This window comes from Vigna unguiculata, chromosome 1 (genome assembly GCF_004118075.2).
Source record: "Vigna unguiculata cultivar IT97K-499-35 chromosome 1, ASM411807v1, whole genome shotgun sequence".
NCBI classification, from domain to species: Eukaryota; Viridiplantae; Streptophyta; class Magnoliopsida; order Fabales; family Fabaceae; genus Vigna; species Vigna unguiculata.
The window spans coordinates 4,522,261-4,660,000 of NC_040279.1; the positions used below are offsets into that span (position 1 = coordinate 4,522,261).

Consider the following 137,740-nt stretch of genomic DNA (forward strand, 5'->3'; position numbering starts at 1 on the left):
CTAATTCTTTCTGAAGATTATTAAAATGAATAGGATTAGGAGGCATTAAGGTAGCATGGGGCGGTGGCGTGTGGCATATCTAATTAGGGCACTTTTTTTTTTTTTCTTTACTTTATCACTTTCTATTTTCTATTAGCTTTATTATTATTTCTTTTAATTTTTTTATTATTATTTGTTTGAATCTTTGGATGAGAGGAGCGTATGCAAATGTGGGATCCACGCCCATGTAGGGCCCAATAGCAGCCCAAGTTTGCCGACCACACGGCTTTGTCTTTTCCACAGTGCTTTTTCTTTCTGCCTCCCAAACCTTACTATCCACAAAGAAAAAAAAAATGAAACATATTTTTACTTTAAAATTGTTCAGTACAAAAAGCATATTTAGTAGGTTAATTTACAGTAATACCCCTCTCAAGGAAAAAAAGTTAGAGTAACTTCTTAAACATCGCACATGTTTCAGACAAGTTTTTCTTCTTCTTTTTTATGAGAATTTTTTAACAGAAAAACATGAAAACAAAATCAAAATCAAACTCAAATTTAAATTAATCTGTAAAATTTTCTTTATATAATTTTATTTTTTAATTGTATATAACTAGCTTTGGTTTGCATTAGTGTTGTATCATACCAAGGCAAACCGAGACATACATTTCTAAGCTTTTGACGTCACACTTGTCCTGAACAAGGCTGGGGAACTAATATACTATACCTAGGCGGATCAAGGCAAGTACACGGCCAGGACCACTTAGGTATAGTCCCACATAAAATTTATAAGTCAATAATCTGTCAAGCAGAACATAACGGGCCAGGTCGCGTACTTCAAATGACTGTGCTTAATAAACCGATAACGCCTAACTTAGAATATCGCAAAGAAGGCCCCTAGTACCAACATACGTTAACCCAGGGCTTGACCCAAGCCCATGCCTATCTAGAATCCAAAAATTGGCCTAGTCCATAAGGATGACAGACATATGTTAATAACCCTATAAATACATGTGGACCCCAACAATTAAGGGGTACACTTTCATTAATTGCTTAATCCAATATTTGACTTTTCAAGAGACCTTTCCTGACTTGATCATCGGAGCCCTCTCCGCAGGTAACCCCTAAGGGTCCATACTATATACGCTAGCAGATGGCATGTGCGAACCGAGAAGGAGCAAACTCGAGAGGCCGAGGATTGAGGTAAGACATTATTTGTGTTCCCTAGTATCTCTTATTTGTTTCTGCAGGAATAAGTGTGTATAAGTGATGTTAACCTATGGTGAAGTTAAATCTATTTGACTTGTTTGATTCTTATGTTTAAGAAGTTAAAATAGTGATTAAACGTGTTTAATTAATGTTCATGAGAAAGAGTGAATTGTGATTAAAGGTTCAATCTTAAATATAATTAGGGATGAGTGGGTAGGATACCTGCTGGATAAATATTTGTCCTCGCACCCGTATCTATATTATTGCGGATATTAGTTATGCGGATACTTGCATATTTTATTAATATCCATTGATACCCACGGGTATTTATAAAGGAAAAATTTAATATTTTAACAATATATTTTAATCGTATATTCAAATAAAAATACAATGCATAACATTCAGAAATTTCAAACAAAGTGCAAATAACTTATTTAAACAGTGTTGAATGATAGTATAGAAGAAATAAAGATTTTTTTAAAATCAATTGATAAAAAAGAACCCATTGAAAATTGATGTGTTAATATTTTAATCATATTTTTTTAATTTAAATTAAAATATAGCGAGTATGAGTATCCACGGGTATAGATACTATGATACATGTATCGGTTCCGTTAACATGCATGTATAAAAATATTCATACCCATTACTCGTGGAATATCCAATTACAATATTCATTTCTTACCCGTTAAAGGTTTTATCCCGGATATCCACCGAATTTGTTTTACATCCTAAACATAATAGAGAAGTCAATTTTAAATAAAATAATTTAAATAACTTTTTTTTAAATTAAACATTAATTATATAAATTAACGGGTAGAAGGTCATTAATATGTGTTTATGGAAATTAATTTAAACTTACAGAAAAACTTATTTTTTACTTTTCTTTTCTAAAATTTCTTATTTTCTAAATAAATTAAATATTAATAAGAAATATAACTTTATTTTTTAACTAATTTGTAATTTGTAATTACTTTACATATATAGAAATGAATAAAAATAAATAAAATTTAATAATTATTTTATTAACACTTTTTCTTTATTGTATTTCTTAATTTTTCCAAGATAAACTTAACGACACATAACAAGATACGAAAGAATAATACTAATTCAAAAGGTTAAAAGTGTGATTAAAACTTTGAATAATACATATTCAAAGTCTTTGAAATTTTGGATCCTCGACATTTTGTGAAACTTATTCCGTCCTTAACCGTTATCGGGTTACCAAATTAGGAGCGTTTGAAACAATTTATTTATGTATGAAATCAACTTTTGATATTCATGCAAACTTTTTCTTTAAATAAATTCCAAAATGAAACTTTATAGAATAAGTAATTTTTCTAAACCTTTTTCTTTCGGTGATTAAGAAAAGGATCTTAGCTATTAAGATCTTATTTGGTCAAAATATGTTGAATAAAAACACTTCAAGTTGTTTATTTAAAAGTGTAATTAATTTCATGTTAATGTGTAAAAATGACCGTAGAATCCTTACCAATTTGAAATTGATCTGTAATCTGTATTAATTTTTAAAATTATTTTGAAAAGGTTGAAGAAGCTATTTTTTCTTTCGTTAAAAAATACAAAAAGAATGAATTTTTAACACAATATAAAAGGATCGTACTCGTCTCGAGAGAAAAAGAAAAGAGAGATAGAGAAAGTATCTTAAAATATATTGTATTTTATTTATTACTTAAAAATAATGTAAAAGAAATACCTTGGTACATCATACGTATAAATATAGATGTGGATATTCAAAAGTGTTTGAAAACTCTGTTCTACAACAACTTAGCATATATTGTCGGTGACTTAAAAGGTATTTTGCAACGTCTATGATAAATACTAATAATAATTCAAGTTTGAAAATAATTAACATACAAGGTTGATGTCACTTTTTTATATGAATTTAAATCATTTTAAGGACTATCATTATTAATTTTTTTCATGAAAAAAAAAAATAATAACAATAATAGTAACAAATAATTTTAATAGTAATTAATTAAAATTACAGTCATCTCAAAATAAAAGTTTACATATTGTATTTCTTTTTACCCTTTTGCTTTACATATAGTGTTTTAGTTTTACGTTGATGACATTAGAAATATAGATAAATATGTTTTTGGTCTTCACTAAAATTTGAAATTAGTTCTTTTTTTAAATTTTTGACCAATTTTGTCCTTCATATTTAAAAATACATAAATTTAGTCATTTTAACCAAATTTTGTTAAGTTTATCTGACATTTCAAACGCATTTTATGATAATATTTAAATTGTTTATACTGTTTAACACATTTTTACTTTAATGTTAACTCAAATATTATCATAAAATGAGTTTAAAATGTCAAATAAACTTAACAAAATTTGGTAAGAAGAACTAAATACATGCATTTTTAAATATGAAGGACAAAATTAGTATAAAGTTTCGAAGATAAACCAATTCCAAAATACACTAAAACTTGAGGGACAAAAACATATTTAATCCTTAAAAATACTAAAAAAAAAGAAAAAAAGAAAGTGACACACTATTCATTAAAATTTGAAGAAAAACTTGGTTGTTAAGGAAAACAAACGTTGAAACACACACATGCAATTTATGAACTATGAAGCTTTTGACAACACATAGTTGATTTTATTAAGCTAACAGATCTACTAACTGCCACCTACTTTTCTCTCAGCTGCACCAACCAGAAACTGCTGCATGAAGGAATATCCTTTACAGAGAATTTTCCTTCCATCAATTCTTTTTGATGAATCAAGTACCATTTGCAATTCTGTTTGTGAAGCAGCATCACAGGTATGTTATGTTAAACCATTGATGGAAAAACATAACCCATGATCCTTGTTTCCTGAATCAAACCAATTTCCTCAATGAAGCCAAATTCACATTACTCAAAAGTGTCTTAAACTAAAGCAACTGCATTAATGAAAGCACCTTGTCCTCATCTCTATACCTAAACTAGGCCACAGGGTTCCCTTATCCAAAACCAAGAAGGGTGATTTGGTCATTTCATGTGAAAGATGATGAGTTAAGAAATCAAATCAGCATCAACAATTTTAGGCTCAGGTATATTGAAAATAGCCAATGAAAAGTTCCCATATTTTAAAATACTAGTTATTCATGTAAGAAAATGCTAAGCATAAAAGGGCCCCAAAAACCACCTCTTAGTGCTGGTCAACATCAAATACTTATCAAAACCATATTCAAATAACATCACCTGCCAAACCACAGTTGAGAATAAACAAAAAGAGAAAAACCACATCAAACTCAAGCATGCCAAACCAAACCAAGGGGAGAGAATATCTCTCTGGTTGTTTGGGTTTCAAGCTTTCATTCTTTCCTCTTCTTTTCTTTCCTCTGTGAACTTCTTCCTCACTAGGAAAACAAAAACCTCATCCTTTATTCTTCCCACTTATTCAACCTCTGCTTTATCCTTAGAATAATATGGTTCAAAGAAAGGTTCCTGGCAAGCTTGGAATCCAAGCTGAACATGTTAAATCAGACAAGAGGTTGGCAAATATGAAGCTATATTCATCTCAGCACCAAGATGCCAAAACTAGAGGGGCTGATATGAAGAAGAAAATGAGAAAATCAAGGTCAATAAACCTTTCTGATCTTGAGGCTCTTCAATCATCATCATCATCATCAACACCTTCAAGGAGAAGCTTGTCTCAACCAGGAAAGCCACCTCCTCTTCAAACTCCAACCACTGCAGCATCAGCATCAGCATCAGCATCACCTCAGAAGCAGCAACCTTTGTTCAGAACAACAGATGTTTCACCCAATTACATGAAACCAACAAGCAGTTCACATGCAAAAAAGGAACTTTTCCCGGTAAGCCACAGGAACGCTCAATCTGGTTCTGATTTTAAGAATCTTCCACGAAAATTTTCCACTGATTCCAAAGCTGCCTGTGCTAAAAAACCTGCCAAAGCCTTGGCAAGATCGTCTAGTTTGAGTTTGGTGAGAACATTGACAAAAACCACTAGTTTCAAGGCTTCTAGAGCCTGTTCTAGAAAATCCTCCAGGGCTGTTATGTGTGCAGATATGACTGCACCACAGAGAGCCACTTGTTCTTCAACTTTGAAGGACTCAAAGTTCCCTTCGTACCTCATGCTTAGCCCTGGGGCAACCGAGTCAGAGGGAACTTCAGCCATGAAGGTTTGCCCTTACACATATTGTTCCCTTAATGGTCATCATCATGTTGATTTGCCGCCATTGAAGAGCTTCGTGTCAGCAAGGAGGCGCCTTCTGAAGACGCAGAAGCGCGCCAAGCTTGAAGCTCTCAGCCCCCGGAGACTGAAGGTTCCCCTTAAGACAGATAAGAAGGAATCTGATGTTAAGCAGAATGTTTTTGATGAAAAACCTGCTTGTGATGAAATCGGCATTGATATCTTCATTGAAATCTATGCCAATGAAAAGGATGCAAAACCAACCGGAGCAGAAGAAATGGGGAGAAGAGATTTTCTCAAAGAGATTGAGGATCAAGCAGATAACAAGTCTCCGATTGAAGATAATGGCGTAGCAGCAAGAACCATTGGTATTCCTTCTCCCTCTGTACGTGAACTTGATCTTGAGGAGGATTTGCAAAAGCCCTTTGATGACGTTGCAATCGGAGTTGATACCAACGGCAAATTTCTCCAAGAACAATGTTCACAAGATGCAATTGAAGATCACCAACCTACTGTCTGGTGTCATGAAGAAATGAGCATGGGAAGCTACTGCAGCGATGGGGAACAAGACATGGGGGATGTTGACATGGATGATTCTGATTCCAGAACCTATGAAATGGAGTGGAAGGAGGAGAGATTTTGCGGATTCGATCACGAAGAGGATTCTGATTCTTCAGTTTACACAGAAGAGGACAACGACTCAAAAGTTGAGTCCTCATCAGAGAGTTCTCATGATGTGTCAGTCACATGGTTAGATGACATCCTTGGTAGCTACTATGAGGACTTTCTGATTGATGAAACACACAAAGAGGCCAATTCAGAAGAAAGCACCCATTTTGAAGAATCTATTGGCATTAGTTCCGTCCTTGAAGACACGAATGGAAGCATTGAAGCCAAAGAAATTGACCAATCTTCATTTCCAGAGGAAATATTTGAGTATATGATGATTGCAGGAGATAATGGTGGAGAAGATGAGAAACATGTGGATGATGAGGCCAGTTGCAACTCAAAGACACTTGATGAACAGACATTTGACAGCACTCAGAATCAGAAGATGAGTGACACTAGCACAATTGACGAGACAGGGGAAGAGGGATGCTTAAGCAGCCTAGGGAACAATGATGAGAGCAGTAAAATGGAGAGGGAAATTGAGTTGGTGGATGTGTCTGAGGAAAGTAACATGGCGGATCAAGATCAGGATTTGTTGGAAAAAGACCAAGGTAAAGGTAGAAGGTTCCAAAGAACAAGTTGCATAGGTGGTGAAGAGGAAGACGCAAGCAAGAATTGGAAAGGTTCAATTGGGAGAAAGAGGGGTGTTGAAGATGATGATGAGATGAGAAAGTTCAACCCCAAAGAGCCAAATTTCCTGCCTTTGGTTCCTGAACCAGAAAAAGAAAAGGTTGACCTGAGACATCAAATGATGGATGAGAGAAAGAATTCAGAGGAATGGATGCTTGATTGTGCACTCAGACAAGCTGTGACAAAACTTGCACCAGCAAGGAAGAAGAAGGTGGCACTGCTAGTTGAAGCCTTTGAAACGGTGATGCCAGCACCCAAATGTGAAAACCGTGTGAGAAACGATTCAGCATTTGGTCATGCAGGAAGAATTCAAGCTTGTAGCTGATGGATGTTGCTGAGGTAAAAATTGAACACATAACCTTTTTTTCATTCTTTCTAAGCTTCTCATTATCAATAATTACTTCAGTCTTTCAGTATTTTCAAAAGATCATTGACATGGGAACTTATGCACATTCAGATTCTTTATATCACTAGGAGCACACACCCGTTTTCATATCTTAAAGAGTTTAAATTAAAGCAGAATTTTCCGTATATATGATTAATGAATTTGAGTTTCTTTATGCATGAAGTTGTTTTTGTTTTCAAGTGTGAATACAAGATCAGTCCCTGAACACAATGTTTCTGTCTCCTTTTTCTGTTTTGGTTAGTCTTCTGTAACGAAAGGTGAACCAAGAGAAAGTGTTATCTTCTTGCACGGGAAGCATAACCAAACATCTGAAGAGAAATGTGCCATTGCACCAAGTAAATTTGGCTGGCATATCCAACTTTCTGAAACGTGGATAAACTCAGCTTCAAACATCAAGGACTTGCAACAGTAAAATGAAGAGTGAAGCTCCAGAAGGGGAACTTGTGGTTGCTGTTTAGCTTTATGGATTTGCTTTACCAGAATGTTCAGTGAACTTTAATCATGTGTTGTTTACTTTGTTACATATGTTTGTATTTGATGCACTAATATATTGTGTTGATGAAGATTATCCATGCCTCTGGATTCTGATAACTTATTTGCTAGTTTGTACAATGCAGGACAACTAATTATCATGTGATTTTCTGTTTTCACTTTCATCATATATGGATACAAAATATTGTGTCATGAAAGAAAACATATTATTCATACTAAACCAAAAAAAAACTTCAGATTCAAAAGCAAATAAGATCTCCATGAAATGATGATGATACACAATTAGCAGATATCAGATGTATTAGCCAATTGTTGGAGTCCTTGTGACTTTGTTAGATTCATCCACATACAATCGAACTCTCTTAGGATTATAATCTGCAGTGACAAAAGAGTCATGAGGCACCACTTGAATTTGAGCATCACTCATCTCTTGTTTGATCTTTGTTTCTGCTTCTTCAGCAGTGACACCAACCAGTTCAGGCCAACTTGTCTTTGTAGGGTTGTTAGTTTCCAAAGCCTGTTTGTAATTCCCTGCACACCAAACATACTTTGATACTATTCACACACATTCATGAAAGTTTTATCCAAATGTGACTTGAACATATTTGAAAAGAGGAAGAATAGTACTCACTTGGCAAGGGCACATTGGGTTGTTCCTGAGAAGGGTTAGTCCCTTGTTCTTGCTTTTCCTCAGCCATGAACACCAAACAATGTGTAGTGCTAAAAAAAGGATGTTTTGATGATGAAAGTTTTGTTGAGGTTGAAGGGTTTAAGTAAGAGCCATGGAAACTCTTAATCGGTGGAGTTTGGTTTGTAGCTTGCCACCTCTTTTGGACTTTCGCATGTTCAGATGATTAAGCTGATTTTTCCAATGCCATATGCCTCAATTTTGTAGTGTCACGTAAGCCACCTAACACTATTTTAACGCATGATAATGCTACATGCCAATGTTTAATAGAATAAGACTAAACAATTATATACTTCACTCCTTTTTTTTATTTTTTTATTTTATTTTAAGTCTTGCTTCATTTTATAAATCAAAATTTGACCTCTTTCTATGTATATGAATACTTATATTCTAGTTTTACATCAATTCATCTTGAATAATTTAATATTTTATAGAACTTCTTACCATATTAAGTATTTATTTATTCTAAGATAGAAACCGTTAATTTCGGTGATATTTTGTTTTCAAACTCTAATTTTAAAGTTGTCAAACTCTAATTTTAAGGGTCAACTTTATTTTGAATTGCTTTTTATTTTAAGATTAATTTAATATTAAATATTAAAGTTGAATGACTCATTCCTATTTTTTATATATTTATGAATTAATCCTTTTTTAATTTTTTCTAATGTCTAAGTTCGCAATATCTCCCGTTTGCGTAATCTAGTTGATCATTTTGCAATTTTTTGAATATGATTTTTTATGTTTTATTCTTTTATCTTTGTGGCAACTAGGTTTAGGAGGGATAAAGCATTACGGAAAAGACAAAACGTTGTGGTCGGCAAACATGGGCAGCTACTGGGCCCTCCCATGGTCGTTTGTATTTAAGTATAATAATAATAGGCTTAATTATCATTTTGGTTTTTTTATTTTGGTCTTTTATTATTTTTTGGTTCAATTTGATCTTCTAATTCTTTAAAAGATTCAATTTGGTTCCTGTCGTTAAGTCAACTTTAACACCGTCTCCGTATATGTCACGTGTCATTTTGTAAAGTTTTCATTTTTTTTTTAATTTTTTTAAAATTTTTTAATTTTAAAAAAAAAAAAATTAAACTGTCACGTGTCACCTTATGGTTGTGACACGTGTTAATTTGTGATTTTTTTATTTAAAAAATGTACTGCCACGTGGTAGGTCACGATTGTGCCACGTGTCAAGCTAACATTGGTTGTTTTCAGTTTAGTCCCTCTATTTACAATTTTGATTCAATTTAATCCCCCAATTTTTTAAAATAATTCAATTTTGTCCCCTCTAATTTGATAACAAATTAGTAATTAAGCTTAATTACAACTTATATATACATATTAAAATAACTTTTATTATATTTATAGATTAAATTACTCCATCTAACTATTCAAATTATTTTTTTTTTTTACATGTATAGAAAATTTCAAGTGTAAAAAATTACAAGTGAAAAATGTAAGAAATGAAATAACATGAGTATTTAGGGAATGATTTGATGTATAAATGGTAAAAAATTATTTTAACATAAATATATAAATTGTAATTAAGCTTAATTATTAATTTGGTCTCAAATTGGAGAGGGCAAAATTGAATCATTTTAAAAAATTGGGGGACTAAATTGAATCAAAATTGTAAATAGAGGGACTAAATTGAAAACAACCAATGTTAGCTTGATACGTGACACAATCGTGACCTGCCACGTGGCAGTATATTTTTTAAATAAAAAAATTTCAAATTGACACGTGTCACAACCATAAGGTGACACGTGGCATGTACGGAGACGGTGTTAACGTAGACTTAACAGCAGAGACCAAAGTGAACCTTTTAAAGAATTAGAGGACCAAATTGAACCAAAAAATAATAAAGGGACCAAAATGAACCAATTCAACAAATTAGGGGACCAAAATGGTAATTAAGCCATAATAATATTATTATTATTTCATTTTTAAAATCTTTATAGAAATTAATATGTTGTTCGTTTAATTTAATTGAAGAATAATGTATTCTTTCTTTTCTTCACTAAATATTTTCATACTATAAAATTTATTTTTTAATAAGATTTTATAACATCAATGTAAAATTAAGATTCTATGTCGCCAAATGACATTAGTTATGTATCATAAAATATCATATATGTTTTGGACTAATATAGTACATACATATTACTTTTAATAGTAACCAATGTAATAAGTAGCCAACATATTATATTACTTATCTATGTGGTTTATACATATTATTTCTTTGAATTTATCTTTGATGTTGCATGACTTCTGAATATTAATTTTTTTTCACTCTTCTGCTTTCACATAGAACAATATCACTTTTTTCTTTCCTTGTCTTCTCACTTTTCATATTTTTACTAGTTTTGGACCCGTGCTTTACGCACGGGTCGTTTTTATTTTATTTTTATTTTACTATAATATTAATTTAATAATTAGTATATTGATATGAATTGTTTGTTTATATAATAATATTTAAACGAAAGAGATGATAATATAAAAATAAAGTTAAATAATTTATAAATTATTTTTTACATGTGTTAAAATATTGAACTGTGAATATTAAGAAAATATGAAATAAAGAGATTGTTATTGTTATGAAATAAAACGAACAACAGAGAGAATAATATATAATAGAGAAGAGAAGAAACAATAGAGAATAGAGAATAAGGAGCAACTCATCTATGTATTATTATTGATAGGAAGAGTCTTATTCATAGATACAACATGTAATCCATAAAGGAAACAAATCAACTTAGTTAATACAAATATTTACATCAAAACTAATGAATCATATGAATATCAATCATACGAGTTCAGAAAATATTCCCATGTGGTTGCATGGAAAATGGAAAAGTAATAACATACATACCAGTCTTGAATTGTAACACACCTCAACCTTCATTGTTAGGGTCCAAATTTTGAGATAAAGAATATGCATGCTGACATACTGCAGACAAATAAGAATGGTTTAGTGTTGCAGAGTACATATAGGATTTTTTTTAATAAAATTAAGGACAAAACTAAGAGGCCAATGAAAAGGTTTCATTCTAAACTCACGTGGATAGGAAACAAAAATTTTAAGGAAATAATTCATTCATTCTAAATATACCCATCTATTATTTCCCTCCTTTGGTATGAATCCCCCTTGATACTCATGTTATTAAAGAAAAGAATTATATTAAACCAAACATGTGGGTTCAAAATTTCTTTCTTTTCCACTTCTTTCTTGTTTTGTAATCCAAGCCATCTACTATTTTTCTCTTCTTCCCAACTTCCTCATCCAAACATAATGTCATATAAAGCATTAGCTTTCCTCCAAAGAAAAATACATATTATAAACTAATTTTAAGTACAATTTTACTTTATTTAGTAATTAAGAAATAATGTCAACTTGTTGTTTATTATTCTCTTTGTTCTTATTTTCTTGACATAACATTTAGTATGCAGAGTTGCAGACAATACCTTCAATACCAAATAATCCATTTATGCATCAGTTAAATGTTGGAAAGGAGTTATTAAATTAATAAAAATACAAGGGAAATAAAGTAAGATGAGACAAAAATACATATTCTTGAGACACTGGGATCATCATCTTGAATTTCGTCAGCAACTCTCGAAATTTCATCGATATCCCTATTTTTAGCCAGGGCAAATGGTACATTTCGAGCCACCAACCGGTCGTCCAAAGTTCCTCGACTTGAGACATTTTCTATGAATAGGAAATGAAAACATACATGTTAACATTAATAATTTACAACACAAATGTAAAAAAACAATTATTGCAGGAAAAATGTAAGTACAAATCAAAACAATAAGCAGTTTAAACATAATATATTATTTTTCTATAAGTACTGGGTATTGAATTCCTCACATCACACAGGAAAGTAACTTTTCTTGAGCTGCCTTACTTGTAAAGGGTAAGACATCTGGCCAAAATCACGTATGCATGCATATATAAAAAATGCGTACACACAAGGCACGATAGCGCTTGTGTTTACGTTTATTATTATTATTATTATTATTATTATTATTATTATTATTATTATTATTATTGTTATTATTGTTGTTGACACTACGTGATATTATTATAGTGGTATTATTATTATTATAGTTAAACACATATTTTACTTTTATTTACTATGAAATTATATCTTAATTACTTGCACCTTTTAGTTTTTTTGTTATTAATTTTATCTCTACATATGTATGATTATTTGAATTGAAAAAAATAGTTACTAAAATTAGTAAAATGATAAAACTGACAAATAATAATTAAGAGGATAAAATGTCAAATGAGCAATTCTTGACCATTAATTCTTTCATATTGTTTGGGTAAAGATATTTATCATCATGCCTGTATCTAAGATACTTGCTGATTGCTATGAATCTTAGTAGCATCATGGGCTTTATTTCAATCATTCATGACGGGTTTGTATAAATTTTCTTTCATTTCCTGTTTAACACCCAAAATCTTCTCTCATTGCTTGAAAGGAGATGGTGATGGAGGAACCATTTTAGTTCTTGGCGAGATAAAGGAATAAAGTATTGTTTATAGTCCACTTGTTCCATTAGAGTGTGTTCTCTTCTCTTATTTTCTCACTTTCTTTTTGGTTAGTTGATAACTTACCCCAATATGCCAATTTTTGGTGGTTGAGATTTTGTCATTTTTTAACATAAACCGTTAATTTTTGGTGATGTTATTTGATTTTATTACATTTATCCTAATCTTGATTTAGGACAGTGCCACAATCAAAATCGTGACAGGATGACAAATCAAAAAATTAAAAAAAAGAGGTTTGAACTCGCCACCATATTGTTATAGGAAATGAAAAACTATAAAAAAGAGAACAAGGTCTACAAAAACAAATTTTAGGTACGGAAGTTGGTTATGCATAGGGAAGATGTTAGCATCTACAACGCCTGTCCCAATGTACCTTTAATTAAAATACAAATGGATGTTGTTTTCTTTAAATGTTTATTTTCCAAAATAATAAAACGAGAAAATAATTACTCTTTTGGTCCTTTTATTTGTCATGAAATTTCATTATGGTCCTCAAGTTTTTTGTTGTCTCAATTTGGTCCTTATTTTCTTAAAAATGACTCAATTTGGTCCTCACCGTTAACTTTGACCAAACGATGTTAAAGTCAACGCCACGTGTCAATGTCTGGTTTTTTTGATTTTTTAAATTTTTTTAAATTTTTTTATTTTGACACGTGTCACTTCACAGTTGTGCCACGTGTCAAAGTGACTCAATTTGGTCCCTATATTTGTTTTTAGTTTCAATTTAGTCTTAATTTTTGTAAAAATGAAGCAATATTGTCCTTCCTTAAATTGACAATAAATTTATTTTTTTATAAATTTTATGGTGATATTCTTACTAAAATTAATGTTTTTATTAAATATTTCTATAAATATTTTAAATTAACTTTAAATTCTACACAAAACATTAGACTTTGATTTTGTTTTGAACTTGAAATTTAGTTCCTAAACTTATGTATGACAAGTTATTTGATTTTAACTTTTACTAAGTTTGTATAATATGATACACTTGATGCCTTTATATATGATGACAAAATTGTTAACTTTTGAAATTAAGTTTGGGGTTTAACTTTGTTTAATAATAAAACTAAAAAAAAAATCTTATTTAAAAATATTTCTACAAATATTTAATAAAAACTTCAATTTTATTAAGAATATCATCATAAGTTGTATACAATGATTAAATTGAGTCTCACTCTAAGGAGGACAATATTACTTAATTTTTACAAAAATTGGGACTAAATTGAAACTAAAAACAAATATAGGGACCAAATTGAGTCACTTTGACACGTGGCACAACTGTGAAGTGACAAGTGTCAAAAATAAAAAAATTTAAAATTTTAAAAAAATATTAAAAAAATTCAAAAAAACTAGAAATTGACACGTGACGTTGACTTAACATCCATTTATTCCACAAGGGGCCGCGATGGCTTTTTATGGAATTGGGGATCTCTTTATTAGTTTTTATTTGTGGTGGATTATTTTGTGGGATATTGGCGGTGGTTTTGATATCTTCGATAAAAAAAATAAAGAAGAAGTATGTTTTCTTCGTTGGGGATTTCCTGGAAAAAATCGTCGTATTATTCTCAAAATACCTATGAACGAGATTAAATCTATCAGAATAATAACAAGAGTTCAAGAACGAAGTATTTTGACTCGTACTCTTACTTATGAGAGTATCGTTTATATGGAAACAATAGAACAGGGGTTTATTCCTTTGACTCGTATTGAAGATAATTTGGTCAAAGTTAATGATGAAGACCAAATTGATTCATTTTTAAGAAAATGATGATCAAATTGAGACAATGATAAACTTGATGACCAAAATGAAATTTTATGACAAATAAAGGGACTAAAAGAGTAATTTAACAAAAAAAAATTAAAACAATCTTTTTCTTTTCTTTATCTATTTATTATTATTATTTTATTGTTATTATTATTATTATTATTATTATTATTATTATTAATTTTATTAAGCCGAACGAAATTAGGTGTTGATAGTTAATATTCTTATTATATAATATACTAGTGATCGTGGAAGATCGTAACACATTTGAGTTCATGACATATTGTCTTGACGAGATCTATGGATCCTATCATATCTCTCCTATCAAATTCCTTTTAGTTTCGCATCCATTTTCACTTACACAAGCACAAATTTGTCATATGCCACACTTCTAGGGAGAGTGTTTAATCAACCTAGTGGTGGTAAACCATTTTAATTTTTTTTAAAAGGCAAATATCTATCAATGAATATAATTGAAAATATAAGTTTATTTAAAAATATCATTTTTAAACTAACATGAAAAGTAGGAAAGAAAATATATACAAATGGGTAGAAAATAATACGCGAGAAAATGGTTCAGGTAAATCTTTAATTTGAATAAAAATAATTAGATATTTGTTATATTTTTCAAATCTTTTCATTTCATAAATTGTAAATAGCCTACGAAGATAAGGATGCAAAGTTAATAAAAAAAAAATCTCAGAAATTGTCACTTGCTACTTATTAGTTAACAGAGAGCATAAGTTAATTTAAATTTATTTATAAATAAATTAAAATACAAATTTAACATATCTCAGACCCCAAATCCTAACTCTAAACCTCATCGTAACCCTAACCGTAATTGTAACCATAACCGTAATCGTAATCCTAACCTTAACAGTAACTCAAACCTTAAACCCTAAACCCTAACCCTAACTCTAACCCTAACCAGAAACTTAAACCTAACCCTAACCCTAACCATAAACCTAACCTTGACACTAACCCTAAAAACCCTACCATAGCCCCAACCCTAACCCTAAAAACCCTAACCCAAACCCTAACCCAAACCCTACCCCAAACCCTAAAAACCCTAACCCTAAACCTAAAAACACTAACCCTAGCCCTGATTGTAACCCTAACAGTAACCCTAACCCTAACCCTAACCATACCCTTAAACCCCTAACCATAACCCTAACCCTAATCCTAACCCTCACCCTAAAACATGTATACATAACCCTAACCCTAAAAACCAAACCATAAAAGCCCTAACCGTAACCCTAACCATAACAACCCTAACACTAACCCTAACCCTAACCCTAAACCTAACACTAACCCTAACCTTAACCCTAACCCTAACCCTAACCATAATCCTAACCCCAAAAACCCTAACCTTAACCTTAACCCTAAACCCTAACCTTAACCATAACACTAACCATAACCCTACCCTAAAACGCTAACCATAAAAACCCTAACCCTAACACTAACCCTAAAAAAGCCCAACCCTAAAAACCGTATACCTAACCATAAAACCCTAAAACCCTAACTATAACCCTAACCCTAACACTAACCATAACCCTAACCCTAAAAACCCTAAAAACCATAGCCATAACCTTAACCTTAACCTTAAAAACCCTAACCCTAACCCTAATCGTAACCCAACCCTAACCCTAAAACCCTGACCCTAACCATAATCCTAAATTTAAAAACCCTAACCCTAGCCCTAAAAGTAACCCTAACCCTAAACACCCTAACTGTAACCCTAACCCTAACCCTAACCCTAACCTTAAACCTAACCATAACCCTAAACTTAACCCTAACCCTAACACTAACCTTAACCATAATCCTAACCATAATCATAACCCTAAAACCCCTAACCCTACCCTAAAAACCCTAACCTTAACCCTAACCCTAAAACCCCTAACCATAGCCCTAACCTTAACCTTAACCCTAAACTCTAACCATAACCCTAACCCTAAAACCATAACCTTAAAACCCTAACCCTACCACTAAACCTAAAAACCCCCAACTCTAAAAATCGTATACCTAACCCTAAAACCATAACCCTAAAACCATAACCCTAACCCTAACCATAACCTTACCCCTAAAAACCCTAACCCTAAAAACCCTAAAAACCATAACCCTAACCCTAACCTTAACATTAACCTTAAAAACCCTGACCCTAACCTTAATCGTAACCCTAACCCTAACCCTCAAACCCTAACCCTAACCATAATCCTAAATTAAAAAACCCTAACCCTAGCCCTAACCGTAACCGTAACCCTAGCTGTACCCTAACCCTAACCCTAACAACCCTAACCCTAACCCTAAAAATTGTAACCCTAACCCTAACCCTAACTCTAACCCTAAAAACCTTAACCCTAACCTTGACCCTAACCATAAAAACCCTAACCCTAATCCTAAACCTAAAAACCCTAACCCTAGCCTTAACCGTAACCTCAACTGTAACCCTAACCCCAACCCTAACCCTAAAAACCATAACCCTAACCCTAACCCTAACTAAACCTAAAAACCTTAACCCTAACCCTAACACTAACCCTAACCCTAAAACCCTAAACCTAAAAACCCTAACCCTAGCCTTAACCATAACCTTAACAGTAACCCTAACTGTAACCCTAACCCTAACCCTAACCCTAACAACCCTAACACTAACCATAACAACCCTAACATTAACCCAAACCCTAACCATAAACCTAACCCTAACCCTGACCCTAACCATAACCCTAACCTTAACCCTAACACTAACCATAATCCTAACCCTAAAAACCATAACCGTACCCTAAAACCCTAACCATGACACTAATCCTAAAAACCGTATACCTAACCCTAAACCTTAAAACCCTAAACCTAAAAACACTAACCATATACATAACCCTAACCCTAACCCTAACCCTAACCATAAAACCCTAACCCGAAAAACCCTAACAGTAACCCTAACCCTACCCTAACCCTACCCTAAAAACCCTAACCCTAACCCTAACCATAACCCTAAGAACCCTAACCCTAAAAACCCTAACCATAAAAACCTTAACCCTAAAAACCTTAACCCTAACCCTAAAAACCCTAACACTAACCATAACTCTAAAAACCCTAACCCTAACCCTAACCATAACCATAACCATAACCATAACCCAAATAAATTCTTAAAATAACATTTTCAATGAATATAGAAATATCATGTGATTGACTAAAACAATTGAATATTGATTTTTATTTTATGAAAAATATAATTTTGTATAAATGATGAATTTTAAATTTAAATCAAATATAATTTTAATTCAAATCTAACAAAATATGCATTATAATTACATGTTTGTTTATTTTATATTTAATTAGTTTCTAATAAATGTGCATTAAACGTAAAACAACTATTTAAATCTAATTACTTAGAAAAAAACATTTTCATGCTCTAGTTTATGTTCTTTACTTTAAATTAGATTTAAATAATTGTCTAATATAAAAATATGGCTAACTAACACTTGTATTCTTTACTTCGTGCCTTTCAAAATTATTCTTTAAGATGCGTAATAAAATATACTGTCCAAGATTAAAAAAATGTGGGGCTCATGGACTTTTTATCACTTCTCCTTTCAAATTTCCTAGTAAACAAACAATGGAAATATTTAAACATTCATTCAAATTATCTCCATCCAAATCACCCTAAACAAATAAAGGCTAAAATTGTCAGACACAAAGTTCAAAGGGTGATTGCACAAGACTTCAGATAAAAAGATAATAGGTACAATTCCTATGCATAACATAAAAAAAAAAAAACTCTCAAGCTTTTATAAAAAGTTTAGGAAGACAAGATTTTTTCCACTAATTCACTAGTGCAAAATTTTCTTTTTACCTCGCCTTATATGCCTCGGTTGGCCAGGAACCGAAGCATATAATGACACGGTGGCATTTTTGCAATTCTAGCCAAGTTTTATGCCTTGGTTCAGCTAACACCCGAAGCCAAAGACAGCTATAGGCCTCGGTTTGCGCAAAACCGGTGCCAAAGAGTGCTATAGGCCTCGGTCCAACAAGACCCGAAGCCAAAAAGGGTCTGCATTTTTAAAAAAGTGAAGTAGTCGTTAGGTGTTTGGCCTCAGTCCAACAAGACCCGGTGCCAAAAAGGGGTATATGGCTTTGGTTGTTAAAGGAACCGAAGCCATAGGGTTTATTTAGGGTTTCAATTTCGCGAACCCTTCTACTTCCCCGCGAATCTACAACTCCTTCCTCTCTCTCTTCCCGCAAACAACTTTCACCCCTGTTACTCCCTCTGTTGCTCATTTTCATTTCTCTCTTCAAACCCTCCCACGCTGGAGGAATCGCCGTCTACTAGGATTAAAACGACAACATCAACATAACATTCTTGTCCACGTTCGGCGGCGGCCAGACCCCGCAACTGAACCTCGTCGGCCACTGCAACCCCTCTATCAATAACTGCAACGTGTTCAGCAATCAGATCAAGGGGTGCCAGAGCAGAGGCATAAAAGTACTCCCTCAGCTCCGCCGACGAAGCAACACAAGTTGCTAACTACATCTGGAACAACTTTCTCAGCAGGCAGTCGAGCTCTCGTCCTCTCGGCGACGCCGTCTTAGACGGCGTCGATTGCGAAACCTGCGACCACCTCTACCAGATCTGCGATTGCGAAACCTGCAAATCAAAAAACCAAATCTGCAAACATTGTCGCGACCCCTGCAGATTCACAAACCACCATTGACAATCGCTGTTGCGGACGAGAACGCCTCCATTGCGCGACTGAGCCACCGTTGACACAATGGCTTCGGTTCACAGTAGAAACGAGGTAGAAGAGTAGCTCTATGGTTTCGGTTCACACCCGAGGCCAAAAGCCATCCCTTTTGGCCTCACCCTAATATATCTCGGTTCTGGAACCAGGGTAAAATATAAAAAATAACCGGGGCCAAAAGCCCTTACTGCATTGGTGACAGTAACATCTAATTCAAAATATGCATTAAAATAAATAAAGATTACTCACCTTTAATGGCCACCCTTTTAGAGTTAAATTGTTGCTACCTTGACACGAAAAATCTCCTATTAATTCAATTTGGGTGTGAAAGTAATGATATCCCAAAAATACTAGTTTTAACATTAAATCCTAAAATATTCTCACAACAAACTGGTGAATAAATTGTAATGAAACAATTAGATAAAAAATATACCCCAATAAAATGCATGCAGATCAGATCCCAAATTAATAAAATAACAAATTACATTAAGGACGTGATGAAATAATACCAGGCATATACCACAGTATTTAAATTAAATTTTAGTACTCAGAATTGGAATAAAATACTATTTCAAAAGATAAATGAAATAAGAAAGATATAGGAAAAAACACAAAACAAGGCATATAACAATCAGAATAATCAAATCAACATTGAGTTAAATACACCACACTAATATAATCAAATTTTACAAGAAAGAGAATAGGAGGAACTAAATTGGAATATTACAACTAAAGAATCTAATGTAAATCGTAATTTGTGTGATTTAATATTCTTCTTCTCCAATATTTATCTTCTTCAAACTCCCATATATCAATTTATGTATAAATTTTAGTTTTAAATTATTTGACATAAACAAAGCTCCTAACATAAGAAAGACAAGCACAACCGAGATTTGATGCAAACAAATCATGCAAATATCAAAGATAGAAAACATAAAAAAAAACGAGGTTTACTCCAAACAAATCATGCAAATATCAAAGATAGAAAACAAAAAAAAAAATCGAGGTTTACTCCAAACAAATCATGCAAATATCAAAGATAGAAAACATAAAAAAAATGATATTAAAAACCTAAACTCCAGCTCATGCATAAACTAAAATAACATATTAACAACAGTTATAAGAAACTTACAATGAGCTCTTATTCTACAAAGGAAATGCATCATTAAAAGCAATGAGCAAATGAATACACAAAAATCACTTACATGATATTAGTAGTAATAACATATTTGTTATCTTTTCCTTTTTCGGATTTCACATTGGTTTAATAAATCATGAATGATCATAACCAAAATACGCAATACTTCCCAGCTTCCTGTGGCTAAGAGATTCATTTCAGGAATACAAGCAATCATTGATGGGTGCATGCACCCACTGACGCACACACCTCACACACTCTACACAAGCCCCTCGCACACACTCTCCTAAAACACTCATTTGTACTGCAGTGCACTAACCCTCACACATTCCTCTCTCACAGACTCACATAGCGGCCCTGCAACATTTCTATTCTCACAAACTCATCACACATATGCACTAAACTTCACACACTCACCACGCACTGCAGCAAAACCCACTCACGTCTACACTCAGCAAAACCCACTTGTTAGGAACAAGGCAAGGAAAGAATAAAGGAGAGAAAAATAGACACAGAGAATTTAACGTGGTTCGGCTACAATGTGTATGCCTACGTCCACGACTACACTAGGAAGTGTATTGAATTTTTGGTGTGTCTTAAAGCCTTACATAGAGTCTCTTATATAGTAAAATAGAGAACCACATCTCATTATTCTAAGCAATGTGGGACTAAATCAAGCACCATAATTCTAACAATTCTCCCACTTGGGGTTTGATTTACATTACCACCTAGTGTAGTGCCTTCATCATCAATTTTCTCGAAGGCCAGTTGAGGCAATGCAAAGCCTCAACTTAGTTGTTGTGACAGTCTTGGTTAACATATCAGCTGGATTCTCTGCACCTGGAATCTTCAACAAAATCAAATCTCCATCATTTATCAAGTTTCTGATAAAATGATACTTCAATTCAATGTGTTTGCATCTGGAGTGAAGAATTGGATTTTTAGCAAGACAAATGGCACTTTGACTGTCACTGAACAATGAAGGTTCATCTTGCCCTTTTCCTAATTCTTTTAGAAGATTCTTCAACCATATCATCTCTTTTGCTGTTTCTGAGATAGCTATATATTCAGCTTCAGTGGTTGAAAGGGAGACTCTTCCTTGAAGTTTGGACTTCCAACTGATAGCTGTGCCACCCAACGTAAAAATATAACCTGTTGTGCTCTTTCTACCATCCAAATCACCTCCCAAATCTGCATCAGAAAACCCCTGTAAAGTGAGATTACTTCTTTTAAAGGACAAATGCATTTTTGAAGTGCCCTTCAAATATCTCAATATCCACTTCACGCCTTCCCAATGCTCCTTTCCGGGATTGGATAGAAACCTGCTCACAACTCCCACTGCATGTGCTATATCAGGTCTGGTGCAAACCATAGCATACATCAAGCTCCCTACTGCAGATGCATATGGCACTTTAGACATGTGATTTTCTTCTTCCTCTGTCTGAGAAGATTGCCTTTTTGAGAACTTTAAGTGAGTTCCCAAAGGTGTATTCCTGGTTTTAGCATTTCCAACATTGAACTTGCTAAGCAATTTTTCAATATATTTTTCCTGAGATAAATTTAGAATACCTTTAGATCTGTCCCTGGAAATTCTCATACCAAGAATTTGCTTGGCTGGACCAAGATCCTTCATTTCAAAATTTTCTGACAATTGTTTCTTCAACCTGTCAATTTCTGTCATATTAGCACCAGCAATCAACATGTCATCAACATACAAGGCAAGAATGATATAACTATCAACATATTTCTTCACATAACAACAATGATCTTCTTCACATCTGTGAAATCCTGAGTTTCTCATAAACTCATTAAACTTCTTATACCATTGTCGCGGTGCTTGTTTCAACCCATACAAACTTTTATGAAGCTTGCATACAAGATTCTCTTTGCCTTGTACTTCAAAACCTTTTGGTTGTGCCATAAAGATTTCTTCCTCAAGATCTCCATGTAGGAATGCAGTTTTCACATCTAACTGCTCCAGATGAAGATTTTCTGCAGCTACTATACTCAAGATAACTCTGATGGTAGTCATCTTGACAACAGGAGAGAAAATTTCTGTGAAGTCAATTCCTTGTCTCTGTTGGAACCCTTTCACTACGAGTCTGGCCTTATATCGTTTGCTGCCATCTGGTTCTTCTTTTAACCGATAGACCCACCTGTTTTGCAAAACCTTCTTTCCTTCTGGAAGCTTGGTTAAAGACCATGTCTTATTCTTCTGAAGAGACTTTATCTCATCTTCCATTGCTAGCTCCCACTTAATAGATTCACCTCCCTGCATAGCCTCAGCAAAATGCTCTGGCTCACCAGCATCAGTCAACAACAAGTAATGCAATGAAGGGGAGTACCTTTGTGGTGCTACAATGGTTCTGCTAGACCTTCTAGTCGGTAATTCAGGAGTTACTGACTCTACTATCTGTTCAGGTTCTGACCCAAACTCTGACTCGGGCTCTGACTCAGGCTCTACTTCTGTATTCTGCCTTCTGTTGGCTATATCACTTTCTGAAACTTCTTCTAATGATACCTGCTCTGGCCTTTTATTTGCATTTGCAAATTCTGCAGTCCTATCCTTATAGAACATGTTTTCATTAAAAGTAACATTTCTACTTCTGATAATTTTCTTGTTTTGGTCATCCCAAAACCTGTAGCCATACATGTCAGATCCATAGCCAATGAAATAGCATCGCTTTGCCTTAGGGTCCAATTTATCTCTACTATTAGAGTTCAACAAAATATATGAAGCACAACCAAAAACTTTCAGATGTGAAAGGTTTACCTCATTTCCAGACCATACTTCTTCAGGTAACTGATAGCCTAAAGGAACTGATGGTCCTCTGTTTATGAGATAGGCTGCTGTGCTTATTGCATCTGCCCAAAATACCTTGGGTAATCCTGACTGAATTCTCATACATCTTGCTCTCTCATTCAAGGTTCTATTCATTCTTTCTGCCACACCGTTTTGTTCTGGTGTTCCTGGAACCGTCTTGATCATTCTGATCCCATTCTCTGAACAAAACTCCTTGAATTGATTACTGTCATATTCTCCACCATTATCAGACTTCAAACATTTAATCTTTAAACCTGTTTGAGTCTCAACCTCCTGTTTCCACCTTTTAAACACAGAAAACACATCAGATTTATTTTTAAGAAAATAAACCCATACCTTTCTTGTAGAGTCATCAATGAAGGTTACGTAATACTGTGAACCTCCAAGAGATTTCACTGGAGCTGGCCCCCAAACATCTGTATGCACTAGTGCTAGTCTTTCAACTTTAGACGACTTACTTGTTTTGGAGAAGCTAACCTTTTTCTGCTTTCCAAAGATACAATGTTCGCAAGGTCCAACGTCAACATGCTTCAAGTTAGGTATTTTACCTTTTGAGACCATGAGCTTCATTCCTTTCTCACTCATATGCCCAAGTCTCTGATGCCACAAAGAGGAACTGTTGCCAACTTCTGCAACTGATATCATATCCTCATCTGCAATCATGTAAAGAGATCCTCGCTTCTTTCCACGAGCAACAACAAGATTACCTTTCATTACTTTCCAGTGTCCATCTCCAAAGGTGGTGTAATGCCCCTCATCATCCAACTGCCCTATAGATATTAAGTTTCTCTTTAAGGCTGGAATATGTCTGACATTCTTCAAAGTCCACACACTTCCATTAGAGGTTCTGATATTGATATCACCTCTTCCTATAATATCAAGAGATTTCCCATCTGCAAGGTAGACCTTCCCAAACTTTCCTGGAACATAGTTAGATAATAGTTCTAAAGAAGGTGTAGTATGAAATGACGCACCTGAGTCCATAATCCATGAATCAATAGAACTATCTAGACTACATAATAGTGCATCTTCAATTTCATCAGTTGCTGCATTTGCTGATTGATCACTATCTTGCCTCTTGTTGTTGTTGTTCTTCCTTGGAGCCCTACATTGATTTGTAAAGTGACCCCTTTTCTGACAATTCCAACAAGTGATATCATTCCGGTATTTTGGTTTTGATTTCTCTCTAGACTTTGATCTGCCTCGGCCTTGATTACGACCTTTCTGGCTACTTCTTCCTCTAGTTTCAGTACTCAATGCTGAACCGGAACTAGAACTGGATGATTCCCCTGAACTTTTCCTGCGAACATCTTCGCTTAAGATCAGGTCACGGATGTTATCAAGCTTCAACTTACTATTACTTGCAGAATTACTAACTGCAGTAACAGTTGCACTCCAACTTTCCGGAAGAGATGATAATAAAATTAATGCTTTCACCTCATCATCAAATGTTATCTGCACTGATGTCAACTGCGCAATAATTGTATTGAATTCACTAATATGATTAGTAATCGAGTTACCTTCACCCATTTTTAGGTTGACTAGCCTGCGAATCAAATACACTTTATTGGCTGCAGATGGCTTCTCATACATATTTGACAATGCCTTCATCAAATCTACGGTTGTGTTCTCGTTCATGATGTTGAACGCAACATTCTTGGCTAATGTCAACCGGATCACACCGAGTGTCTGCCGATCTAACAAATCCCATTCCGCCTGCTCCATGTCATTTGGCTTCTGCCCTGTTAAGGGTAGATACAACTTCTTCTGATACAGGTAGTCCTCTATCTGCATCTTCCAGAACCCGAAGTCACTGCCATCAAACTTCTCAATCCTCACCTTCCCTTCTTCCAATGCCATTGCTCTTGCTGCTTTGACGAAAGCTCCTGCTGCGGCTTTTGACCAAAGCTCCTGCTGCGGCTTTTGACCAAAGCTCCTGCTGCCTTTGACCAAAGCTCCTGCTGCCTTTGACCAAAGCTTCTGCTGCCTTTGACCAAAGCTCCTGCTGCCTTTGATCAAAGCTCCTGCTGCCTTTGACCAAAGCTTCTGCTGCCTTTGACCAAAGCTCATGCTGCCTTTGATCAAAGCTCCTGCTGCCAAAGCTCCCACTGCTTCTCTAAACTGAGATCCCCAAGAAGAAAAAAAATAGAAACCAAATCTTTTCTGATGTGGAAGATCAGACAATGCTGCAACCACAGAGCATACTAAGAAAAATGGCTCTTGATACCAATTGTTAGGAACAAGGCAAGGAAAGAATAAAGGAGAGAAAAATAGACACAGAGAATTTAACGTGGTTCGGCTACAATGTGTATGCCTACGTCCACGACTACACTAGGAAGTGTATTGAATTTTTGGTGTGTCTTAAAGCCTTACATAGAGTCTCTTATATAGTAAAATAGAGAACCACATCTCATTATTCTAAGCAATGTGGGACTAAATCAAGCACCATAATTCTAACACCACTCACGTCCACACTCAGCAAATAACTACTAACTCAAAGCCATAGAAGGAGAAAACCCTTTCAGCTCTGGTCCCTGCTCTCCAGAAAAGTCAATATGGCTTCAACATTGCCTACCATACAAGATCCCTTTTTTGTCTCATGTTGATGAAGTGAGCTTCAGCTCATATGATTTCAGTTCAAACTTAAATTAGCTCAGCTACAGCAAGACTAAACAAGCAAACTACATTTCTATATCACAAAATACTACATGTATATAATATAAAATAATTAAATGAAATATAAAAAGAATCATATAATTTGAATTTTAAAAATGAAAATTAAATAAAAAACACAAAACTTGAGAAAAAATGGATAACTATTAATTTGATGTAAATTGAAGGTACACATTTATGGTTAGTATTTATTGCTTCTTATATAACAAATACAATAACGTTATTATTTATTATTTTTTTTATAAAAAATATATATTAATACTATGAAGATTGATAATAATTATTTTTCTATTTATTTTTCATCTGTTATTTTATTTTAATCATTTTTGTATTTTCATCTTTTACTACATTAATTATATGCATGTTATTTAAAATATCAACGGATAAAATTGAATTAATTTATATTTTTAGTGAAATCGAATAATCATTTATTTATATAAAACATGGTAAAATTATCATATAGTATAAAAGATCGAATAAATAATGATAACCTCGTGCGACGCTAAAATATTGGTTCCTTAAAAAACTTTGTTAGATTATTTCATACTTTATTATTACATATCACACCTATGTCTTCATATTTTTTAAGCATTTGTTTAATGGCACAAATTATTAATATTTATAAATTGATTAAGTTAATATATACAGTAAATTTATATTTGTTAACAAAGTGAAATATCTATTTACATGTGTATCAAATCAATGGACAATCATTAATTCATAACACTCCCCTTGAGTGTCCATTGATAAAAGAATGTGTCTCGTTAAAACCTTAATAGGAAAAACCCTTTGGGATAAAAAACCTAGTGAAGGAAAAAACGTACAACATTTTGTATTCTTTAATACAATATTGTTCATCACATATTGTATTTCTCCCCCTCATGTAAACTTACATCATTAAGGTGACGAAGTCCGAACTTGTGAATCATTTGCTCAAAAGTTATTCTTGGCAAAAACTTCATAAATAGACTTTCCATATTTTCACATGAATGAATTTTTGGATATCTATATCATCCTTTCAATTGAACAATACACTATTGTCTTCATATATGGTTGTTGATTCCATCTTTGTCGGGGATAGTCACAACTTTCTTGCACATGTTGAATTATATACCTTAGCCAAACATATTCACAACTTTCCTCGTAATTTTGTATGATTAGACGATAGTGCTACTATCGTTTGTTTCATATACCTTCATGAAACCACTGTGCTACCACATGTGAACTAACATCTTGTTTGTGATCAACCATTGTGACATTGTGAGAATATGTAAAATAACATGCATATACATAACCCATTAGGTCTGATTCTGAATCATTTGGATGGAATAAACTCATATTCATAGTACCCTTAAGGTAATGAAATATATGTTTCACTTCAAACCATTTTTTTCTTGTAGTTGAAGAACTATATCTTGCTTAACAAATTTACAGCAAATGCAATATCATATCGAGTATAATTAGCAAGATACATTAGTGTTTCTATGACACTGAGATATGGTGCTTCTGGACCAAGAAGATCTTCATTATTTTCTTCAGGTCTAAGAAGAGTGTTTATCAACATCTAACGACCTCACAACTATTAAAGTGCATAATGAATGTGACTTGTCCATTTAGAACATTTTATGCACCTTAATTATATAAGCTTTTTGATGTATAAAAACATCTTTGTTTAAATACTCAATTTGTAATCTCAAATTTTTTTTTTGCCTTTTCAAGATCCTTCATATCAAATCCTTTGTTTAAGCAATCAATTGTCTTTGTAAGCTCATTAGGAATTCTTGAATTATCTACGTTTTGAAGCTCCAATCTTTATTTACAATTCACATTTGAAGATATAATTTGGAACTTTTCATTCTATATAACTCAAACTTTTCATTGGTTTGCAACCTATGTTTAGCGTATAGGGCTTCTTTATATATAACTCAAACTTTTCATTGATTTCATACAAAAAGGCTATAACTTTAACATCACATAACAAAATCCTACACACTTCACACATACTACATACCACTACATACTATGTTGATTACAATACATCTAAGTTTTGCAACAAATCATGAAATTTTCAACAACATTGACACGATAATTATGTTATTCAAACCAAAAAAAAAAAAATCATCCATATTAACAACTTCACCCATTTTTCAGAAACCTTAAAAGATTTCTCTAGATTATATATCTTCCTCCTTTGTCTCACACTAGTAACATCCCTTTGATCCCTATTATCTTCAGTGCACCATTTGAAATAGTTGCACACATTAAAATCTTCACTTCCACTCTATTCTTCACAACAACCATAACAATATCAACATATGTTAGCAACAATAATTTTTATTTTCAAAAACATAAACTAAACAAACAAACAAACAGACAAAAATCTATGGACCTAACCTTTAGTTAGGGCAACCCTTAAATTGTTTCCCACCATTCTTAAAAGTTCTACCCATTCTCAATACTACAACCTCTCCAAATTGGCAAATTGGTGCTACGCCCAACCCCTAGATCCACCACCATGAGAGGAGATGTTATGATTTTGCATCCATGAATAAGATAAACAAGACTGACCCCAATACATAGTTGACTTCAACAAGACGCAAGATGAAGAGCCTAGACCATTCATTTAAAAAGTATAAGATTATATTTTCAAAATAATATATTTATAAAAATAATTTTTTTTCATATTTTCATTCATAATTAATTAATAAACCTACAAATAACATGATAAAGAAATGAGATGGCATGTATGACCATATACATATATTTCAAATAATTAATTTTTTTCCTTTAAAATATTCTCATATTTTTAAATAGTGAAAAATACTAAATATATACATATATGTAAACAACCATTTTTAAAGTTTATTATATTTAAAAATAACATATATAGTTATACATAAATTTAAATAATCACTACAATCACAATAAGAGGTGTTGCCAGTTAGAACTCATGTCGTCTTCTTCTTCATTTGTGTGTGGATTTCTCTTCTTATCCCAATGTTGCCTCTTCTATGTAGTTTTTCTCTTTGGTCAACATCACAACTTGTCACTGCACTGTGAGGTGTCACTAGCGTCATCAATGACTTCTTGTTCTTAGATTTCTTCTTTTTCCTTCGTGACAAGGCTAGACTCTCTATTCGTTGTTGTCGCTTAAAAATTATTATCTTTTTATAAATTTTATTAGATTTTAAATAATATGAAAAAAATAACTATTATTTATAATTATTGATATTTAATTTGGATTTGTGAATATTATTAAAAATAATATAAAACATAGTCATGAGTTATAATAATTATTATTAGGTATTTTAAAATTATATTCACATGAAATTTATATGTTAAAAATATTAAAGATTTATTTCAAAATGTGATTTTAAAATCCCAATTTAAATTATTATATAGGGAATTAAAAAATCAAAGTTAAATTTCAATTTTTTTCTTGCATTTCTCGTGCAATGAGTACCTGTTCCTTAACATTTAAGCTGTCATCTTTCATTCCACTTAGCTACCAATCCCATGTCGTATGAAGATAATGTGGATTAGAAACTTCTTTCACATTTGCTGGTAAGTATCTTTTTCTTATTAATAACCCTTTTTTTTTCGGGTACAAAGAGGAGCGTTATTATAACCTAACAAATGGTTAGTCATGTATAGAAACACCTTTAGGATAACCTAAAGTTACTAAGGAGGATTTGTGCATATTTGGGATAATTGTTGGAAGTCCCACATCAATTAGAGATAAGGTCAATTCACAATATATAAGTGAGTGTAAACCTTATCTTACAAGCCAATTTTGTAAGGTTGAGTTAGGCTTAAAGTTCACTTCTTAACATGGTACCAGAGCCATGGGTTAAAGCCTATTCTAGTGAAATTTGATGTTTGTTGGATCTATTGTTCCACCTAATATCGGGTGTCTAGTCCCACGCACAATATCTATATGTCTCGACGTGAGAGTGTGTGTTGGAAGTCCTACAACGACAGGAGATAAGCTCAATTCACAAGTGGGTACAAATCTCACCTTGCAAGTCAGTATGTGTTGGAAGTCCTACATCGACTAGAGATAAGGTCAATTCACAATATATAAGTGGGTGCAAATCTTATCTTACAAATCCATTTTGTAAGATTGAATTAGACTTAAAGTCCACTTCTTAACAATAATTACAATCAGGGTTTATTTTTCCTTGAAAATGTGGAGTAACTCAAAGGTTGGGACATAAATGGGAAAGATGGTGGGTGACACGTAAATGACTGAATGGAAAGGGAAGGCAACACATAGTTCTCTTTGAAGAATGAGGATTTCTACAACAATAAGAAGTAATGAAGACAAACTTCTACACTTCCCATGCTAGGAACTAAGCAAGGTAAAAATTCCTAGATTGTTAAAAAATATTTAAGATAAGTTGATTCTTTAATTGAATGTAATCACAATATCCAAATTTTTCTACGTGAATCAAAATTATACCTTTTCTCCTGGTGCTTGCAAACATTGAGAGAGAAGGGAGTGATAATTGATTACAAAGTAAGGGTTCTATGGTGTAGTGGTTAGCACTTTGGACTTTGAATCCAACAACCTGGGTTCGACTCCCGGTAGGACCTTTTCTCTTTTATTTTAAAAAAACTGTTATCGGACCACCCATTAATGTCTAGTCTCACACACAAGATGTATACTTCTTAACATGGTGGGTGACACGCAAATGATCATACGCAAAGGCAAGGCAACACAAAGTCTTGTTCGAAGAATGAGAATTTCTACAACAACAAGTAATGAAGACAAACTTTTACACTTCTCATGTTGGAAACTAAGGTAAAAATTCCTAGATTGTTTAAATCTATTTAAGATAGGTTTATCCTTTAATCGAATGTAATCATAACATCCAAATTTTGCTACATGAATAGAAATTTTACCTTTTCTCTTTGTGTATGCAAACGTTGAGAGAGAAAGGACGAGATTTGATTACAAAATAAAGGTTCTATGGTGTAGTGGTTAGCACTCTGGACTTTGAATCCAGCGACCTGGGTTCGACTCCCGGTAGGACCTCTTCTTTTATTTGTCTAAATTTGAACCTTATTTTGGTAAATTTGTTGCAAGCAGATCTTTTTTTATAGGTGACACATGTGTCATTGCTGAATTTGAAAAACCTCAATTTAGTCTCTTATTTGTTATTTTGTTTCAATTTGTTCCCAATTTTTTTAAACTAGAGCAATTTCATCCCTATCCATTTACATACCAAATTTAACTTTTATATAAATGTTACAATGATATTTTTAACAATATTAATTTTATTTAAATTTATACTTTACATTGAGCTTTATTTAAATTTTGTTTCAAATATTCATATATCAATAATTTATAGACAAATGTTAGAGTTGGTTTAAAAATAACAACTCTATAAATTGAAATGTAAAATTTTAAAATAATTTTATAACAATTTAAAATGTTATAAACTGTTAAATATATTTATTTTAAATTATTAAAAATTGTTTTAAAATTTTACATTTCAATTTATAAATTTGTTATTTTTAAACTAACACTATAATTTGTCTATAAATTCTTGATACATAAACAAAATTAAAATAAAGATCAATTCAAAATATAAATTTAAATAAACTTAATTTTGTTAAAAATATCAATTATAATAAAAATATCATTATAACATTTTTATAAAATTTAAATTTGGTCTGAATTTGGAAGGTATTAAATTGCTCCAATTTAAAAAAAAAGGGACTCAATTTAGACACCATGACAAATATATGGACTAAATTGAAATTTTTTACATCAACAATGGCACGTGGCAAAATCTAAATTTGACACGTGACAATTTTTTTACAAAAACAAAAAAAAACACAAGCTGACACATGACACATTAGTTAGCACAGTTAGTATATTATTAATGGAACGGATTTGATTGCAACAAATTTACTAAAATAAGGACTAAATTAAGACAAATAAAAAAAAAGACTCTTTTGAGATTTCTCTACAAAAATAAGACCAATAAAATGATTTAACCTAAAAATAACTTTTTTATGAAAAAAAAAAACACTCTTTAATTAACTCACCCATTTATTTAAAAGGAAATACACAATTTATTGTAGAGCGACTTGTTTTCTTAAAACATGTGTATTTTTATTATATGTTTCTAAATATAGTGTTTTACAATTTCTTTTTGTCTAATAGACATGAAATAAATAATAATTAAGATTTAATTATATATTTAATGGAAAAGATTTGATATTTAATCCTATAATTAAAAAAAAAACTATTTATAAAAATTATATCTTTTTAATAAGATTTAATCAAGTACGAAGTCTTTATGTTAAGAAGTATAAGATTAAATTTTCAAAATTGTACCTGATCGGAACTGTTCTAATATGGAACTAAGCGATCTTAAGAACCTTGTGTTGATTCTCCTTCCGCTCCTCTCCGGACTCTCCTTGGGATTACTTGTTGCGTGAACTCCGAGGGTGGGGTACCTACAAGCACTCCAACGCTCAAGTCAAATAGTGATTCAATATGAGGTGTATGTAGAAAAATGAGAAAAGCATACCTCTATGTAGCTGCTAGACCCTAATTTTTATTATTCATTTTGTAATCCTGTCATTATTATTCGCAACCCGTTTATACTCGAGGATTAACTCTTTCCTTTCTGACTGGGATTGCGCGTTCTTTCCTTTCTGATTGAGATTACGCGCGCCTTATAAATGATCAGTTCTTTTCTTTTTGGCTGAGATTGTGAGTGCCTTGTAAAGGATTGGTTCTTTCCTTTCTTACTGGGATTGTGTGCTCCTTGTCTGCACCTGTACAATATCCTACCTACCAAGCTTGGTCAATATTGGGTCGGGATGTACCCGGCCAAGTAGTGGGCCGGGATATACCCGGCCAAGTAGTGGGCCGAGATATACCCAGCCTCTGCACCATGCCAACCCATTTCTTCCTGCGCCTGCTGGGTTTCCTTTCTTCTCCTTGAGGCCGAGATGTGACCGACCTTTTCCATAGCCAGATGGGTTGGGATGTAGCCGACCTGTCACCTATACACCACCCTCTAGTCTCGTAGTGAATGAAGTGAAACAAGAGACTGTAGTGCAAAAAATTGAGTGGGAAGGAAAGAAGGAGTGTGGATGGCTGAGATGTCCTCACCACTCATACCTTGCGATATGTGTCAAGATGCATTGGAAAAAGGCATTGACCCAACTCGCCGTTTGAAGCTAGTGCCATAATGATGGGACATAGTAATAGGTGGGCAAGTAAATGTAGCGGTCTGAGCACCATTAGATAAAGTTGAATCCGGTGGTGGGGATGGCGCCTATGCATGCAAAGGAGGTCCACTATAAATAGAGGTGAGGTCTCCATATTAGGGCAAGGTTTCCACTTTAGAAGTAAGCCAACCCCCAACCAAGTATATCATGCACCGTAGCGCTCCCTAGGTATGTCATCCTTCTCTGCTTATTATCTTTCCAATAGGCATAGTGATTCAGATGAAAAGTCCATTGTATCCAACTCTCTTGATAGTGATAGCTCCCAAGGGAATGATGACCACTCCCATGGTTTCGAGGAGTTCTCGGCCTTGCATCATCCATAGTATGTATGGGTAGATCCTAGAGTGAAACTCCCATTATCTAGGTTTGGTAAGTCCTCTGCCATAGTCGCCTTTCGTAAGATGATATAATAGCTAGTACAGTAGATGAACGTATTGTGAGCACAGAACGAGCTAAGAATGGGGACAATGTTTGTCACGGTCGGGAAGGTCATTCGCATGATTTCTTCTATATGTACTCAACCTTAATATCAGATTTGCATGTGTGCCTACCTTTTAATTATTTTACCATGAGAGTCTTGAGAGTGTTGAATTTGGCGACTAGTGTTCCACTTGAAACTCTCTCCGCAAGTGTTCTTGCAATACTATTGCACACGTCCAGGAGAGTTGGTCAGTTGGCTATCCCTAGTGGGCCAAAGCCATCAATACCTATTGGCGTCCTATACTTAGTCTTTTAAAAGGTTTAAAATTAGATTTTTTAAGGTAGTCATCTTGTCCGCTAGGGATAAATATTTTTACTTTGACAATGGTGAATCTAAATTTCCTTTCTACTAGACTAAAAATCCCACCCATACCGAATTTGGCCGAGAACATCCCTCACCCAGGAAGACCTGTATGTGCTGTCCTATTTAGACCAAGTGCCCAAGAAACTCTCCTCCAAGAAAATTATTGGAGTGTTTAGGTCTTCTCATTCGCACGATGACCTTTTCGGTATGTATGTTTGACTAACTATATGTAGATAGCCAGTTGTTATTCTTGTCTAACACTTATTTTTTATTTGCAGATATCATGGCTGCTGCTGGCTCCTCTGGTAAGGAAGTGTTTCTAGAACTGAGGAGAAATATGCTAGAGGAGTAGAAGAGAAAAGGAGGTGAAAGTTCTCGGCATCTTACCACAAAGATGCCATTTTAGAGGAGCGATCTGATGCCTCCTCCTGCTGAAAAGAGGAAGAGCAAATGCAAGGATCGCCATGCAAAGTCGAGCACTCCCTGACCTTCTTATCCGAAGAAATCTCAAAGCACTTCGATGATTGACGGCACGACGGACTCTTTGGCAGCGTTGTTCGACTCCCAACTCAAAATTAATGAGGGCATAGAGGTTTCACTATCGTCGGAGGATGCTGAGATTATTTTAGCCATGTGCCCATATACCGTGCTTTATGCACTGAACGAATTTCAAGCTAGAGCAATGGTGACGGGTCGTCATTTGGAGACGATGCTGAGTTAAACTCCAAACACAAGCAAGTTAACTGCCGAGACAGAGAACCTGCAGAGGGAGTTAGTTGGGGCCAAAAATAGGAGGCAAGAGGTTTCCTTACATTTGGTTATGTTGATTGTATGTATCACGTTTTGCTTCTTGCTTAGAATTTCGCATTTTGCAATTGTCATATTTTGCTTCTCTGTATAAATACAGTACCAACTAGATTAGATTGTAGGATGAAGCTAGCTAGAGCGGTGGGGATGATGTTGGCCAACTTGGCCGAGATGTTGCCGGTCACTTTGGGTTGAGTTGTTGCCGACCTTGTGTTCCCTTGGGCCACCAAGTTTGCCCTCGCGAGTGGTTGTGCGTCGTCTCTATGGTGTTTATTTTACGTTGGTATGGGGGATCATCTTTTGAGCGGTGAAGCATCCTTTTCCACTGATACAAATACGGGGGATCATCTTGTTTGATGAAGCTTTTTTTCCCATAGAGAGAAATATTTAAAAATAATCTTATTGGTATATGCTTGATTTAAACACGCGCGTGCTTTAATAATGAAAATTGTAACCATAAAAAGGAAGCAAGAAATATGCCTTATTTATTGCCATGGTGCCTCGTTAAAACCTTCTTGAACAAAACCCTCCTTAGGGAAAAAAGATCAAGGTAGGAAAAAGTAGACCATTTATTCCTCAACTAATCTACAAAAAAAGTCTGAAATTTAACATAATCATTCATTAAACTAACTGTAATAGAACTTGAGATGTGAAGCATTCTAAGTTGCTGGGACATGAACTCCTGATAGGTGCTTCAGCCTGTACACGCCCTTACCTAGAACTTCTTTGACGCGGAATGGTCCCTTCCAATTGGTCGAGAATTTTCCTTCATGTTTTCGGGCAGCACTTGCCATCCGCCACATCAAATCTCTTTGGTGAAAGGACTTAGGTCTGACTTTGGTGTGGTAGCAGCGTTGGGCTCTCAGCTTAGACGCCCCCTCACGAACTCACACATGATCTTGGAGTTCCTGGATCAGATTTAGGTTTGTCAACATACTTTCTTCATTAAGGTGGATATCGAACATACATCTTTGCAAGGTGGGTTCTCCAATCTCGACAGGGATCATTGCATCTACTCCATATGCCATAGTAATTCATCAGCCCACATGCGCTTAGCATCTCCCAACCTCTTCTTAAGCTCCTGTAGTAGGACTTTGTTTGTCACTTCAACCTACCCATTCATTTGTGGATACTCGATCGAGCTGGTGATATGCTGGATATGGAGTCTCTTATAGAACTCGACTAGTCCCTTGTCGATAAACTGTATGCCGTTATCCGCTATGATAATGCTCGAGACACCGAACCTGCACACTATACTCTTCTAGACGAATTTTTGCACCTACTAGGTCATGATTGTGGCTAGAGGTTCTACCTCAATCCACTTGGTAAAGTAGTATATGGTGAATGACCAAGGAAATGTAATGCCATGTAATTCTTCGGATTTGAGATGTATCATGTTACCATGCTGCTGGCATTGGACACACTTCCTGACGTACTTGTCGCAGTCCTCCTTCACGGTTGGCCAGTAGTATCTCACTCGTAATACCCGTGCCACCATGGCTCAAGACCCTGTATGCATGGTTGTCAAAATCGCGACCCAAAACGTAAGATCGTACGAGTCTACGACCTTTTGCAACCTCTCTGATCCCGCTCCCCTTAAAACACGCGATCTTCAAGGATCGTGTTGGATCGTCGTTGTAAATTGCAACTTGGTTGGGAGTGGCGATTTTGGAGATGTGATCCCTTCTAATTGCGACGGGGCTAATCCCTTCCAAACAGTGAGGAAAAAATGAGCAGACCTTGTAGCGACAGTGACAACTGTAGTAACAACGCCCTCTATTAGCAGCGTCGAGTCTCACAGCAACGCCAACGACGACTTTTGCATCTCGCAGCAGCAACAACTTCACATCTCGTAACAGCAGCACCAACTTTACATCTCGCAACGGCAACAACACCAGCTTCGCATTGCAATGGCAACATCAATTTTTAACCTAATTTCCAAAAACCCTAAATTTCTAACCTAATTTTTTAAACTTTCAAAAAGCCCAGTGTTTCTCAGAAGTAAAACCTGCACAGTAAAACCATAGTTGCATGTAAAAGTAACTTTTTTAAAAAAGTTACTATCTCCCTCTCTGTTACATTAGAAATAGTGACATGATTTAAAAATAAAACTATCTCCCTCTCTATCACACATCTAACGTTAAAAAAAAATAAAACAACGGGATAATAACTCCATTATTTCCCTCCTCTTATTAAATTAAAAAATCTACTCTTCAAAAAATTTAGAAAATATTTTATTAAAATTAAAAAATTTGCTCCTTAAAAATTAAGAAAATATTTTATCAGATTAAAAAAATCTGCTCTTTAAAGATTAAAAAAATATTTTATTAGGATTAAAAAATCTGCTCCTTAAAAATTAAGAAAATATTTTATTAAGATTAAAAAATTTGCTCCTTAAAGATTAAGAAGAAAAAAGGCTTAAATACCTTTTTGGTCCTCATTTTCGTAGTGTTTGTTGCGGATGGTCCTCATTTTCACAGAATGTTTAAAATGGTCCTCATTTTTACCGAATGTTTAGAATGGTCCTCATTTTCGCAATTCGTGTTTTATTTGGTCCTTTTCTGTAACACCATTTAAATCATTAATGGAACATTGTACAGGTGGCACGGTTTGTATTAGGGTGTGTTACGTGTACTGTACAGGTGACTAATTAACGTTAATTTTTCAATTTAGGGAAAATTTTGCAATTAGGGAAATTTTGCAGCAATGAATTTCATCAATGTCAATGCTGAGGACTTCATACCAATCTGTTTCAGGAGATCCACCTATGAAGAAATATATCAATCCATCATCTTTCCAGTCAATGGTGAAGTCTTATGGGAAAGAACTCCCTACCCTGACGTCCATCTACCACATAAGAGAATCTTACCAGGAAGACCCAAGAAAAAAAGAAGGCTGGAAGAGTGGGAGTTGAGAAAGGATAACACACAAATCAGCAAAGGAGGTCATAGAAAAAAATGTAGCATATGCCGTCAGATTGGACATAACAGGAAAAATTGCCCAGATAAGCCTGTGGATGAGCAGACTGCAACACCTGCTGAGACTGCACCAGATGTCCAAACTGCTGAGAATGCACCAACTGCTGAAACTCAAACAACTCAACTACCAAGGAATGAAGTGGAGAGTCAAGCAACACCACTACCAACACCAGAAGAACCATCTTAGTTGTTTATGATGAAATTACAGATTAGGAGGAGGTCATGATAGCAGCTACAAACGTCTTAGTTATTTTTTAGAATTTCTGATGTAGAATTCATTATTGATGTACTGCATTTTGACTTTCCTTAAACTTCGTTCAGTTTCACTTTTGCCAAACATTGATGTAGTGCATTTTGATGAGGATGAATTAATGTTATGAATTTAACTTCTTCCAGACTTATATCAATTTAATTTTTCCCAAACTTAAATCAATTTCACTTACTTCAATGCTCAGATTAAGATGTCATTTTGAACATGTTGGGACTAATATCAACATAATCAAACTAATTCATTTTTTCATTTAACAATAGTACAAAACAAATTGGACTTTAAAAGATTACACACAATAACAGTACGAATAATACAATAACAACTCAAGTGAACCCTATTACTAATTGCAGCCTCTTCTCAGCAACCTTCAATGACTTCTCCAAATCATTAATCTGCCTCTTTTGTGTCATGATGATGACATCCTTTTCATCAACACCACCATTTGAAAAAGTTACAACCCACATTATTGGAACCACCACTTTGTAAATCAATAAATCAAAAATTAAAACCAATTTATTATTAACACAAAAATAAAATTAGATTGTACCCAAAATTTTTCTACTAATATTCTTTGGAGTTCTTGTCATCCTCAAAGCAGTTATCTCTCTGCAACTACAAATCGGGGTTAATTCGTTTCTCGTTGAACCACCAATAGTGCACGAAGTGATACAACACGGTTGCCTCCAACGATTACAATCAGAGGTAAAGGAAGAAGATTGGGACTGTAACATACCTATATAAAGGGATTGTAGGAAGAAGAAGATTGCAGCAATACCAATTGGGAATGGAGGAACAAGATTGCCAAAACTCACCAACTGCCCAAACATTCCCTACCAAAACCCTAGCTCACTTATTTAGCCCCAAATATCTAATTAAGCCACCTGTACAGTACACGTAATACACCATAATACAAATCGTGCCACATGTACAATGCTCCGTTAATGATTTAAAAGGCGTTACAGAAGAGGACCAAATAAAACACGAATTGCGAAAATGAGGACCATTCTAAACATTTGGTAAAAATGAGGACCATTTTAAACATTCTGTGAAAATGATGACCATTTGCAACAAACACTACGAAAATGAGGATCAAAAAGGTATTTAAGCCAAAAAAAAAAACTAAACAAATTACCTTAAAAAACCTACTAATTCTCTCCTTGCTGCCACTTTTTACAATTAAAAATCACTAATTTCCAAAATTAAAAATTGGGACAGTGATTGTTTACCTTAAAAAACTATTAATTATCTCCTTGCTACCACTTTTTACAATTAAAAATCACTAATTCCCTTCTTTTGCTAAGATTGAAAAAATTACTCACTCTTCTTTATAAAATAGAACTACCATGACACACATGACACAGACTATTGTACTATGCAGTAAAATTACCATTCCCTTTATTCTCTCTATTTTTTTCACTATATGTACCCAAACTACCATTCTACTTTTGCATTAGTAAAATGAATTCAAAATCTTCTATACCCATGGCTTCAAAAAATGCCCCGGGAAATAGGAGTGATATAGCATGGAAGCATTGTAATTCTGTTGGTGGGGATACTAGAAAGTTGCAATGCAAATACTGTCAGAAGGTAGTAATAGAGGGAGTTTATCGAATGAAGCATCACTTGATTGGTACTCAAAAGGATGTTGGTGCTTGTAAGGATGTTACTGATGAAGTGAAGAAAGAGATGTGGGAAATTGTTGTTGGTTTGCAACAAAATTTAAACAAGAAATCAAGGTTGAATATGGAGGAGGGAACAATAGAAGCTAGTGAGAAAATAAAAAATAGTGAAGCTTCAAGTCCTACAAATATTTTTAAGAAAAGCGTAGTTGATACACAAACTGCTATCAACAACATGTTTAAGAAAGGTATGAGAGAGGAAGCTTGTCAAGCAATTTCTAGATTCTTCTATAACAATGCTATACCTTTCAATGTGGCAAAAAGTTAAGAATTCATTGTTATGCTTGATTTGGTTTCAATACATGGTCTTGGATTTAAGCCTCCATCTTATCATGAGATTAGAGTTAAATATTTGAAGGAGGAAGTTCAAAATACATCCCTTGCTTTGCAAGCACATAGGGATGAATGAAAAAAAATGGGATGTACTATTATGACCGATGGCTGGATTGATAAGAAAAGAAGGAAAATATAAACTTCTTGGTGAACAGCCCAAAGAGAACTGTGTTTTTGAAGTCTATAGATGCCTCTTCAATATCTAAAATAGCTGAGAAAGTTTTGGAGATGATGGATAGCATTGTTGAACAGGTGGGAGAAGAAAATGTCATTCAAGTTGTCACCGATAATGCTGAAACTATAAAGTTGCTGGCCACTTGTTGATGACAAAGAGAAAAAGGCTATTTTGGACACCGTGTGCTGCACATTGTGTCGACTTAATGTTAGAAGATTATGAAAAGAAGATCCCCATTCATGAGGAGACAATTCCAACAGGTAAAAAAATTTCTACCTTTATTTATTCAAGATCTTCTCTAATTTGTCTATTACAACATTTCACAAAAGGAAGGGATTTGGTGAGGCTGGGTGTTACCCATTTCGCTACATCGTATCTGACATTAGGATGCCTATATGAGAATAAATGAGCTTTGATTAGAATGTTTACTAGTAATGAGTGGAAGTCTAGCAAGTTTGCTAAAACCAATGATGGTAAAATAGTTGAAGATATTGTTTTAGATAAGAAGTTTTGGAAGAATATAATAACTTGTTTGAAGGGTACATTGCCTTTAATTGAATTGCTTCGATTGGTTGATTCGAATCAAAAGCCAGCCATGGGATTCATTTATGAAGCAATGGATCAAGCAAAGGAGAAGATTCAAAAGGCTTTCAATGCTGTCAAAAAAAGGTTTTAGTCATCTAACTATTTATATTTTTTAATGGAAAACAAAAAACTAACTCAATGTAATGTATTTTGGTTAATTATTTGCCTTTGTGGAACATCATTGATGAAAGGTGGGACAAGCAGCTCCATAGGCCTTTGCATGCTGCAGATTATTTTCTTAACCCTCAAATGCATTATCGTCCTGGATTTAAAGCAGATTTGGAAGTGAAACGAGGTTTGATGGAATGTATAACTAGGATGGTCGAGGATGAGGATGAACAAACTCTCATTGATGTTCAAATTGATGATTTTAGAAAATGAGCAAAATGTTTTGGTTATCCTTTAACTATTAGGTCAATTAATTTAAAGACTCCAGCAGATTGGTAGGAGTCTTATGGTGATGAATATCCTGAACTCCAAAAATTTGCGATTCATGTATTAAGCTTGACATGTAGCTCCTCCGGATGTGAGCGTAATTAGAGTTCCTTTGAGATGGTAAGTTAATGTTAGAGTATATCACTATAATAAATTACTAGTAGTGCTCGCTTATTATATTTGTCTTTGCATTTATTTAGGTCCATACAAAGAGAAGAAATAGGCTAAAGCAAAGCACAATGAATGATGTTGTTTTTGTTATGGCCAATTCAAAATTAGCCAAGAAGAAATAAACAAGAAAACCAACTCGAATTAACATTGATGATTGTTCATCCGATGAAGAGTGGATTATGGAAGATGAGCATGAGCAAAATGAAGCATTGGATTTGAATGAGAACTTGATTCCAGTTGAAGTTTAGGAAGATGAAACTTTACATAGTCAAGACTTAGATATGGCTGATTTGAATGACGAAGGAGATAGGAATGGTGGAGCTGAAGATAGTGAACTTAACTTAGAAGACTATTTGATTTAGAAGAATCATTATTTTGTTATTCCTATATACGTAGGATATTGATTTGCACATAGTGATGTGCTCTTTTATTTCATATATTATAAAATTTACTGATGAATTTTGAGTGACAATAAAATTTGTAGGATCTTACGATCCATGTTACGATTTTTTGATTTACGATTTATATTTTCCTTTCTGATCTTGAGTAGGATCTCGATTTTGACTACCATGCCCGTATGTAAGCCACAAATTCCCGTGTGCAATTCCTCCATAATATATTGAGCCTGACGACTTGTTATGCACTTTAATAAAGGGTTGGAGAAACCCCATCTGTACAATTCTTTGCCAATCAACACGAATCGAGAACCACTCCTCATCCTCTAACACAACTACCTCTATAGTGTTGCTATCCATTAGGGTCACAGTGGGTTGGTCAAGTGTGGCATGGTCCAAGTGTCTTACTACTAGTTGGGAATCAGTTTTACACGTGACTGTATCCGTCAATCTTTGTGATGAATGTCGTCTTCTCCTTGTTAGGGGGATACATTGGGATCTAGTTGTTCTGATCCAACCCAAGTCCGTCCGGCAGCCATCGTTAGGAATAACCATCGCATTCTCGAGGTATTGTCTACTTTGGAGCAGCATGTGGCCCCGTAACGGTTTTGTCCTTAAAAGGCGCCTCAAAGGGTGGAGGGTGATATGAGTATTTAAACTGCGTTTGACCTCGACTCCTAAGCGATATGAGACTTTATTGGGTCTACCGGAACAAAAATAATATATTTATAAAAATAATCATTTTTTTACATATTTTCATTCACAATTGATTAATAAACTTACAAATAATATAATAAAAGAATAGTGTAAATTTTATTTTAAAAGATAATTGAAATAGGTTTGTTATATTGAAATGGTCTTTAAATAATTAAATACTCAATGTGAGATGACATTTATTGACATGTATTACCATATACATATATTTCAAATAATTTCTTTTTTCCTTTAAAATATTCTAATATTTTTAAATAGTGGAAAATAATATATATATATATATATATATATATATATTTAAACAACCATTTTTAAAGTTTATTATATTTAAAAATATCATATGTGGCTAGACATATATTTGAACAATCACTTTTAAGTTTACTATGTCAAAGAAAAATTAAAAGAATGCCTCTTTTACTTGTATCATATTTAAATATACATAAATATTTTCATTAGACACGAAATATGAGAAGACATGTATGGTCATGCATATATCTTAGTGATTTTTTGTTATATAAAAGTGGCGTAAATCATACAATCACATTAAAGAAACTTGATGCAAGATAAGATAACCTTCTTACCTAAATAGATGGTGTGCATGACCATACTTATAATGGTTGATGTTAACAATGGTATGGATGTCACAATAATCCATATCCATATGGTGTCACTATGACTATGATGGTTGTCGATGTTGCATATGCTTTTTCACTACCATCACGGAATTTTGGAATAAAAAACACATTCTAAATCAATTTTTGAATTCCTTGACGTATAGAAAGTCTCATTTTTGTAATAAATTATTTGTTTTTGATCCAACCCAATACTTGTAATGCAATAAGTAATAAGTAATTTCCAACCACAATTTGAGCAACAAAACACGCTTATAATAACTATGTGAGTAATGAAACTTCTAAAATGATTATAATATCACAACAAACAATTTATTTTAAAATTATTAAATCACCAATGCTTAAAAATATTTGCTCAAATTAATGTTATTAACCTATATCATAAATGAAACAAATAGAATGGTGAGATACCTACTTGTATGTAGCAAAGGGACAAGGACGCGAACGTAGCAATATATTCATTCTCAAATAATAACACAATAAACACATATTTATAAGATACAAATAACTAAGTAAAGAAAATTTTAGAATATTATTTTAGAGAATGAATAATAAGAATAAAAAAAATCCATTTGATATCATATTCGGAATCTTATTTAAGAGAAATAATAAGAAGAATAAGAATTTCAACTGAAAAAAAAAATAGAAGGTAAGGAAAATAAAGTCAACGAATCTACCTAAAGAATTAATTTGTCTGATGCCAATAATAATTAATAGTTAATATTGATATAAAACAATAATTGTTTGCACTCATGTTCTTTCCCATGTCCTTCCAAAATTCATACATTGCATTGAAAACCCAAATTCCAAATATGTTTTCATACCATCTTTATTCTTTGTTCTTTGTTTCTATCCACAATACATAAAAAAGAATTTGTAGAATTAAGAATGAGAAATAACATAGTTGTTGTTGTTGGAGTGAGGTGTTGCTCATGTGCTGCATGTGAAATTCACACTTTTTTTTTCTTTTTTTAAATCCACCACTTGTGAAATTAGAAAAAAAAAAAAAAAACTTATTTAATTTAATTTTACAAAGTTGGCTTTTATATAAAAATTACATCTTATATTTATATACGACATCAATATTTTTTTTTTCTTATATCAAACTTTTCTGAGACTACAAATTTAAAATAGTTTAGTACTGGTATATGTTATTTATTTATATTGGAAAACAATAATTAATCCTTTCAACTAGACAGCGCATTGACTCTTGAAGAAGTTTATTTAATTAAACAATATCGAACCGATTCAGACGTTGAATCACTAATTTAAGTCACTATTAAATATGGAACGATAACGAATTAAGATATAATTAATTAGTATTGGTTTCACTGTATTTATGTTAAAATTTGAAATTATTAATTTATTAATTAAAATAATATAAATTTATATAATAGACTTTCTAAAAATTTATTTTTTTATTCTACTTCTATAATTGTTTTGTAAAAGGTCTTTGAAAAGTTATAAATGAAGTCTAAAATTTATATTTTAATTATATTTTATTTATAATTTTAGATGTTTAACATTTTATTATTTGATAGTTGATATCTTGAGTTGTTTACTTTATTTTCTTTTATTTGTTGTTTTTTTGTTAATTTATGTTTTTTTTACGTTTATTTATATTTTAATTTTTAACAACATTAACATAAAAGAGAAACGGTTAAAAAGAAAGAGACGTAGTACAATTAGGGATGACAACAAGACTAGAAGATGACGAGTTTCGCTATTCTATACCCATTCCTATAGAAAAAATTCATAAACATCTACATACTCAAATCGTGGGGCCGATAACGAGGTTCTACATGCGAACCATCGGTCCCTTAAGCCCTCTACATGCTCATTCCCCTTAGACCTTGACTCATGGGGGCTTATGTTCCTAGTGTACCCAATAGTCCCACATAACTTAAAAGTTGAAGTCTAAGGCGGTTTAAATACCTTTTTCTCCTTACACCTTCTTATACACCTTTTAAGGATATAACCGTGACGGAGCATAGATTCCAAAACGGACAATACCTCGAATGAGGAGTGATTGATCTTAATGATTCCCTAGGATCGAAACAATATATTATATGATGAGATACTTAAAGTAAAATGGTTATATGTTGTTGGACCTTTAAGTTTCAGTGAAAATATGAATTAATCTCTCTCTGAAATTTTGAACCAATTTAGTCTTTTAAACATTAGTTGTTCTTTAATATTTAATTATACTACAATAATATAAATTAAGCATATATAAAATCAATAATTTAACTAATAAAATTGTGAATTTTCTAAAATCATAGAACTAAATAAAAGAAAGTATAAAAAAAGACCAAAATAACATTACGAATTAAAATGTTGTTTTAACTAGTAGTTTTTTGTTCTACCTAAATTATACAAATAATTGAGACTCCTTTATGCAACTCACTTTCCCAGATGTGTCTCTTAGTAAAAGAAAATGATAAAAAGTAATTCTTTTGACCATCCCACACATGAACATGGCCAAAATGATTTTAATTAATTTTATATTAACTACATTAAAATAGTCAAAGCTTTAAAAAAGACATGCACACAATCTATTAAATAAATATTAAATACTTCACATTTTTAAATAAAAATCTGCGTTAATTCCCCCCCAAATTCTATATAAAGAGACACGGAGAGAGAAGCAGCAAAGTCCCCCACCATGGTTGAGACACAATTTTCAAAGATTGTGTGGTAAACCTATTGATCTTGAAAATCACACACAACCAAAGAATGAATGTTGCAATGAGGTTATACAATTGTTGGGTTTTTGGGTTGGTGTGTGTGAGTTTGAGTTTGGTGAGTTGTTGTGGAGAAGAAGATGGATTGGGTTGCAACATGTATGAAGGAGAGTGGGTTTGGGATGATTCTTATCCTCTTTATGACTCTGCAAAATGTCCTCACCTTCGTTCTGAGTTTGATTGCTCCAAATATGGTCGTCCTGATCATTTTTACCTCAAATACAGATGGCAACCCTCCAAATGCAACTTACCAAGGTACACAATCATCTTTCAGATCTTCTTGCTTCTACGTATAAATCTCATCTTATAAGTTGATCTTCTTGCTTCTACATATAAACTTCATCTTATAAGTTGATTTTATAAGATTAAATCTGTGTAAGAGTACAATCATTCGTCTAACTTTTTCGTATAAACTTAGTTGAGTTTTCATCTTGAAGTCTTCTTGATTTTGTTTTATGTGGAAAATCAATTTTATTAACCAATTTTGTAAAGATAAATTTAAATATAATTTATTTTTTATGTAATTAATATAAAATAATCGGTGATTAAACACTAATTACACTAATTTTTATGTGAGTTTGAATTGGATATAGAATAGAATGAATGAATATGTTGAAGTGCATTTTGATTTTGATGATTTATTGATTAACAAAAAGACAGTCACGGGTGGAAGCATGGTGTAATGATGTTTGAAACTCACATGGACGAGAATGAAAGCACAGCTCATATACATTTCATGCCAGGATAGGGACATAGATACATCGAAACACAATATATTTAGTATCTTATTAATGTTTTTTCTTTTTCACTCTTTCAATCTAAAAAGCATTGGTTTTAAGAGTATTTTTTTAAGAAAATTTTGTTATTCCTAATACTAGTATTGGATGATTTTACATATGACTAGTATTTTTAGGAGAATTTAAGTGTCAATTTTTGTTAGGATCCTATTCTGAATTATGTTTTTCCCATTTACAATGTTCAAAACTCAAAACTTTCAAATTTAAGAGATTTACGTTATATCTTTCTAGGCGTTTATTAGTATTAAATACATTTAAATCCACTGACGAAAGTTAAAATAATAATTTATTATTAATAAATTATTTGATATACACGCATTTATTATTATTAAATAATTTCATAATAATTTATAAAAGCTAATAATACCAAACATATACTTTATATATATATATATATATATATATATATTCCATGTTTGAAAAATATACCTCTTTAGAATTAATTTTCTCTAACATAAAAGGTAAATGTGCGTTATAAGGTCATAAATTTTGTAGGACTTTTATTTTAAAATATATTTTCAAATACATAAAATTTTATATTTTATATTTTAAATAAGAATTTAAATTACAAAAATAAAATAAATATTTTTATTTTTTAAAATACTAAATATTTAAATAAAATATTAATTAAGTATTGGTAGACTTTTCCATTGAATTAAAAGGGAAGTCTTATAAAAGTAATGTGTTTACACGTAAACAATATAAATGAAAATTTAATATAATCACTCTTGGGAATGTGATAGAGAACATGTTTTGTTTCTTGGGGTTTAGTAAATGAGACATGTGATAAAGTTGCAACATGCTTGGTCAATGAAGAAATAGAGTGTAGATAGCCTTCTGCAGTATCATCTGTTAACCCGTGAGCTTAAAGTATTTGATTCGGGTTCACAAAATCTTCACAATCAAGAACCTCTGAACCTTCACACAAATTTCAAATTTAAATCACTATTAGTCAAATTAGGCATGAACATATGTCTTTTTAGGTTTAAGTTAAATCCAAAGTTAATTTTTAAAGATATATAGTTTCAGAATAATTTAAAGTCTATTATAATAAAATTTGTTGTTTATTAAATTTATTATTTTGTCTACTATCGAATTACATTAAATTACTTATTAGTGTGTAACGCTATTTTTGATATTTATATCTAATATAGTATCAGATTCATTGTTTAAAAAAAAAAAGTCTATCCTAGCGATATTTTTTTGACATTTTGTACCACCCGCTATCAAACTATCCATTAATTTCTAGTCTCACGCACGAGATGTATTTATCTCGGCGTGAGGGGTATGTTGAAAGAGATAAAATAATTTCAAAATATATAAGTGAGATGCAAACCTCACCTTACAAATTGTGGAGTTGAATTAAGCTTAAAGTCCACTTCTAACGTGACCGTAAGGATTATATTTGAGATAAGAATTAAAACGAATTTTCAAGATAGAAATAATTACAATTCTCATCTTATAAATTAATTTTATAGAACTGAGATTGTATTCTCAATTGTGAGAATTCACGTAAGAAGTTCATGCATCTCACTACACCTGTTATTTGTACTTAATATTTATGCATTAGTGATCAGAAATTTAATCCACCCCGCCAAACCTAAACTTTGAGCCAAATTTTGAAACACTATCATATATGTCTAAGTAGTTTTCATTTTTCAAATTTGAAAAGTGATAAGAAATTGTGAATATCAAATTAAACATGTAGATAGATAGAGAGATGAATATGATGAAAATACCCTTTTGCAGATTTGATGGGAAAGAGTTTTTGACAAAACTGAGGGGGAAGCAGATCATGTTTGTAGGAGATTCAGTGAGTATGAACCAATGGCAATCACTAATTTGCTTGCTTCATTCTTCTGTGCCTCAAATTCAAATATTGGATCAGCTTGATGAGACTGTGTATAACTACACATTCCCGGTTAGTGACATATATCTTCATAAACAAACACTTTTTCATAACTGTGGTAACTTTTTTCCACCATTTCTACCAAATATTTGAAGCAATCACATCTACAATGCTGTTGCAGGAATACAAAGTTTCATTGTTTGTTTTTCATTCCACTCACTTGGTTGACATTGAAGTGGAAAAAATTGGTCGAGTTCTGAAGCTTGATTCCATCAAGAATGGTGGAAGCATATGGAAAAACATGGACATTCTGGTTTTCAACACTTGGCTTTGGTGGTATCGCAGAGGACCCAAGCAACCGTAAGATCTCTTCAAAGTCGTTTAATCTTTGCTAACACAGATTCTGCGTACACATTTCATAAAAAGAACAGCTTAAAATAACTTATATACAAGTTAAAAATCAACTTTTTGAAGAACATAAATATTTTATTTTGTGCAGCAGAAGCAGAAGCTGTGATTCTAACAATAGTTAAGCATTAACTTCACCTTTTGTTTGTTCTGCAGATGGGATTATATTCAGATAGGTGACAAGATAGTGAAAGACATGGATCGCATGGAAGCTTTCAAAATTGGTTTGACAACATGGGGTAAATGGGTGGATGCAGAGGTTGATACAGACAAAACCAAAGTTCTTTTCCAAGGAATTTCTCCTCAACATTACAAGTAAGTTTTGAACATTTTCTTATCAATAAATTCATGTAAGCAACAAAGGAAAAATGTCGTTGGATACTATTTCTAGAGCTGTTAAAATGGATTGGAATCCACCAGCCAACCTGGCTCACCACGAATTCGGATTGGATTGAAATCTTTTTACAAATTTCAATACGCGTTGATTTTTGACCCGGCTCATCTAGAACCCGGCTCATCCAGGTTGAACCCGTGGTGAGCCGGGTTAGTGCAAATAAAAGGGTCACACAAGTGTTTTTTATCAAGTTGGGTTTTACATTCGGGTCATGTTAGGTTGTTTTTTTAGCCAACACATAAATAATTTGTATTTTTTTTTATTTTGGTTTGTATTTTAATTGTATTAAAGTTTATTTAGATTTTAACTAGAATTATAATTTAGTTTTGACTGAAAAAAAATTATACTTCTTAAATTAACTGAACCCGTGAACCAACCTGTTTAACCCACTAACCCGTGATGGGTTGGACCGGGTTCAAATTTTTTTTGGCTCACTAAAAAAGTGAGCCGGATTAGGTTGGCTCACTAAATTATCAACCCGTGGTGGATTGAGTCGGGTCGGATCGAATTATCCGTTTTGACAACTCTAACTATTTCACAACTTATATAAGGGTAAAATAGTTTTAACAAAATTAACTTTTACATTTTTAAAATAAAAGATATCAAAATATCAGTGTCTAACAACAAAAGTGTCACTCCAAATAGATCAAAAAAATCAGTTAAATGCATTTAAATCTTAAGTTTAATTAGTAATTTGGTGTTTGAATTTGTATATAAATCAGTGGCGTGGAGTGGAATGAGCCAGGAGTGAGAAACTGTGCAAAGGAGACAAGGCCAATAAATGGATCAACTTACTCAGCTGGATTGCCAAAAGCATCGTATGTAGTGGAAGATGTGTTGAAGAACATAACCAAACCTGTTCATCTGTTGAACATTACAACTCTGTCACAGTTGAGAAAAGATGCACATCCTAGTTCTTACAATGCCTTCAAAGGCATGGACTGTACTCATTGGTGTGTAGCAGGCTTGACAGATACATGGAATCAATTATTGTCTGCACAACTCACATTGGAAATAGAGGGTTGAGTTTTGTGTTTACTCACATCAATTTTTGGGACAAAATCTAAAACTCTAGTCAATAATAAAACTAAATTTTTAAATTTCGTTTTTACATGCTTAAACTTCATCTTTTTTTAAAGTTATAAGGTAACTTAGTCGTAAAGTTGAAAAGAAAAGTGAAAAAAAATTGTAGATTTAACTTCTCCCCTAATACTTGGGAGTTATAATATTGATTTGATGAGTTTGGAAAGGAGGGTACGAAAGAGGTTATGAGTTACAAAATATTAATAGATTTTTTTTTCCATGTAGTACATTTTTTCTAAAATATTCCCTGGATAGCATACTGTGCACAATATTTACATGCATAGCACAATTTTATTTTCCGTTGAGAATTCGTGTAAAATATAGTTTCTAGTACCAGTGACTCTGCAAAAACAAAATTTTCTTATTTGACAATAAATTTCATGATGAATAACATTCAGAAATATATTGGTAGTTACAGTTGTAATCTCATTAATGTTTTAATGATATATGTTTGTTGGAGTTTTATTTCATTAATTTAATATTTAAAATTAATTTAATTAATTGAATACGTGACAAAGATAATAAGCAAAGAAAGTTTATAGTAATTTATATTAGTAAGAATGTTAGGATTAATTGATGAATTAATTCTATTAATGACTCATTTGAAATATTATGATGGACCCAACTGTGATTTAATAAAAAAAATATAAAGACTTATTGGTTATTATTATGAGAAGTAATAATAAAATAAAATAAAGATAAAGATAAAATAAAACCAACTTGATGGACGTTGGTATAAAAGGATTTTGGGGTTCTGTCTCTGGCCATAAGGTTATTTTCACGGTAACCCATCAAGAACGTGTGAGAAGAGAAAGAAAGGCAAAGAGATAGATTGGGAAACGGTGGTTGAAGAGCACACATGATTACAAATTTGAAGAACATGTGGTATTAGAGCAAGATTGTAGGATTTATGATTCTCCTATTATGTGATCCCTTATGATGTTTTCCCCTAATGTTATAAACCCACCCTAATTAAAGATTTAAGGGTTTAATTGTTTTCTGCTGCGTTCATGTAAATTATAATCGTTTCTCTTTTTGATGGGATAAAGCAGCGTGTTAAAACGTTGTCACTGTTTTTGGATCAAGCTTCTCCATTACATGCGTATGTCAAAGGAGATTTATCTTTTCCATGATTTGAATAGTGCATGCGTGGAATCACATGATATGGTTTTTACGTGAATGCATCAGTTGTTTTTTCTTTTGGAATCAAATATAATAAATGGAATAATGTGTGAACGTGAATGGGTAATGTGTGAATGTGAATGGAATGAACTGCCAATGTGTGCATCGTGCATCATGCATCAGTTAAGTTGCAATAATATTTATTTTAATTATTTTATTTATATAAATAATATTAATTATTTTATTTATATAAATAATTAATAATTAATTTTAATTTGCAATAATATTTATGTTTGTTATTGTTAAATTAAAATTAATGAAGATGCTATATAAAGTTTATAGCAATTAAATGTGTATTTATTTATTTGAAATTAAGTATGATAAATTTTGTTAGTCACCAAAGTGGCCAAAATTTTAAAGTTTATATGATTTCAAATTATTAATGTTTTTTTATTTTAATTACCCATAATATGGATGCTAAATTATGAATAATTAAATTTATGGGTTAATTAAAATTCATTAATTATAAGACATTTAAGGATCGCCCAAAGGTTGATTAATTGTTCTCATAATTAATGAACATGATTGTAGATAATTTTGTATGTGTCACTAGTTTTATTTATATACCCAAAGGTAGTAGGTGATTCTAGTTGATGCATATTTTAATTATCAATAATGTTATAATGTGATTAGCATCATTATGTTTATGTTTGTGTATTAGTGGATCTCCCAAAGGAGAACATTAGTATGCATAGAAGGATTGTTTATATCTGAATCTGTTTTTTTTTACGTTTAGTTTTATGACTCAAAGCATTGATGTTACACTCGCATGCTTCATCTGTTCCAGTCTTTAATGGGTTGAATTTCCCTGACTGGAGTGAGCAAGTCCAATTTCACTTAGGTGTGTTGGATCTTGATCTAGCTCTTCTAGTTGAAAAGTCGGCTGCTATCACGGATGCTAGTAGCAATGAAGAGAAAGCCCATTACAAAGCTTGGGCAAGATCAAACAGACTTAGCTTAATGTTTATGAGAATGAGCATAGCAAGCAATATAAAGTCAGTTCTTCCCAAAACTGATGACGCAAAAGAATTTATGAAATTTGTGGAAGAGCGCTCCCAAACTGCTGATAAGTCTCTCGCTGGGACACTGATCAGTACATTGACCACTATGAAGTTTGACGGTTCGCGTACTATGCATGAGCATGTGATCGAGATGAAGGTTTTCTCGTGCAGTTCATTCTGAACTCATTACCGTCTGAGTATGGTCCGTTCTAGATGAACATAACACCATGAAAGACAAGTGGAATGTGCATGAGTTGCACAGTATGCTAGTTCAGGAGGAGACCCGACTGAAGAACTTAGGAAGCCACTCTATTCAGTATGTGAAGAATCAAAGAGCTGTTGGAAAGAAAATTGCTAAGAAACATGGAAATGGTAAAGGACCACTGAAGATTGACGAGTCCTCAACCAAAATCCAGAAGAAAAATGACAAATGTCATTTCTGCGAGAAGTCTGGACATTTCCAGAAGAACTGCATAAAGCGTAAGGCTTGGTTCGAAAAGAAAGGTGAGCATAATGCTTAAGTATGTTTTGAATCAAACTTAACTGAAGTTCCCCATAATACGTGGTGGATTCATTCTGGATGTACGACTCATTTTTCTAATGTGATGCAGGGATTTCTTACAACCCGAGCCATAAACTTATGACTTTGCATCACAATGTTGGCACTAAACGTAGTTTAATGGATGAACGATCTGCTTACTTGTGGCATAAACGTTTGGGACATATTTCCAAAGAAAGAATGCAAAGATTAGTAAAGAATGAAATCCTTCCGGATTTAGATTTTACTGATCTGAATGTGTGTGTGGATTGTATTAAAGGCAAACAAACTAAACACACAAAGAAAGGAGCCACGAGAAGTACTCAGCTTCTTGAAATCATACACACCGATATATGTGGTCTGTTTGATATAAATTCTTTCAATAAAGAAAAATACTTCATCACCTTTATTGATGATTTTTCGCGTTATGGACATGTCTATCTACTGCATGAGAAATCTCAGTCAGTAAATGCCTTGGAAGTTTATATAAATGAAGTAGAAAGGTAATTAGACAGAAAGGTGAAAATCATAAGGTCTGATAGAGGTGGTGAGTATTATGGAAGATATGATGAAAGTGGACAACACCCTGGTCCGTTCGCTAAGTTCCTTGAGAAACGTGGTATTTGTGCTCAATACACAATGTCAGGCACACCACAAGAAAATGGTGTATCAGAAAGGCGTAATCGAACCTTAATGGATATGGTTAGGAGTATGTTAAGTAATTCATGTTTATCTGTATCATTGTGGATGCATGCTTTAAAAATTGTCATGTATTTGTTGAACAGAGTTCCTAGTAAAGCTGTTCAAAAGACTCCTTTTGAGTTATGGACGAATAGGAAACCCAGTTTGAGACACTTGCATGTTTGAGGTTGTTAGGCAGAAGTAAGAATATACAATCCGCAAGAAAAGAAACTGGATGAAAGAACAATCAGTGGATTTTTCATTGGTTATCCAGAAAAATCAAAAGGGTATATGTTTTACTGTCCTACCCATAGTACAAGAATCGTTGAAACTAGAAATGCTCGGTTCATTGAAAATGATGAAACCAGTGGGAGTGAAGCTTCACGAAATGTGGAGATTAAAGAAGTTAGAGTACAAGTTCCTATAACTAGTACTTCTTTATCAAGAGTAGTTGTTCCACATGTTGTAGAAACTCACAACAATCAAGAAGAACAACAAATTAATGATCCCGAGGTTAATAATGAACCGATAGTAGAACAACCACAAGAAATAGTATTAAGAAGATCTCACAGAGATAGAAAGTCTACTATTTCGAATGACTATGTGGTTTATCTACAAGAGTCAGAAAATGACTTAAGCATTGATAATGATCCAATTTCTTTTTCAGAAGCCATTAATGGTGATAATTCTAATAAGTGGTTAGATGCCATGAAAGATGAGCTTAAATCAATGGCACATAATGACGTATGGGACCTTGTGGAATTGCCAGAAGGATGCAAGAGAGTTGGGTGTAAATGGGTCTTTAAGACTAAGCGTGACTCTCAAGGTAATATTGAACGTTACAAGACCCGTCTTGTTGCCAAAGGTTTTACTCAGAAGGATGGCATTGACTATAAGGAAACATTTTCGCCTATTTCTAAGAAAGATTCTTTTAGAATTATCATGGCATTAGTAGCTCATTATGATCTTGAGTTGCATCAAATGAATGTTAAAACTGATTTTCTGAATGGGGATTTAGAAGAGGATGTCTATATGGACCAACCTGTGGGGTTCGCTGAAGAAGGAAATGAGCACATGGTGTGTAAACTTAAGAGATCGATATATGGACTTAAACAAGCTTCTCGGCAATGGTATCTTAAGTTCAATGATACTATTATGTCCTTTGGATTTAAGGAAAACACCATTGATCGGTGTATATATCTGAAGGTCAGTGGGAGTAAGTTTATATTTCTGATTCTGTATGTTGATGATATCTTGCTTGCGACTAGTGATCTTGGTCTATTAATTGAGACTAAGGTTTCTCTCTAATAACTTTGAAATGAAAGATATGGGTGAGGCATACTATGTGATAGGAATAGAAACATTCCGTGACAGATCACAAGGACTGTTAGGTTTGTCTCAGAATGCATATATTAATAAAGTTTTAAAGAGATTCAGAATGGATAAATGTTCAGCATCTCCTGTTCCAATACAGAAAGGAGACAAGTTTAGTCTCATGCAATGTCCAAAGAATGATTTGGAACGGAAACAGATGGAAAATATCCCTTATGCATCTGTTGTTGGGAGTTTGATGTATGCTCAAACCTGTACGAGGCCAGATATTAGCTTTGCAGTTGGTATGCTTGGTAGATACCAAAGTAATCCAGGTCTGGAGCATTGGAAAGCTGCAAAGAAAGTTTTAAGATACTTACAAGGAACAAAGAATCACATGCTTACTTATAGAAAATCTGATCACCTTGAGGTGATAGGTTATACAGATTCAGATTTTGCCAGCTGTGTGGATACAAGAAAGTCTACATTTGGTTATGTGTATCTTTTAGCCGGAGGAGCGATTTCATGGAAAAGTGCGAAGCAGTCTGTCATTGCTGCATCCACCATGGAAGCTGAATTTGTGGCATGCTTTGAGGCCACAGTTCAGGCTAATTGGTTGCGGAACTTTATTTCAGGACTTGGAGTAGTCGACAGTATTTCCAAGCCGCTGAAAATTTATTGTGATAATTCTGCAGCAGTCTTCTTTTCTAAAAACGACAAGTATTCTAAAGGTGCTAAACATATGGAGTTGAAATACTTTGCCGTTAAAGAAGAAGTTCAGAAACGTAAAGTGTCAATAGAACATATTAGCACAGATCTTATGATTGCTGACCCTTTAACAAAAGGGTTACCGCCCAAATTGTATGCTGGTCGTGTAAAGAATATGGGCATTATGTCTACTAGTGAATGTTAAATGTTGAATGTTAATGTTTTTTAATGTTTATGTGACACTCTGAGCTCCCTAATGTATAAATTTCTGAAATCTGTGTTTTCTTCTTTATGTTTATGCATGCAAATTATGATGAAGAAAACAAATTATGTTATGTTATTGCTTTGTAAAATGACATTATGTTTGAACCCATTATGGATGATATAGTACTACATAGAAGGGATCATGTCGATCAAATGATGTGTGACCGCCATGACTCTTATTATTTCTGTATCTTTAATTATGAATAATGATGGAATCAATTTATGCAAGGTCTTTTATTGCGCATTATGTTTATGTATTAAATCACATAATGTTATATGAGTCAAGTGGGAGAATGTTAGAATTAAATGACGAATTAATTCTATTAGTGACTCATTTGAAATATTATGATGGACCCAACTGTGATTTAATAAAAAAATATAAAGACTTATTGGTTATTATTATGGGAAGTGATAATAAAATAAAATAAAGATAAAGATAAAATAAAACCAACTTGATGGACGTTGGTATAAAAGGATTTTGGGGTTCTGTCTCTAGCCATAAGGTTCTTTTCACGGTAACCCATCAAGAACGTGTGAGAAGAGAAAGAAAGGCAAAGAGATAGATTGGGAAACGGTGGTTGAAGAGCACACAAGATTACAAATTTGAAGAACGCATATTCACAGTATCTCTCATGGATCAAGGTTAGTGCTCTATTATGTTTTATGGAGTGAGAATCATAACTCTTAAAGATCCTGAATTAATTTTACAAAAGCATCCTTCCATTGGAAACTGGTCACGTCACCAACATTCAAAATAGGCTTCCTCCGATTCCAAATAAAACTCACAGAATCATAAAAACATGTACCAACTAAAATCAATTCCATCCAAAAACACCAAATTCGAACAATTATGAAACAAAATGGTAAGCAGCGAATCTGATAAAGACCAGACTATAAAGATAAAGGGATTAAAACAGGGGATAGAGAGCAAGGCTAGGAGAGGATCAGGCTTACCTGAGAACGGAGGCGGATTGTTCTCATGGACGCCGGAAACGGTAGAGACAGGCCCGAGCTCCGACGCTTTATAGCGACGCCGAGAGGAGAAGCGAACAGGCTAAGGCAAGGGCGGCGCGCGGTGGCTTTCGTCGGGAAGTAGCCACTCCGACAAGGGTTAGGCGGTGCGGAGAAGACAAACCTTGATGGTGGAGTGTATAAAGAGTGAAAATGGAGTGGATCCTGGATCTGTGTTCTGGTATGTTATAAGAAGAGAAAATTGAAAAGGAGTTAGAGTGTAATGATGAGAAGTTATGTATGGTCTTTGATATGAGTGATGGTGCCCATGTGTTGTGCCCGTGACAAATTTCACAATTGCGGGAAGAAGAAAGAAAAAGTAAAAGAAAGATTGTTCCCCCAAAATTAGCTTATATCTCTTTCTTTCTGATTTTTTTTCCCATGTACCACACTTTTTCCAAAATATTCCCTGGATAGCATACTCTGCACAATATTTACATGCATAGCACAATTTTATTTTCCGTTGAGAATTCGGTTTCCGGGCAACTGAATTCTAAATTCAATTTTGCAATTTTTTTTTTCTTATACCAGTCTGAATTCGGTCCCCAGGGACCCGAATTCTGTACTGGTTTTTTTTTTCTTTAAATGATGAAAACATAAAGTTTTTTTAAAATAAATATAATTAATTTTTATTTTGTTATTAATAAAATAGAAATAATTAAATAAATTATTTAATATATAATGTTTAATGTGGTGTGGTATTATTTATTTTTAATGTTTATTAAATATTTTAAATTAAAAAATTTGTTTGAAGTACGAATTATTTTTTATTTATATATTTATATTTTGATTTGTTTATAAGAATTTTATTGATAAAATATTTATTTTTACACAAAAATAAATAATGTAAAATTTATTGTTAGAATTTATAGTAGGTATTAAGTTTAAGGAAAATGATATATTAACATCCATTTATTGAGAACTTCACTCACAACTTGACGTTTTATTGTCACTTTCTTTTTTGTTTTTCAATTTTCACGTTGGTTTTCTTTGGAAGCAAGCAAAAAGAGAAAAAACAAAAGGTGGAAATGCAAATTGGAAGGGAAAAAACAGAAAGTGTGAAAGGATGTGTGAAACCACTATGCAATATTTTTGGTTACCCATGGCTACATAAGTGCTAACCTATGGTATACATTTTGAACATGTGTGAAAGGATGTACAAAACTGATTTCAATCTTCACTCTTTTCATTATCAGTGGGGAGTATATGTTGGTGAGTCAAGGAATAAATTTTTTGTAATTTAATTAACAACATATGAATTCATTCCCTATGTGCCAACCCGTGACTTAATAAATGGTAACCCAGGTGCAATGTTTTGCACATGAATTTTTTCTTTCTTCAATAACTTCAATAGTGGCACTTTCATGCCTTGAGTTCATATGATAAAGTTAAATCTTCATACTCATATTCCTTCAAGTGAGTCTAGTTTGCCCCTATTTGTTGTTTGGAAAAGAAAAATAAAGGTGTATATATTTCTTCTTCACTACCAGTGTGCAGTATTTTTGGTTACCCATTGCTACATAAGTGCTAACCTGTGGTATACATTTTGAACATGTGTGAAAGGATGTACAAAACTTATTTCAATCTTCACTCTCGTCATTACCAGTGGGGAGTATATGTTGGTGAGTTAAGGAATAAAATTTTTGTAATTTAATTAACAACATATGAATTCATTCCCTATGTGTCAACCCGTGACTTAGTAAATGGTAACCCAAGTGCAATGTTTTGCACATGAACTTCAATAGTGGCACTTTCATGCCTTGAGAAGTGTGACAACTTTGTTCATATTTAGTTTTCTTTTATATGTTTTAACATTGTACTTTAAGATGGTTGAACTTGTTCACTTTATCTAAAGAAGTTATTGTTCACTATTTAGCAATGAAGCATTTGGAATGATTAAGTTCTTGCATTACTGATATGCGAATTTGTGTTAAACATGGCAAACTCTTACAAACACATAAAGACGACCTAATACATATGTAATACAATATTAAAGTACATATTTGTCCTTTTAATCACCGTAGTGGTGTCTAGTTCCACACCGAGGTCGACGCCTGTTACTGGTGGGGTTCCTCCTATGCACTTCAGGTCTAGGTTCTTCAACCAGTGAAGATTGTCGTTCATGTTCCTCATCAGGTTCATGATCATCATTTGCAGCAGATGATGATGCTTGTGTGTAAGGATTGTGGACGTAGTAAACTGAGTCTTGTTGTGGCTGATGCAGACCTTCAAAGAAATTTGGACTTTGGGAATATGTATGCAACCACGGTTGTGCAGAAGGTGGAGTTTCATCATAAGTTGCAAACATACTTGGTATGCCTAGTTCTGAGTTTGGTGAAACTGAATTCCTTGTTCCCTCCATACCTTGTGGTGGGGGAGGAGTGTTTAAGTCATGCGTAGTTTGTGGTGGTGGAGGGACATTTGTCGATGTTGATTGACGATGCATTCTAGGATCATTTAACATTTGTGGAACTGACAAATATAAAATGAGTTTGAAGTATACCATGACATGTACTCCATTGTGTGTTGAAGTGGCCTAAGGGAACAATGGTGTCTTGCATATGATCAAGGAAGAAGGTGGGGTCACGTAACAACAAATTTGGCTGAAGCAATAAATTCTGTCTTGAAGAAGACAAGAAATTTGCCAATTTCATCCATAGTATTGGCCACGTACACCAGGTGCAACACATACTTTACCAAAAGAGGTAGACAAATAACTGCAATGCTTAGTGCTGGTCATGTGTATTCTGAATATGCGACGAACTTCCTACAAGATGCAGACTCCAAGTCCAACACGCACCACGTCCTTGAATTTGATAGAAATACCACAAGATTTAGAGTGGAGGAGATGGTCAATCCCAGAGAGGTTCGTCCGGTAGGAAAATTTGTAGTCAGGTTAGATGAAAGGTGGTGCGATTGTGGAAAGTTTCAAAAACTACATCTACCATGTTCACATGTTATTGCAGCTTGCAAGTATGCACATCACGACTTCAGCATGTACATAAGTCCACATTACAGGTTGAATGTCATCGTCAAAGTATATGACAATTTATTTGGCGAGTTAAGACATGAAGAATATTGGCCACCATACCAAGGGCCACAGGTTTGGCCTCATCCTGCCACAAAAAGGACTGAGAAGGGTCGTCCTAAATCAAGTAGAATTAGGACTGAGATGGACATTAGGGAAGGAAGACAATCAACAAAGTGTTCTTATTGTAGAACTGAAGGACACACAAGAAATCATTGTCCTAATAGTTTATGTTGTACTTTGATTTGTTTTCAATAAATATAAACTTCATTCAATTCAATGGCACATCTTTTCTTATTATCTTTTATTCTTACTTATTTTACATAAACCAAAAACATGTAAAAAATTAATTTCATATACAATAATAAAATCGTTTTAAATTATTTTAATTATTTCCTTCATTTCTAAATTAATTTAGACAAATTTACAATGTTTTTAAAATATAAAATTTTTAACAATTATCCAAAATTAAAAGAACCTTATAATTCCAATTTTTGTTAACACATATTAAAAAAAATTCATACTTCACAAATTATGAAACAAAATTTAAAATTAAATTGAATTTTATATTTTGAAATTACACATAAATTCACTTACTATACAATACAAATTCATTTCTTTAATTTACAAATTCATAAACACAATAAATTATTCTTTATTTTACTATTTTTTTCAAATAACACCTCAAATAACTAATAAAACATTACTAATTCGATTTTTTTAATTTTTTTTACTCTTATCTATTTAAAAAAAAATAATTATATCAATTTTAAAATCAACAAATTCAAAAACAAATAAAATTATTTTTTTTCTAATAACTAATAACACATTTATAATTCTATTATTTAAAATAATTTATTTAATTATTTCTATTTTATTGATAACAAAAATAAAAATTAATTATATTTTTATTATAAAAAAACTTTATGTTTCCATCATTTAAAAAAAAAAAAACCAGTACAGAATTCGGGTCCCTAGTGACCGAATTCAGACTAGTATAAGAAAAAAAAATTGCAAAATTGAATTTAGAATTCGGTTGTCCGGAAACCGAATTCTCAACGTAAAATAAAACTGTGCTATGAATGTAAATATTGTGCACAGTATGCTATCCGGGAAATATTTTGGAAAAAGTGTGCTGCATGGGAAAAAAAATCAATATTAATACCGATAAATAATATTTGCTAATAAATAAAAAAATCTTCTCAAGGTTTATTCCTACTTTATGTAAGCACTATTGTCAAATTTTCAGATTTTTGTAATAATAAAAAGTATAACCCCTACAAGAAATATGAACACTGAATTTATTTGTTATGAGGAATTAGACTTCAAAATACGACAAAACAAAATTTTTGAGAAACATAATACAATTATTTTGAATTTTATTTTATAAATTGTACAATATAAGTTGACAACTAATTAAAAATCTCTCAAAGAACCTCCATGTTCTTTAAGAAAATTTTGAGACACATTACTCATGTTAATATATTTCAAATTTTAATAACTACAGTCATTATAAAAAAAATTAGGAGTTAGACTTTATGTATTTTTGGTTCGAAAACAAGGACTAAGGTTCTTGTGTCTCGATGAGATTTTAAGTTTTAAATTCCTAAACTTATTGTTTTTGGAGATAGATGAAAGCATAAATCACACAAACATGGTGAACTTGTGGCATTTGGTATGTTTAGTGAACACTAACACTAATAATCTAAGATAGTAGAATTTGTAAAAAGCTATAAATATATTTAAATGATTTGATTAAGTTTTTTTGTTTCCATAATTTAAAACTTTTTATATTCCTTCCTTGTAAATTTTATGTTTAGAATTATTTTTGTAAGCTCTAAATTATTTTTGACCCATTTATATATATATATTTTTTGTTAATTTTTGACCCATTTCTTTTATATATATAGTTTTTTTTGAAAAATTAAAGTTGATAATTCAACACATAAAAATTAAGAGAAATTATGTTACTTTTCTCATAAAAAAGTCATCGAATCCGTCCTCCAAATACAGAGCCATTGCACAAATAAAAGGACTAGAAAAAAACCAGATATATTGCAAGAAAATGAAATAAAAATACCCGAACTAAAAAAAAGTAGTGACGCGTAAGTTGAATTCAAAAATTGACACAAAATAAAAAATAAAAAATAAATAATTATAATAATCACACATTTTCTAAAGCTTCTTAATTTATTTTTTTCTTTAACACATTCAAACATTACATAGTATTTCTTACTCTGTCACTCACTACTCATCATGTACATTGTAACGCCCCATTTAATTTAATGCGTAAAATTAAAGGAAACGTCACACAGAGATAACAATGTAGCGTAGTCCTGGGATTCTAAACACAACCCCTACAAAAACCGGACACACCACGATGCCAAAGGAAAACTGAAAACCAACCTAACAAAGAGTGTAAAGTAGAAACACATGAAACGATACATGGACCTTGGCCCTAAAGAAAATATGAAGAGAACTCCAGCCCAGATGGCTAAGCAGCGGAATCACCATTCCCTTGTTGGCCACGAGAACCTTGCCCATCTGCTCACATCAATCGAATTGATGATCATCGCAAGGAAGAAGAACCACATACAAGACAATCATACAACAAACAGGATAAGCTAGAGCCAATAACATATTCATCATACAGTCAATTACATTTTCACCATCCAATATTCATACCACAACCAAACATGTTACGACCTTCCAAACGATACACTACGACTCGACTCGACTCATCCGGATACGTATAACTTGGTCGGATTCAGCGGATGCTTGCACTTGTGGTGATACCTCTGCTCACCCCCGAGCTAAGTGTTACAAGTGTTGCAATGAATCAAATTTCCCTCACCACAAGGTTAGCCCTTAATGAGTTTCAGGCCTCCTGCTACTCTCACCACAGGGGTTAGTCCGCTCTAAGTGAGACTAACTGACCCCTTAGAGTGTCAGGATGCAATCCTTACCTTGAATCCTTACTTAGTTATACAGATGGGTCACCACCATGGACACCCACTAACAGGGGCCATGGAATTACGTCCCGACCACTGAAGCACAACCCCGAAGATCTCACCTGAAACCCCAAGGAATTACACGCTGACACGGACCAATCAATCATAAATTAACAGTATTAGAACGTTAAATCATGTTTGAAATTTCATACCAACCCCTGAGGCCAATTCCTCATACTTATCACATTTTTGAATCTAGGCTACTGATCATCACCATCCCATGAGTCTAGGGCCTCATCTCATATCAATACCATGTTACTTTAATTCCAATCCACTCATTCATTTCACATGCCAAGTTTCCACAATATCCGTCATTCACCATTTATGAATCATATCATACATACTTAGCAAGCCATTGTGCATATATACATACATACGAACATGTATCTCATCACAACAATCATATTCAAACAAATTCCAATCATCCAAGATGCAATCAAACAACCAAACAGTGCCCTTTCTCGCCCAACCCCTCGCTCAGGCTGAAGGGTCTCGCTCAGGCGGGACCCCTTCGCCTAGGCGAGGGCTCGAAGGAGGAACCAGGAGCCAACGCGGGATCTCGCTTAGGTGAGTCCCTTCTTGCCTGGGCGAGATGTTCGCTCGCTCAAAAGTTGAGCAGGTCGCTTGGGCGACCTTTCGCGCAAAAGGGTTTGGGCGAGTCCCTGTTTGTCTCGCCTAGGCGAGACTGGCTCGCTTGGGCGAGTTTATCAAGTCTCGTCACTGTTCTCTTGTAACAGCCACTCACACCAACTCAACCCAACAAAACCATGCGCCCACAGTTAACCAAAATCTCACACCAAACAATATAAACTCACAACGACAGTCAACAACATGGAAAGGAGCGGAATATAAGTTTAAGCCATAACTTCCCTACCTGGAATGGGTTCGTACAGGATGTTCGACGCACAACCAAGGAGCACAACAGCTCTAGAACGCACTAAAGAGCTGAAAACAAAAGGTACACGGGACAGGGGCAGATTAATACTAAACCCTAACGACAAAATACAAGGAAAAAGCAAAAGGGAACTCAGATGATCAAGAGGGGGTACTTACGTGGAGTAGGAACTGATTCAGAGCTAGCTCGAGAGGCTGGGGAGGAACCCTAGCAGAGCGTCCTGTGAGTGCAATGGGGAAACGACGGCTGGTTTTTCTGAAAATGAATGAAAATGTGGAATTAGGATAACACGAAGGATTCTTACATCATGGACCAACCTTTAGGTCCACTGCTGCAGGACAGCCCTTAAAAATTAAGGTGACAGAAATAATTGGACCTTACATACATTATTCTTACACTGTCAATAAATAATACGCACTAAATATGCTATCTGCATTCCTCTTACACACTCCTATCTTTTTTTTATTGGATAATTGTTTTTTGTTTTATTCTCTATTTGTTTAGTGGCATTTATTGAGTAATGTTATACACGTTAAGTCACATAAACTTTTAGTCTCTAATAAATTTTTTATATTTTAGCTTCGGCCTTCAATAAAGTTTTTTCTTATTTTAGCCCTTAATAAATTTTTATAAATGCTATCTGCACACCTATTTTATTGTTCGCTGGAATCTTTAAGCGATAAGTTGTTTTCCAAATAACCATATCACGAATAGGATAGTACATCCGTTTTTTTTTTTACTTTTAAAAATACTAATCAATATGGTAAAACAATAACATTTCACTTTAACAATGAAATTCAAAAAGAAAATGAAGACGAACAGGTATAGATTTTTTTTTAGGATCATTCTTCTTAAGTTTATCGTCAAATAGGAAATGTTCAAAGAAAAAAAATCAAACCTTAAAGCGAAGAAAACAAATATAGTTTAAATCATTAATTAATTCTTGTCTTTAAAACAACTTAATTAGTATTTTAGTCTGAAGTAAATTCAATTTTATTTTTAATTCTTTTTTGTTATCAATTCAATTATCATTTTATTTAAAAATATTAACTGTGATCTATTTCATTGTATTAACATAATTTAAAAAATAACCTTTAGGGTGTGTTCTTTTGAGGGAGTGGATATAGGAAAGGGTGTGAAGATGAATTTGTATAAATTTGGGTAAATAAAATTTTGTGTTTTTTGAGTGGAGTTAGAGAGTAGAGTGAGTAGATTTGAAAATAAATTTTATGAAAGTTAGTGAGAGATTTGATTGATGTGATATATAAAATTAATTGTAAAAATATATTGAATTAGAAAGTTACCAAAATACCCTTGATGAAAAAAGAGAATAATTTTGTAATTTGATGTTATAAAAATAATTATAGTTAATTAATACGAATTAAAAAAATATTAAAATTGTATGAAATTTTAAAATAAAAGAAAATTAAATTTTTATGAATGTAAAAAAATTTATCCAATTAAATTTTAAAAAAATTATACAAAGTTATATAAATAGTTAAAAAAAAGTTAAAAAAAAAGTTAAAAAAAAGTTAAAAAAAGTAAAAAAAAACACACACACGACACTTGTCATGTCCCCTTCAATGTTAAGGCACCAGTGCATATCGCCACCATACCACAGTTACCACCTTCGTGCAACCACAACCCACCCCTTCATCCTCTTCCTCACCCACCACACTCAACCAACTCATCTTCTTCCCCCTCCATGGACTAAACATGGACATTTTCATCATCTGTCTAACTCCACTGTAGTATCATCGCTGTTTTGAGGGAATGGATGTCCATTCCCAAATACACTCTCCCATATCCACGAGAATCATTAAAAACGAACACACTCATACATGAAAATTCGTTCTCTCAAATACCGTTAAACAGTGCCATCCCCACAAACCCATAAACGAACACTGCGATAGTGCAAACTCTCTTCTCTCTCCAGCCCACTATTCTCTTACCAAATAATCCACCACCTACGCTAACGACACTTATCATCACCCACCCTCCTTTGCCCCTCCCATGGCTGACATTGTGCAACTACCATTTGTCACATCAAAGTATGTGTCAACATCACCATGGAGATTGAGGCAAAGATAGACGATAGAAAGGCAGTGTTGTCAAAGTGGGTGGTGAAAGTTGTGTCGCCCAAGAGTTAGAGAAGATTTAGAATGACACGAAATTACATTACAAATAGTCAAATAGTGTTAACACTAATTTAACAGAAACCACGTTGAATTATGTTACATAAAATAGAAACGACGTTAAAAAGAAAAATAAAATTAAAAAATCACATGAAATCAATCTCACAAATATTAAAACCAAAACATTCATTAAACCAAAATGAGTATATCTATTGTATTCACCCAATGACATCCGTCAGTGAATATACAACTCATAATTTAATAAAGATTCCAAGCCATCATAATTGGCTCTTCATTGTCTCGAACCAAATTAAAAGGTTGAATGGATTGAGCGGTTGCACAATTAGATTAGAAAAGCTTTATGAGTTTTAAACTACAAAATACATAAAAAATAAAAATAAAAATCTCCTAAGAAATAGACGAGAAAGAAATATACCATGAATTAAAGGAAGGAAGATTCAGTTCTTCCATACTGATGCCCACCCACCCACCACCCAGGTTTTCCCAAACCAATTTAATATTGTGTCAAATTTGAAATAATTATAGTGAAAGCTGGAATTAACCAGGACTAATTATGAAGGTTCCTTATCAAAACTTCTTTTATCGAAAATCCTTACGAAACTTAGGTCTTTTTTAAGTGCCACCAACAACCCACTATGAATCAAAAGAAAAGGGAACAAAATATTATCTTTAGGCATGATTATGTACCATGTATGAACTGAGCTTCATCATTAGTAGCAGCAAGAAGCAACAAGCCTTGATTCTAGCCAAAAAAAAGAAAAACATATTTACGTAAATTGTAGACCAAACGAAGACTTCATTCATCTGCAACATGCAGATTATACCTTCTCGCCAGACGATGGGCAGTTTTATCAGCCATAATACCATCTATCATCTTGAACTTTTTGTAATGCACTTTAAGCGTTTCTTCTTGCTGCTTTGCAAGCTTCTCTTCTTCGTCTAGTTGCAGCTGAACGAGCACAAACACACCCAAAACCCACTTCAGAATAAGATCATGTTACTATCTGATAGGTTCAGTGGTAAAGTCTATACAGGGAGAAATAAATAAAGGAGGTAGTTATAACCTCCTGCAGTTGTAACTTGTATAACAGACTAGTATATATAGTCTGCGTTTAGGTTGTTGTATCATAGTTTTTTTGATTTTGGAGGAAAAGGGGAATTGGGAGAGTTGGGTCCTCTCAAAAGATTTCACTTGTTGTACTTGGTTGTTGTTCCTAATACATTGGCAGAAACAGAGTTGTTCATAATAAAGTCAAGCAAGAAACTGTCTTGAATGTTTCTGTAACTGTTAGGAGTTCTATCAATATCGCTCAACGTAGAGATCATCAAACGTTTTTGTGGTTATTAGCGGGCAATAGTTTCGGGCACTATTTTGATAGAAGAGAGAGAAGTTTTAGCAAGATGGCCCTCCGTACTAATAAAAGAGTCTTCTATAGGGAGTGAACTAGTGTTGTGTTTTCAGATAGTTCGCAAGCGGTCATAGGTTCAAACCTGAATGCTATCATTTTAAATAAATAAAACGTGTGTTCTTTAACCAGAACGATAAAACAAGGATATGCTTTCATGACAGACACGACAGTTCTTCTAAAAATTGAACTTGTCTACAAATCGTGTGAGTAGACGGGTATCCACCTTTGATTTAAAGCACATGAAAATATTATGATATGGGCAACATCTGCCCTAGGCTTCTACCAAATGTTGGAAGGTTAGACCTTTGCAGCCCTACCCTAAAAGTGCACAGCAATTTTACCTCGCAACAATCCCTTAATTTATTAAAATTCAAGTATATACAAACATACTTCAAAGACACTAACTTTCAAGATTCTCCCACAATCACATTTTAAACACGTGAATTTTTCATTTCAGTAATAGTTCCAAATTGAGAACAATGACATGTAGTTATAAAGAACTAATATGCATTACATTAGAAAGAGTGGTGATATCTTCTTTCTTTGAAAATAAATCTAATAAATTGTTCAAATCAAAAACTGAAAGAAAATAGAAACTAAAGCTAAGATGGAAGACATAACATGGAGGACCAATCCTACACACTTAGCAACAAATCAACCAATATTTGAAAAAGTTTTATCTGATTACAGCTCATTAGAAAAAAGAATAAAAAATCAGTCTCTGGTATGTTTAGCGCAAACAACAAAAATCTTATTCTACAAGTTTATGGTATGTTTAATAACGACAGATTATCTTTCCATCCTAAGTTTCTCCAACGTCTAACTTTGTACTGGACATTTTCTGTTATTTCAATTTCAGTATAAATTAATTTACATCTTCACAACCTATAAAGGTTGTGTTAACAGTGCATAAGAATTAAGAATCACTTGTTACAGCACCATTTCCATCAGATGTTCCCACAAAGTTACTAGTAATTATCATACACTCACTATAGAAATGCTTAACACTACTGCTAACTACTCTTCTGTTAAGGAAAGTGTTGACAGATTGACAGAAGCATGCATTTAACAGGACACCATAAACTTGCATGAACATTGCAAATAAAAAAAATCATTTGAAAATAGATATTCCTCACATCAACTCCTGGAGACATACTCACCAAATTCATGAATTGGAATAATAATAGTAGTAAGAGCTACAAAAAAATTATTACCAGGAATGAACTTACTTTGCGTACGAATTCTATTTCTGCAGCATGTTTGCGTGTAAGATTCTTTAGTTCCTTCGCCACCTCAAACTCAGGTTCACTTGGCTTCAACCAACGTACCTTAATCTTTCTGTTAGGCTTTATTGGCCGATCATCAAACATTTCCATCACAGCAGGCTGAGCCCTTACTGGCCGTGGCATCCCAGACATCATAAAAGAATATTGTCCTACCATTGATACAATTTCCTTGACCTTTTTGGCAGAATCTAATTCTACTAATGCACATTGCGGCAGATTGCTAGGTCCAATGTAGTTGGGAATAAATTTGACATTTTTTACAGTGGCAAACTGGTCAAGAGCAGTTCTTATCACAGATTCAGTAACCTGTGGCGACAGGTTGTCAAAGTACACTGTCCTACTAACTTTCTGTTCAAATGCAGAATACTCTTCTGCTGACGATTCCATGCAACAAGTGAATAAAACCTAAGAACACAAATTTCAAACTTAGGGTAACTAAATGGGTATAAAATAGAAAACACACGAAGATAATGGTTTCTTTTTCATCCCATCACCAATGTAAGTTACTTCAAAGCAGAAGGGCTCAGTTTTCCAACAGAAATTAAATTAATTGACCATTTTGATAGGGCACAAAAACAATATTTTCTCTAAAGTGTAAAACATAATAAATTTTGTCATATCCAAAGACAGCACCAGATAAATATAACTCTCTTCAGAAATAGGAGCTAATATGGAATTAAAAAAGTCATAAAAAACACAGAAAAATGGCATTTGTTTGAAAAAATCTGTGTTGCAATTGAGGAAGAATAACGAATAAGGAGTAAGAATGGTACACGAAATTGAACAGGTATTAGGGTTTTAGTTGCAGATAGAAGAAACGAAACGAAGAGAAACAAACCGAGGAGCATAAAAAGCGTATCTGCGACGGTGCGACGGTGCGACGGTGCGACGGTGGATTGAATCGCTTCCTCGCTGCGATTGCGTTTCGGCAGAGAAAGGGCTTCCAAAGAACCTCTTTGTTCTGTCTTTTGTTAGTTTATGCCTCACAAACTTCTTCACCATTTATTTTCAATAATAATAAAAATAATAATAACAATAATAATAATAATAACTATTATTATTATTATTATTATTAATTATTAATATATACAAATTGTAAAATAAATTATTTAATTTTAATATGATCAAAGTTATCAATTAAAAATTTGCAGACTTTTTATTTTGTAAAATTCACGTGATTCACTAAATATGACTTTTTTTATATTTTAATTATTTTTATCATGTTATTTATTCATATAAATAATATGAATAAATATTGAAAATTTGACAATATCTTTTAAAATTGAAATATTTGATTTAGCTTTTTACTAACGGTGTGATTAAATTGAATAAAACAATAATAGAATAACAAATAAATAATTAATAATAGTTCGCTATATTTCACTTTTCACTTATTTGACGTTTTTTCTTAATCTAAACAATTTAATTTTCCCTACTTTTTTCTTCTTTTTTTACTCTTTTCCAATTCATCATTCAATATAAAAAATAGTTAAAAAGATAATTAAATAATATTAAAACATAATTTTATAATACTAAAAATTAAATAAAATCTAAATTTATAATTTTTTGTAATTTTGAACACATTAAATTAATAAAATGAATTATCATAATTAAATTTTAATTTTAATAACATTTATCAATATTTATTAATAATATATAGAATAAAAATAAAATAACTAGTATTATAAGTTATTTTCAAAGATTCTTATGAAAGAAGGTAGGAAGCTAACTTTTCTGAATTAAATAAAATTTTAAATCAGAAAAACACCACGTTATCCTTATTAAATCATTTAACAAAATAATAAATTAAACATTTTAGAAAATTTTTAGAAACACTGTATGAATATTTCTAGCAATATTTTTTATTGACCAAATATAATTTAGTCATTTATGAGTATTATAATTTCTTGGATTCATGATTCTCATGTATGAAAAAAAAATGTAAGAGATGACAAACAGCTTTTTAGCTTGGTAGGTAAACTCTGGAATTCTAGAAGATGAAATAAAGATTTTAAGTTTAAAGTCCTAAAGTCAGTGCAAAAGTAAAATTAATGATAGGATGGTAAAGTGTTCCAGAACATGATACATGATAGTTGAGTTGTAAATGTAGGAAACCTTGAATTTTGAATCATGAATAGTGAGATTCATAAATATTAAAAAATATAATGCATATTTAAAAAATATAATATATATTTAAATATAGTACAATATGTATTTATTAAACTAATTTATTATATATTTTTTATCTTTAATACTATGTTTTATTATTATATTACTTTGGTTTTACTTGGCTTCACGTCAACGTTTTTTTATGTCATCAGAGTGGTTAAAATGGGTTATAATCTGTGAATTAATTTGGTTCATCATGAATTTTAATTGGATTGCGTTGGGTTAAATATATTTTATAACTTTCAATAAGGTTTCATTTTTTACCTGGTTCACCAAAACTTTGACCTACACTGGTTGAACCCGTGGTGAGTCGGATTAGCTCACTAACTCACAGATAAACGGTCACACAAATATTTTTTTATTTTAGTGAGCTTTGCATTTGGATTAGGTTGGGTTGTTTGTAATTTATTGTTAGATAGTAATTTGAATTTTTGTAATTTTAGTTTGTATTTGCAATTTAACATCATTTTGAATTGTATTGAACTTTAGTTAGATTTTAGTCAGAATTATGATTTAGTTTTTTTGTGATCTAACCCGTTTAACACACCAACTCATGTTAGGTCATATCAGATTCAAATTTGTTCAACTTGCTAATAAATGAGTTGGGTTAGATTGGCTCACTAAATGGCCAACCTATGGTAACTAAGTCGGACCGACCAGGTGGTCCATTTTGATAACTCTAAATCCACTGCCATGAGAACTATTCTAGAAGCCTCCCTTGTTGACGACTCTCCTTCCTCCTCCTCCATCTACCACCACTCCTAAAGCCTCAACTGCCCCACCCGCTACTGGTTCCCTCTAGCGATGACCAAACCGAAAGTGAACCTTCGCAAAAAGCATTCCATGAAGGTTGCAGTTCAAGCCATGATTCCTGATTTAAATCGCGATTCATGCAATTCGAAAAACAAATCATGTTATTCGAAGACATTAAAGGAGCAAAAACGATTCTTCATGCAATTCGTCGCCAATGAGAATTGTATTGTTTCGTGCATATCATGAATCACACGATACTTAGAGAGGTAAAATGTCCCTGGTATAAACTCAATAGTAGTTGTTTGCAATTCCTATTCTCGGAATCATTTATTGATTTCAAAGAGCAAACAATTTGTAGTAACTAACAATAACAAACAATTCATATCAAAAAAATTGATTACAACATCATCATGTCTCCTATGCTCTCATAAGACGTAATCAATGAGCTTGAATCCACCTGCGAATAGTCATTTCAAAATTTATTTCCCACAAAATAGTACCAATTTCTAATAGTATCAATTTCCTTAGTTCAAGATTTTCAACAATAAGGAAACAAAATTTGGTCTTAATTTATGTTTTATACCTTCCAGACACTATATTCTCATTGCATAATATTTTGCTAGTTTATTTTACAGATAATCTCAAGCAAAGCCCCAAACTTGAGCATCCTTCAATAACCACATTCAAATAGTTAGGGAACATCACATTCAATGAGAAGAACTAAGGACTGAGGACAAATGGGAAAAGTTTGGTAATGGGGCACAAGTTAGAAATTTAAGGCTTAAATACTATTTTGGTCCAATTTGTTCAATTTGTTCCTTTTGTTTTTTGCACGTTCAATTAGGTCCTTATTTCTCTAAACTGTGTTCAATTTAGTCTTTCTAATTACGTCTTTTAAATTCATAACGGGAGACTGTACAAGGTGACTACAATTACAAGGCCACGTAACCAAAAGTAGCCCACGTAGTGCGAACAATGCTGGTGGCTACAAACATTATTGGGTTGCGTAAGAAAAAATAGTTCACGTAGTGCGAATAATGATACTTTGTACAATCCCTTGTTATCAATTAAATGGTGTTATAAAAAGGATTAAATCAAACACAATTTAGCAAAATAAAAACCTAATAGTAAAATAGCAAAATGTAATTCGATCACTAAAACATTATATTTAGTGACCACAAGTTTTCGGTCACTAATTTAAGTTTAATACAAATTTAGCGACTTAAAATTTTTGGTTGATAACACAACATGTAATTTGGTTGTTAAAATATTATATTTAACGATAACAAGTTTTTGATCGTTAACTTAAGCTTAATACATATTATTTAGCGACCAAAAATTTTCAGTAGATAACAAAATATGTAATTTAGTCACTTAAACATTACACTTAGCAACAACATGTTTTCAGTTGGTAATTTAATCTTAATACATATATTTAATAACTAAGTAACTTTCGGTGGCTAACAAAATATGTATTTAGCCATTAAATTGGTCACTAAAACATTATATTTAGCAACCACATGTTTTTGGTTGCTAACTTAAGCTTAGTACATATTTAATGACCAAATAATTTTCAATGACTAAGACAATATCTAATTTGGTCGCTAAATCGATCGTTTAAACATTAGATTTGGTAATTACAAGTTTTTGCTCTCTAATTTAATCTTATATCTGCCAACCAAATAGCTTCTTTGACAAATAACATAATATATAATTCGATCTCTGAAAATATCACATTTTTTTTTGAAATCGCTAAGTGACTACAATTTAGGTACCGAAATATTTGATTGCTATTTGGTCGTTAAACAATTTGTTGGTATTAAGCAAGTAATTAGTCGCTATTTTAGTTCCAGATTTGAGACAAATGTGACTTGGTAGCTATTCTAATTGTCAATTACAACAATTTTTTGTCATCAATTTCGGGGCTAAAATACTTATTTTGATGGAGCTTGCCATGTGCCAAAAGCTCCTTCCAACACTTCGACAAATATAATGCACATCTAGTAACCAACTATCAATCAAATAAGTCATATACTTCTTTAAACCTAAACAAAATTAAGAGGAAAAATAGTTAAAATAAAAGATGAAATTTTGAATAAAATGAAGAATAAACTTATATTATGAATTTTCTAATTTTTATCTGTTTAAAAATATTTTTAATATTTTCAAGTCTTACCGTTCTTATCAAACATTAAATAATATTTAACTTATTATTTTACTAAACTTAATATATTTACAAAATCTCTCTAATTTCTCTTCGAATAACCTCACAAACACTCCCACTCTTCATTCAAAACATCCTACATTTCTCGTATAAAAGCTTTAAACTAATTATACATTACAAAAACTATTTACATTAATTTACTTGATAAAAAATTACAAGAAAGAAAAACAACAAAATTCTTAAAACTTTTAAACCTACCACTGAAAACAATCAGTAGCAGACCCCATCTTAAACAAGACAAATATTATTGTTAAAAGAGATGAAAATAACACACTTGGCACAAATGGCAGGCCAGAACATTGTCACTTTTGTTTATGGAATATTGATGAGATCCTCACATATAAACCCACAAATAAGACACACTAGGCCAAATACAAAAGCATGCATAGACTTTCTCTAATTATGATAACGCTAATATATATATATATATATATATATATATATATATATATATATATATATATATATATAATTGTTAATCAATATTTCTGAGTCATGCCACAACCTCAGAAAAAGATGATTTCAAACATGTGAGACAAAAATTTCCTTTGTATGCAATGATCATGTAAAAGCCGGTTGTGATTATTTTTCAACATTCTTCTTTACATCTTTTCATCTTGATCTGCAACTTCTTTCTCATCGTGAAAAAACCACAAACCATAAACCAGATGGGTTCTAACTGTGGTGAAGAAAATGATCCATGCCTTTCTGCCATGCTACTAAGTTTCAGCCCAATGGTTTACACTGCTGTGTTGAATGCTGCCATTGAGCTCAACTTGTTTGATATCATTGCTAAAACAACAACAAAAGCCCCATTTGGTGTTTCAGCTTCAGAGATTGCTTCTCGACTCCCAATTCAGCACAAAAAACTACCTCAAAGGCTTGATCGCATGTTGTCTCTTCTTGCAAGTCACTCTCTTCTCACTTGCTCCACACGCACAAATCAAGATGGTAAGGTCCAAAGACTCTTTCAGCTTTCACCTTCCGGAAAGTACTTCACCAATGCAGAAGCCACTGCTTCTTTGGCCTTGTTCACAACGTTTATGAATCATCCAAACCTTGTTAAGGCATTGTAAGTAATGTTCCTACATGCAGTTAATTTAGTTACACATTTTTGACAGTTAATTGGAATCAGATTCTAACTTCACCAAGTTGGTGTATTTGATGTGAATTAGCCTTAATTTCAAGGAGATAGTTCTTGACTGTGATAATGGCCTATACATGAAAGTTCATGGAATGCCTATTTTTGAAGGCATACAATCTGATCCAGCATGGAATCATATCTTCAATGAAGCAATGGCCAATATCTGCACAACAGAAATGAGAAAGATACTTGAAATATACAGTGGATTTGAAGGAATATCACTGCTTATTGATGTGGGAGGAGGAGTAGGGCAAAGTTTGAACATCATAATCTCTAAGTATCCTTCCATAAAGGGTGTCAATTTTGATCTTCCACAAGTAATACAACAAGCTCCACCTTATCCAGGTATATATTTTTATATCTTGATCTTGATCTTGATCTCTTAATTAACTACTCATATACTATAATTACAATGAGTGAAAATTTTCATTTTGATGAAGGAATTGAACATGTTGAAGGAGACATGTTTGAAAGTGTTCCAAAAGGTGATGCCATACTACTGAAGGTTAGTCTAGATACTAGCATAAACCTCTTATAACTGTGATTAAGTTAATCTAATGATCTTAATAACCATTATTGTGTGGTTGGTTAATGATTTTAGGGCATATTGCACAATTGGTCGGATGAAAATTGTTTGAAAATTCTGAATAATTGCTACAAAGCTTTGCCAGAAAATGGAAAGGTGGTTGTTGTAGATTTCATAATGCCTGAAGCAATTGGTTCTTCTGAAGCAGATAAGATGGTTACTAGCTTTGATAACCTGATGTTTCTTGATGGAGGAAGTGAAAGAACTGAGAAAGAGTTTATGAATTTATGCCAAATTTCTGAGTTTTCTTCTTTCAGAGTTGTTTCTCGTGCCTTTACTGCTCTAGGAGTAATGGAATTTTATAAATAATTAATATGTAAATTTATTCATGCATTTTCATAAGAGTAAATTACATTTTCTTTGTTTAAACTCCTTCTTCATATATTTGAATATATAATGTATCATATTTTGCTTATTATAATTCGTTTTCTTGTGATGAAAAAAAGACGAATAATATAAAAGAGAAAGATGATAACTTAATGGATTTAAGGGTCTAGAAATAAAAGAAAATGTGAAAATCAAGACTTCAGAAGTGTTGAATTATACCATGATAGGTAATCAAAATATAATGAGTTATATTATTTTTTAAAATAAAGTCAAAGTAGTATAAAATAACATTATGATCAATGATGTTACTAAAATAAATAAATTTAAAGTATTCTTTTGAATAGTAATTGATTTTTACTATTTTATAATAATAAATAAAAATAATCTTTCATACAAATTTTTTTCTAACCAAATCAATATTTTTTCCTGTTCATGTCTTACGATATAAATCTACCACCTTTTGTATTTTATTAATAATAATAATAATATTTTAAAACCACATTAATTATCACTAAAAAAATTGTACTTCCAAAGAGGTTAATATAACCCAGTAATGAATTTAATTAATGGAGGTTGTTTTAACCTTCATTAACTTCCAAAGAGGTTTGTTTTTGAACTCATCACTGCTCGGCATTTTTGTATTTTGGGGTTCATTTAAATTGTAATTTGTAAAATTGGGTTCGTTGAATTTTTTTTTGTAAAATAGGGTCAAGTCGTCAGGGATGAGGACGACATTACAGGTGAAATCATCCTCAACCCTGCCGGTTTCTTTTTTTTTTTTTTAAAGAGAGAAGTCGTGCTGTGAGAAGCCGGTTTGTATTCATCTCAAAAGTGAAGTCGTCGTGGTGTATAATGACTTCATTCTTCAATTTTGTTTTTTTCTTTTTATATATTTTCGTTTGCAGTTTTATATATGAAATGATCATTCTCCAGATCCATAACCATGGGTTCCTATGAGATCAAAGGTGCGTTGAAAAGTTGCACTATTTTTCTTCCCTTCATCTCAACCTATCACCTAATTTTGGCAGTGGACATGGTAAGGCTCTTCGCGTAGAGCGTGGATGTGACGATAATATACTGCCATTTTTCCAAACTCTGTTGACTGTGATTCTAGCATGGCTGCCCCCGTTCGAACCCAATTTTTAAAAAAATAATAAATAATTTGAAAAGTGAAGTCGTCATGTATGAGGACGACTTCACTTTTTGAAATGAATAGAAACTGGTCTCCTACGGTACGACTTTACATTTTGAAAAAAAAAATTAAGAAACCGGCAGGGTGGATGACGACTTCACTTGTAATGTCGTCCTCCACCATAACGACTTGACCCTATTTTAGAAAAAAATTTCAACGAACCCATTTTTACAAATTACAGTTCAAATGGACCCCAAAATACAAAAATGCCTCACTGCTCACTACCGCAACGTTGCAGCGCTATTGTTGGAGCCCAGATTGTTGGGAAGAAGAACGTCGATATTTTGCTTTGCTTCAACAAAAAGATTAGATTTCTTTTCCATTTCGTCTCGATTATCTTTTGCTTTGGGTATTACATTAGAAATAGTTGTTAACTAAATCATCACCACCTGATGTTATGGGACCAGTGACCAGATGTTGTTTGTTTTGTTTCAATTAGTGCCCCTATCTTTGTTGATACTGCTCAAACTATTATTTGGATTATGTTTATTTCCAAAATGTATACCATTGTTAATGCCCTATTCATTCAATACCAGTTTGTGTGAAACAACACAGGGAATATGTAATGAAGAAAAATATGACTGGGATGTGGTGTTAGATATTTCTCTAGATTCTACTTTTATTTAAATTGTTGTTTCGTTAAATAAAAGGTCAGTTACCGACAGGGTATTTAACGCATGTTTCCTGCGTGAAATCAGTGGGTTGGTATTTCAGTTTCTATTTCATGCTATAAGTTTGTATTATTGTTTCAGTTTCAACAACAGAATACAGATAGAGAATTTCAAAACCTATTGCCTGTCTTTTGTTCACATTTGGTATCAGAGCTCCTCCACATGGGCCTGAACCAGAACCAAAATTGGAGTGAGAGAAACAAAAAGTGAGGGGTTATAACCATATGTTGGGAGAGTGTGAGTGAGACACCGAAAGTGAGGGATTTTAACCAAACTGTGGGTACGTGTGTGAGAGAGACACCGTGAGTGCAAACAATGGTAACTTACTATTCCCAAATTCGATGGGCACTATGATTATTGTGCCAAGTTGATGGAGAAGTTCTTACGATAAAAGGAGTATTGGCAATTGGTGAAACATGGAATTGCATACATTTCTAGAGTTGTCAATTTGGCCCTTAGTCTATGGGCCAACTCTGACCCACTCTTCATAAAGCTCCTTTCTAAGGGCCCCCAATGACGGGGTAAAAAAAAAACTCCAACCCCCAAAGTCCTCTCTCTAGTGGGTTAGGATTAGGGCTAACGTGGGTTAGCTCCCCAAATAATACTACATTAAGCAAGAGTCAAAGATCAAGTCGAGTGACTCGGACGGGCCCGACGACCCGGACGGGCTCGACAACCCAGACAGACCCGATGACTAGGACGAGCCCGACGACCAGGATGGGCCCAACGACCAGGACGGGCCTAACGACATGAACAGACCCGACGATTAAGACGGGCCCGACAACACGGACCTGTCCAACGACCCGGACGGGCCCGACGACGTGGACGGGGCCGACGACCCGGATGGGCCTGAAGAGCCAAACGGGCCCCATGACCCGAACGAGCCCAACGATGCCTGACGACCCGGACGGGCCCGACGACACGAACGGGCCCGACTACCCTGACGACCCAGACAAACTCGACGCCCCAGACAAGCCCGATGACAAGGACATGCCTGACTACCCTGAAAAGCCCGACGATTTGTACGGGCCCCACGATTGGGACGGTCCCCAAGACCCGAACGAGCCCGACGATCAGGACACGCCCAACGACCTGGACGGGCTCCACGACTGGGACGAGCCTGACTACCTGGATGGGTTCGATGACCCGAACAAGCCTGACGACCTAGATGGGCCCGATGACCCGGACGAGCATGATTACCAGGACGAGCCCGATGACAAGGACGTGCCCGACGACCCGAAAGGGCCTAACAACTCGAACGGGCCCGACGACCCAAACGAGTCCGACGACTGGGACGAGCCCCACGACCCGGACGTAGGGCCCGTTCGGGTCGTTGGGTCTGTCTGGATCAATGGGACCATCCGTGTCGTTGGGCATGTATGGATCATTGGGCTTGTCCAGGACGTTGGGCCTGTTCGGGTCGTTAGGCCCAAGGGGTCTACGGGCCCATACGGATCATCGGGCCCGTTCGAGTCGTCATGCCCGTTTGGGTCGTAAGGCTCATTCGAGTTGATGGGCCTGTTTGGGTCATAGGGCCCATCCGGGTCGTCAGGCGTGTCCGGGTCATCGAGCCTGTCCGGGTTGTCAAGCTCGTCCATGTCGTCGGGCTGTTCGTATCGTCGGGCCCGTTTGTGTTGTGGAGTTTGTCTTGGTCGTCGTGTTCGTTTGGGTCGTTGGGCGTGTTTGGATCATCGGGCCCGTTCGAGTCGTCGTTCTTGTCGAGGTCGTCGAACAAGTTCGGGTTGTTCGACCTATTCAGGTCGTCGTGCTTGTTCGGTACGTTGGGCTTGTCCCACAGATAGTAATATATTTTAAAAAATATTATATTTTTCATGTGGAAGATGAAAGCCCATGGGTTGGCCCTAGCCCACAGGACTTTTGTTGGGTTTTTGGCCCTGTGGGCTTCTTTGATGGGGGCTTTTTTTCAACGTGGGCTTTTTTGGCCCTAGCCCACATGGGCCAAGGCCAAACCTTATGGGTTGGGCCAAATTGACACCTCTATACATTTCTGACAAAACAAGTGCATTACAAGTTGAACTGATGTCACTGGAGAAACAAAAGTTGAAGGATTTGAAGATAAAAAATTATCTCTATCAAGCTATTGATAGAGAAATTTTGGACACTATTCTAAATGATGAGACATCCAAGAATATCTGGGACTCAATGAAACAGAATTATCAAGGATCAACTCAAGTGAAACGAGCACAATTACAAGCTTTTCGCAAAGATTTTAAGCTGATGCAAATGAAGGATGGAGAATCTGTGAACTCATATTTTTCCCAAACTCTGAAGATTGTTAAGAGCATGAAAGCATGCGGTGAAAATATGCAAGAAAGTGTTATTACCTAAAAAATCCTGAGATCAATGACAACGAAATTCAATTATGTAGCATGCTATGTAGAAGAATCCAACAACATGGATAACATGATGATTGATGATCTCCAAAGTAGCCCTTTAGTTCATGAACAAAGAATGATGTTGGCTACAGATGAAAACCAGGTGATGAAGGTTGTGATAGAAGAGAAAAGTAGGAGAGGCAGAGGAAGAGGAAGAAGCAGAGGCTTTATCTAAGGAAGAGGTATAGGAAGGCAATCATTCAATAGAGAAGAAGTTGAATGCTACAAATGTCACAAACTAGGAAACTTTCAATATGAATGTCCTCAGTGGGAGAAAAAGGCAAATTATGCTGAAGTAGAAGACAAGGAGGAACAAGAGGATGAGCTCTTGTTAATGACATCCACAAATTCCATGGAAGGAAAGGATAATGAGTGGTTTTTAGATTTTGGGTGTAGTAACCACATGAGTGGTAACAAAAATTGGTTAACACAATTCGATGAAGAATTTCAGCATCGAGTAAAGCTAGGCAATGATACACGCATTGCTATGATTTGGAAAGGCAGTGTTCGGTTGATGGTGATTGGTGTCACACACGTGATATCTCATGTCTATTACGTTCCTGAACTCTAAAAAAATAATTTATTGAGTTTAGGACAACTTCAAGAAAAAGGCTTGTCTATAAATATTCAACACAACAAGTGCACTGTTATGCATCCTAAAAGAGGGTAGATTGTGGAGGTTAACATGAGGAGTAGCAGAATGTTTGTGTTGACGACAACCGTGGCTTCCGTAAATACTATATGCTTTCAGGCAACATTGGAACAGAATTCTCAACTATGGCACAATCGATTGAGACATTTAAGCTATGATGGTTTAAAAACTCTTGTTTCAAAACAACTAGTGAACGGGCTGCCATCTATCACTATGCCCCAAGATCTATGCACACACTGTCTTGCTGGAAAATAACACCGCCATGCTATGCCAAAGAAGAGCTTATGGAGAGCATCAGAAAAATTACAACTGGTTCATGCTGATTTATGTGGTCTTATTCAACCTTCATCAGACAACAATAAGAAATACTTCCTAAGTTTTATTGATGATATGTCCCGTAAAACTTGGGTGTATTTTTTGAGTGAGAAGTCGAAAAATTAAATTAAATTATTGATGATATGTCCCGTGACACACTGCAGAGCTGGTTCGTCCTGCAATGGAGAGTGTCGCTGCTAATTCATGTGGTTGGGGTTTTTGATGACATTGAGGTGGTTTCACGATGGAGATGCAGGTGGTGGAACTGTGTGGTGGACAAACGAATCTTCATCGCGGTGGAGATTGAAAATGGTTGACGATGGAATCGACAGGTTGATGTGACAACGTGGTGATGGAGGTGTTGTCAACACTGTTGCACATTCCGACATGGTGGTGACTGAGGGCATTGAGAGCTTGAGGCAAACTTAATTTTTGATTTGGAGAAGATGATGATGTGACAAGCTCTGATTGGTTCAGATGTTTGGGTAAGGATCGATGACATGGCGTGTTTTGGTTGGATAGTTTAGTGAGTGTTAGATAGTGCCACATGGCATTCTCTAGTTGGGTTGTATTTGTGAGTGGTAAGGGGGGTTGAAAAGTAGTAATTTAGGAGGTTTAGGAGTAGGTTATGAGTGACCCATTTGAGAAAGGCGAAATGTATATGTAAAAACTAGGGGTGCATTTAGTCCCTGGTATACTTCTTTCTAGAATTTACTAAATTTGAACTTATTTTGTACTCGGAACAATTTAATTTAACATCTTTAATGAACCAAATTTTTCTTCAACTACATCAAGAAATGTTTAGAATATCTAAGAATATTTTATACAACTAAAATCACTTTTTAAATCATTTTATCTCACAAACTCACTAAGCCCAATTATCACAAATCTTAATTAAATCAATCTTTTAAGGACTAAAATTAAATTAAATCTCCAAATTTAAACTTTAAATGAGGACAAAAATTTGTACTCATCACCAACTGTCAAGGACAAGAATACTAGCTACCCAATATATGAACTTTTTTTTTGAAGAAAACCCTCACTTTCACCCAACAGGGCTTGGGGGACTATGTACTAGAGGTGTCAGTTTGGCCCAGCCCACAGGGCTTGGCCCTGGCCCATGTGGGCTAGGTCGTCGGGCTCGTCTAAGTCGTCGGGCTCATCCGAGTCGTAGGGTTTGTCCGTGTCGTCAGGTTCGTCCGTGTCGTCGAGCCTGTCCGGGTCATCGGGTTCGTTCGAGTTTTTGGGGTTATCCGTTTCGTTGGGCCTGTCCGGATTGTGAGGTGTTCTGGATCGTCGGGCCCGTCCAGGTCATCGTGCTTGGCCAGGTCGTCACGCCCGTTCGGATCGTCAGGCCTCTCGATGTTATCAGGCACGTCTAGGCTTGTTGGGTCAATTTGGGTCTTCGGGCCTTAGGACCCGTCTGGGGCTTCGAACTTGTCCGGGTGATTGGACATGTTTGGCTCGTCGGGCCTGTTTGGGTCTTCGGACCCATTCAGGTCGCTCGACTTGATCTTTAATATAGTATTATTTGGAGGCCTAACCCACCTTAGCCCTAGCCCTAACCCACTATAGAGGGGGCTTTGGGGGTTGGAACTTTTTTTTGGCCCTTCATTTGAGACCCCCTAAAAGAGAACTTTATGAAGAGTGGGTCAAGACTGACCCATAGACTAGAGACCAAATTGATACCTCTACTATGTATGTGACAATTAGAATGTAACCGATCAATCTACCATACTCACAATCATGTTAGTTCATGGGACTGATTGGTGTGTACATAAGTACGATTACGAGTATAATGCACAAATTACAATAGTAAGGTTAGAACATCATGTCGTAATTAGACATTTCAAGAGATAAAATCCATCAATAACATTATAAATAAGACATGTAGATGAAAAATTTAGTTGAATTATTTACACATTTTATAACTATCGAGACCAAACACTTACTTAAATGTTGAAATTCTTTTTGCATATTTAAACATTATTACAAAAGATAAATAGACAAAAACTGGACATAAAGATCACCACAACTACGAGAATTGTGAGAGTAAGTATAATCGGCCCTTCGAGAATAGACAAGAAGAAGAGCATCATGCGATGCTTCTTAAGGCTTGATACGTGTGCAAAGCATCTCAACATACTTTTTGATTACAAATGCATTATTTTTAAACAATTATATTTATATTTCTGGTCAATCATCTCATAGCATAATAGATCAGATCTCGTGATCTTTTCATACCCCACAAATTTTCTACTCTCATTCTACAACCTATTTATTACTTGTATGTTCAATAATTTAATTTATATTTAAGTTAAATAACTTAATTCAATATACTCATGAATGTTATCTGAACGTAGAATAGAGAATAATTTTGTCAAAATATCCTTTTTCCTAATACATTAACCACTAAAAACATTTAAAAAATTACCTTTCGTCTTTAATTGATTCATGATGCTTCAGCATATTAATGTTGTGCACAATCATTTAAAAAATAAAAACACTACTTTTAACTTTTAAAACAATAAATTTATGAGTTGACTTATTTATTTATTTGTCATTCATTTTATACATCTTAAGAATTCCTATCAAGTTAAAATCATCTTATATAAACCATAATTTAGGTTTTTGATGAATTTCTTTATTGAGTTCTTTCCACATTCTCTTTTTATTTCTGTTTCTTGTTATGGAAATATGATGATATAAAGAGCCACCTTGTGATCCGTTTCAGTTCACACACTTCAATCCCATCATCTTCAAAAGATTGTTCAGATTGACTCTCACTCTCATAACCATTTCGCTTCGCCCTCAACACAAATCCCTCAAATTAAACGTTACAACTTTCATTTAAAATACCACACCAATGATGTCATCACTTAGCCAAATTCGACACCAATAATACACAAGTCTAATTTATATAAAAATCGATATTATTTCCAATAAAAAGTTTTAAGAGAATGAATTTATAGATAATATTATTCAATTTTCTTATTTCTATTCAACATCGATATCAATACGAGACTTAAACACACTTAATTTTTAAGTAATTACAATTTACGCTACAATCATATCATAAAATGTTACACAAATCAAAACACCATTATTTAAGTAATTCCTTTCTTATCTTCTCATCAACTACAAGGCTTCATTTACTTAAACATGGAAAGCAAAGTTGAAAGAATCATACAGGATTTTATTTGCCTATAAGGCTTCATTAAATACAAGAGCTTTAACACAGAACATGAAATTTTGTCATTGTATTCCATGTTGTTGGAGATGATACACCCACACATGGTACTCAACAATAGCATTTCCAGAAGTAGAATTAGACCAAACAGTGTTGGCAAGTGCATAGCCCCTAGCAAACCTGAAAACACCACTGCCTCCAACAATTGGCATCTCTCTAATCTCATCCAACACAGCATTTCTCCCAAGCATGCAGAGACTACTCCCTTCATAAGCACCCTCACTGAAGAAGAAATTCATCACCATCTTGAATCCAAGATCATGCTGAGAAGCCAAAGCATAAGTTCCCTGAGCCCTTCCAACCTCTTTTGAACTCAAATCTGGCCCTTCAGTCAAAGGGTTATCCACCATGAAAGTCACTCCAAATCCACCAAGAGAATGGTTTGGTGAATCAATGATTTTTATTGATGTTGGGTGTTCACCATCCAAGATGTCATGGAAGTAGTAGTGAAGATGAGTCAATTTCTCTACTCTCTCTGTGGGTAAGACTATGTGGGATTCTTCTATGAACTTCCCTTCAATTCTGAGTGTGTGACTACACACCATAACCAATAATCCAAACACACCAATCATTTTAGGTCAAAAAAAAAATATGGTAGATGAAGTTGCATTGAAGGCTTATTATATAACTAGTTATTTATAGGACTCCTATGAGGTCTTGTATTATCATAATTGAATAAGATTGATTGAGGGTAGTGGTTAGAGGTGAGAATAATATTTTATAAAACTAAAGTTACTTTAAACTTATTTTATTTAAATGATTTCAATCATGCACTCTGGCGGCCAAATTGATTAATATGAATGTTAGAAAATATGTTTATCATGAGTTTCTATATAAAACTTAAACAAAAGAATAGAAAAAAAGTTTCTCTACAAATTAAAATGTACATGTGTATATATAGATGACATTATGAAAAACCCCTTTTTATTTAACTTGTTCAAGGAGATTGATACCCATTTATATAAATGTGTTGATGTAACATGAAGATTACACATCTCACATGTAGAAAAGTAACAGGAGCTCTATAAAAAAAACATCAATAAACAAAAATAAATCTATGGAAGAATCAGTCAAATAATTATTTTCTTTTAAACCTCCATCATTTGACAGAATACAAAAAAACAAGCAAAAATTATGTAAGAAACCTAGGACCTGCCAACAACAAACAATAATCTAATAATTCCCTGAAAAATAGTGCTTTGGATGATAAAGGATGTTCATCAGAAGTAATCTGGATGTTCTAAGTTTTTCTATCTTCTTCCTATGCTCTTCCTACGTTGTACCTTCAAAAAATATATTAATGATTACTGATTTTAAAATTTTAAAATATATTAAAAGAAATTAAAATATTAATCTAATATAATTTTAATGCTAAGTAAACAACACCATAAAATTCAATAGAAAATTTGAACTCACTAATAATAAACTATATAATCGTGCATTCATTCACCCGTAAAGTTATATCTTTGTCAGGAAACACTTCATTTATATGGGGCATGCATTATTAATGTGTCCGTAGTTTATAAGGGCAATGCATGTGATGAATGTGGTTTGGTGGTAGAGAATAATATTTTTTATTTCTAAATTTGATTTCTATTTCTAGCTCTTATACTGTACCTTCAATTCCCCTCACTTGTATTTTTTATATATACAAAACTGTTATGCATTTTTTTTTTAATCTCTTTCCATCTTATCAATCATTTTATTTTGGTTGTTCTTTTTTTTTACTGCTAGTATCTCTTTTCATGTCATCTAGTTACAACTACGTGTAATGAGACCAAAACAATAACAAAAATTTACATTCTAATTAATCCCAATTCACAACTACATAAAACTATCTCATACAACGAATTAAAGTCATTTTTCATATTGTATATGTGTTTCTTTTTCGTGTTTCCCCGATACTTTTTGCATTGACGTGGCAAAAAAATTATTAGATGGCTACGAAAAGAAGAAAAAAAATTGAAAATATGTATAGTTTTAGTCGCTCTTATAATATTATAATACTAGTTTAATATGTTACTCTAGATATTAACGCACGATTTACCGTAATTTCTTAGTCTTGGTTCATAATAATTACTCTACAAAACTTAATATAAAAATCTTATTTAGTTTTTCATCACTTAACATCTTACTTTATATGGTTTAGATTATAAAATAATTTTAACATAAAAACATAGTTTTATATTTTTTTTTCTTTCTTAAAACTGTCTATGGATTTTCTCTCTCTCTAAGTAGTATATAAATTGATAGTGTACATTTTTTATATCATTATTATATAATTAGATGAAAAATATATACAAAACTAAAAAAAAAAAATGAACATAAAAACTAGATAAAATACATGCATAGAGTATTGTGTGAGAGTGTGGCCCATACAAGTGACACCGGTGGTGCATATTGGGGATTATGCGTCACATTGTATGCTTTGATTTTCGGAAAATCAAAGTATATAAAAAATGTAGTGGCATTTTTGCAATTTTTGTCAACTTTTTTTACCTCAATTCACTTAATAACTGAAGCAAAACATTATTTTATGCTTCGGTTCCTAAATAATTGGTGTCAAACATCTTTATAGGCTTCAGTTTTTCTGACTCAAAGCCAAAAAATTAGTTAATATTTCAAAAGGGTCACTGGGAGCGAGGTTTTTGGCCTTAGGTGGCAAGGGAACCGGGACCAAGGGTACATTTTTCCCTTGATTAAAAATTGAATCAAGGCCATAATGTTAATTAAGGTTCAAAAATTATGATTTATTGTTCTTCATCTTCCTTCTATCAGCTACTTTGTTCTCTCTCTACTACTCGCGCCATCGTTGCTCCTCCCACATCGCCACTGTCGCGCCTCATTCCACACCGCCAGCCACCATCGAACGCCACCACATTGATTTGGCTTTCACGCCAGCCACTGTCGCGCTGCTCCTATTCCATGTAGCCATCGTTGATCGTTGCCACTGTCATGCCTCCTTCCACGCCGCCAACCATTGTTCATCTTCCTCAAAGCTACTTCGTTCTCTCTCTGCCTCTCACGCAATCGTAGCGCCTTCTTCCCCACTGCCAGCCACTGTTGCGCGCCACCACGTTCTCCTTGCATGTAGTGGTTAGTTGAAAACGCGAAAAATTATGCATTTCCCTTTTTTCGCATTTTGTATAATTATTTTTGTGATTTGGGTTGTTATGTTCGCTTTGTTGAGGTTTTTGCTTGTTTTGCTTTGTTTTTTTGTTATTTTTTATTGTCTCTTATGTTTTTGCGATTGTATTGTTTATCAGGTATTGTTGCATTGTGGTGGGACTGGGACTGTGTAGCTCTTGAAAACGTGGGTATTGTTGCATCATCCCATTGTCATTCGCTTTTCATGCTCACATGTTCCTATTTCTAATATGAGCTTATGATTTTGTAGTCTTTTGTGTATTAGTTTTATGTTATATATATGTGGTTAATTATTTGCTTAAATGTGTTGTTTGATTTTCTTATATTGAGTTAGTCTTATTTTCCCGTTTGAGATTCAATACGAAAATTATGTACGGTCTCCGAATTTTGATTTTGAAGAAATTGTTTTTTTTTTATTTAATATAAGGGGAGACAATACTAATAATTTATATGTATTGAATTTTCACTTGTCCAATTAGACAATTTAAGAAGATTAATCACTCTTTAGTAGTTTATCAGTGCATATATATTTTAGTATACACATCTTAAAAATTGTGAATATTTGTCAACCATGTTTTGTATTGATCTTCATATGCATATTTGATTGTGGTCCATAATCACTTTTATTTCGTGTAACCTGAAGACCAATGCAAAATGCTGACAAAATTTCGTGAAATTTAATATATGTTTTTTAAAATCAATTTGTACCAATATAAAAAGTGAATCTTCTTGAATGGGATAGGGTCACATTGAATAAAAAAGAGACATTATCATTCATCCAAAGATTAATGAAATTGGTCACACAATTTTAGTATATATACATATAAATCAGGATTGGATTAATTCATCACGTATCAGTGTAAGTATGAGAAATGAGTTGAAGAATTTATACAATTTGCGCAACATAATGAGGGTAGAAGTGATGATGAAATGAAGTTTATATGGCCTTGTGTCAACTGTTTGAATATAGAAAGTTGAATGTTAAAATTAAGAAACATTTTATTTGTGATTGCTTCCTTATAAGTTATACAACATGGACATGGCGGTGAATTAATAGATTTCCTAACTGTTTTCATAACTGAACATGTTATATCTCATGTCATGACTTGTAACCCAACAAATGACTTATTTTTTTATTGCATTAGTTTACTACGTAGAATCTTATCAAGCCTATGGTTATTTTCATTTTCAAGATGATAAACACAAAACCAAACACATATTAAGTTTCACCGACTTTATTCTTTGAGAACTCCAATTTGGTGACATCTGATTTTTCTTTTCCGTGTTTAGTTGTTAGAATTTGATTTGTTAAGGATCTAAGTATGATTCTCAATCTTTCCAAAACCCCAAAACCCTAAACATATAGAAGTTGAATAACTTGTAAAGAAAGTTAGAAAGTGATATCGTAATCTATTATATGTAATGAATCTTAATGCAAAAAAATATGGAAAGGAGTTTGAATTGCTCTAATCTGGAACATATGGTATCAAAGGAATAATGTGGTCTTTAGGAATGGTAGGGTTGATATGGAGGAAATATTTTGTTTGGTCCAACTGAAAACTTGGATGTGGATGAGATATAAAATTTCAAACCTACCATTTTCATATCCATAATGGTGTGTATATCCACTGGAATGCATGAGATTGATGAAATGATATTAAGGTCGACAAATGTATGCCTTTCTATTTATAGTGTGGGTTCAAGGTTATTTGTTGTAGAAACTTGCATAGATGCAATAAAATTAGATCACCTTATTTTGTAATAGAGTATGCAAATAAACTCTACATTTGTCTCTTTATCTTTAATATGGAGAGGAAGATAACTAGATAGTGCTAGTTTTCCCTCCTTAGGTTTCTTGTTTAGCTATGCATGAAATGTGAAAAAAGACAATCTGAAAATCTAACAGGGGAGAGAAAAGATTACAATAATGCTTCAAACAAATCTTTTAGTCATGAGGAGAACATGGATCCAATTGAAGTAGTTTAATTATGGGTTCAACCACAAATTGGTTATTGTGATATAGGGAGTACACCAACAACATTCATGCCAACAAATGAAGAATAGGCAAAATCAATTTCAATCCTTCTTTGAACTTATGACATTTTTTCTTTTGTGGAATATATGTATAAAGAGATGTGGGAGTATGATGTTTCTTGAAGGTACATTGTTATAAACAATAACAATAGGAAGGATTAGAAATCAAGAAATGTTGATGTAATTTTTTTTCTACTTAATATAGTATTATATATATATATATATATATATATATATGTATATATATGTATATATATATGTACATATATGTACATATATGTATATATATATATATATGTATATATATATATATATATATGTATATATATATATATATATATGATTGTATGTGTTGGAGTACTTCAAGTTTTTTGTCGATAAAAAAAAAAAAAAAAAATCTTAGTTGTTGATGTTGTAGGAGAACATGTCCTTAACACGCTAGTATTTTGTGAGAGATGTAATCATGTAGTTGAGTACTAAACCATCAATTAACATTAGGCCTCTAATTAGCATTAGACCTTTCAATATAAAATTTTGAAATTAATTTTTTTTCTTCCATTTGTTAAATAAGTGTAAATAATAAATATGTTTCTATGTTTATTGAACTCAATAAGACTAAAGTGTGTGAATATTGAATATAAACTTTCGTACTTGTAAAATTCTATTGAATTAAACTTATGACATGAGAAGAGATAGTCGTGAAAATAATAGACTTGAAAAATAAATAGATAATCATATATATATATATATATATATATATATATATATATATATATATATATATATTAGCGGAGTTTAATGTTTTTAGGATCATGACCTTCTTAGATTTTTTTTAAAGTGATGTAATATATTAATATAAATTAAATTAAGTAAAAGTTTATTTCTTTTATAAAATACTAGTGTATATATATATATTTTTTTTTATTTTGTTGTGTATATATGTATGAATTTGTTAAATATATATAATATTTTATTAATAGGTGATAATATTATAATATCATTAGGTTAATATACAAAGTAAATTTATAATTGAATCCTTTTTATATATAGTTATATATAACATTTAATGTTAATAAATAATAAAACATAAAATTAAATAATAAATAAATTTATTGAAATATTTTTTATATTTTCTTTCGTTATCTTTGAGTTTCTCATATTCTCACTCTCACATGTTTTCTTCTATTTCTGAAGAGAAATATAAACTTAGACACAAACTCATTCTTTCTATTCTTGTTTCTCATATGTTCTATTCAATTACTGAAGAAGAAAAAAATATCTCTATTTGTCTCACTTGATACTGAAATATTAGTTTAATAAATAATATTTTTTCATTTCATGAGTTTTGTGTAGATTTAACTTTTTATGGATATAGAAAGTAAAATTTTGTCTTATGTGTTTTTTCATGACTTTTCTAATTGTGACTTAGTTATCATAAATTTTTCTTTAATAATTAAGTCTCTCAATGTCTTATTAAATTTTGATAAAAAAAATTAACTAGAAAAAGTACATGGATAAAGAGTAAAAGAGCATATTCATTTTTAAAAAAAATTAAAAAATAATAAAAAGGAAGATACGTAAAGATGAAAATAAGACAGATTTATGTTTGTACATCTTTTGAATGATATTAAAATAAAATTTGTTGTATTAGAGACAGCGACAGAACTTGGACAAAATATTTAGGGGTGCCGAATTAGATTTTTTTTCAAATTCAATATATATAGATGCATTTTTTTCATCTTCATCACAAGCATTTCTTTTGAAAAAAAATCAAATTCTTTTACTCTTCATCATAATTTTTCTAATATAAACTTGTTTCATCTCGCCTATTTTGGAAAAAATAATTTTATCACCGCCTAGTAGTAAGTAGACAAATTTATCACATGTAAAAGAAAAACATATTAAGAAAAATGTACAAAATAAACTTATTCAAAAGAAGAAATTGATCGATCTAAAATATTATTTAACTCCTTAATTTTACCATGTTGCATTTTTATTTTAAGAAAATGAGAAATGGAGGGTGAAGATTGATATAAAGGGACAGGTGAGAAAAAGTTGGAGATATAAAAGAAAAAGGATAAAGATAAAAGACTATGAGATTTTAAGAAGAATTTTAAAAAATTAATATAAATAATATATATATATATATATATATATATATAATATTAAAAAATATATATAAAAAATTAATTAAAAAAAATTGGGGATGTAACGTCCCATTTAAGTAATAGCATAATTAAATGAAACATTATGATGAATAATGAAAGGACAAAGTCATGGAGTACAAACGCTACTCCTTACAGTTATCCAATAGTGTTTAGAAGGAAAACTAAGACACACCACGATGCCAATATTAAGACAGAGAAAGAAGTTTAATAACATTAAGGCAAGTGCTCTAAGAGCAAAATAATATTAGGGCCATAGCCCAAAAAAGAAACTCGGAGAGCGGGATTCGACCCAAGACAAGTTAAGCAGCGGAATCTCCATCTTCTTGATGACCACGAGGATTTCTCGCATCTGCTCACATAAATAAATTGATGGTCATCGTAAAAGTAGAAAAACCACACATAGCACATACAAACAAGCAGAAAGGGTAAGCTAGTGTAGAAAAATGATTTATCATACCATTGCATACAATTGTATAGCCAGAGATACATACATCAACCAAGCATGTGAAGACTCACAAACAAGACACTACGACTCAAGACACGATTATCCGGATACATATAATTAGTCGGATTCACCAGATGCTTGCACTTGTGGTGGCCTATTTGTAGAGCCAATTGCTAATGAGTTTCACCCTACCACTCACAAGGTTAGCCTTCAAACATCTAAGGCCATTATCCTGCCAAAGACTAAGGCCTCCTACTACTCATACCACTTGAGTCTGTACGCTCTACGTGAGACTCACTAACTCTTTAGAGTGTCAGGATGCAATCCTTACTTGAATCCTTACTAAATTATATAATGAGGCACCACCACAAATTTCGTGGAATTACGTCCTAAGCATGAGGCACCACCACGAGCTCCCATTAATATGGGTCATGAAATTACGTCATGATCAATGAGGCACCACCACGAAATCCTCGTGGAATTACATCCTGATCAATGAGGCACCACCATGAGATCTCATCTAGAGATTCATGAAATTACATCCTAACCACACCAAAATCATGTTTCTCCAACCAACATAAAGTCATTATACATACCAATTCCATATCAACATTTATAACCAACCATCCCATTCATGTTACATGCCGAACTCATCAATTCCAACCCATAAACCATTCAATACATGCAAAATCACTCATTTCATGATTTAACATAGTAATCCAAGCAAACATGTGGAAAACATCCAAGAATAGAGAAGAAAACAGGACCTGGGCACATTCTCGCCCAGTTCACGCTCAGGCTGAAAGGTCTCGCTCAAGCGAGAGGGGTCTTTCGCTCAGGCGAGCTCCTTTTGCCTAGGCGAGAGCTCGAAAAGTGGGAACAGTGGCATTCGCGTTCTCTCGCTTAGGCGATGCCTCCTCGCCTGAGCGAGATGGACTATCACTCAAAACAGGAGCTTGTCGTCTGAGCGACAACTCGTGCAAGTTCCAAGGAGCAACTTCTGGTACTCTCGCTTGGGCGAGATTGGCTCGCCTAGGCGAAAATACTAGAGTTCTCCACTGTTCACGCGTGCAACAGCTAGCCATATGAACCAAATGATATGTTAACAGATTCCCAATCGAATAAAACAAGTGGAAAATCGAAAGAACAAACGAAACCCTAGCTTCCCTTACATGGAAAAAGCTAGTCAAACGATTTTGACACCCAAACAGTTGAGCATAGTAGCTCTAGGAGTAGATTCGAGAGCTGAAAAACAATGGAACAGATTTAAGACAAGCTCCCTACGATGAACCCTAACTAAAAACACGAAAATACGACTAGGGGAAAGAGTATACGGGTTGAAGACCACTTACATGACGCGGGAACGAAGTCGAGCTAGATTGAAGAGGAAGGAGGTCCAAATCCTAGCAGAGCTTCTGAAAGCAGTTCAAAAGAGAGTGTAGGGTGGTTGTTTTCGCAAGTGAGTGCAGAATGAGAGTTTTTGGCTACTTTAGGGGCCTTGACACCCTATGGGTCAGTCTTAGACCCATCTGATTATGATAGGTCCTTAAAATTATGACAGAAAAGAAAAAAAATAAAGTGAGCCTTACCGGGAAAGCCATGACTCCCCTATATCTATAAGAAGGTCCACCTATGATTAGAGAGATCTTTTTGTAATATTCGAATCATTATAATATTGTCGAGAAATTTTATATTATTTCTTTAAAATGTATCTAAATTTTAAATATATTATTTTGATTTTTTCGTAAGATCCTCGTGTATATATATATATATATATATATATATATATATATATATATATATATATATATATATATATATATATATATATATATATATATATATAACTCTGATATGTTATCATTATAGTTTAATTAATTTGTATGGAAGAAATAAATTATATTTTAAGTACATTGAGATTTATTTTTAAAAATATAAAAATATTTATTAGCGTTTAGAGAATGGATGCTTATTCTTATATTTAAAACGTGTGCCATGCTTATTCATATATATATACTTTCGAATTTATAAACACAGTTTTCAAGATTGAATCTCAAGGGTTATAATACAACTTTAACTCACGTGTCATCGCAAACGTTTCGCTCATGACAAGTGTCTCTCATATTAAATTTTCATGACAAAAATGTTTGAAAAAGTAAATATCATTATTTTATTTTATTTAGTTAATATTTTAAAAGAAAAAAAAGGGTCTCCATCTTGCTTTTCTGTCCCTCGCAAAATTCGTGGGTAATAAAAAAATGAAACACAGTATCAAACAAATGTTGACTCTCTGTACAAGTGAACACTTTATCTAAGCACAACCCTGGTACAACAATGGAAGAGCTAACAACAATGGGTCTTCCTCTTAGATTCTTGTTCTTTCTCTCTCTCGCTCTGTTCTCCACACTCCCAAACCATCTTCAAGCATCGTTCTCTCACGAATCCCACATCGAACTTCCATCAGAAACTCAGCGTTCTTCGCAGAAACAGACTCACCTTCACTTCTTCTACCATGATCTTCGAAGCGCCAAGAACCCCTCCATTGTGCAGATCGTGGCCACCCCCAAGAACGTCCCCAACGGCTTCGGCTCCACTTTCGTCATGGACGATCCCATGACGGAAGGCCCGGACCTCAGCTCCAAGCCCGTTGGGAGGGCCCAGGGGCTTTTTGGCCTGGCCTCTCTCAACGACCTGGGCATGTTCATGCTCATCAATTTCGCTTTCACGGAAGGGGACTACGCCGGAAGCTCCTTGAGCATGCTCGGCCGGAACCCCATATCGGAGCAGAACAGAGAGATGCCCATCGTCGGTGGCACCGGCGTGTTCAGGTTCGCCACCGGCTATGCTATAGCCAACAGTGTCGATCAAATTTCTACCCCCGAGCATTTTGTGGTGGAGTACAATGTCACTGTGCGCCATGGTTAATGTCGTGTACCAGACCTTTTCTGGGTTTCTGGCTTCATCTTTCACCTCTCGCTTGCATCTACGATTCATCTAGAAAAAAAAAAACAACAGAAAATACTGGTCTTTTTATTACCGGTACTGTAGTTACTCTTTGGTTAGGTACTGGAACAACACCACTTATTCAGAAATATCAGTTGCTTGTTTGAACTTGGGAGTTTTTTGGATTCTCTTTTGAACTATTAGATCTGTGTTTCATATATAAAAGAAAAAACTACTAAAAACAGACCATTCAATATGCATAAGAGAACTAGTTGTTCAAACAATCCAGTCCAAGAAGCATGTGACCATTCAATGTGGTTTGCTTCGCCGTCATAGAATTGCTTAAATCAAAAGGACTAACACCAAACATCCAAATTTATAGATAAAAATAGATACAAATTGCACTATCGTTTAAGGGATAACTGAACCCAATATAGTTTATGCCCTATCAGATGTGCATGGCACTGCCATACCCTTTCTTACATAACCATGTTATTCATCTTCTGAACTGTCCATGCTGACACAGAAAAGAGAGGTTTATCATTCCAGCATACAAACAAACAATTATTCTCTGGACAGAGTCTGTATCCATTTCCATATCCATGCAACTGTTTTGATGCTTGCATGATCCCATGATGGCTGATATGTCTCTTCCCAAACCCGGCCATTTCTAGCTTTGGGATCCAAGTCTCAAGTTTCTCATGCCTCTCCTTTCTCTCAACTCCTTCACCTGCAACAATGTTCTTTATTTCTTGCCCCAGTAGAGTCCTTTCCATGATGTTTCTCTGTACTAGTGTTGTTGAAACAGTTGATTCCAAACAGTTGAACAATGCACCGTAAAAGTCCAATGCTTTGTCAACCCTTTCTGTCAAAGAGCCATTCACATTGGATTCTTGTTCAGTAACCACCATCACTCTAGGTTGGAGTTTCCACAGGCCCTTTAGAAAGTGCATCATCTTGGTTGAAGTAGAACACAGAGGAAGTTGTAACAACGATGATTCAGAACTGGGGTAGGTCTTTTGTTTCCCAAGCATCTCAGCAAATGTCCTTTGATGCATTGGTTCTTCCTGCGAGCTCCTGATGCAGACCACTGCATCATCAGTGGCCAGAAGAGTGTGCAGCTGAAGCACTGAGCTGATTGCAAGAGCCTCTCCTTTCTGCACAGGCAATTCTTCAAGGTCGAGATTCTCCAAACTGCTTACAATAGCATTGAATTCGAGTTTGAAGTTTAAACTTTTAGCTTCTACTCTTAGTTGAGTGTCCACTTGCTCTAGAATTTCCCTCTTCTCATGTATGCCTGTGATTTTCAGAACTGAGGGGCTCCTCAGGCTTTCTTTTAATCTATGCATAAGATAAATCCACTGAGCAGCATCAGATGCACAGAGATCAATGACATGGATCACTTCTTCTCCTTCAACAGCTTCAGCAATGGCATGACTTGTGATTACATATGCAGTCTTTAAAAATGGATACAGGTCATAGAATGTCTTCTTGACAAGTTGTTCTTCCGAGGTTGACATTGTCTTTGACAAATTGACAGCTTTAGGTACTCCCTGCAAATTTTTCAGAACTTGGAAAGCTAAACCCTCACTAACATAGGTGGCTACCCTTTGCATTGCATCACCATAAGGGGATGCAATGTGAGCAATATAGTCCAGTCCAGTATCTGCATTCATGATGCTTCCTGATTCAATAAACTTGGCACATGCATTAAGAATACGGGCCAGGTATTTATCCCTATCTTCCCCATTCATATCTTTGAGCCACGGGTATGGTGAATCTAACATATAAGAGATAGCTTTTTGTAACACATTATTACTATGTAAAATGTTGTAAGTTCGTAGAAAAACAAGGTTACATGGGATATGTAAAATGTTGTACTCTGTAGAGAGAGTATATTACCTGTGTCCATAAGTTTGTCGTTGGGCAGCCAAAAGACAATGTACACCACCAAGCAACTTCTCTAGTTCTCACTACATTGCCAATCCTATTGCAGAACACAGATGAACATTCCGAGAGCATTTGAAGTACCTATGAGTGCAAGTAAAGCTTCACAGAGAATATGATCTTGGGTTTTATGGGTTAAGCAAACCAGTAGAAGTTAAAATTCTTGTCATGAACGACATCTGCATCAAGTTAGGAACAATGAAAAGAGTTGTTCTTGTCACCATTGATTTCGACCATAATTGGTTGCTTCACCCAATAAGATGAGCATTTAGCTGGACAAATCGGGTGTCTAAGTCCAATTCAAGTACAATCCAACAATGTCTAAACGGTTCCTTGCGTCGTAGTGTCTTAGTGTCCTCCAAACCAGTATTGTTTAGCTGCATATAAAAGGTTATCTAGTAGTCACAGATAAGGACATTGTTAGAAGAAGTTTGTTTGCAAAGGAAACAAACATGGTGTCTCCATTACTCCCTAGTTTATGGAGCGAGAATGAGACAACTCCTAAGAGACCAAATGTAGATAAAATATAATATGTTGATTTATGTAAAAATGTTCTAGCACCATTTGTCAATAGTATAAATTTTATCTTAAGGATAAACATAGGTTTTGTATAATATACCACAAGGGAGCAGTATTCAAACAAAGTTGCCTTGTGTTTTGAGATACACGACCTTCTTATGTAAAACTAAAGTCATCAACTATAGGTCTAAACAATGCTATATATGCTGAAGGAGAAAGCAAGGCTTAATGTCTTGTAATTTTCCTATATGGACATGGAAATCTACTAAAGTATATGCAATGTAACCGCATAAAAGCAAGAGTCCTTTCCAAAGCAATGCTGAAGATGATGAGTATTTCACGAGATTATGGATATGTGAATCGGTTAAATCTAGGTACCAAGTAGGGTCAAAACATGGAATAGGAACAAAAAGTGGAGTTCTAGATAATAACTACTATATTGATGAATTGCACTATATTGATATTTTTGAAGCATTTGACGGTCATAAGAGATGTTGATGAATAAGATGTCTTGTCATGTAAAATATCTATCGCATCCGAAGTATTGTCTATATTGGAAGCCAAACCTTCTTATCCTTCAAAGATTGAAGGAGGAAGGTTAATTTAAATTGTCTTTGGTCTCCACTCGTAAACGTTGTGGGATTATTGAGATACGGAACATTGGCATTGTATGTGGATCTGATGCCTGAACATTTTCTCAATGAACTTGATATTTGAATATTGATGTCGTCTGTGAGAGCAAAAATTCCCTTAGCCCTCAATTGGGAGTTTGTTCCGGTACAAGTTGCTGAGAGCAAAAATTCCCTTAGCCCTCAATTGGGAGTTTGTTCCGGTACAAGTTGCCTTTAAAATGATGCATTCATGCCATCTAATTGTATGCCTAGTTTCTCAAAAATATTTTACAGTTTTTATTGATAACGCCACCACTTTCAGCTATTGTGAATAAAAAGGAGTTTTAGCTAGTGTTATTTCTGTTACTGATATTACTGAAAGAGATACAAACCAAGAGCAGTGATACAAACAAATTTTGTTGGCATATTAGCCCAGGTGAGAATTAAAAGTGAATATTTTACTGAAATGAATTGATATTAACATCAACAGGAATACAAGATGGATTTGTTGTTTGGCTGTTTGAAATCATCAGCAGCAGCTCTAGAGACCAAAAACGTAAAACCCTTTATACATAGAAACAATTAAAAACCTTAAAAAGAAAGAAAGATGAAAATAAAAACCCATCCACCTTCTTGTCTTGTTGATTCCTTCATTTTAGACCTCTTGAAATCCATGGCAATGCAAATCCAGCACATATATATGAACAATTCATCTCCTAAAACTCCAAGCAGATACTGAAAACAATGGTCTATCGCTCCAGCAAACAAGCAAACAATCATTCTCTTCTCTAAATTTGTATTTATTACTATATCTCTGCAACAGATTCTTTGCTTCAATCCTCCCATTGTAGCTCAATGGCACCTTCACAAAACCAGCCATTTCAAGCCTTGGAATCCATTTTTCAAGTTTCTCATGTCTTTCCTTTCTCTCAACTCCCTCACAAGCAATGATATTTTTTATCTGCTCTCCAAAAAGCATCCTCTCAAGTTTTTGCCTCTCAACTGAAGTTCTCATCACAGTGGAGTCCAAGCAGTCAAACAATGCACTGTAAAAGTACAATGCTCTATCAACTCTCTCCATCAAATTTGATCCATTCATATTTGATTCTTGCTCAGTCACCACTAAAAGTTTTGGATTCAGCTTTCTCATGGCCTTCAGAAGATTCCCCATCTTAGGTGAGGCACCAAAGGAAAGAGGCGACAATGCAGAATCAGGACTCAATATATATGCATTGATCATATCTCTCTCAAGCCACTCTGCAAAAGTCCTTTGGCCCAAATGCACTGCTCTCTGCAGATTCATGGATGCTGCTGCCACTGCTGGTGAGATTCTTCCACCCATGTCATCATCAGTGGAAAGAAGCAGATGCAGCTGAAGAACAGAAGTTATTGCAACTGCATCTCCAGTTTTAACAGGTAACTTCTCAAAGTCAACATCTTCCACTTTGCTAACAACTGGGTAGAACTGCAAAGGAAAATCCAACTTCCCAGCTTCTGATGTCACATGAAAGTTCACCTGCTCCAACACTTCTTTCGATTCATTGATGCCTGTGATTTTCAGATGGGGTGGACCTCCACGACGGTTTTTGAAAGTGAGTAGAAGATCTATCCATTGAGCTGGCTCACAACAATGAAGATCAATGATGTGAACCACTTTTTCACATTCCATTGCCTCCACAATGGCTTGGTTTGTGATGAGGTATGAGAACTTCAAAAAGGGACACAGCTCGTAGAAGCATTTCTCAGCAAGGATATCGTCTTGAGAGAGTGATGTTTTTGAGGGACTGATAGATTTATACACACCTGGTAAATGTTTTATTATCCTGTGTGCAAGTGCTACACTGAAATAACTCACCATTCTTTGCACTGCATTGCCATCAGGAGATGAAATCTGAGATATGTACTCAAGCCCAATATCTGCATTCTTGATGCTTCCTGATGCAACACATTTGGCACAGTCAATAAGAAGGCTTATTGGATTTAATCCCTGGGAATCCAATCTCAACTCCCTCAACCACTGGCATGGTGAACCTGTTCAATCCATAGTAGTTGGAATCAGCATAAGTAAGACCCTTAAAAGCAAAATTCTTACTATAAAAAAGTCATCAACTTCATGGGGTAATTATTTCTGCTCTTTCATCAAACTCACACTGTGTAGAAGAGAAGTTAGTTGAAGAGAAAAGTATATTTTTCATATGGAAAAGTAAACAGTAATAATAATGCCTGCCTAGATATCTATCTCATATTGAGTAATTGATCAACTTATCATGCACCAAATTGGTTACTTATTTATTTCTGTTAGTTCAGAATTTCACTTCAATTTTGGTGACTTCAGTATTACACTTCTAACAACAGTGTTATGCTCTGGATTTCTTTCCATTACTTCGGAAATGCTTAAAACTTTCAAACAACTATTTAACTATCACATCATTAGGAGAACCAAGTGAAGCATATGAACAGTTTCAACTTTCTTTCTATTGTTTTCTGTTCTCAATGCAGCATTCTCTTTAGCCATGAAAACAAAACCAAAAAAAAATCATTACCTGAGTCCATGAGGTGAAACCTGGACAGAAAATCAATAGTCACACCACCAACTGCAAAATAATAACAGTTAATTTGCAACTAAACCAAAAATCCAAAACTGTTACCCGGCTAGTTGCAAAGCTCTGAAGTGTTTGTTATGAGGGGTTTTATAAGAAAGTTTTGTCTTTGAAGAGTTTCTGAAGAATGAAGAATGGACAAGAAAAGGGGTTGATAATGTCACCTCTCATTTGTCATTCTTCTGGTGCAGCAAGGAATATGCAGTTTCTGAATTTCTGGGTCCTCTCTACCTAGATTTGTCTCTTTGTAGAGTACAACATTTTAGTGCTGGCCAAAAACAGGTATCATTGTCAAAAACAAGCATGTCCAAACAGGACATAGTTGTTCCATAGTGGTAGATGATGAGGATAGCAAGGAAAACCTTAGGAAGATCCTCCAAAACATAATTGGATTCATGTTGAAAGCTAAAACCTCCACTTGGTGACTTCTCCTTGGATAGAGGACAGAACAAACAAGTCAATACCTGAGTTTGAGAGGAAACTGTGTTAAGTTTTTCTTTCAGTTGAATTGTTTATTGTTTGGATGTGTTTTGTTTCATCAAAACATAAGCTGGATTTGTCTTATATGTTTTTGTTTGTGAGTCTAATATAAGTGTTCAACTTTGCTAGTCATGTTCATGTATTTAATAGGTATTCATGCAGAAATATTCATTATAATTTTCTCTTTTAATTTCTGAGCTGTGATTTTAATTTTATGATTCCCAATTTTAACTAATTTATAATTACTTTAATTCTCAAATTTACATTTATCCATGATACCTTAAATAAAAAATATCAGGTCTAAAGTTTCATCTGATCAACATGAAATATATGTAAAATTGAATATTGGATAAAACTGTGAATTTCTTAAAATATGAAGCCTAAACTTGCAGGAAAAAAAAATAGAGAAATCAAGAGACAATGTTATGAATAAAAAATGTAACAAAAAACAAAAAATTGCAACATTTGGTGCTAAAACATAATTTAAATCGAAGAAACAATGCTAAAAAGTATATATGCTCACCACTCATTATTCAAGAGAATTTTGAGTGAAGTTCAGGTGCAGTATTATCATAATTAAATATAGACCTACTGACTGTAGAAGCATTTGATTTGAAGATAATAATTAATAATAACATGATATGCGAAAAAGTTAAGAAAAAACAGAGATAGTTCTCTTTTTCATAATCTATCATTTTCATGTAATTAACATTTCGTTCTATTTCTTTAAAATAATTTTTCATATACCATCTCCATTGACTCTCATAATGACAATATTTTATTTTATATTAAGTATTAATTTTTCATAACTTGCTCAATCTCAATAAATTTAAATTATAGTTATTTTAAATTGAAAATGAAAATGTGTGTAAGGCATGCATGGCTTTTCATAAATTATAATTGAAATTAAAATCAATATAAGACAAAAATATTTTTTATTTTTGCACTATTCGTTATCTAGTGGACATTATTATAGTAATGCTTAGGAAATTAAAAAGTTAAAAAATTAAAACTAAACAAATTTCACATGGAAGTTATAAACATGATTAACTTTTCCTAAACTTCTTTTAAAATACATCACTAATACAATATAACATGTGAATGAGATTAACACAACATATATCAACAATCATATACATTCTGAATATATCTATTAAAAAAAGTAAAATTATAATAAAAAAATATCAAAGACTAAAGTAAAATATATGTGGATAAAAGTAACTACTAAATTAACAACGTATACAAGTACAAGTTACGATGACGACTTGTATATTAAATGCGAAATTAGGATAATTTATCCTACGATAAGCTGAATCCTACCATTTTATAAATTTAATGTAAAATAATAAATGAAAAACTTTTATATTTATGAATTTAAATTTTAATATATAAATGAGTAATTTTTAAATATTAAAACTAAACATTCTTTTAAACAATAAAGGGTTAAATATGTTTTTGGTCCCTTAACTTTTAGTGAAAATTTGAATTAGTCTCTCTTTAAAATTTTAGACTAAATTTAGTCTCCCAAATTTAGTCCCTTAAGTTTATTTAACGTTTCAAATACTTTTCATGGTAGTATTTGAATTATTTACATCATTTGACTTATTTTACTCTAATGTTAGCTAAGAAACGTTTATAAAACGTAAAATTAACTTAACAAAATCTTGTTAAAAAAACTAAATTTACACAGTTTTTAAAGATAGAGGACTAAATTGGTTTAAAGTTTCGAAAAGTAATTAATTTTAATTTTTACTAAAAGTTAAAAGGAAAAAAATATATTTAACCCGATAATGAATGAGGATTTGTGTTAATTTTATATTGTAAAGTAACTTTTTTTTGTTGAACCGGAAATATCTTGACATCGGGTGTTTCGGAATATAATTTTAAAGAATTGGGTGTCCTAAATATAATTTTAAATATCTACCTAAACGCTAAATTCGAAATGTAGCTTTTATATTTTTCGGATTCAGTATTTAGAAAGATATTTTTTGGAAATATCTTTTAAACACCGAAAAATAATAAAAATAAAGAGATGGGGAGAATTTTATTATAATTTAATAAGGGGTACTGGTGCAGAAAGAAATAGCCCGTATGCACCTTACAGCAACAACGAGCTTCGAACCATAATATAACTTTTGCTGGAATGAAACAAAGTAGGCCTGGATGTTGTTTCTTCTTGCACCTCATCAAATACATGAATTTACAGATTTTATTTTAAAATAATGCATCTAAATCATGCAATTGAATAGGTATCTTTTCATATCCCCATGAGCTCCATTAGTACACTTAATAATTGTTCATACGATTTAAAAAAACAAAATAAATACTTACAATTGACAGTTTTTAAAAGATCAAATTAAAAGTTTATAGAACATTAATTAATTATTTTGCGTATCTTAAACTTGCTAAAGTCATGAGTGCATTCATTGATTTTGTATAATGTCAATAGAGCACAATCATTTAAACCAATCACCTCACTTCAGTGATACATGTGAAAGGTATTATCAAAGTCCAGAATCCAGATCCTTTGTTAAGTTTTTTTGATACTATTATCTTTTGAATACTAAAATACACTATGTTAATACTTCAAAAATATTTTTAATATATTTTGAAATTTTGAAATCAGTGTGACCATCAAGATATTTAAAAGACATAGTTAAAAAACAACACAAAAAATTTAATAGAAAATCTAAATTCATATTATCATTTCTATTAGTCACACCAAGCTTAATCATATTTAATAATTTTGAAGGAATTAAAAAAGCACTGTTCTTTTTGCAGGCCTAAAGCAAGAGGGACTAAATATATTTAATTTAATTAATAATATTAATCATAGTTATGTGATAAAAAACAATTAACTCCTATGCAACATATATACGGGAATATTTTCTTTACAAAATATACAAAATTGCTGGCAAACTAAACCTCGGTTACAGTGCCAACAATTTTACAAATATGTTATTCAATGAGAAGTGATGGAGTACACAAAAATATGGTATCCAAAAATCCAACTTTAAGGGAGAATGAATGTAATGCAAGTTAGGTGCCCCAAATGAACTGAAAAATGTTCCTACTGGCAACTGCATTGATCATGTTGTTACTCTGTTTTCGAAGCATCTCCTCCTGGGCACGACCATCACCGTCCTAAACAAATCAAACAATTAGAACGGATAAAATTAGAAGCGGAAGGGAGCAGAAGTTAGTGACAGAGCTGCTAAGAATGTGCTGAAAGAACGCCATAAACACTCTATCAGCTTTTAAGAAATAGAGCCGGATCCAGATCCATGATTCTGGAAATTCCAGCTTTATCATATCCATACTACTGAGTAGTGAATACTGATATACTTGGAATCAAAATTCATTACTTTGAGTTCTACTTTAGATAAATCGAATTTCTCACCACTTATGCCAGTATTGTGTACAAACTTGTGAAACAAGAATGTTACCCAAAGTGCACTATTTAATTCAAATTCAATTCAAAAGCTACCAAAGATTGTCCAAATCCTAGTTATTAAACCAAAAAGTTGGACATAAGTGGTTAATGTGTTGAACACAAATTTAATTTTTTGGACTCTGCCCAAGTTCACTCTTTGGCGGAAACATTACATGATTAGGTTTTACTTATCTCCTGATCAAGCAGTTTAAAGTGAAACCTTGGGACACCGATGGACCATATCCATGGACCAAAAAGTCCTAATCATAAAACATGATATATTATATGGGTAGAGTAGTGTGTATTGCATCCAAAAACCTTCACTCTATACAAATTTTTGCAGGTAAACCATCCAGTCCAGTCTGAATTAAATTGTCATTCCTAAACAATTGACTTCCTAGAAGGAGAAAGAAATGAGGACTCACGAGTAGTGAGTATGCACGGGCAAGAGAGAAAAGTGTAGGGAACAGATCCAACACAGCCATGGCAATCTCTTCTGTAACTTGTGGGACCTGCATTTGCAAATTCCAAAATGTTTTGAATAAAAATAGTAATTATAGGATGAAAATCATGGGTATTAGAGTTATCACATCCAATTTTACAAGTAATTGCAATTCATTACGTAAAACAAAGGTTAACAACAAATATGTTGCTCAGTGGAATTGCAGAAGACCAAAAGCAACCGTGTCATCCAGCCAGTTCTTGGTCATATTTCAATACACCGTCAAAGTAAAATTTGAGGATCTATAGAAAAAAGAATACAGTTTCTCCAAGTACTAATGAGCAATGATCCAAAAAGAAAACAGAACTCGATTTAAGCTGCGCTATGAGTTCTGAAAATTACCAGTAAATAGCATTTGAAAGCAAAATTACACCCGAAGGTGGTGTAGATGTGTTATTACTTGCAAATTAAAAAGGTACTCAAGGTCAATGGATTCATTTCGTTAGACAAATTAAACAATCAATAGGAAAACAGTTCAAATTAAATTTTTAAATTGTTAGTACCTGCATAAGCTGGATGGCAAATACATCACTAACTGTTGTTTTCTCAACGTCTTGACACCTTTTGATAAATTCATCAAAAGGAGGACATGTCCCAGACCATTTAACATTGTCTACAAGAACTTCTGACTTGTAATATTGAGAAATTGCTTGGGTAAGATAACCATACTTCTTTAGAGTGTCACCTAAGCCAGTTGTTCTCTGTACATCAAATCCCTCCAGAACCTCTGTTGTAAAACAACTGTACAAGGTAGGATTACAAAGTCTGAAAGGCGATCATTTTGACGTGAACATAAATTGCGAATGTTTTTGAGCTTTTAAAGATATAGGCAAACAATTTGAGTAAGCTTCACTCGAGAAAAATCAAGCAACCCATTCCCATCACTCTGCTACATAAACCTCATGAAATGGAATCACCACAACAAAACCCACCACACCACTAAATAAACAACAAAAATCAATGGAAAATTTCAGGAATAGATGGTTGTTCACTCGCTTGCACCAATCAAAAAGTCAGAAATGATATTTTCAATTATCAATGATAAAATACGTACGCAGTTTTTATGCTCTCAGCAGCTTCAGAAGAATTTGGGTCACCCTCCACAAGATATATCAGCTTCTTCAACCCACACCTCTAAAAATGTGCAATTAAAACGAGAAATGGGGGATGAAGAAGCTATGTCAGTATAGCATGCTTTTAAATTATACATCTGAATAAATTAGGAATAACATGAACATATTCCAAGGAGAAAAGCATAGATCAAACAACACGATTTCTTCACAGCAATAACGTGCCACATTCTTCACCAGTGATATCAAATAACAAAATAAAAAAGGAAATGGTACAACACAACTAAAGTTTCAACTGTTGTAATGATTCAGTAAGAGTGATGTAATTCCTCGACATCATGCCAAAGAATAGAATGTATGACGTTACCAGCCATAGGGTGATATTTCTACCCAAATTCTACAACCAAACATCCATCACTTTGTTTTTAAAAAAAAAAATGTAGGAAAAGAAAGCAAAAGATGTAGAACCATTAGTCTGTGACCAAGTCTGTGACCAGTATATGCTTGCCATCACAAGTTCAAACAAAATTGACAAGTAACAATTACCAGAAGTCTTAACTTTTGATCCTTATAGCGGTTATCCCGGATGGAACTGCGTAGATCATCGATTTTCTTCCTCTCAACAATAAAATCCAACACATATTCGCTGTCAAGAGTCTTATGGCGTGCTATCCAAATCCCATCTCCAACTGGCAATCGTCGAACCTGTATACGAATCAACTAGATGATTTTCTTCATCTTCTAAATAGCATGTCAAAATGCATCTTTCATCCACTCAGGAGAGAGAAAGAATAATAAGTAAAATGAATAGAGATTATCTCATAAGCCAAAATCAACTTATGCAGTGAACTTTTAAAAAAGCTCTTTCATCTAACATTTCCTGAACGTAAAGTGCATAAGTTGATTTTAGCTTATAGGAGGAGTTCAATTCATTTTACTTTCCTATTTTTTTCTCATTAGTATTTATGGAGAACTTTATCAAAACAAAGACCAAAAAGGGAGTTAATGATAAAATAATAAAAAATCAACACTGAATATCGGAAATATTATACAATAACAAAGGATAAACTAACAAAGGCCAAGATAGATCTTTTAGAATAGGCTGAATGTTGGTGTGATAGCTATTGTCATAGTGCAGTAAATTACTTCACTTTTTAGTTAGTGAATAGTAGACCACCTCCGTCAATTGTGACCTTGGTAGCTTTGGTGGATTGAAATGATGCTCTGGGAAAGCTGATGTTTCATTGAATAGGAGCACAGTAAAATCTATGTATGGAAATGGTCCCCAGGATTATTGTAGGAAATAGAAAGTGTCAAAAGTGTAACAGGTTAGTCGGTTCGTTATTCTTTTCTGCTATCTGGTTTCCTGTAATTCCTATATATAGGTTTTGTGCAAAAGGGGAATTTTTCGAATTGAGATTACCGGTCATAGTCCAATGTAAAAGGAGAAAGCACCTTTGGAGGTATACTTGAATATATTGGAGTTAAGGTGATTCTTTTAGCAATAAAAAAGTATATTCATAATTTCTTTTACCTGTCTGGGTGTTAATTTTTTGGAATAGGAACTATTATCAATATTCCAAGAAAAAGGAACCTAATAGCCACAGGAAGTCTTACAATATCCAGTAATGAGATTGGTAATATGTGAAAAGAAGAAGGTTCTATGCCTCCTCCAACACTCTAAGCTAGCTGCTAGCTATGATACCTTATTTGGTGATCAAACAGATTGGTTCTAAGCATTTTAACTCCAGCTCCCTCTCATGCTCATATAAATCCTGTTTTTAAAGTATATCAACTTGACAAGACAGCAGGAAATTATCACTTGGAGACTGACCTTCCCATGGACTAGCAGGAGGACGCAATTACCTATTCTCCTCTTAAGGATCTGGTGGCTCAATCAATTACTGAGCAGGGAGTGCAGGAGGAAAAGGTTCTATTCAGCAGCAAGACCGGATTGCAGAAGCTACTTCGAAGGATTGTAACCGCTTATAGCCAATTCTTCAGTAGATGGTATTGCCAGACGAGCACATGTCAATAGTTAATGAAGAGAATAAGGTCAGGAGGGTTTATTCTAGGAGGAATAAACAATGGTAGGTGGTTATAATTATGAGTTAGTTACAAGGGTTTTTATTAGAAGATTAATAAATAATTCACAATTAGTTTTATTTGGAGATATATGAGGTTAATGAATCAGTTAAAAGAGATTGCATTTGGAGTTAAATGTGGGAAGTTGTAAAGGCTCTTTAGGAGAAAATAATACCAACTAACTTGTCTCAGTGATAAAGGAACATCCCTTGTAAGAGGACTATGCCCCTTGGGTTCCTTTTCTGTTCATATAAATAGAAGAACCCTCCCTTTCTCATTAATCGACCTATATTTTGTTTTGTTTCCTATTATTCTATTTCCTCTTAAACTGAAAAGCAGCTGCTGAAGGGGGTATATCACTAGGAAAAGCAACAAACAGGTATCCCATTCCCTATACCAAGAGATCATTGCTAACTTAATAGGCATCTGACTCTGAAGTCAAGTTCATGTTCATATTAAAGCAAAATAATACTTACATATGCAAGACCTACGCATGATAGTGACATCTCCCCAAGTGATCACATAGGTCAATGTTAGTTTCCATATAAATATTAGTGTAAACATTCAGTAAGCAATATTTGGGAAGCAATAGGATGTATGGAACTACATGTAGACAATTAAGACATCAAACTCACTTCTATTTTAATTTTAAATTGGCTGCAGATATTCTCAATAATTTTCCTGGATCTTGATCTGAAAAAAAAAAACAAAAAATCCATTGGGGTTATTAGCAGCAAGACCAGAGTGATGTAAATATAACTTAACTGTACATCAAGACATTAAATGATATCAAAGGTTAAAAAAATAGCCTATAATATGTTGGTAAATGGCAACCCAATGAATTGCATGGCAGAATGGCATGATGGAGTGCTTTTACCAGCCAAAGGCATTTTGTGAAGGAGGACTGCTAAGGCAGCTCCATAGGCCACGCCACAGTAGCATGCTTATATGGCAGAATTTTGGCCTTCCACCATTGATAATGCTATACAAATCATATAATATCCTGAGTGAAAATAATAACAGTATTCATGTTACTAACCCCTGAGTGGCAAATTGTTCCCGATCATCCAATATTAAAATTATGTCATAAGCATCCTCAAATCTCTCCCCCAAGCTCAATGGTGGAACATTTAAAATGTTAATCTTTGATACAAGCTCATCCTTGTTAGGATTTTGCATGGAGTGGTCCTAAGATGTTCATCAAGTACCAATATCAAAATTTGTTTCAAAAACTATAAACAACATCACATGAATGCACAAGCAAAATTTAGATAAACGATGTCCATCCTAACTATCCTTTTAACAAGATATCAGAGTCTATCCTAGATTCATTAAAAGTGCCACTCATCGTCTTATCCACACATCATGTCCAATAGGGTTGGACGTGAGGAAGAGTATTGGGGAAAACCCAAGTCCCACATTAACGGTTGATAGCTCTAAAATACAATATATAAATATATAAGGCAATTTTCACCTTACAAGTTGGTTTTTTAGAGTTGAATTAGGTCTAAATCCTTTCATAAGAATAATAAAATGCACATGCTACAAACATGAACACATGAGCATATCTTATCGTCTTTAAGATTTACCGTTTATATTTTTACTTATGTCTTAGTTATGCATTATTGAAGATGACGCAACCTAGTTGGTAATGGCTTCAAAAGTGCCACACATGGGTCTGAGAAGGGAATCCATGAGGTCGACACAAGACTATCAACAGAGGAAGCTTTTGGCTAAATAGAAAATCTCAAAATATCTAGAGTTTGGGGTTGGGGTTGGGGGTTGGCTAGAAGAAAGGTGACCGGGTATTTTTGGTTAGCTGAAGATGCAGGAAGGCAGCTAAAAAAGTTTAAAACTAGAACATATAAGCATAAGAAAAAGAACAGGTTTTGAACTGCGAGCAAGGGATAAAAAATTTTCTATTGAAGTGATTTGTACACAAGTCCAAGGCTGGAACACATTGGTAACTATCATCATGCACAGTTGTAGATCATAGAAGAAATAAATAGAAGAAATTGAATGAGATAAGATACACGATGAGAGGACAGTAGTCTTATAATATGAATTTCCAAATTTATATTGGATGTAACAGAGGAATCAAGAAAAATGACCAGAGTTGTGAACTTACGTTCAACTAGGGTCTAACGTGCTTAGTTTGATAAATCAGGGCAAGCAGTTCAACTGAAATACTAAATCAGGGCAATAAGCAGTATCATCTTACTTTTGTTCCACACATGTAATTGCATGACATGTACAGATAAAATGAAATGATATTGATGCAACTATTGAACATCTAAGTTCTAGAGTATTTTGTAATGTAATTCAAAAATGAAAATCTGAACATGATACTTGTTAGTAGTTAATCCTTTTGAAAATTCAAAACAATGTACAAAACCTACAAAATTTGTAATTCAAAACAAAAATATTTCTGATCATTCTGAGAACCACTAATCATTATAATTACACACATTAAGAATCTTTTACTATGTTAGAAAGAGTGCACAATATAAAAAGTATATTAATTTAGTAAATAGATCAAACCATACAGATGAAGAGCAAGCTCTCAAGGGGAAAGGAGGAATATCACGTGAACAAATGTTTGACACATGCCCAATGCAAGATGACTGCACAGCTCTGTTCTCTTTTCCAGTGAAGTCTCTAGACCCTGGTAATTTATGAAATGATTAGTGAAGATGAAAGTTTGCTCAGTGTCATTACGAAAATCTGAGATGGGAAAAGAAATATAGTATATACCCCAATCAAGAAACAATTACCAACATACTTAGAGATTCTGGCTGCGAACCATAGACTTCTTGCTCTCGAAGATGACATAAAACAGCTGGCCACAGAGATGAGACATCTTTATCTGGGTGGATTCTGGAAACTTCAATGAAAGCACTATTAATGTATTCCTTGGAGTAACCCAATTGAGTAAACTGCAAAAGAAACAAATTTAATAATCGAAGATAAAAGTACATTTCAATTATCAGCAAAAGAAAAACCATCTGCAAGTGAACCAAAAAGAGAATAAGAGAAACAAATAAGGATATTTTATTACATTAACTTCATGAACCTCCTTTGAATGAAAAGGGATGAAGCATAAACACAGACGGGACTCATAACAGTAAAGTATAATATTGTCGGATACAGTATACAAGAAATAGCATATCATATAGAGAAACTACAATAGTTTAAAATATCTTGAGATGTGTTTGGGGTCAATACTTGCAATTTTTTATGGATTATCACTTCTGTTAATATTTTTCAAATAAATCATTAGATGAACTTATTATTGTGGAGATGGGCAACCATTTACAACTCATAGTAAAAGGGGTTTTTGAAATCCATATCATGGTAGCACCGCTATAGCACTCAAAAAGCGTCCCACTTTTCTATCTAACAGGAATATTTACAACAAACTTGAAGCTTTAATCTTGAGAGGAAGTACTGCAATATAATATCTAATCAAATTTTAGATGTTTGAGTATGATTAATTTCCCTATTTTTGCTTTTTCTTCATCATAGGACTATTTGCAATATTTTATTATCATACCATGCCAATGGTGTTATGAGATCCGCATAGCTGACCTCACATAGTAGGATAAAGCTTCCTTATGTTAGAATTATGATTTTTATAAAATTTATAAATAGAGGTTAGTGTTTTAGGTTTTATGAGGAAATAGAACACATAATTTCTACAATATGAATGTGAAGAAACAAAACAAAGCAACAAGGAATTTAATTAAGAGGAAAAATACCCTCCCAAGGCAATCTAGAGGGACATCCATAGGCTTCTTTTGCTGGGTCAATGGTGACAAAACCTCTGATTCCATATCATGACCATTGGGCTCCACATCCAATGAGTTTTGGTTATCTGTATAAGAAGGAATTTCAACAGAAGCTGACTTCTCTACAGATTCTGCCATTCCAGATCTTGCAAGACAGTCACTAGCTGCTTCCTTGCCTTCTTGAGTTAGCATGTACCTGAACACAAAAAAAAAAAAAAAAAAAAAAATCATCTATGGGGAATTTTCATTTGAACATATTCATGTTTCATTTACAAATCATACCTCAGAATTTAAAATTGTTTAACAAGAACCGTTCTAACAACTGCTCCTTTTACAATTTAGCATCCACTACATTAAATTTTAGACATACATTAGCATTTCTAGGTACATTAATGAATAGAACATCTTAACTCACAACTACAATGTTCAATGGTAAATGAATCACAAATAAAAGTAATGCCTAAAAGGATTTCGTATGTTACAATACACATGGGTCAATTGCTGAAGCACATTCACAAGGAAAATGAGCTCAAACCTAACTCTCAATAAACACATAAGTAGTTATTGGTTCACAGTACGAAGGTTCTCCTAGCAAGTGGATTTTAATATGTGAAAAATAATTAAAAAGGTTAAAGAAAGATTTATATAAAAACGCTAGCAGTACATTGCAAAAAAACAAAAACTTTGGCACAATGGAAACCCATACTTAGCAGGACAGCTTGACTTCACAACTAATCCCTTAGCTATCAAGGTCTTCATGCAATTCCATCCACTATACCAATCCCGTGAAGAACTTCCAAAATGTCCAGGTTTTCCTTTCCCTTTTTCTGGCCTGGTCATGAATAATGTGCTTCATCAAAAGTTGTATACATTTTCACAAATACTTATCTACTTAAAACACAGAAAAAAGAAACAATAAGCAACTAATCATACCCAATTGGCACTCGAGATAGCCCACTAGCTTCAGCAGCATCAATAAGCTCTTGTTTACGCATAAATTCATTCCCGTTTGAAGTCCCCCTATTAAAAAGTAAGTTAAATATTATAATCTAACAAGTTTTACCATGATAAATTCCAAACATTTTTCACCCAGAAAAAAACATATACATTAGTAGCGCATGTGACTGTATTGTGTATTCATACCTGTAAAGGGTTATCAACAATGCATATGCAACAGAGTTCCTTTGAGGCACATAACGTTTGGTTCCTTTACTTTTCTTTCCTATAAGATTGGAGAAAAAGGAAAAATTAGACAGAATTCTGCATAAAAAGAAAAAACAAAGTAAAGCCAATTCAAATAACAGAAAAGAGAAACAGATAGCACCAGACATACCCTTTTTAGTCAAATCTTCAGGTTCAGAACCACCACAACCAGTCCCAAAAAAACCCTGCATAAGCCTCAATATCATTTTCCCCACACCCCTTCCAGAAAACAGAAAAGAGTACCATCAGATCAGTACCCTAAGAAACTCAATTTAAACACCCTTCCTTTGTCCTCAAGTATCCTTACTTCACAAACTCACGAATATATACACAGAACCAATCACTAAATATCCAATAACCCCTTTACAATAAAGTTCAAGCCTCCAAGGTCCACAACCAACCTATCAAATTTTGGATACTTTCCAAATTTTAAATTGTAATTGGAGTTTTGTAATACATGACAACATAATAACCTCACACTTATAATTATAAATGTAGTCTATGACATGTTTCTACATATGATATTAAACATAACAACATAACACCGCAAACAACAACAACAAAGTCTCATCTCGCTAGTTAAGGTCACGTATACATGAATCACAGTATACCATTCGCCTCAGTTAAAGACCAAATCTTCAATGATATAAACATAAAAACATGAAAAGACAAAAATGCACAATTTTTAAACTCCAAAACAAATACGCTGCTTGTCAAAGTGGAACTAAACTCGAATTCCTTAAGCAAGGTCTTCTTCAGTCGAACCTTGGGAACAGAAAGGATGGAACCAACTAAAAGTAGACTAATTTGATTTTCATAATATGCATGTAACTATAATTCTTAAAAGTGTGGCATTACTACGATGAGATGGTGTGGGAGAAACAGAAACGTACTTGACTTGAGAGAAATCTTTGATTGTTAGAATGGGGGTTTTGGAGCTACAGACATTGAAGTGAGCCTTAGAAAGGGTCATTTCGAAGTTATCAGAAATGCCTTTGGGTTGCTCCGCCATTTCCTGCCACTTGTTCCACATGTACGCCGCCAGCTCTTGGTTCTCCGGGCACCGCACCTGAGTCCGGTTCTCCATCGGGTTCGGGTTCGGGTTCGGGTTCGGGTCGTGTTGAAACGAAGGTGAGAGTGGGAATGGTTGCTGTGGCGGGTTTCTGAATCGGGCTACCAGGTTACGGTTGCACAACCATGACGCGCCAGGTTATTCTGCGGTTCACTTTTCAAAATCAAAAGTTTGTAACTAGCTGATTTTCAATTCACGCTTCATGTGTTTCTCCTCTTAGGATGGGCTTGGGCTGGAATCATGGGCCCAAATCAATGAACAATTTGTGGGCAATTGCTTCATACACCTGTAGTGATTAAAATAGCCTTCACCTCTGTTTCAAGAAAACTTAACCCTGGCTAGTCACTTAGGTTACATGAATTGATTCCGCGTGCATTTAATTCCCTGCTTTTTTATCTTAGTTTTCATTCTCTGCTTTTTTTAATCTCAGTTCAGTTTTTTATTCATTAGTTTAATCTTATATTTTCATTTATATTTTGATGAATTGCAATTATATTTGATTATTTTATTGTTAGATTTTTTTTTTTCTATTTCTACAGTTTATTCGTTTTTGTTTACAATTTTCAAGATTCAGTTCCATTATATCCCTCGATCCTAATATGTGCAAGAAATATATTATATAATGAACTTTGCTTGGATGTGTTCACAAGATTGGATCTAGATTAGCCTCTATACTATACTTTTAAGAGGTGACTTAGTTTTGTTTGAAACTAGAGTTTAATAATTTTCACAACTATAAGTGCCCTAAAAGGAGGGAAGTGACCTTCACTATATATTTGTTTTGAAAGCTAATGAGTTTAGGTGGAATTGAACTCAACAAATGGTGAGGTTAGAGGAGAGGATTGAGAAAGATGCTGAACCAAAATAAATTTAAGAATAAATTCTTAGAGAATTTCTTTTATAGAGCATATATAGATTGTTGAACTTATAGGTTTAAACATAAGCTATATATACAAGTCAGTGAAATGAAATTATAAAATACTTTTAATTTAATCAAATAACTTATGAATTAATTAAGCGTAATGCCAAATTCTGTGTGAAAGGTATATTGTATACCGATATGATCAAAGCTGATTTTTTATTTTATACTTTTAGGCATTGATCGTTTAAATATAACAGATATATACATACGGTAAGAGAGTCCTCTCTTCTCGTTTTTCATATTTATTTCTTTGTTTTCTATACCAATCCCGCCGTTAATTAATTATAGTGTTCACTGTTAGTTATGAAGTTTACAAATAGAATATAGTTTTGTGAAGTAGTAAAAGGAAGAATTATGACGAAGTTTGCATTGCTGATATATAAGATACATTACATTGCTGCGTTTGATTTATTCTGTAATAATTAAAGCATACATGAGGTTACTATAAAGAGATGATAGAAGAAGTTTACATAAGGTACATAATTTCCTCCATTGATGGGTTGGGAAGGTAACAGGTGCAAAAGAAAGATGAAGAGGATGTGAGAATTGTAAAAGATGAGAAGCCATGCAGGAGTGGAAAAACAAGTTATACCTCATTGATTCAGTTTTTTGATGTGATTAATGACTATGAGATGGTGAAACTGGAGGGACCTTCCGTGAATGGAGTAGATGAGTTGGTATCGGCTGTAGGTATAATGGGTGCAGAAGTTTGAGTAGATGAGTTGGAATCGGTTTTCTCCTTATTAGCTGAAACTTGAAAGTTGGAATCGGTTTTCTGCTTAGGTGGAACTTGGGATTCGATATGTTGTGGAGGCGAGTTGATGACATCACCAGATTTAGGTCCAGCTGCAACTTCATCTAATCCAAAACATAAACTAAGATGAGATCGAAACCAAAAACATATTTTCAATTCTATATACATATAATACCTCCACACTTGGTTCCAGAGGGTATTGGTCTTCCACATGAATCTGCAACATTATGCAGCTTCTGGATATCAATAAGCTGAAGCATATGGTTGGTTAAGTGGTTACACACGCATGCAACATCTGCATTCTTTATCTCTTCACAGCACTTTCTTGAGGGATTCATCTGAGGACCAGACCTTTTAACATACACCCCACATTCCTTTATGAGCCCTCCCATGCCAGAGCACTGCCCTACAACAACATCACCACATAACACTATAACTCCAACCATCCCCAAGATCATTACGCACTTGCTTCTCATCGTGCTTTCCATTTTTCTGCACTTGTTTTCTTCTGAATGCTTAGGGATAAGAATTGGAGGGGTTCTTATATTGTTGTGTTGTGCGAGTTCAAGAGAATCCAAAGAAGCACGCACTTGGATTCGGATCATCAAAACAATGTGTTCACAGTCTTTGTTACTTCTGCGAAATGGAACTCTCTCCCATCTTCACTGCGTTTTTTCTGTTACATGCACATTATTAATGCAAAGTACGTGTTTGATTATTACCTTAAATCTAGCATGCATCACTATTTGATGATTATCTTAAATTTAGTATGCATATTTTGTTGAGAGGATTTATTTTTTAAATTGAAAGGATATTCTTTCAAATATAAATTACAGGTATAGAAACTACTTATATTATTATGTGCGTTTTTTTCTTGTTGTTCTGTTCCTCTTCCTTAGTAACAGAGGATGATATCATCATAGTTGTGCTTTAAGTTAAAATAAGGAGGTTACGAACAAAAGTCACGACAAAGTTCAAAATGTCAACCAAAATCACCTTTTACACTTTAAATAATATTATAGCAACCAAAACATATCACCTCTTTACATTGTGTGTTTTACTTGAGTGGATGGGTATCTTGGAAAGGGAATTGATAAGTTTCAGTGGATTTAAAAGTGAATTTTGGGTGTATTTTTTTTAAGGGATTTAAAAGTGATAATGAATAAATTTTGAAGTAAAATTTAAAAAAGTTTATGAGTAATTTGACTCCTGTGAAGATTAAAAATAAAGTTTTAATAAATTAAAATATAAGATTACAATTAGCGTTATGGGAAATCCCCTTCACAATTTCACTCTCATTAGAATCGGTTTCAGGTCTCATGGAATCGGTCTTTTATCTTTTGCACTTCATGGTGGAATCAATTCCAGCTTAATGGCAATTGATTCCCTTCTCCTTTATCTTCAACCACGAACTTCATCTTTCATTGTAGCCTCCATCCTTCACCACCATAGAACCTCACCTGCAACAACCACCGTAAGACTTGAAAAATTTAATTAATTAAATAAATAATTAATTAATAAATGAGGATAGTTGGAGTCTTTATGAAAATTAATGCTAGCTAGTATGATATAGAATAATACTAGTTCAAGTGATTAAGAGTATTTTGCTATGTTGAGAGGACTTGAGTTCAAGTCCTGTGTATGGGTATGGGAGGGTTGTGTGTTCAAACCTTGCTAACACTAACAGAAAAAAGGTATTTTACGTCGACCATCGCCGCTGCAGTTTTGCTACCACTGCAGTTTCGTTCTCGTTGTCGCTGCCTCCACCAAAATTTGCAAAAAATTAGGGGTTTCAAGAATGGAGTGCACAAAAACGGAATCAAGAGAGAAAGTAACCTTTCAACAATTAATCACTTGATCTCCATCGGTGCAGTTCGAAAATGGTAAAATTGTGTTCTCGTCTCGCACAGTTGCGACACTACGGAGAAGAAGGTCGGGGATTTAAGTTTCAACATGTCTAATTCTGGTTGGTTAGACGTAAATTGTCTTTTTTGTGTTAGTGTAAACACAAATTAAGTTTTCTTTTTGCCAAAATTATTTTTGGCATTAATGTGAAAGGCCAGAAACCCTAGCTAACAAAGGGGTAGCTAGAGATGACAAATAAATCCGTACCCATGGGTATCACCCGAACCCATCTCTGTTTTGATAGGAAATCCCCGCATTGACTGAGTATGGGTAATACATGAAATTTCAACTGGGGATCGGGATAAAGATGGAGATATACATATCCCAGCCCAAATAATCGTCCCTGCTTAAATTACTAAAATATCTATAATTTATTAGGTAATCTAATATATATATGTGTGTGTGTATATATATATATATATTTCTAACCATTATATTCTTCTTCAACTCCAACATAATTGTCTTCAATGTCATCATCCAATGGGACATATCCCTCCTCCTCTTCCCCTTCTAAGAGACTCTTGTCAAAGTTAAGTAATCTTTCAAACTTGGAATCAAAGCTATCATGCAATTCATTTTGAACTTGAATTTGAGTCCTCTCTTTACCCTTCTTAGGTTATGTTGGAGTTGGAGTTGCACCTAGACCTTTCTTAGAAGCATGGGAAGATCCAATAACAATATCATCACTTGATGGTTGCTTTCTTTTATTAGTTGCTTGTCTCCTTGTATAAACTATTGGTTCTCCAATACCTGAAGCTTCATAAATAGTTGCTCAATTAAGAGTGAGATCATCATGAAAAACCAATTCATTACCCCCCTCTTCATTATCGTTATCATCATCAACTTTTCCCACTAACCACTCATTACATTCATCAATGTCATTCAATAGAATATGGTTTATTTCATCCCTAATAATGTATCTTTGAGCAAGTTGTTTATTATACTTTATGTAAACCATATCCTGCAACCTTTTGTGGTCCAGTCTATTCTTTTTCTTTGAATGAATCTGCAATGTGAATAAGTAATATGTAAATTAATTTCTTTCTACAACTTACAAACTAATATAATAATGAAATGAGTCATGTCTATTACTTGCTAAAAAACACTCCAATTGCGCTCACATCCCGATGAACTACATGTCAAGCTTAAAATATTGATTGCTAGCTTTTGTAAGTTGGGAGTTGCATCCCCATAATTCTTCCACCATTGAGCTACACAAGCAACAAAAGTAGCTTAGAATGTAACCATTATATCTTAACACAATTTAAAAGGTGTTTAAGTGTCTCACCTGGGTTGTGGTTTTCCTTGATTCTTTGGCAAAATCATCACCAAAGAGTCCATTTGCACTCTTATAAAGAGGCAACTCAATTAAAAAATTTTGCTACACATCTTTACTTGGCACCAACCTCCTGGTGCAATCATATAATCCATTTGTAACTTCCAAATCATATTCCATGTATGGGTTGGAATAAAAGAACTCTGGGTTCAAAAAGTGACCAACAACATGCAAGGGGCGATGAAGTTGACATGTCCATCTGTTATCAATGATTGTAAATACATCAATGTATTTACTTTCATCATTGTTGAAAGACTTCATTATTGTTTCCTTGGCTTTCTCCATTGCTTCATATATCTAACCCATAACTGATTTTCTTTCCCCATCCACTAGATGAAGCCCATGAACAAGAGGAGCCATGACTTTGAGAGTAAATACTACTTGATTCCAAAATGAAGGCATAAGAATAATTTTTGTAGCCTCCCTCCCCTTGGCTTCCTTAGATAGCTTGTTATTACTTTATTCAACAAAGGTGAACATTTTTCTCAAATTTCCATTCTCTTGATGCAACCTTTGTAATGATAAATAAGAGGTAGCAAACCTTGTAACGACATGTCTTACTAATTTCCTCTTTTTGTAAATTGTCTCAACAAACTCAAGGTACTAGAATGACTATAGATAAAGCCAACAAGACTAACTCCTCTTTGAATTGTCTTCTTTATCAAAGGAAGCTTTCCAATGTCTTCAAGCATCAAATCTATACAATGGGCAGCACAAGGAGTCTAATAGAGATGAGGTCTTTTCTCTTTTAACAACTTACCAGCCAACACATAATTGCTCCCATTATTTGTTATAACTTGAACAACATTTTCTTCCCCAATCTCCTCTAGAAGGGAATCAAGCATCTCAAATAGTTTTTCTCTTGTCTTCAAAAAGTTTGAACCATCAATGGGCTTGACAAACATTGTCCCTACAGGGGATTTCACCAAGAAGTTAATTAAGCATCATTGCTTTCGATCAGTCCATGCATCTGACATAATAAAACAACCATGTTTTCTCCATTGCAATTTATGATCTTGCAACAACTTTTCAGTGTACTCAACTTCCTTGTTGAGAAGTGGAACTCTGATTTCATGATAACTAGGAGCGAGTAAATTAGGTCCATAAGCACCTATGGCATCAATCATATCTTTAAAACTTTTCAACTTCACAAGGTTGAATGACAAGCCTGCTTAGTACCAAAATCGAGCAATATATTGATGAACTGAGGCATTTAAATTTTTGCACATGCCTCTTTGATGTTAGCTTGCCTTAATTTATCATTTTTTCTCTTTTTTATTGTAGTAGTTGGATTTCTACAAAACATATCCATTGGTCCTTTTCTTCCACCGCTATTTCCCCCTTTATCATTACTAGCCGTGGAAATTTCAACCTCATCTTCACTCTCATGGTTATCATTCGTTGCAGTATATATGGGATTGACAAAGGAGATGTCTGCTTTTTCTTTATATAATTTCCAAAGTTCTTCTCTCACTTTTTTTGAAGTCTTGGTGCAAGCAGCAACATTGCCCTTCTTTGTCATAAGATGTTCTTTTGCTCTAGTAACTCCTCCTTTCATAACTTTCCCACAATAATTGCAAATAGTTGTATTTAAATTTGATTCATCCATCAGATGACAATATTTCCATCCTGGGTCACTCCTATAAGATGTTCTTGAAAGATCATTATCATTGGCCATTATTATTGCTAGAAAATAGGTATTATTCTGGTCAAGAAAAGTGCCAGATAATTCTTAACCAAAAACAAAAAGAAAGAAATATTTTTAACCCTAACTTAAGACTTGCTTAGGTAAAAAAAAACTATGTCCATTGACCATGAGAGTAACATTCTTATTTATAGTAGATGAATCAGTTACAAATATTACAGATATACATAATAATCTTAAAGATAATCATCAATATATTCCTAAATCTCAACCAACCTAAATAATAACTAATGTAACTATAATAATTACATAATATTCGTTAGTATTATTTTCTTAATCTTAACTTCTTACAAGGAGGTTAGTTTGCTATCCTTACTGACATCGACTCTATAGTGATACAACTCTACACCTCTGCTCATCCTTGCTCAACCATCAGCTTTATGGTGATGCCACTTCATATCTCTGTTCTCTGTTCTTTGTTGATCATCACCTATCATCGATAATATATTGACCTTATCATCAGTAAAATATCGACCCGCTATTTCTGGACGGGTACATAGCTCTCCAACTTTTTGAAGTTCTTCTTCTCGAAATGAGGAACTCAAAAGTTGTCAAATCAATCGTCATTCACCACTTCCCACGATCCATCATTGCATTCTGCCTACCCTTTTTCTTCACGATTTCACTCTCACAGGTATTTTTCATTATATATGTATAATCCTTTGTTTTCACTCCCCATTATTTTTCTGATTATTTATCTTCATTGTTGATGGTTGATTATTTATCTTCACTCGGTCATGAATCGAACTCTCAATCTCGTTCATGACTCGGGTCATGACCAAGCTCTCAATCCTGCAAACACATTATAAAAGTCCAAAGTAATTAATCACTCGTTCATGAATTGAGCTTTCAATCTTACAAACACATTATAAAACTCCAAAGCAATTAATCACTCAATAATGAACCGAGCTCTCAATCTTGCAAACACATTATAAAACCCCAAAATAATTAATCACTCAGTCATGAACTAAGCTCTCAATCCTGCAAACATATTATAAAACTCCAAAGTAGTTAATGACTCGATCATGAACCGAGCTCTCATTTATTAACATGCTTAACCATCGAGCTCTCAGTTATTAAAATGCTTAACCATCGAGCTCTCAATTATTAACACTCAACCACTTTCCTTACTCGGTCATACACTAAGCTTTTCGTCATTAACAAATTCTTTTATACATCAAGCAACTCGGCTTGGAATAGAACGCGAAGACTCTTTTATACATCAAGCAACTCGGCTTGGAATAGAACGCGAAGGATCTTTTATACATCAAGCAACTCGGCTTGGAATAGAACGCGAAGGATCTTTTATACATCAAGCAACTCGGCTTGGAATAGAACACGAAGGCTCTTTTATACATCAAGCGACTCGGCTTGGAGTAGAACACGAAGGCTCTTTTATACATCAAGTGACTCGACTTGGAATAGAACACGAAGGCTCTTTTATACATCAAGCGACTCGGCTTGGAATAGAACACGAAGGCTCTTTTATACATCAAGCAATTCGGCTTGGAATAGAACACGAAGGCTCTTTTATACATCAAGGAACTCGGCTTGGAATAGAACACGAAGGCTCTTTTATACATCAACCAACTCGGCTTGGAATAGAACACGAAGGCTCTTTTATACATCAAGCAACTCGGCTTGGAATAAAACACGAATATATATATATATATATATATATATATATATATATATATATATATATTTATTTATTTATTTATATAAAGAACAAAATACAGAAAATAACTTAAATCATAAAATAATGTCACCTTCCTAACTAAAATAAAAACGTAAATTTGTTGCATTCCATGTTCGTGGTATCTCCTTGCCATCCAATGTTTCCAACTTGTATGCTCCCGCCCAGCACCTCTTTAACACGGTAAGGTCCGATCCATTTTGGTGCCAATTTGTTATCTATCTAAATTAATTAGGCCTTCCTTAATACTAGATCCTCCACTTGAAATCTCCTGGGTACCACGTTGGTCTTATATCTTATTTCCAATCTGAAGACAGTCTTTATTGATTTAAACATGATGAATGAAATTTTAATATATCTACGAAATCCCCGTTAGAAATTCACATAATATAACATGTATATATATGACAATTGTAATATTTATATGTAAAACATTTTATAAATATCTTAATTTTAATTAAATAATTTTCACTTGTAAAAATCATACCAAATAAATAATGAATTATAAGATATCATCAAAAATTTTAAGCTGCTTAAAATAACATGCTATTATAAAATAATTATGTTTGTTATTAGAATAAAGTAGCACCAGAACACATTTATATCTAGTAACAATAAATTTATTTTAAAGATAACAACTAGTAATATTTACTACAATACTCACATTTTAACATATGTATCGAAATCTTAGTTTATATATTTAAACAATCTTATTTTATAATTCTAGCACCATATAAAATAATTATATTGATATTTTGAAACAACTTTATGGTAGATTAAATCTTCCTAAATAGTTAAAAATATCTTCTTAAAACTCCTCCAAATATAAAATACTTCACACTAAAATTTATTTATTTAATAATATTAAATAAAATATTCATGAGAAACATACCATTTAATATAAATAACACAACACATATTTCATTTAATATTTCAAAGGCAAACTTTAATGTAAAAGACATTTAGCTTTATGCATTTGAAAGGACGACGAGTAATTAATTCATAAAACTTGTATTATTCATTAATTTCACTATTTTTCTCTTTTGATAATAAGATGGTTAAAAATAAAAGGAACAATCAATAGTAATAATTTTGTTATATAAATATATTTTATTATCTTTTAGCAAATCAATTTATTATTCCTGTACGCATAATTAAGATCACATTATCCGACAATATATTTAAGTTAAAACAACATAACAATGTATATTTTATAAATTACAAAAATAATATTTTCTTTAAATTAATCATTCTAGCCTTTTATTTTTAGCGCCCTAAAGAAATTATTTAATCAAATTTGTAAAACTATTAAATTTATGCTTGTGACCCCTACATAATTCAAGAAGAGTAGAATGATTTATGACTGTGATGAGGAAATTGTTTAGATTTTCTGGTTTGTAATTTTTGCCCAATTTTTTTATGTCAAAAAATAGCAACATACTTGGAACTTTGGATTTTTTTTTTACCTGTATCGAGAAAAAAAAGCGTAAGCTTCGATCGCAAGGATTAATTGTTGATTTGTAAGTGGAGACTGAGCATAGATCCATCATCTTCTCATGATTTGCATATGTCAAAAGTTTCTTGTGAGTATTGCGGAGGCGTAATTTGCTACTGCATGTTTTCATTGAGTTTTTTCAATTGCTCTTGTTGACGAAGGGCTTCCTCCAGCCGATGATGGGTATCCTCGGTCTCCTTCCGAAGTATCTCTCTTTCTTTGAGTGCTTCTTCCCTTAAGAGTCGTAGATCTTCTTCTGCCTTCTTGCGGGATTCCTCATGTTCTTCTTCGAGATGTGCTTAGACAACTTTTGCCTTTAGTTTTATCTCCTCATTATATCATTGTAACTCCATTATACTCCGCATAATATGCTGACGGGTAGGTCCTTCCCGAGTCGCATTCCGATTCCGATTCATCTCTATTTTTTGTTGTAGCGTTTCTTATTGAAATTTGGTGGAGTTGGGATCGAGTTTTACCGGACCCCACGGTGGGCGCCAATGTTCTGGTCAAGAAAAGTGCCAGATAATTCTTAACCAAAAACAAAAAGAAAGAAATATTTTTAACCCTAACTTAAGACTTGCTTAGGTAAAAAACAATTTGTCCCTTGACCATGAGAGTAACATTCTTATTTATAATAGATGAATCAATTACAAATATTACAGATATACATAATAATCTTAAAGATAATCATCAATATCTTCCTAAATCTCAACCAACCTAAATAATAACTAATGTAACTATAATAATTACATAATATTCGTTAGTATTATTTCCTTAATCTTAACTTCTTACAAGGAGGTTAGTTTGCTATCCTTACTGACATCGACTCTATAGTGATACAACTCTACACCTCTGCTCATCCTTACTCAACCATCGGCTTTATGGCGATGCCACTTCATATCTCTGTTCTTTGTTGATCATCACCCTATCATCGGTAATATATTGACCTTATCATCGGCAAAATATTGACCCGCTATTTCTGGACGGGTACAAGTATATTTTTTATAAAAAAAATAAAAGTGAAAGTAGACAAATACAAAAAAAATAAAAAAAATATAAACTTGGTGGTGGCAGTCGGCGACGGTGGCGGCCGACGCGGTTGACGTCAGGTGGCAATGGGTTGCAGTCGTTGATAGGGATGCTTTAAAAGCTTTTGGTTACAAAATTAAAAGAAAAATATGGTTTTGAATAAAATAATAGTTCTAAATAGAATAAAATAATAGAGAATGAAGAAAGATTTCCTAATGGGCCAGGCTTAGATTTTAAAGAATAAAAATGGTAACTGAAATTAGGATAGAAAAGTAAAATAATAAGAGAAGAGCTTTTTGCATTAGGGTAGAAAAATAAAATAATAAAAGAAGAGATTTTTGCACACTATGTTAAATGGCTTAAATGAGGGTAAAATAGTAAATAGGGGAACTTTGCACGTTGGGGAAGTGGGTCAGGCCCAATTTTAAATGCATCAGACTATACAATTAGGTTTAGGTTTTGGAAGTCATCTTCTTCCTCCAACCAACACATGCCATCGTCGTTGGAATTCATCTTCTTGTCTTCTCCTGCTACTTTCTTTCTTTTCTTCTCCTGATGCTTTCTCTCTTCTGTTCTCCATTTTTTTATTTTGTCTGAGTTTTTCGCCACGAGCACTCCGCCACCGCCACTCGCCATGTGAAAAGCAGCCGCCATGGGCCACCACGAAAAACTCGATTCGCCCTCGCCTAGTTATGGCAGCTGGCCGGAAAACCGCTACTGATTTCTGCCATATCAGCGCCATGGTCGATATTCAACAACACTTCATAAACTTATAAGAAAAACCCACCATTTAATTAATATGATTGGAATGGTTGGGAGTTAATTAAATAATGATGAAGGATTAACTTATTTCCTTTTAAGATTATTGAATATGGTATGAGTTGATTAAGAAAGCTAAGTGAAATCCCCACTATACATTAAGATAGCAAGCTATCTAGATGTGAAGGTTCCTTTCACAAAGCTCAAGAGAAGAAGATGATGGATTGATTCAAAACAAAAAGGAAATGGAAAGCACATAAACCATAGAAAACCAAGAACAATTAAAGGAAGAAGAAAACATAAAATGGAAAGGAAAGAAATGGTAAAAATGTGAGAAGCACGCCACTACAAGGCTAGGCTAGAAGCCATGGCAACCTTCAAGATGAGTGGCTGTGTGCTGTCATTTGCTATGCAAGATAAGGCTTAAAAGTATTCAGTCCTAAGGGAAGAAACTCTCACAAATGGTTGAGACACAAGAGTGTTTTTACTTCAAAATGTTCAACCCTTTTACATGTCTAGGAGCACCCCTTATATAGAAGAGTTTATGGTCCTCTATGCAAATAAAAGATACCTAAGGATGTCTCTACAAAAACCTAACCCTAGCTTCTAGAAACTAGGTCAAATAAGGTTACAAAAATGAGAGACAAAAGAACTAACTATGGTGTGTGCAAGGCTAATTTCGTTTTAGCACAAAAGGAGACCAAGAATGTGTCTCATATGTCTCTAAAAAGTGGCCATAGTGTGCTAAAAACAAAGGAGACCAAAGGTACATAGGTACACTTGCTTTATGCCTTTTTCTTTATGCTTTATGCCTTTGCTTTACTCTCTCCTCCACATTATTTATGCTCCCCAATCACCATGCGCCACCTAGCATTGCTTTCTTACTCCTAATTAACCTACAAAGCAAATAAACATAAATTAGCATGTTGGCTTAAGTCAAGTCCACTATAGTCAATAAGTCAAACCTAGTCAAAGGTCAACAAGTCAACTAAAGTTGATTCAACTAAGTCAACTTAGGGAATCAAAAATAACAAACACAAATGAAAGGGATGAAGGATTATTGAACTTCCTTTCTAAACATGCTTAGTCTTCTTAAGCATGTGCCTCCATCCTTGGTTGGGGTCAATCTTTCATCAAATAAGTTGCAAGTTTTCCATAGGAGACTTCAAATGCAGCACAATGGGATAAGAACCCTGCTCTCTACTTTTTCCTCATTCAAGTAAACCAAAAAATCACCTCTATCTACACCTCCCAATCCAACAAAATATCACAATTTCCTCCACAATATCTTTTTCAAATCACCAACACCAATTGCTCCATATAAAACTGTGAATTATTCAACACAAAGTACCAAGACCCAAATCAAATTATATAAATACCAGTGTTCCTTGTGATCCTCCTAGTACAAACAATAAAATTGAGTAGCTACAAGCCTTTAAACACCAGGCAAAGAATCGTATAATGCATTATCACAAAGCTCAGCAAATAAGTACAAAATACCCACATCCTCACCATAAGTCCCGATGTCAGGCTTTCCAAGTTAGAATAAATGTTAGCATCGAACAAATGAATCACACTTTACAAAGCTTCAAGCATTCAAATAATTCAGGAATTGCACGTGGGAAGTTAGATCGTGATCACGAAAAAAAATGCTCATAGCTCACTAATATGATAAGAAACGACAAAATTCCTAGATTTTAGAAAAAGGGCAAAAATAATATCAATTATTATGAGCTATTCTACATCAATACAAAAACCTTGATTCCTCAAATACCATAAGGAAAGGACTAGTCAGGTTCATAGATCACTCGCACACAACAACTATTGTTCAATTGTTGTAAAAGCTTTAGGTTAGGTCCAAAAGCATACCTGCAATCACATGAAGTAACTGTGAAGCAACACGAACTATCGATGGACAAACCAAAGCCACTAAACATACATTCACACGATGCAAAACAAATTTGGATGAAAGAGGGAAAATGAGAAATTAACATAAAAGTGAAAAATTGAAATTACCAATTCAAAGTTTCGATTGATCAATGAAGATTCAAAAAGAAAAATGCAGAGAATTTAAAACCATGAATAAAGAGAGGATAAACGAAAGATTTTATAGTGAGATTGAGAGAGGGTAAACGAAATTTTTTAACAAAGATTGAAAGATGAAGTAGTGTGGACTCTGTTAGGTTCCTCGAGCAAGAGAAGAGACTGGACATTTGTGTGTTAGGTCACAAGGGTATATGAAAAGTGTGAAAAAAGAGTGAGGGAAGGTGAAAAGTGAGAAAGAAATGAGATTTTTCGACAGTTAAATTTAAAAACCTTTGGTACTTGTTAGGGGCTTTAGAAACACCAATTACACCAATAAATTACTGGAGGTTATTTTAATCCCTTCTAATAAACCCCTCTTAAAATCGAGAATTTTTGTAGTGTTTCTATAATGATGTTTGATGAAATATGTGAGTATTTTGATTGTACCGCTATAAACATTGAGTCGAGGAAATCTACTTTGATTATATTGCGATAAATATATAAAATAAATTGAAAAAAAATCAATCAATCCACATGAAACGTTATAAGGTCCAAGTGTGAGTATGTTAAGTGTAGTTCAAGTGTGAGTCAAAAGTCCCACATTGGATAGAATAGACAAAGATAAACAGTATATAAGAATAAATATCCATAACACCATTGCCTTAAGGTTTTGGGGTAAAAGTGAGGTCAAATGCCTTATATGTATAATATACAATGTCATATAACCACAACCTCTCTATAACCCTATAACCCATATATAAAATAGGGCTAACTATGTTTTAGGTCCTCAAACTATTGAGCGTTTTTGGTTTAGGTCCCTTATTCAAACTTCCATCACTAACACAAAAAATCCTTTTAACGACCGATATTTTCGACCTTTGACGTCTGTCCAAACACCGACGTCGTACTGGGTGACCTCAAAATAATGTCGGAAAAATAGCAGACGTCACTTAATGTCGGACTATTAATGCTCTGACGTCACTTACCGGTTGTAATTGTTCGGAACTGCTCCTGACCAGCAGTATCCCAAATTTGGAGCTTGATCCGTTTTCCATCATGCTCAATGGTTCTTATCTTAAAATCAATGTTGCATCGGGAGGGTAGACCTAGTGATGTTAAGGAAACTTCTGGCACACAAGATTCTGCAATTTTAGTCCGAAATTGGGAAAACTCACCCTATGGTTATGATGAAACTAGGTGTGGAAGAACCATCCGAGAATCGTAGAAGAAGGCAACTCTTTCCCACACCTGAAACCAATAACAGAAAATGGTTCGTGAGAAAAAAAACACAGTAAGCAATCAAGGCACAAGAAAAAAGTTTGTGTGAAACGTCGACTGCAGTCATATTGCTTCGTTCATGAGGAGCGGTGAGATTAAAAGTGTGCACAAACTTTTAATCAACCCATAATCAAATTCCAATAAGTTTGATGGCGAAAACCTTTCGAAACTCACCTGGAGGAGATCGGAAATGGGGTTGCCAGTAGGAAATGTCGCGGAAACAGTGAACAGCGTAAGGGTTTCTGCGTCTTGCGGGTAGATAAACCCTAAACTTAACGTCGGTGCTGTGTTAGTCCGATGTTAAGAGATGTCCGGCGTGTGTGGGTCCGACGTTAAGGGACGTCTAGTGCCAAGGGGTCCGACGTCTTTTTTTAAATGACATCAGGGTATTTTTAAACAGACGTTAAGTGGCGTCTGACCTGGAGCAGGCAGACGTTAAAAAGGTCCCGTTATTTACAAAAATGTCACCGGTCATTTTTAATGTTGGGCTTTTTTTAGGGAGACGTAATTGGGATGACGTTATAAGGCACTTTTGTGTTAGTGCATCTATTTAGGTCTCCCATCTTCTAAAACTCATGGAAAACGCTCAATAGTTTGGGGGGATCTAAAACATAGTTAACCCTATAAAATATAAACTCATGAGTGGTATTAGAGTCAATAGTTCAAAGTGATTGATCACATAACCATAAAAAAAGGGGGTCACTAGAGTTTCTTAAATATATATATTACATGTAAATATTTTAGACCAATAATTTTACCTACTAAAAATAGAAAAAATATATATAAACAATACAAAAACTTCAACATATATAATAAAACATTATTGCGCATTATAATAAACTCCTAATTATTAGATTCCTGAAAAATGAGTCAATTTAGTACTCATTCACATAAAGAATATGAAAAATATCTTAAGTTTGAATGATCCAATCATCCAATAGTCATGCATGCTAGATTTAAGGTAATAATCAAATGCGCACTTTAACCGCATAAACTTACAGTAATTATTGCTGGTTTTGTGCAGAAAACGCAGTGAAGAGTGGGAGAGAGTTCCATTTCGCAGAAGTAACAAAGACTGTGAACGCATTGTTTTGATGATCCGAATCCAAGTGCGTGCTTCTTTGGATTCTCTTGAACTCGCACAACACAACAATATAAGAACCCCTCCAATTCTTATCCCTAAGCATTCAGAAGAAAACAAGTGCAGAAAAATGGAAAGCACGATGAGAAGCAAGTGCGTAATGATCTTGGGGATGGTTGGAGTTATAGTGTTATGTGGTGATGTTGTTGTAGGGCAGTGCTCTGGCATGGGAGGGCTCATAAAGGAATGTGGGGTGTATGTTAAAAGGTCTGGTCCTCAGATGAATCCCTCAAGAAAGTGCTGTGAAGAGATAAAGAATGCAGATGTTGCATGCGTGTGTAACCACTTAACCAACCATATGCTTCAGCTTATTGATATCCAGAAGCTGCATAATGTTGCAGATTCATGTGGAAGACCAATACCCTCTGGAACCAAGTGTGGAGGTATTATATGTATATAGAATTGAAAATATGTTTTTGGTTTCGATCTCATCTTAGTTTATGTTTTGGATTAGATGAAGTTGCAGCTGGACCTAAATCTGGTGATGTCATCAACTCGCCTCCACAACATATCGAATCCCAAGTTCCACCTAAGCAGAAAACCGATTCCAACTTTCAAGTTTCAGCTAATAAGGAGAAAACCGATTCCAACTCATCTACTCAAACTTCTGCACCCATTATACCTACAGCCGATACCAACTCATCTACTCCATTCACGGAAGGTCCCTCCAGTTTCACCATCTCATAGTCATTAATCACATCAAAAAACTGAATCAATGAGGTATAACTTGTTTTTCCACTCCTGCATGGCTTCTCATCTTTTACAATTCTCACATCCTCTTCATCTTTCTTTTGCACCTGTTACCTTCCCAACCCATCAATGGAGGAAATTATGTACCTTATGTAAACTTCTTCTATCATCTCTTTATAGTAACCTCATGTATGCTTTAATTATTACAGAATAAATCAAACGCAGCAATGTAATGTATCTTATATATCAGCAATGCAAACTTCGTCATAATTCTTCCTTTTACTACTTCACAAAACTATATTCTATTTGTAAACTTCATAACTAACAGTGAACACTATAATTAATTAACGGCGGGATTGGTATAGAAAACAAAGAAATAAATATGAAAAACGAGAAGAGAGGACTCTCTTACCGTATGTATATATCTGTTATATTTAAACGATCAATGCCTAAAAGTATAAAATAAAAAATCAGCTTTGATCATATCGGTATACAATATACCTTTCACACAGAATTTGGCATTACGCTTAATTAATTTAAGAGAAGGAATAAAATAAAAAATAAATTGTATTATTTTTGTAATATAATTTGAAATTAAATTTGTTATTATTGATTTTTGAAAAATAAAAGTACTATAATAAAAAGCATTTATAATTTTAAATTTACTTTTTATTTCCTTTTCATTTTTTTCTCTACAAATCATTGTAATAATAACAAATTTTATTTTAAATAAATTATATTAGAAAATTAATTGGAAGTAGGTGTAGGAAGAACTCAGAGTGTCGGTAATCACCTTCGTGAAGCCTTTTCGACCATGAGAATGCAACATTGATTAATCAAAACCATACCAACTTTGACTGTATTATTATCCAACTTGGTCACTCTCGCAGCAAATAATTGAGTAGTCGATGATCATCGATACTTGGAAAATTATTTAGTGACATACGAATCAACCAATTCAATCCTAAACATAAGTAGATTGGTCTCTACCTCATCAATAACACTCGTCAATCATCTCTCCTCAAGCTTTGAGGACCAATTTACAAACATAGTTGGAAGGTCTCAACTAGAGATAGCCAAAGCTATAAAATCTTTTTTTACTACATTATTCTTTATTAGTCATCTATCCTCAAAACTATTGGTTAGTGCACAAATAAAATTGAGAGAGTCTCGATCAATGATAGCAAAAAATATGAAGTTTCTTTCCACAGAACTTTTGATTACACACCCCACCTGGAGATCGGTCTATCACCTGACACCAAAAATAAGTCAAGTATTGTGTCATGCATGATTGAGAGGGTCTCATCAACCTAGAAAAACACCATGTCAGGAGAGACATTTCAACCATAATATATAGCTTGACAACCCATAATGAAATCATATCACCAGAGACATCTCAATTGTATCAACAACGTATCTTAACCCTGATTAAATGCCTAGAGAAGAGTTAAACACGATTGACAAGGAGATAAGGAGATTAAGATATAAGATGGATTAGCAAAACCCTAAAAAACTTAAGACAAGTTATCTAGACCTACACTCAACCAAGTAAAAGCCAACCCTCTACACTCGGACACTAGAAATATCTTTACATGGTACATTTCAGACCATATTGGTGTTTGGAGGAATACATCTCATACTGAAGGACGGGAGGACGTTCAAGAGTATTTCTCGTGGGACCGTTATTCGAGTATATATTGGCTCTACAAGAATAAGTACCAAGAATGATACTATATTGGATTATTTATAAAAACATTATAAACATAACCAGGAATTTAAGCAGGGATGACAATGCGGGTTAACTCGTCCTATTTTGGTCCAGCTCGCAACACACAAAAATGAGTCAGGTTGATCAGTCCCACATAAGAATTGTGGGTTAGTTTTGTTGGCAGGCACTACATAATGATTAGCTCGTGGGCTTGCTAGCCCGTTCGCATAAACAAAATCTTAAAATAAAAATTATGCAAATTTGGTAACAATAATCTTAATTTAATGTTTTACATCTTTGGTACACCCTATTAAATCTACAATTGATAACAAAATTTAAATTAAGTAAACAAAAATAAAGATCCACGTCCAATAAAAATCATGCAAAAACAGGTCTAAAAGAATTAGTGAGCTAAAATATTCATCATCATCATCATAATCATCATTATTATTGTAACACTGGAAATTACTTAATTAAAATAAATAAATAAGAATGGAAATTCAAACGTCATAATTTATTATTCCCAAATGTTGGAAAATTTAAAATATAATCCAGTGCTCCATAAATTAAATGAAACCAAGTAATATTGTTATTATAAGTTCCAAAATCTGACAAAAACAATGGAAAGTAGAAGTAAAATCTCTAGTCAAAAGTTCCCTGATATCCCTCTCTCTGTAGTTATGTGTCAACAACATCACTTGGAATATCGTCTGCTCCCGCGTGATAAATCACACGATTATCGCCAAACACAAACAGAAAGGGTGAGCTCAAAATAAATTAGCACATAATTTAATAATATCATAAAACACCCAACAATTTGATTCTAGTTAGTTCTTGGCCAAGTCCTTAATACCCCAGCGCTTTACAGCCTTCAATTCACACAAATAATTAACCTTGGATTAAGGATTGATGATGCTCACACGAACCTGTCCGCTCGTGGTCCTGCTTCTACGAACCTCCTCGCTCGTAGTCCTGCTCTATGATCCTCTCCACTCGTAGTCCTGCTCTATGGACCTACCCGCCCATAGTCCAACACACATGATCCACTAGCTACGTACCTCCCCGCACGCAGCATCTCTCAAGTGTGAGCACGGAACATACGAACCTACCCGCTCGTATCCCCACATGAAAGTAACTGGATATGAACCTCCTCGCTCATATCATCACGTGTTCACCACCTTCCATGAACTTACCCGTTCATAGCACAACATCTCCTGATCCAAGCTCGCATCAATGCGTACAAACAACACATGCAAGCCAAATATCTGCAGCATGATCGCCTGGCGCAGCCTAAGCGCCACCAGGCGAAATTACTGCAAAGACAGCCTGGAGAGACATCCTCATCGCCAGGTGCCAAACTTTAGACAGACCCACTGTTTCAGGGTCGGTCGCCTGGCAGAGCACACCTTGCAGCTAGGCGCCACGCGGTGTAGGGTCTCCCCTACTGGTCTTATCACCTAGCGCACACATTTGTGCTGCCAAGCGCTATATCAGTAGCACGTTTCTCTTGGTTTTGATATCTAAACAGACCACATTCCATCTTGAAATGTCCTCAACCTACACTTCTAATCCTATTTAATTATGTAAGTCTATATACTTTGCCTTCACACACATAATTCCACACTTTAGCTTGATTGTACAACTTCTGGTTAAACTCTTATTACTCCTTAGTCACTCTAGCACACACAATGCCTTGGTCAAACTTATGGATAGGACATCCACTCCATCATTTTATCATCCAGCAACTGATAACCCATTTGGGACCCAACATACACTCACCATAAATAATCCTTCACCTCCTTTGTCGTTATAGTTCACTCATTTCCCAATCTTATAATTATCCCATTTAATATCTTCTCTTCTTCATTCAATTATTATTCATTGACTTCCAATTCCATGGTCATGGAAACCCACCATTTCCATTTAATGATTCTTTTTTCCTATTGTGTCCTTATATTAGGTTGTCAATCACCACCAGAGGTTCATTACCCATTTTCGCATCAATCATTCCAAGTACACCCTCCCAATCAATACTTTGCCTATATCCTCACTAACCGCCCGTTTTCTTTATTTTTATCATCTAATAACACTAAATTTTCTCTCAATTCATTGCTCTAGTAATCACTCTCACAACCAATATGCCAATTTCGCTCAAAACAGCCCCGGAAAATTCTAGGTTCCTCTACGCCTTGGGCCACCATTCTATTTTAACCTTCACAGTCTAGTAATTCATGCACGAACCAATGGTTCATAATGCTTTTATTTCAAGTTGTGTACTCAACAAAATTCGTAATTGACCCCTATTTCTCTAATCCCGATTCATTCATCACTTTAACACAATTGCTTCATGTTTATACTCCTAAATTAGTTTCCACTCATCATAATTATAACAATGCCATGCCATCACGCATTTCACAGAATCAGCAACATAACTAGAGAGTCCCAGTATCACGAAAGTTCGTGAAACGCACAAAACAAGGACAATCATCACGCGTCACCTGGTGGGTCCCTCTTCGCTGCCAGGTGGTTCATAACAGAACCTAGAAAACTGGGCAGAAAACAATGCATCGCCTGGTGGCACACTCACGACCGCCAGGTGGTTTCTGGGCAGAAACCTAGAAAATATGAAAAACAACGTAATTCATAAGGTAATTTCATGCAATTAATAAAAGTAGAATACAACTTATCAAACGCGAATAAAACAGGCAAGAACAACTCCCCTTACCCGAATTCCTCTCTTAGCCTGGGCTGCCTCTTGGCAGTTAGGGTTACTCTACCTTTTCATTTCCATGCCAAAAGAAATTTTGGCAACAAGAAAGTTAAATTCGTTCCTAGCAAAGTTTGAACCTACAACCATTCAATCACAAAGCAAGTGCACAACCAATTCAACCAAATCATGTTTCATGATAATTTCCATAATTTTAGAATTACATTATCACCAATCACATTCAAACATAACGTTAAAATAATAATCATATTAAAATAACATTTAATTGGCACACATAGGACTTGAACCCAAGTCCTCTTACACAATTCACTACTCTCAACCATTTGAGCTAGTACTTTTTCACGTCATAACAATTCGCATTAAATGCCATAAAGGCTTCTACTACCCGCATTTATTAAATAATTATTTATTTAATTATTTAATTTTTCTCGGGTCTTACATTCCCCTACCGTAAAAGATTTTCATCCTCGAAAATTGGACTTACCAGGAAACAAATGCGGATAGGATTGCCTCATGCGATCCTCCATCTCTTAGGTCATCTCATGAGTAGCCTCATCCCAAAGTACTTTCATCGTCTGGATCTCCTTTCCTTGCAGCTTCTTCACTTGGGAGTCTAGTATCCGCACCGGTCCCGTGTTTACTATCAGATCCTTCCTTATCTGAATGTCATCTGATTCCAACACATGTGAAGGACTTGTTATGTATTTTCTCAACTGAGAAACGTGAAATACATTATGCAAGTTCGCCAAATGTGGTGGCAGGGCAATCTTATATGCCGCGGTGCTGATTCTCCTCAAAATTTGATATGGCCCAACAAATCTCGGAGTTAACTTCCTTGATTTGATAGCTCTTTCGATACCAGCAGTTGGCGTGACTCTGAGGAACACATGATCCTTTGCCTCAAATTCACCTCCTCTTATCTGCGTATGACTTTTGTCTGCTATAAGTTGCTTTCATTCGATCCTGGATTGCCTTGTCCTTATCAGAAGTTTGCTGTAAGAACTCTAGACCCAATACTAGTGACTCACCATCCTGATTCCAACATAGTGGTGTCATGCATTGTCCATACAAGCCTCATATGGCGCCATACCAATACTGGAGTGATAGTTATTGTTGTACGTGAACTCCACTAGAGGAAGCATTTCACCTCAACTTCCCATATGGTCCAATACACAAGCTCGCAACTAATCTTATAAGGATTGGATCGTTCTCTCAAACTGACCATCTATTTGAGGATGATACGTGAAACTCATTCGTAATTGAGTTCCCAAAGCTGCCTGTAGAGACTGCCAAAAACGAGAAGTGAATCTCAGATCCCTGTCTGATATGATGGTATCTGGCACCACATGCAGTCTGACTACTTCTCTAATGTACAACTCAACCAACTTATCCATTGACAACTTCTAATTAATTGCTAGAAAATGGGCACACTTAGTCAACATGTCCATGATCACCCAAATTGAATCATGCCCTTTAGTAGATCTTAGAAGATGAGTCACGAAGTCCGTGGCGATGCTATCTCATTTCCACTACGGAATATCTAGCAGCTATACTGTACCACCTGGTCTCTGGTGTTCAATTTTTGCCTTTTGACGCACCAAGCATGATGCCACAAAGTCAGCGACATCGATTTTCATTTCCTTCCACCATAAGGATTGTTTTATATCCTTATACATCTTAGTCATACCTGGATGTATGCTAAGACGACTTTTGTAACTCTCTTCTAGAATTTGCTTCCTCAACCTCCAATTCCCAGGTACACATACTCTATCCTGAAACTGCAGGATGCCATCTGATCCTATCCTGTAATCTTTCCCCTTTTCTTTACCTAGCCAACTCACAAACTGCTGTAACTCAGCATCATTTTGCTGCTCATCTCGGATCATCCCCAAGATGTCGTTGATCAGCATCAATGCACTGCACCTGATAGAATCCTCTCCCAG

The 137,740-nt window shown here is 33.8% G+C and overlaps 12 protein-coding genes, 2 non-coding genes and 1 pseudogene across 14 annotated transcripts; 8 read left to right on the top strand and 7 right to left on the bottom strand.

Annotated features, from left to right (window-relative positions):
- The first annotated feature begins 4,406 nt into the window (after positions 1–4,406).
- Positions 4,407–7,625, top strand: LOC114175951. The gene is made up of 2 exons (XM_028060849.1): positions 4,407–6,990; positions 7,299–7,625. The coding sequence occupies exon 1, from the start codon at positions 4,625–4,627 to the stop codon at positions 6,974–6,976; it is 2,352 nt and encodes a 783-aa protein (XP_027916650.1). The 5' UTR covers positions 4,407–4,624; the 3' UTR covers positions 6,977–6,990; positions 7,299–7,625.
- Positions 7,626–7,673: 48 nt separating this feature from the next.
- On the bottom strand, positions 7,674–8,320 carry LOC114176033 (subtilisin inhibitor 1). Its single transcript, XM_028060965.1, has 2 exons — positions 8,181–8,320; positions 7,674–8,080 (listed from the first exon to the last, which is right to left on the bottom strand). The coding sequence occupies exons 1-2, from the start codon at positions 8,245–8,247 to the stop codon at positions 7,851–7,853; spliced, it is 297 nt and encodes a 98-aa protein (XP_027916766.1). The 5' UTR covers positions 8,248–8,320; the 3' UTR covers positions 7,674–7,850.
- A 22,135-nt stretch (positions 8,321–30,455) lies between these two features.
- On the top strand, positions 30,456–30,527 carry TRNAQ-UUG. The gene has a single exon. It is a non-coding gene; the product is annotated as a tRNA-Gln (tRNA).
- A 370-nt stretch (positions 30,528–30,897) lies between these two features.
- Positions 30,898–30,969, top strand: TRNAQ-UUG. The gene has a single exon. It is a non-coding gene; the product is annotated as a tRNA-Gln (tRNA).
- An 8,538-nt stretch (positions 30,970–39,507) lies between these two features.
- On the top strand, positions 39,508–41,651 carry LOC114182952 (annotated as a pseudogene).
- A 4,157-nt stretch (positions 41,652–45,808) lies between these two features.
- Positions 45,809–50,637, top strand: LOC114162555 (protein trichome birefringence-like 38). The gene is made up of 5 exons (XM_028046485.1): positions 45,809–46,143; positions 48,435–48,606; positions 48,716–48,894; positions 49,099–49,257; positions 50,059–50,637. The coding sequence occupies exons 1-5, from the start codon at positions 45,881–45,883 to the stop codon at positions 50,360–50,362; spliced, it is 1,077 nt and encodes a 358-aa protein (XP_027902286.1). The 5' UTR covers positions 45,809–45,880; the 3' UTR covers positions 50,363–50,637.
- A 9,200-nt stretch (positions 50,638–59,837) lies between these two features.
- On the top strand, positions 59,838–60,401 carry LOC114182962. The gene has a single exon (XM_028069776.1). The coding sequence runs from the start codon at positions 59,838–59,840 to the stop codon at positions 60,399–60,401; it is 564 nt and encodes a 187-aa protein (XP_027925577.1).
- Positions 60,402–66,813: 6,412 nt separating this feature from the next.
- LOC114174019 lies at positions 66,814–69,876 on the bottom strand. Its single transcript, XM_028058755.1, has 3 exons — positions 69,739–69,876; positions 68,844–69,305; positions 66,814–67,154 (listed from the first exon to the last, which is right to left on the bottom strand). The coding sequence occupies exons 2-3, from the start codon at positions 69,285–69,287 to the stop codon at positions 67,002–67,004; spliced, it is 597 nt and encodes a 198-aa protein (XP_027914556.1). The 5' UTR covers positions 69,288–69,305; positions 69,739–69,876; the 3' UTR covers positions 66,814–67,001.
- Positions 69,877–74,714: 4,838 nt separating this feature from the next.
- On the top strand, positions 74,715–76,085 carry LOC114182972 (isoliquiritigenin 2'-O-methyltransferase-like). The gene is made up of 4 exons (XM_028069785.1): positions 74,715–75,118; positions 75,222–75,535; positions 75,631–75,695; positions 75,792–76,085. Exons 1-4 carry the CDS (start codon positions 74,715–74,717, stop codon positions 76,083–76,085), a joined length of 1,077 nt encoding a protein of 358 aa, XP_027925586.1.
- An 8,327-nt stretch (positions 76,086–84,412) lies between these two features.
- Positions 84,413–85,198, bottom strand: LOC114179457 (dirigent protein 21-like). Its single transcript, XM_028065806.1, has one exon. It carries the CDS (start codon positions 85,149–85,151, stop codon positions 84,585–84,587), a length of 567 nt encoding a protein of 188 aa, XP_027921607.1. The 5' UTR covers positions 85,152–85,198; the 3' UTR covers positions 84,413–84,584.
- A 9,448-nt stretch (positions 85,199–94,646) lies between these two features.
- Positions 94,647–95,505, top strand: LOC114173148 (dirigent protein 21-like). Its single transcript, XM_028057395.1, has one exon. The coding sequence runs from the start codon at positions 94,708–94,710 to the stop codon at positions 95,296–95,298; it is 591 nt and encodes a 196-aa protein (XP_027913196.1). The 5' UTR covers positions 94,647–94,707; the 3' UTR covers positions 95,299–95,505.
- Positions 95,506–95,795: 290 nt separating this feature from the next.
- Positions 95,796–97,070, bottom strand: LOC114187335 (scarecrow-like protein 3). Its single transcript, XM_028075560.1, has one exon. It carries the CDS (start codon positions 97,068–97,070, stop codon positions 95,796–95,798), a length of 1,275 nt encoding a protein of 424 aa, XP_027931361.1.
- Positions 97,071–99,077: 2,007 nt separating this feature from the next.
- Positions 99,078–101,086, bottom strand: LOC114173140 (scarecrow-like protein 3). The gene is made up of 2 exons (XM_028057382.1): positions 100,937–101,086; positions 99,078–100,424 (listed from the first exon to the last, which is right to left on the bottom strand). Exons 1-2 carry the CDS (start codon positions 100,944–100,946, stop codon positions 99,103–99,105), a joined length of 1,332 nt encoding a protein of 443 aa, XP_027913183.1. The 5' UTR covers positions 100,947–101,086; the 3' UTR covers positions 99,078–99,102.
- Positions 101,087–104,293: 3,207 nt separating this feature from the next.
- Positions 104,294–114,811, bottom strand: LOC114195742 (crossover junction endonuclease MUS81). The gene is made up of 15 exons (XM_028086574.1): positions 114,448–114,811; positions 113,685–113,773; positions 113,495–113,573; positions 113,285–113,371; positions 113,058–113,183; positions 112,322–112,547; positions 111,346–111,499; positions 111,110–111,228; positions 109,603–109,751; positions 109,199–109,256; positions 107,025–107,183; positions 106,463–106,542; positions 105,912–106,149; positions 105,332–105,418; positions 104,294–104,617 (listed from the first exon to the last, which is right to left on the bottom strand). The coding sequence occupies exons 1-15, from the start codon at positions 114,639–114,641 to the stop codon at positions 104,513–104,515; spliced, it is 1,950 nt and encodes a 649-aa protein (XP_027942375.1). The 5' UTR covers positions 114,642–114,811; the 3' UTR covers positions 104,294–104,512.
- A 21,516-nt stretch (positions 114,812–136,327) lies between these two features.
- LOC114187341 lies at positions 136,328–137,191 on the bottom strand. Its single transcript, XM_028075573.1, has 2 exons — positions 137,020–137,191; positions 136,328–136,734 (listed from the first exon to the last, which is right to left on the bottom strand). The coding sequence occupies exons 1-2, from the start codon at positions 137,189–137,191 to the stop codon at positions 136,328–136,330; spliced, it is 579 nt and encodes a 192-aa protein (XP_027931374.1).
- Positions 137,192–137,740: the final 549 nt, after the last annotated feature.

Coding starts and splice junctions, on each gene's coding strand:
- LOC114175951 (XM_028060849.1), top strand. CDS start 4,625: ATGGTTCAAAGAAAGGTTCCTGGCAAGCTTGGAATCCAAGCTGAACAT.
- LOC114176033 (XM_028060965.1), bottom strand. CDS start 8,247: ATGGCTGAGGAAAAGCAAGAACAAGGGACTAACCCTTCTCAGGAACAA. Junction 8,081..8,180: donor ACCCAATGTGCCCTTGCCAA/GTGAGTACTATT, acceptor TTTGGTGTGCAG/GGAATTACAAACAGGCTTTG.
- LOC114162555 (XM_028046485.1), top strand. CDS start 45,881: ATGAATGTTGCAATGAGGTTATACAATTGTTGGGTTTTTGGGTTGGTG. Junction 46,144..48,434: donor TCCAAATGCAACTTACCAAG/GTACACAATCAT, acceptor ACCCTTTTGCAG/ATTTGATGGGAAAGAGTTTT. Junction 49,258..50,058: donor ATTTCTCCTCAACATTACAA/GTAAGTTTTGAA, acceptor TATATAAATCAG/TGGCGTGGAGTGGAATGAGC.
- LOC114182962 (XM_028069776.1), top strand. CDS start 59,838: ATGCTTAGTGCTGGTCATGTGTATTCTGAATATGCGACGAACTTCCTA.
- LOC114174019 (XM_028058755.1), bottom strand. CDS start 69,287: ATGGAATCGTCAGCAGAAGAGTATTCTGCATTTGAACAGAAAGTTAGT. Junction 67,155..68,843: donor AAATAGAATTCGTACGCAAA/GTAAGTTCATTC, acceptor GTGCTCGTTCAG/CTGCAACTAGACGAAGAAGA.
- LOC114182972 (XM_028069785.1), top strand. CDS start 74,715: ATGGGTTCTAACTGTGGTGAAGAAAATGATCCATGCCTTTCTGCCATG. Junction 75,119..75,221: donor CCAAACCTTGTTAAGGCATT/GTAAGTAATGTT, acceptor GATGTGAATTAG/CCTTAATTTCAAGGAGATAG. Junction 75,536..75,630: donor ACAAGCTCCACCTTATCCAG/GTATATATTTTT, acceptor ATTTTGATGAAG/GAATTGAACATGTTGAAGGA.
- LOC114179457 (XM_028065806.1), bottom strand. CDS start 85,151: ATGATTGGTGTGTTTGGATTATTGGTTATGGTGTGTAGTCACACACTC.
- LOC114173148 (XM_028057395.1), top strand. CDS start 94,708: ATGGAAGAGCTAACAACAATGGGTCTTCCTCTTAGATTCTTGTTCTTT.
- LOC114187335 (XM_028075560.1), bottom strand. CDS start 97,070: ATGAATGGGGAAGATAGGGATAAATACCTGGCCCGTATTCTTAATGCA.
- LOC114195742 (XM_028086574.1), bottom strand. CDS start 114,641: ATGGAGAACCGGACTCAGGTGCGGTGCCCGGAGAACCAAGAGCTGGCG. Junction 113,774..114,447: donor AAAGATTTCTCTCAAGTCAA/GTACGTTTCTGT, acceptor GTTTTCTGGAAG/GGGTGTGGGGAAAATGATAT. Junction 113,574..113,684: donor TGAAGATTTGACTAAAAAGG/GTATGTCTGGTG, acceptor CCAATCTTATAG/GAAAGAAAAGTAAAGGAACC.
- LOC114187341 (XM_028075573.1), bottom strand. CDS start 137,191: ATGGATAAGTTGGTTGAGTTGTACATTAGAGAAGTAGTCAGACTGCAT. Junction 136,735..137,019: donor GTATCATCCTCAAATAGATG/GTCAGTTTGAGA, acceptor AACTTATAGCAG/ACAAAAGTCATACGCAGATA.